This window comes from Periplaneta americana, chromosome 12, assembly GCF_040183065.1.
Source record: "Periplaneta americana isolate PAMFEO1 chromosome 12, P.americana_PAMFEO1_priV1, whole genome shotgun sequence".
Classification (NCBI taxonomy): domain Eukaryota; kingdom Metazoa; phylum Arthropoda; class Insecta; order Blattodea; family Blattidae; genus Periplaneta; species Periplaneta americana.
In genome coordinates this window covers 112,195,272-112,339,450 of record NC_091128.1, presented here as the reverse complement: position 1 = coordinate 112,339,450, position 144,179 = coordinate 112,195,272, and the positions used below count along the sequence as shown (strand labels likewise).

At 34.3% G+C, this 144,179-nt stretch overlaps 1 protein-coding gene and 2 long non-coding RNA genes across 3 annotated transcripts; all 3 read left to right on the top strand.

The window, feature by feature from the left end:
- The first annotated feature begins 27,822 nt into the window (after positions 1-27,822).
- LOC138710077 (uncharacterized) lies at positions 27,823-96,935 on the top strand. Its single transcript, XR_011335050.1, has 4 exons — positions 27,823-27,946; positions 90,002-90,080; positions 93,271-93,337; positions 96,840-96,935. It is a non-coding gene; the product is annotated as an uncharacterized lncRNA (long non-coding RNA).
- Positions 96,936-102,463: 5,528 nt separating this feature from the next.
- On the top strand, positions 102,464-121,656 carry LOC138709975 (uncharacterized). Its single transcript, XM_069840657.1, has 5 exons — positions 102,464-102,522; positions 107,935-108,013; positions 111,668-111,734; positions 118,673-118,767; positions 121,581-121,656. The coding sequence occupies exons 1-5, from the start codon at positions 102,464-102,466 to the stop codon at positions 121,599-121,601; spliced, it is 321 nt and encodes a 106-aa protein (XP_069696758.1). The 3' UTR covers positions 121,602-121,656.
- A 12,660-nt stretch (positions 121,657-134,316) lies between these two features.
- LOC138710076 (uncharacterized) lies at positions 134,317-143,848 on the top strand. Its single transcript, XR_011335049.1, has 4 exons — positions 134,317-134,346; positions 136,091-136,157; positions 141,156-141,250; positions 143,769-143,848. It is a non-coding gene; the product is annotated as an uncharacterized lncRNA (long non-coding RNA).
- The last annotated feature ends 331 nt before the right edge of the window (positions 143,849-144,179 follow it).

The following is a 144,179-nucleotide window of genomic DNA, read 5'->3' as shown; positions in this document are numbered from 1 at the left end:
TATTCAACTTTTTTTGTTTGAAATATCTCTAGGAATAACACCTTGAAATTAATGTCATTAATTAAGGTTCAAAAGCTGCCTAAAATTTAAAGTAAAAAATGTTTAAAAATGGTAATATAGGCTAATTTAATGACTGACGAGTCCGTTTCAACACCACACCGATGCCACAGTGTGTAATTTAGAAAGTCTAGCCGGCCAAAATTCATTTCTCGAAAACTAATAGCTCAATTTTTATAAAATTTGGTATGTACCTTCAATTATTGAAGTGGTTAAATTTTTAATAATAAAAATGAAAATAGCAACTAATTTTACTGGAAACAAAATTAATAATATTGTAAAAAAAATTCCATTCGAGTGAAAAAAATAAATTAAAGTTCATAATGTAGAATGCGCTTAAAATTGAAAGAATAAGACGAAGTAATATTGCTACATATCATACTCGCTCAAACGTCAGATGCATCCCCATCAGAATCTGTATCCTCAACAGCACCGGGTAATGGAGGCTCGGAGAGAACTGCAGCACTACTATTGAAATCGATCGCGATTTTCTCTTCTTAATTTCTTTAAGCTGGTAATATAAGGGTCCAAAGAAATAAGTAGCCGAGTAAAAGATCGGTATTTGTTTTTCTTGCGAAGACTTCTCTGAAAAGAGTAATATAATATTTGTTCCTAGTTTCCTGGGCTTCCTCAGACAGTTTACCAGTCTAAATAATAATGCGATGAAAGAGTAATGGAACGGAGAAAAATTCTCTCCGGCGCCGGGATTTGAACCCAGGTTTTCAGCTCTATGTGCTGATGCTTTATCCACTAAGCCACACCGGATACCCACCCCGGCGTCGGACAGAATCTTCTCAGATTAAGTTCCAACTCTTGGGTTCCCTCTAGTGGCCGCCCTCTGCACTACGTCATAGATATCTATGAACGTGGGACTGAAGTCCACACATGTGCTGAGGTGCACTCGTTATGAGTATGATGACGCAGAATATCTGCATGGAAATATCATATGTACTTCGGTACATTAAAATAATATAAATAATAATGTCCTGTGACCTTCTGTCATGAGCCAAGGGTTTGTGAAGGGTTGTAGGTATATAATACTATTTGTGAAACCATAAATATAATTATCTTGTCTCTCTTGCATACATGTTAAATGGCTGTTTATCAATATTCTAAACCCACAAGAAAAGGTTTCTAATATTATATGTGTAGACGACTTATTAGATTTCCATCTATTCCCGTAATATATGCGGAAATGTAAACCTCCCTGAAAAATCTTCTTGCGGTATTTGCATGGTTTTTATTGTGACTGCTTTGTTTTATCATGGCAACAACTAGTCCCCTTCCCTGCCTGAACCTATCCTATCTTCAATGTTTCAATAATACGGTGGATCTAAATTAACAGTTATAAGATTTTGCAATTTCCTTAATTCTTTATATTGATTAGAGGTCAACTGTAAATCAGTAATTAAAGCGACATCCTTATTAGGTGACATTGTTGGTCGTTCCTGCAAAACTAATTTTCATGTTCGCCCCCATTTTGTCGCACGTTGAAGTGATGCAAGTGAAATCTCTCCTGTAGTCTAATATTTGTAATATTAGCCGCATCTCTTTTTTCTAGAAGTTCTGAAACTCATATGGGCAGCAGACAGATTTTCTTCTGGCGACCTTTCTTCAAAAAGTGGACTATTTTTTCTATGTTTTGATCTTTCGATCAATTCTCCGAAAAGTTTACGTGGATGTCCTCGAATGTTTGTACTGGCAGACTCAAATTTGAATTGTTTTGTAGTAGATGGCAAGGCATTATATATTTTATTCTCAGACTTTGCATCTTGGTTCAAACATAGCACATTCTATTTTAAGAAACGATATTTGAAAACACATTTGAGAATCTTCGTACATATTTCTAATATTGTGCATAGATAATGGAGAGCATTTTAACATGTGTTTTATAAATAAGAGGCATCAATCAACATAGAATTTTGTATTACAAAGGTATGATTATGTTCTAGTTTATTAGAACATTAAATTTTATTTAACAGCACTTCATATATTACTAGTTACATAAAACGATATGATCTATTTTCAGTACTATTTGCTTTGGCGTATACGCTATTAAATTTGTTCGATTTATTTACTTACTAATTAACATATTTACCTATTACTTAATCTATTTACTTATTACTTAATTGCTTAAGCTATTTACTTATTACTTAATTACTTAATCTAGTTACTTATTACTTAATTAATTAATCTATTTACTTATTACTTAATTAACCTATTTCCTTATTACTTAATTAATTAATCTATTTACTTTTTACTTAATTAATTAGTCAATCTATTTACTTATGTATTTACTTTATTTGCCTGCCTGCCTGCTTATTTATTTATTTATTTATTTATTTATTTATTTATTTATTTATTTATTTATTTATTTATTTATTTATTTATTTATTTATTTATTTATTTATTTATTTATTTATTTATTTATTTATTTATTTATTTATTTATTCAATTATATCTTTATTTATTTACTTATTTATCTGTTTACCTATTTATCTACTTACTCCTATTTTAATTTCTTCTTTACTTTTTTCTCATTACTTCTTTACCATCCTATTTTGACCCTTTCATTCGTCGTATTAACATTTAGTTTTAAACTATAACATTTATTAAGAAATTATTCAGTATTTAATTTAATGAGTAACAATTTTCACCCATGAAAATGCCCAATATCGTGCAAAACCTACACATATTATACGACATGCGAAAATGAAGAAGATATTGTAAGTATTATGAGAAATATCTAACCTATCTTTTATTATGAAATCTTGACAACACATGCCTCTCTTAGCCAAGGGGACAAACATGCGTATTTCAAATTATTGCAAAATCCACTAAATTCTCCACATAATTATTGACTACTTTCGATGGATTTATTGTTATACACGCTACCGTTATTCCCCAGAATAGACTAAATAATTTTATGATGAAGCTTGGCTTTGTGGATTAAGGTATGACATCAATTTGAATGTTAACAACATTTACCTTTGTAATTCTATTTGCAAGAGATTACGCATCGTTTAACAATCTGTAATCTAACATATTCGTGCTTGGAATTACACTGCAAACATTGCTGGACACGGTTTAGTGCTTGTCAGTCCTAATATATTTGAGGTACTCAGAAGCCAAGTAATATAAGTGACATTTTTTTAAAAAGTGAGATAAGTATATATTCTAAATCTTTAACGTCACTTCTGTTCAGAGAAAAAGTAATATAAGTGCAGTTCCAGTCAGTGCTGCTCCATGTTGGCCTTACACTTGTATTACAATGCATACAGAGTTTTGACTGAGAGGCAAACTAATACAAGTGCGTTGTTTGCATAGTGTTGTTGCGTTTCTTCTGTGTATGACTAATTCATTTTCCATAATGGAGAGAGGTAATAGATTACATATTCGAAACATCTTCGTGGAAGGCCTGCACACATTGAGCTGGACCAACTATACAGTGATCCAATAAGGATAACTTTTGCTAAGTGGAGCAACTTGCAATAGCTAATGAAATTCATCCCACTCTTTCCTTGTTGACCTGAAGCATTAGGATGGGCATATAATAAGGACTGTGGGACGTGGAAAAGTGCGTGGAAGAGGAAGTTGAACGAATATTCGCGGTAGGAACACTACAGATGCGCTTCATGACAGAAACATAGATGTTTCAGCAGAGAGAGTTGTGACTTCATTAGATGAGGCTAGTAACGTAATGAACAGCAACTAAAGCGGAATTTCATTTAAAATTTGAAATTTTCTTAGCCCTCTTCTTTCGGAGTACCAAAAACCACATCAACTGTTGCCCTAGAAATTGAATATAATATTCAACCAATCAGACACTATGTATTACAAAAGGATCTAAAAATACATTTAAAATTGAAAGCCTCATCCAGATCTCAGATGTTCTTCAAACTATCAGAGAATATTCTATGTAATTTCTACAAAATAAACAAAGAAGAAATACCAGTCTATATCACAGACACACTCATTGCTAAAACTCCAACTGTAAATTAAATTCCTCCATGAAAATGGATAATTCCAGAACATAGTCTACAAATTCCACGAAATCATTTCAAAAATGATTCTCCATTCATTTTTAAGTTGGATGCCATGGAACTACTCTGCAGCACATATAAGGATTACCTTCAAATTTATACGGATGAATCTCTAAACCCTGATGATGGAACATCAGGAGCAGGGTATTATATTCCAAAATATCAAGAAAATTACTTCATACCATGTTCAGCCTCCTCCAGTCATGACACTGAATTGCTAGCTATTGATGCTGCTCTTTAGTGTGTTAGTCAAATTTCTGAAAGATCTATTTGAATACTTACTGACTCCAAGGAGGCTATATTTAATATAATCAAATATGTACCACACCTATACGCATAAAGAATTATTCCAATTCAGAAACAACTAAGTGAACTAAAAAAACTCCAAAAGAAAAGAAAATTTCAATGGATACCTAGTCATTGTGGTGTACCTGGAAACGAGGAAGTCGGTAACGTTGCAAAACAGGCAACATATTTGCAACCAAGACCTCTTCAAGTGATATCTCTATCCAATGCCTTTACTTCAGTAATGTTTCATTTTATAAACTTATGGATCAACAATTGGCTCTCTTCTGACAAAGGAAAAATTTTACAGTCCATTAAAAAGAAACCAAATGACCTGGAAATTTACAAAAACTTGCCCAGACATGTTCAAACATTTTTAACAAGAGCCAGAACAGATCACATTGTCACATAATTGTACCTATTTCACCTTTCTGATAATCCTACTTGTATGTGGTGTAATAATCATGATGAAGATCTGGAACACATTCTTCTATACTGTCCATCTATAAACCACAAAAGAAGTAAATTAAAATCATCAGTACCAGTTGGTTGCAGAAGACACAGCCCTGCAGTATATATTGACTACATCCCAACTCTGGCTACTAGCAACAGGCGTCTATAATGAACACCGATCAAAATACCCCTAATTTATTATGAAAAAGAAGAACTGAAAATACTACAGTGGACTATCTTAGTTGACTTCATGTTGTCTGCAAACAACTGGATACATTAAGAAGATTGATTGATTGATTCTTTCGGTTATACAGACACACGTTTTGTTATAATATGATAATAAGAAAGCTCAAGTGCTGTTAAGACAGAAATGTTTCAATGTTGTAAGCAATGTCCTTGTTCTTGTTTTAAATAATATAAAAATACTGAAAACCCTTGCACTTATATTACTTTTCCACAAAAATTTTTTCGTGGCAAAATAATAAGAGTGACTTTAGGACCCTATTTTACCTCAACTGTTTTAGAATAGATAATTTCTATTTAGAAGTTAAAAAAATATAGGTACCAACATATACAACTGTAAATTTACAGCAACATACTCCTCTAACAGATTTTTTAATTTCCGTTTCAACTTCGAAGTAACTTATCTCAAAACTTACTAAATGTCACTTGTATCACTTTGCTTCTGAGTGCCTCATTTCAAGTTTCATTAAACAGAACCAACAGAATGTCAAGTAATTTAGCATTCGAATGCATTGACAGAGAATTAGTATTTAATTTGAGGCAAATATAATAACATTAAATCAATATTAATAATAATAATAATAATAATAATAATAATAATAATAATATAATGTATGTTATATTATATTTATTTTTCTATTCGTAAGCTACTCCTAACAAAATACTACTCGACGTTTTTATTTTCGTCAGATAAAATGAATCGTAGCTAAATTTAAAGTTAAAATTAAAACGTATAGTAGAATATTACTTTTGATAAAAACTACGAAAATTCTTCATGTATTGAAACAATTTTATATCGATACAAAATTTTGAAACTCGCAGGTTATATGTCATTTAATTTAATTTACAAAACTTTCCACCAGATTGGCCTGCCTAAAATGACAAAGTATTATTTTTTATTTTATTGGGTTACTTTACGACGCTGTATCAACATCTAGGTTATTTAGCGTCTGAATGAAATGGTGATAATGCCGGTGAAGTGAGTCCGGGATCCAGCACCGAAAGTTACCCATCATTTGCTCATATTGGATTGAGGGAAAACCCCGGAAAAACCTCAACCAGGTAACTTGTCCCGACCGGGATTCGAACCCGGGCCACCTGGTTTCGCGGCCAGACGCCCTGACAGTTACTCCACAGGTGTGGACATGACAAAGTATATCTAACAAAATGTAATTAATAATATTAAATAATAAGAGAATATAAACATGAATTTAGAGTAGGCCTACATATAACAAAAGTACAAATCATTGAAAATATGTGCTATTGTGATATAAATGATAATTATTTGAAAATCTGAATAGATGACTTAAGAGTCATAAGAACAATATCTTTATAGATTGTTCTCGGTAAATTAAATCCTTCACAAAAATTTAAAAAAACTTTATGATTATTATTATTATTATTATTATTATTATTATTATTATTATTGAAATAGGTAATATTTATTAATAACCTGGTATATTTCGTTGCATTTTTTGTGACGGACAATTCTCAAGACACTCTTCCCCCCATTTGTTTATAGAAACTAAACATAAAATTATCATTCTTTTCCTTTCCGATGAAGATATACAAAGTAACTTTGACACACCACTATGGTATAGATTTAATAATTCTGTAAAATTCAATAAAATCTTATAATTAAGAAAATATTGTGCAAGGTGTGTGAATAATTGAATTTTATATTCTTTCAAACAGAATTTTTCTGTATTTCTAATACCGACAAAAATACTGTTTGACTCTTACAGCCTCTACATTTGTGTAACAGTCTATATGCGTCCAAGCATTTATGCTATTTGAAGGATTCTGTTCATATTCAGTATCTACAAAACTACAACACGATGGGGCAGATATAGCGAAGTAGAAAGTAGAGTAGGCTTATTTATCGATGGTTTTACGAAATTTGTAAACACATTTTTATGCGTAGGTGCATAACTGAACCTAAGTCTTAAATATTTAGAACAGAAAGGACGAAGTCTCAATATACCAAGAATTTATATTTAATTAACAGTCATTCAAATATTATGTTTTGTAAATATGAAAATAATATAAATCGATGCAATAAGTTAAGTAACAAATGTGGAACACTGCTTGCAGCTTTCCTATTCCCTTACTCTTAAAGTTATAGCGAGATTAAAAAGTAATATTTTGAACATGTTTTTAAAATTTGTACTTTTTATTTATAAAGAATGTGCCAAAGAAATAGTTTTTTCTTAAATGATACGCTACGCAGATGATGCTACATTAACTGCTGACTGGATATAGTTGCAATAGTTACTGTACCAATTTCACCTCAACTATGAAAATGTTAACATGACTATTACACTTTTACTACGTCACACTACTTTTGACCAATAAAACGGTACGAAAGGACGTCTTTCAACCAATCATGGCTGCTTATCGCACAATTTTATCACGTCCCTAGCATTTGTTTAATTTTATCGCGTCCCTAGCATTTGTTCATTTTTATCACTACCCTAGCATTTATTTCTTTGTTTGCCAACATTTCAAACTACACTGGTCTGGATGTCAAAAAACAGAAAATTACAAACCACTCCAGTCGATGCACACCACTTTCAAATATGACTCGCATTGGCATTCAAGAACAAGAATTAATAAAGATCACTGGTGATATATGAAGAGCACCATTCGGAAATCCTGAATAAGTTGAGGGATACACCATGTACATCAACGAGTTCACTTCTTTTACGCACACGTCCAATATAACATCTACTGAACCATCAACTACTAAAACATTCAAATTTTAAAATTGTATTTTCAATAATTGTTTCTTTTAAAATTATTCGTGTTTATTTTTTATTTCATCATCGTTAATTAAAACGTTTCTTGTTTATTTCATCATCTCTAATTAAAACTTTTCTAACACTTGTTTATATTATTTAGGTTATGTTTGTTATAGCTTCTGCTATATGATATTATGAATAGTCACGTATCAGAGATTCTTTAATACTAAGATTTACTGAAAATCATCTGTCAAGTGACGTTGATTACTGGGATCCGGATGATTGAAGTGGAATGCAAATGTTTTAATAAAAATGAAACTGAATCAACAAAGCCTTCTTGACTAGTAACCGTCCACAGAGTTCAATGATGATTCCATAGTTGGCACAACTGATACCAAGAAAACATAATCATAAAACACTACTGCCATCTAGCGTAATGTTGAGATGGTGCAATAATACATTTGAAGACAGTTGTATTTTCGTAAGCCAATTAATATTTTATTGTATTAGAGTACTTTGTTACTTCTAATCTTTATATACTTTCTTCTAATCGTGTAATAGTCAATTAAATCCCACTCGAGTTTTGATTTTCTCTAGATAAATCAAAACCTCTAGTGAGATTACTGTTCAAAATATTACAAAATAAAACAAAACTAATACGACTTCAATTATTAATGTGTGCAATACAAACTGAAATTAACTGGTAAAAGCATACAACAGATATTGCCAAGCGCATACGTGGGACTGGAGTGAAGCATCTTCGTTACCAAAGGAGTTCTCTTGAAGATTATTGGATACAGAATGGAAATGTGGAAATGTGAGAGCGCAAGGTCGGGAGAATATGGGGGATATGGAAACACCTGCTAACCAAGCTCCTGGATAACTGCTTTGGTTACGTTAGCGGAGAGAGGCGTGCATCATCGTATTGCAGTTATGGAGTCTTCCCGGTCGTTATTTTTCAATTGCGGCCGCAGAAAACGATTCTTGGTCTGGCGAAGAAATCCCAGAGGACGTTCACCGAGAAGAGAACGTTTTAGACTTTTCAGTTCTTCTAATGTACGAAAATTAGTTTCGTACTCGTTTCTTTACATATAATTTTGTATGGTTTTATCTTCAATAACTTTGTAGCATTACAAGTCTGGAAAAATTCTCTTAAAATTCTTAGATCGTTTTTCTTTATAGTTAATGGGTACGTCTTATTTATTGTGTAAAACGCTATAAAATGTTTTAAATTAAAACAACACATAATTATTTTGAAAGATAGCAAATACAGAATGAATCCTCATAATTTCGAACAAATGAAAAATTATATCTGTCTAAACAATTATCAAAGAGAACTTCAGCTAAATTATACATATTCATGAAAATATAATGGAAATTATTTAAAGACGAAAAATGTACAGTATCAGCGACTCATTATTTTTAATTTAGTGAGTGACGATTTAAAAGTGACGATTTAATTGCTTACATGTAGTCAATTTTATTGATACATTAACAATATGTATAGTTCCCTCCGTGCATTAGCGCTGAAGTCTCTAGAGAAATTACAGCTAAATTGTACACCGAAGGTTTGTTTACTATTTATATTTAACTATAGATCAATTGTTAATATTAAATTTCAGCAGTGCAGGCAACATGTTTAAAACAAATCAGAACAATCTATCGCAATTTGCAATGAAGTATAATAATTAAAAATAACTGGCGGAAACTGAGCGATTCAAAGAAGAGATGGCCCGACCATCCTTAAATTTAATCTTAAAGTGAAATGTGTTGACATCCATTTTTTATTTTAATAGATTATTTTACGACGCTTTATCAACAGCTTTGGTTATTTAGCGTCTGAATGAGATGAAGGTGATAATGCCGGTGAAATGAGTCCGGGGTCCAACACCGAAAGTTACCCAGCATTTGCTCATATTGGGTTGAGGGAAAACCCCGGAAAAAAACCTCAACCAGGTAACTTGTCCCGACCGGGAATCGAACTCGGGCCACCTGGTTTCGCGGCTAGACTTGCTAACCGTTACTCCACAGGCGTGGACTGTTGACATCCATGAAGCTAATCATGATTCATGATAATAATATCGATGGTGATAATAAGGAGGCGTATGATGAGGAACATGATTATGATGAGCAAGAGGTTGATAAAGATGTGACTGAAGATGAGGATTATGAAGACGATGAACAAGATGAAAAGGATTATAATGATATTGGTGAGCACGGTTAGCATGACGATGGTGAAGTTGAAAATGAGGAGGATTAAATGAAAAATAGGACAGCACAATATTGATGAAGAGGATAAAGGTGAGATTGATAAAATTAATGAGGGTGATTATTATAAGTAGGGAACGGAATTTGGTGTAGTAAAAGCTAGTATTGGCATCTACACAGCCATTTGTTTACAACCCTTTATACCAAGTCCTCCCCTCCATGACATACTTGCAGATCTCTGCACGTCAACAACAGGTGAACGGGACAGTTGTCGCATAAGAACGTCAACATGCAGGTTTGCAGTTCAGAGTAGTGAAGTGCAGGTACAATGCCGAAAGTGAAACCAACTAACAATACAAAATTGAAAGACTATATTTGTAAAAGCTCCAGATCGAGTATCAGAATTCAGGAAACAATTCCCGATGACGCGGCTGCGATTCAAATACGCCAGGAACTGCTAAATGATAGAGCAATCTAAAAAGAAGTCATGGATATTAAGTCAATTCTTTTATATTTACCGGATGCCATTATTTGGTTAGAAAAGTTAGGAGTAGAACTAGTTGAGCAAATAAATATTATGAGGACTATTGTAAATAAACTGAGTGCAGTAGAATGTGAAGTAGGAAAACGTGTTGGTGAAAAAATGAACATAGTTTGATTAAAATGATAGGTATAGTATTCTTAGTCTGATTTCAGATGTACTAACAAAGACGTGTCCCAATGACGTCATTCAACATGTGAATTTAATTGACGTATCTTGTTTCAAGTTCTCTCCAATCGTCTCTGCAGATGTAGAGCGGAGTTTTTCCATGTTAAATAATTTCCTTCCTTGCAAAAGAGCAAAGTTGTATTTTGAAATTTGGAAATTATATTTACAATTTATTATAACAAGGCACAGCAGGAATAATTGTTTCATCAACAAAACACAGCATTAATTGAAAATGCCATTTCGTTTGGTTCTACATTTTGATCAATATTTAATGATACTGTAATAGGCTATGTTGTAAATATTGTATATATTGTAAATACTGTAGTATATGTAGTATACATATTATCATATTTCATAATATTGCAAATAAAAGTTTTAATTTAACACGCTCCTGACAGAAAAACATACATATTCAGAGGCGAGTTCCATACAGAAGACAACTGTCTATCAGCCATCAATATTTCCACTGACACGCGAGGACGCAGAGATTGATATTTAATTATGTATATTCGTAATGCTGTTTATTGATGCCTTGTGCGTTGCCAAGAAAAACACATGTCGTTCAAAATGAAATGCAGATTATGTATGTAGGCCACTATATGTCATTAAACTATAACAATTGTTTATTCTGAAATAAGTTTACAGCACGTTGCGTGTAAGTTTGTATGAAGTGGACTGTACTCGTGCCTGCTCTATGACGCAGCTAGCTTGACAGTCACTGAGCTACGAATATCTATACTACGTTTCACCATTCTTTATAATACTCCAAATCCCTTTCCCTGATTATAAGGATATGGATGGAGGTAAAAATTAAAATGAAAATATTGATGAGGATAAAATTATGGGAGATTGAAAGAATGAGGGTGATGACGATAATGAGGATAATAATCATGAAGATGAAGGTAAAGAGAGTAATAACGAGGACGAAAGGGATACAAATTCAAATGAGAATAATGATAAGGATAAAATGAGGATAACGAAAGGCATACGGCAAATGATAAGGGTGATGACGATAAGGAAGACGATTAATCCAGATAAAACTCAAGCCATTCTCTTAGGGCAACAAAGGCTTCTATCCTCTATTAATATGAACACCTTCAGTCTGCCTATCTCAACAACACAATCATTCCTATCAGTGCTGTAAAAAAACCTCGGCATCTATTTCGATTCTAACATGAACTGGAATACGCAAATCAGATATATCTGTAGAAAAGTTTTCTCTATTATGCACTCTTTGAAACGTCTGAAAAATTTCCTTCCTACTAACCTCAAAGAAGTCCTAGTACAGACCCTTGTGATGCCTCACTTTGACTACTGTGACGTTTTATATAGCGACCTAAGTGCTGAACTTTTTCAAAAACTTCAACGTATACATAATGTGTGCTTCCTCTTTATTTTCAATAACCACCGATATGATCATACGTGTTCCGGAATATTTTCTAAGACTCTCCTGGCTCCGCTTGCAAGATAGACGTTTAGGACATTCTCTTTGCTTACTTTGTCGAATTATACATGATTCCCCACCCAACTATTTTGCCTCTCGGTTTACTCTTCTAGCTTCACATCATAATCATAATACATATTCACAGCACAATCTGTTGCTATCAATACCACGTCATCAGACATCACTCTACTCTAGTTCTTTTCAATAGCCACGGCCCGCTCCTGGATTTCGCTGCCGACGGAAATGAGAGGTAGTCTTACTTCTCAGTCGTTTAAAATTAGGTTATTTAGGAATATTTTAAATATACGGAATTAGTTTTTTGCAGCTATAATTTTTCTTTACTTTTAATTTTTTATTGTTATTATTTTTAATATAGTTGTAATAACTAGGCAATTGTCATTGTTTCAATGTAACCTGTATTGATTATACAAATTGTACTCTTCCTTCAGTTTTATGATTATATTCATATGTATTCATTTCTTCGTTTTTTTTAAGTTGATACTTGTAGGCCTAAACCTGAATGTATTTTCCTCTTTGTGATTATATTCATATTCATTCAATCTTTTTTCTAAGTTAATACTTGTATACCGATATGTATTTTTCCGAATGTGCTTTGATCCTAGTTGAGTGGAAGAGAAGGCCTGATGGCCTTAACTCTGCCAGGAAATATAAAAACTATTATTATTTTGATTATTAGAAACATGAAATTAATGACAATAATAACTGGAACGATAAGAATAAAGATGATGATGATGATGATGATGATTATGATGATGATGATGACGGCAATGAAAGAGATAAAGGATATGGGAGTGATGAAAAAATGGAGGACGATGGTGATTATTATGATGGGATTAATATCGAGGAGGATGAAGAAAAAAATTAGAATGAAAATAATGATGAGTATGAAAAGAGGATATTGAAAGAGAAATAACGAAATTGGTAACAGTAAAGACGAAATCGGTTATTATGAGAATGAAAGGAATGTGATGAATGACGAAGGCGATGAGAACAAAAATTAGGATGAGAATAATTATGACGTAGATGAAAATGATAGTCATTCATTCATAGTTTTCTGCCCAAGAGCAGTTATTTCACTGCAAACACAGCATTCTCCGATTATTCCTCTTTTCTGCCTTTCTCTCAGGCTCCGCATATGATCCATGTATCTTAGTGTCGTCTATCATCTGATATCTTTTACTGTCCCGAACTTTTCCCCCATTCACCTCCCATGCTCCTCCTCATCGTAAACATCCTGATCATTTCTCATTCTTTCGTTGACCTCATTTCATTTTCTCATCATTGTGATCATGATAATTTTAATCCTCATCCCCCTAGTTATTATTCTCAATATCTTCATCCTCGTCATAATCACTGTATTCCTTCTTATATTATAATGAATATCTTTCGCGTACAATGCAGAAATTAATGTTTATTTTTTATTTAGGTAAGTAACAAATAAATTAATGTATACATTAACTTTTGAATAATACTTTATTTCAAGTGAATAAATTATAACAGTAACGACATTTACCATATGATAAATTATTACGAAACGGGTAAAACGGACAATGAAAAATTGAGTATAATAATTATCTTCGAACGATAATGACCAGCACTTACCAGCAACGTCATATTCATAACGTGTGCTTCTTGTTGGACGACAGCAACCAGATAGAGTGTAGAATAAAAGTTTTAAATCGAAGTATTTGCATCCCTGATTAACTAGAAATACTCATCGTCAATTCATAAAATTGTATACCTAACCACTCCAGGTTCATTCGAAAGTCTGCTAGCATTCATAAAGCAAAATTAGCACGAATCGCTAAGACCAACACACATTTTAATATCATATAGTTGCAGTTTTGCTGTTTTCTGAGAATTCACCAGTAGAAGTTGTCTTGCTACTTTCAACATTAATGTTTCATATTGAAATTTTCAAAGATTTCCTGGAATTTCTGTAAAATCGTAGTACAGTTCACATTGTATTCTACGAAATTATGTTTGCCAGAGTTTTATTTGCCATTGAGCCGAGTTTTATTTGCCATTGAGCCGACTTTTATAATTTTCTAAAAAGCATTCGAAATGAATGCAGATTACAGAACCCACGTTATAAACTATTTAGAGTTCCAATTCCTCTCTTGGTTTTCATAATAACACTTCATGGAAACAAATCATACCTTCAGAGATAACACCTGTGTTTTTAGAATACATTTATGAAATGAAAAAAAACTGAATAAAACGGCATGAATATCTTTAATCTCTTATATCGTAAAATAAAAATAGGTATGCTGAAACAAAAGCATAACGACGCAAAAAACTACAATTTTATAGAGAGAATTATTCTGTTATTTATTTACTAGATCTATATAAAACTGGATTTATAAAATTCAAGTTCTTCAATCATATGACTTACCTAGTGTAATATTTATTAACAGATACTAATACTTTTTACATGTTAAAAATATAAAAGTAAAATATAAGTTAATTATTACGGTACAAACTGTTTCGTATTTTAGAGTATCTTCAAATACTTGTCATTGTGGTATCTATTACAATTTAATCATGGTAAATGTAGCAAGACAACAATAGTTATACCTAATATGTGAATGGTAGGTAAGTGGTGAAACAAATATTCATCTTCATGCGTTTTATAAATACAGTACATATGTTTTTTATAAAGTAGTATTACTGTTAATTAATTTACTTTGACATGTGTGTAAATAAGTTATTAATCCATTAACGTTATTGTAGTTAAAATTTGTTAAAGTATCTAAAAAACTAAAAAACATATGTGTATAAAACCCATGAATTACAAACATTAATAAGCAATTACGAGTATATGTGCTTATCTTGTATGTTCTAAACTTATGAAGTAAATCTTATATCATTGTTGTTTTTGTTTAGTCAACTGTCCGAAGACAGGTTTGAACCTCATAACTAACACCAATAAGGCATCACTCATGAGGCAACTAGGCCAGGAGATAATGGAGTAGGGTGACCAGTTCCTCTCCCCCTCCAATGCATACATCGCCGATTAGTTACACATTCCACTAATCAGACTTCAGATGCATACAAACAATTGTTCTTCCGCTGATACATATCGTCAAGTGAGATGTACTGCCTCAGTCAGAATATCATTAGTTTTACATAATATTATTAGGTTTCATACTTTTATGATAGGTTAACTATGTAATAACGTTGTGATAATTTATGTTGTGTTTGAGGTTATAGTTGGGATGGAGCTTTTATCCACATATAGTAGCAGTAGTTTTCTTTATACTCTGTATTGGTTATGTGATTGTTGAGGAGTGTTATGTCCTTGTATTGACTATGCAAGCGTAGGAGTTTGTCGAGAAGATATTCTTGTTATTATAGGTATCCAACAAGGAAAACTCGGTGCGCAGAAACCAGCGGGCGTGACTGTCTCGCGCAGATGACGTATGCTCCCGTTTCCAGCACGCTCGCAAACCTACTGCAGGGGAGTAAGAGGGGTATAGCATGCGCGCCGCGAGGAATCCGAGCTGAATTTTGTTTGTAGGATACCTATAATAGTTTTCTATGTATTTATCTTTGATTGATAAGATTGCAAGCTTTTATGTTCAGACTGATGTATGAAGTTTAACGTGGTGCGATTATTGATGTTGTGAGTGTACGTGGAGCAGATACTGTGTTTAGAGTTCTAGCTTGTCTTGAGGTTTGTGGTGTACTCAAACACAATTTACCTCTGTTATTAACTAATAATAACCATAACAGATAATTCTATAGGATCAATAAATTAAGAATCTTCACTTAGATTTCATTATTGCTATGATTTTAGTCACTCAATTTTTTAATATAGTTCGTATTCGTAAGACAAGTTACAACATATTATTTTGTTCATATCATCTGAGTTTATTTTATTTGTAGTAGTAGTATACTAGTGGTGGTGGTGGTGGTGGTGGTGGTGGTGGTGGTGGTGGTGGTGGTGGTGGTGGTGGTGGTGGTGGGTAATGTTTAAAGATTCGTCAGTATATATTGATATTTTCACCATTTTTCGAAACGTTTTTTATGTAAAAGGAGCTAAAATAACTTAGAAGTGAATATTATTAGTATTTACGAGTAATTCCACTCACAAAGTATTCTTCCGATTTTCCGCCGTTTGATTTTAACCTATGGAATCTCCTACAACCAAAGGTATACCAAAACATAACAGACGAAATAAATGAAAATAAGAGGACAGAAATAATATAATTGATTTTTAAAACCAATAGCTTCAAAGTGACGCTGATACCATCTTAATGCAGTTTAGCCTATATCAATACTTTTTTCATCCCTAGTAATCAGTCACAGCCTTACAAGCTATTAGACATAGCCGTTACTTATCAAAAATGTAATTCAAATTACTTTCAAATTTTAGTTCCTTAATTTCTTATTAAGAGATGGGGAGGGCATGTAGCACCTATGGGCGAATTTATAAATTCATATAGAGTGTTAGTTGGGAGACCAGCGTATAGGTAATTAAGTATGGACAATTCGCGTCGGTACCTTTGATGTAGCCGGACTGATTTCAATGACCTTCACGCTAAAGCGTGAGATTCTGCTTTCTCCCTAGAGTTGGCGCTGACATCACACGAGCTAGCAGTCGACACAGCGGAAATATAACACATATAATTAATAGATCTAGGTACATTATGTACTCAAATAAAATAAATTGGATCCATAAAATAATAAATCCGACATTAACTGTAATGTCTGGACTGTAGAGTTCCTTTATAATGACAGTTGAGACGTTGATCCCAACAACAATTAAAATATGAAATAATTTGATAGCACTCAAAATGGAAAAAACAAAACTCTAACGAGAAGTAAAACCATATACCTATAATATATTATATACGAATATTAAACGAATTCGATACTTAATTTTGTAATGTATTATATTATTTTATAATATAATTTTTTTATATCTGAAATATAAAAAAAAAATATTATTACAACTGAGAAATAAGAAAAAGGTGTTAACTTTAATTTATTTGAAGCAAAGCGTTACTGGATTAAGCAATAAGGTAGGCGATGCTTGGATCCTGTGTCTCAACTCTATACTCAGTTATTAGTTATTATCTTAGCATATGCTCGATTACACTAACCTCTAGCGCTTGAAAGTGGAACTAAACGCCGGCGTACAGAGAAACAAAACACAGGAAAATTCGCTCAGTGTGCATTCTTTATAATCCCTATTCGCTGGGGAGACCAGAGTGAAAAAGATCTTTGGGGAGGCCGAGACGTAGATGAGAGGATAATATTAAAATGGATTTGAGGGAGGTAGGATATGATGATAGAGACTGGATTAATCTTGCACAGGATAGAGACCGATGGCGGGCTTATGTAAGGGCGGCAATGAACCTGCGGGTTCCTTAAAAGCCATTTGTAAGTAAGTAATTTTTTATTAAACGACAATGTGTCAAACGCTAGCTTATACAGATAATATCAATCCACAGGATATTCGAACACACGTCCGTGCAACTATCTATCGTCTGATTCACACTGGTGGCTCCAAATCTTATTCAATAATATCCTTCCAATGTGTCAGACATGAAATTAAATTTATTGAAAACAAAAGTCTAATGAATAATTAATAATATAAATAAATAAATATAGATGCCCTAGTGATTCTGGTTACAATTGAAAGTGGATTATAAATGCATTCAGAAAGAAATATATCCTATTCAGAGAAAAAAATGCTACTGAACTCTTTGATCTAAATATGCAGGGATTTAGGGCATAAGTTGAGAGTCACATAACAGAACAAGCTAATTATTTTAATTACCAGGGAACTTGAAACTACGTTATCGTGACGTTAAAATGAGCAACAAAGCTAGTGGAATAATTAAACGTCATTTTGAAAAGCACAGAACAACAAAAAAACTCAGTTCAGATTACACAGTGTAGCCCAATTAAAAAAGGGAACGCATTAATATATGGAAACAAAGTTACTATCCCAAAGAAATGAATGTCCGAAAAGCTATGAAATCTCTAATAGAGCCACTAGAAATAATAGAATTGCACCTTCAATAAAGTTAAATTTCAGAATATAAAATATATGCTTTCACGTGTTAATTAACTAAGTTATATTGTTGAGTAGTATCATCCTGTGCGCTGTCCTCACTTGTCAGAACTGGGTGGTCTTCACGCCTTCTGATTGTGTTTCCTATGGAGGTGTGTTTGTGTAGCGTAATGTGGAGTCAAAAAGTGTGTGTGTTCTGAAATTGAGTTGTGTGTTGAAGATTTGATGCGGGTGTGTTTTTGTGTGCCTGTATATTTCGTATTGTTCTAGTGTGTTCAGTTTTTGGTTTTTCGGTTGGAGATGTAGAATTTCCGTGTTTGAGTTTATGTTGCTCTTTGTGAGGTTGGCGTTTGTGATGTGTTCGGCGTATGTGGAAGTGTTTTGTGATATGGTTAGGATGTGATGTGTTCTTTGTAACGTGTTTGAAATGATCTGCCTGTCTGTCCTATGTAGAAGTTTTTGCAGGTATTGTATTTGAGTTTGTATACACCGCTGCTCTACCTCTAAGAGAGGAAGATGAATATGGACAAGAGAGAAAGACGAATATAGACAAGAGAGAAAGGCGTATTTAGACAAAATAGAGACGAATATAGACAATGGAGACAAATACAGAGAAGACAGACGAATATAAAGAAGAGAGAGACGAATAGACAAGAGAGAGAAACACAAATATAGACAGGAGAATATAGGTAAGAAAGGGACGAATATAGAAAAGAAACAGAAGAATACAATTCAAAGGGAGAGACTAATATAGACAAAAAAGCGAGACAGACGAATAGAGACAAGAGACAAAGACGAATAGAGACAAGAGCGAATTTAAACAAAGGAGAAAGGCGAATATAAACAAGAGAGAGATGAATATAGACGAGAGGGGAAAGATACGAATATAGACAAGAGGAAAAGAGATATTAATATAGACAAGAGGAAAAGAGAGACGAATATAGATAATACGAAAAGAGATGGGCTAATATAGACAAAAGAGAAAGAGGTAGGCAAATATAGATGAGAGAAGGAGAGAGACAAAATAGAAAAGGAGACGAACGAATATGGAAAAGACAGAGAAACTGACAAATATACATAAGAGAGCAAGGTCAATACAGACAAAGGAAGAGAAACAGAATATAAATAAGAGAGAAGGAGAGGGACGAATACATACAAAAGAGAGAGACAGTGTACACAAATTACAGAGACAAATATAAATGAGAGACAAATATAGGCAATAGTCATAGGAGAATAAAGACATGATAGAGGGAGGAATAAAGAGAAGTCAGGATATAAAGAGATGAGAGACACGAATGATAGTAGATATAGATGAATAACGACAAGAGAGAAGAGTAGAGACAAGAGATAGGGACGAATAATGACAACCGAGAGAGATGATTAAAACAAGAATGGTGACAAGACAAGAGAGAGATGTACATATGGAAGGGAGACGAATAAAGATAATAAAAAGAAGCAGAGATAGCAGCAAGAGAAAGAAAGACAGAAAAGAAACAGGGTGAAAAAGGTCAGACAGAAAAATAGAAAGAATAAGGATGAAAAACAGAGAACGGTAAAAGGGAAGAGAAAGATAAAAGGGAGAGAGAAATAAGAAAGGAGACAAAGATAAAATAGGGAGACAGAGACAAAAAGAGATTAATATATGAAAGAAAGCCAAAAAATGAAGGGAGAGACAAAGATAAAAGAGAAAAACATTGATAAAAGCGAAAGAGAACAATAACACCAGTACAAAAAGGTAAAAGCGAAAAAGAAAGATGAAAGAGAGAAAGAAATATAACAATTGAATTGAGAGGAAAGGAAATGTAATGGGTGAAGGAAGAAAAGTAAGAGATAGAGATGAAAAGAGATAATATAGAGGAATAAGAATAAGAGATGCAGGAATAAGGATAAGAGAGAGATAGAGAAAAAAGAACAAGAGAGCGATGAATAAGGATAAGAGAGAGAGGAATAAAGACAAGAAGGAGAGGAGGAAAGGTAAGAGAGAGATGAGGAAAGATGAGAGAGCAAGAAAGGCAAGAGAGAGGAAGAAAGTTAAGGGACGAAGAAAATTAAGAAAGACAGGATGAAAGGTAAGAGAGAGAAGTGGAAAGGTAAGAGACAGCAAGAAAGGCAAGAGAGAGGAAGAAAGATAAGGAAAGAAGAAAATTAAGAAAGACAGGATGAAAGGTAAGAGAGAGAAGTGGAAAGGTAAGAGACAGCAAGAAAGGCAAGAGAGAGGAAGAAAGATAAGGAACGAAGAAAATTAAGAAAGACAGGATGAAAGGTAAGAGAGAGAAGTGGAAAGGTAAGAGACAGCAAGAAAGGCAAGAGAGAGGAAGAACGATAAGGAACGAAGAAAATTAAGAAAGACAGGATTAAAGGTAAGAGAGAGAAGTGGAAAGGTAAGAGACAGCAAGAAAGGCAAGAGAGAGGAAGAAAGTTAAGGGACGAAGAAAATTAAGAAAGAGAGGATGAAAGGTAAGAGAGAGAAGTGGAAAGGCAAGAGAGAGGAAGAAAGATAGGGAACGAAGAAAATTAAGAAAGACAGGATGAAAGGTAAGAGAGAGTAAGTAAGGCAAGAGAGAGGAAAAAAGATAAGGGACGAAGAAAATTAAGAAAGAGAGAATGAAAGGTAAGAGAGAGAAGTGGAAAGGTAAGACACAGCAAGAAAGGCAAGAGAGAGGAAGAAAGATAAGGAACGAAGAAAATTAAGAAAGACAGGATTAAAGGTAAGAGAGAGAAGTGGAAAGGTAAGAGACAGCAAGAAAGGCAAGAGAGAGGAAGAAAGTTAAGGGACGAAGAAAATTAAGAAAGAGAGGATGAAAGGTAAGAGAGAGAAGTGGAAAGGTAAGAGACAGCAAGAAAGGCAAGAGAGAGGAAGAAAGATAAGGAACGAAGAAAATTAAGAAAGACAGGATTAAAGGTAAGAGAGAGAAGTGGAAAGGTAAGAGACGGCAAGAAAGGCAAGGGAGAGGAAGAAAGTTAAGGGGCGAAGAAAATTAAGAAAGAGAGGATGAAAGGTAAGAGAGAGAAGTGGAAAGGTAAGAGACAGCAAGAAAGGCAAGAGAGAGGAAGAAAGATAAGGAACGAAGAAAATTAAGAAAGACAGGATGAAAGGTAAGACAGAGCAAGTAAGGCAAGAGAGAGGAAAAAAGATAAGGGACGAAGAAAATTAAGAAAGAGAGAATGAAAGGTAAGAGAGAGAAGTGGAAAGGTAAGAGACAGCAAGAAAGGCAAGAGAGAGGAAGAAAGATAAGGGACGAAGAAAATTAAGAAAGACAGGATTAAAGGTAAGAGAGAGATAAGAACAAAGATAAAAAGGAAGAAAGAAAGATACAGAGGATAAAATAATAAGATATGAAAACAGGAGGAAAAAGGACAGTATTAACGAAGAGAGATAAAGGAAAGGAATAAAAGTGAGAAATTGGAAGAAGAGAAAGGAAGGTAAAAGAGAGAAAAAGAAATTTGAGACATTGGTAGAAAGATGTAATAGGAAGAAATAAGTGAGAAATAAATAAAGATAAGGAGAAAGAGAAGATAAATGAAAGAAGATTAGAACTAAATATATACAGGGTGGTTACAAAGTCCCTTTACTCCCTACCAGTATCTATGTTATACTTGTTTTTGTAGTCTTATGATGTTTATTGGTATGTCTAATGTGTGTTTCAAATAAATAATACCCAACATGGCCGATACAAGTGATTATACCATCGAAGAGCGCATTATTACACGCAGTTGAGTTCACGACAGGCCACGAACTGGAAAGACGATAGAAGAGGTGCGTAGAGACTTCCAACAGCAATTCAAACGTCAGGCACATGAAAACAGACCTAAAATTACACTCATGCCGCCCAATGTGTGTGAACGAATTATTTATCGGATACTGACTTCGCGCGAAGGATGTACGCATGTGCAGTTGTTCTGACAACATTTGACACCATCCCAAAGTGGAGTAAGGTGATATTTAGTGACGAGTACGCCATATACCGAAGCTCTCGGTCCCGGAATGTGGTGTTTTGGTGTAAGAACAATCCATACTTTTATGAAAAGGTGGTGCAGAATCCTCCCCATACCATGATATAGGTGAACTCAACTGCTTGCCATAATGCGCTCTTCGATGGTGTAATCACTTGTATCGGCCATGTTGAGTATTAATTACCTGAAACACACATTAGGCCTATACATACCAATAAACATCATAAGACTACAAAAACATATATAACATACATACTGATATGGGGTAATGGGACTTTGTAACCACCCTGTATAGGAAATGATGAGAGAGACAGGGCGGGAAGTATTAGAGTGGAAAAGATAGATAAATATGAATAATTAATAAAAGATGATGTTAGATCAGAGAATTGTAGAGACTGGAAGGGAAGATAAGTTTGATGAAGATAGAGACGAGAAAGTAAAAGAAAAACGGGGAGATACGAAATGAAAATAACTAGACGAAACTTAAGTCATATTTCCACGCTGATCTTTTTGTATTCTAAGAAATAAATAAGAACTTACGTATTCCAGGCATTTCAAACAGATAGCGAACTCTAGAACAACCTATCAGTTGCGCTTCAATAGTGACTGAGAAATGAGGCAGTTACATCTGTACGACTTCATAACAACCCTTTCGTTTCGCTTCTGCAACAAGACTTTCGCCGCGGGAAGAATTACGTATTCAAGTCGGTATTACAATTTGTTTCTGAGCTGTTAGCGACACCGCTGTCTGAACAGTACACAAAGGCGTACCCAAGCGGATCCTAAAACACTTTCCAACATATTTTCTGTACGAAGTTTGTTTCGTTACGGTTGTTCTTACTCTCTACCGCGCAACACTAATGTACCAATATTAATCCATTATTTAAAAATTTAATTTCTCTTATTTAACTCACAAAGTCGTCAGAACTTCCACTCTGGAAACCCTGAAGATATTCATTAATTCATAGTGTTCTGCCCAAGGGCAGGTTTTTCACTGCAAACCCAGCATTCTCTAGTCTTACCTATTTTCTGCCTTCCTCTTTGTCTCCGAATATGATCCATATATCTTAATGTCGTCTATCATCTGATATCTTCTTCTGCCCCGAACTCTTCTCCTGTTCACCATTCTTTCCAGTACACCCTTCAGAAGGCAGTTCCTTCTCAACCAGTGACTCAGCCAATTCTTTTTCCTCTTTCCGATCAGTGTCAGCATCATTCTTTCTTCACCCACTCTCTCCAACACAGCTTCGTGTCTTATTCTATCTGTCCAGTTCACACGTTCTATCTTTCTCCATATCCACATTTCAAATGCTTCTAATCGTTTCTCTTCACTTCGTCGTAATTTCCATGTTTATACAATGCTACACTCCATACAAAGCACTTCACTAGTCTCTCCCTTAGTTCTTTCTCTGGAGGTTCGCAGAAGATGCTCCTTTTCCATTGCTATTCTCCTTTTGAATTCTTGGTAGCAGCTCATATTACTGCTTAATAGTACACACTAAGTATTCGAAGCTGTTCACTTGCTCTATTGCCTCATTTAGAATATGCAAGCTTATCTTCTCTACTTTTCTTCCTATGACCATGGTCTTCGTCTTCTTGGCATTTATCTTCATTCTATACTGCTCACAGCTGTCATTTAGCTCTAGTACCTTATCAAGGAAATTATTTGCAATGTTTGTGCTTAATTAAGAAAACATCCGTAATGAGACAAGACCGTACATCAGCATGTATGAGGATGCTTAAAAAAGTAAAGTAACAATTTTATTTCACAGCCAGATAGGCCCATGCTGAGACACAGTACAGCTCATGCATTATGCTCAGACACTCCTCCACTCTTCCTACAGAGCTGCGCACGAAATCGGATGAGTCTACTTACGAATTATAGGGGAATGGGTTAGCCTTTGCCTTCAACTCGGTAGACAACACGCCCGACCTTCCCTTCTAATCTTACCCCCTCAACAGAAACGTTGTTCTCCTGCTACGCATCGCGAGTGTCTTGACAAAATGCATGAGTTGTACTAGGGCTCTGCTGCGCATTACTTTTCAACACAGTCACTGTGCTTGTCCAAACACTTGTTGCAACGGTGGATCAAGGCACTGATGCCAGCACAGAAGAAATCTGTGTTAAGTCCTTGAAGTCAGGCCATGACTGAAAATTCATTACAATTTCGATTCAATGATTTTTCAACCGAAACAATTATATTATAACAAAGATATATTAAAATTTCAGTTCATTACTTTGTAATGTTTGAAAAGCCTTCCAGTTCGTTAATGAATTAAAGCGAATCATTTCAACTATAACAATATAATTTAGGAGCTTACACAGAACTAAGGTACACTCCAAATGTGGAAAAAGCAATATGTAGACAAAATATTTTACCAGGAGGTCCACTCAAGTTGTCCTTGGCGATCTAGCGATTGGTATTCTAGCCGTTGGAGCCGAGGTTTAAGGTTCATGGAGATGGATTGTAAAGGGAAAAAAAATCTTAGTAAGGCTTCCTTTAAATGGCAAGTATAGCAGTGAATAGCGCGTCGAGGATTTGCGACACTTAAAAGAAAATATGTCATCACCCAGGTCTAATTTCGACGCTAAATAAATGTTGTAGTTAAAGGCGTTGTTAAATACAAATCTTTACTTCTCCTAGACTTCATCCCAATTCTTGCAATCGTACTCTCGCTCGTCAGCCTTTCAGTTCCCTCACTACCACTCTTCAATCTCGCTCCCAGTCCCGGTCATTCACCGCACAATTCCCGCACTACGACTGTCGCACCCTTTCCTCCCAATTTCCCAACTACCGCTCCCACTGCTACACCTTCTAGATTTCCACTGCCACTAATCCCAGTTCCCCACTACTACTCCTATTTTCCCTACTGCTACTCCACCTAGATTCCCTTCTGCTAAGCCTCCTACTTCTCCTACTCCTCCCAATTCCCCTACTCCTATTCTTTGTCCTAGTTCTACCACTTCTCATTCTTCCTCCTAGTTTCCCTACTCTTACTCCTCCCAGTTCCCCCCCCCCATTTTTTCTCCTTCTTAGTTTCCCTACTCCTACTCCTAGTCTCCCCACTTTCCTTCTCCCTCTTATTTTCTCTACTCCTACTCATAGTTAAACTCTTTCCAGTTTTCCTACTCCTACTTTTATTTCTCCTGCTCCTACTACTCATATTCCTCGTGCTCCTACTCTTCCTACTTCTCCTATATCTTCTGCTCCTACTCTTCTTATTTATCTAGCTCTTACTCCTATTTCTTCTGCTCCCACTCCTCCTCTTCGTTTTCCTGCTCCCACTTCTTCTACCATTTCTCCTCCTCCACTCCTCCTACTACTTCTCGGAGCTCCCGAATGCGAGTTCCGTGCGGAACGCATAAGCCACCTCTCTCGGTATGATATGTAGCAATTCACGGATATTGATGATCTCAAAGCAAAGATTTTATCAACTTCTGGAAAAACTGTCCTTGAAATATTTTACACATTGGAGAAATAAACCTCATGCATGATATGAATTATGTTGGGTATGCAATAGTGGCACGTTGACTTTGTCTTGGCTTTTACGCGGGCTGGACCCGGGACGGATGCTCTCCGCATACGAGTAGCCTGGTGAGTCCCAGGCCCTTCCTACATCAGCATCGGAAACCCGTACCTCCCCCAAGACTTCACCCCACCCTACTTTTACTATTGCAGATGATAGATGAAATGAGAGGGAAAGTGGAGTGTGTTGGTGTAATGGTAGAGGAAATGGGAGTACCCGAGGAAAATCCTCTGCAACGTCTCCTTTTTCCACCACAAATTCCATCACGTCCTGAATGGGGATCGAATCCTGGCCGCCTGGATGGAAGGTCAACCAGCGCTCTAGCACTAGCCACAGTCGCGGCCGACACGTTGAGCAAAACTCCCAACGTTCTAGAACGTATTTACATATTACTGAAAAATAAATAGCGACAGTTCTCACATATGAGTGCTTTATTTTATGTTTTCTCAAATGGATCACCCTATATATTTTTGAAACTGTACGGTGTAAACTCGTACACTAGCATACGATATGTATCCGTACACTAATTATTATTATTATTATTATTATTATTATTATTATTATTATTATTATTATTATTATCATTATTATTATTATTACAACAAATGTCTTTTAAGGAACCCGCAGGTTCATTGCCGCCCTCACATAAGCCCGCCATCGGTCCTTATCCTGTGTAAGATTAATCCACTCTCTATCATCATATCCTACCTCCCTCAAATCCATTTTAATATTATCCTCCCATCTACGTCTCGGCCTCCCCAAAGGTTTCATTATTATTATTATTATTATTATTATTATTATTATTATTATTATTATTATTATTATTATTATTATTAATCGTCGTTAGCAGAAAAGGAAATGAAACTGAGGGATATGCTACTGGAGCTAAATGACAGCTGTGAGCAATATGGGATGAAGATAAATGCAAATAAGACGAAGAGCACACTCATAGAAAGAAAAATACAGAAAATAAAACTTGAGAATTCTAAATGAGTCAGTAGAGAAAATGGACAGCTTCAAATACTATACTATAAGCAGTAACATGAGCTGCTGCCAGGAAGTCAAAAGAAGGATAGCAATGGCCAAGGAAGCTTTTAACAGAAAAAGGAGCATCTCCTGCGGACCTCTAGAGAAAGAACTAAGAAAGAGACTAGTGAAGTGCTTTTTATGAAGTGTGACATTGTATGGGGCAGAAACGTGGACATTACGACGAAGTAAAGAAAAGCGAATAGAACCATTTGAAATGTGAATATGGAACAGAATGGAACGTGTGAAGTGAATAAGAAGTGAATAAGAAATGAAGCTGTGCTGGAAAGAGTGGGAGAAGAAAGAATGATGCTGAAACTGATCAGGAAGAAGAAAAGGAATTGGCTGCGTCACTGGTTGAGAAGAAACTGCTTACTGAAGGATGCACTAGATGAAATGGTGAACGGGAGAAGAATTCGGGGCAGAAGAAGATATCAGATGATGGACGACATTAAGATATATGGATCATATGAGGAAACAAAGAGGAAGGCAGAAAATAGGAAAGACTGGAAAATGCTGGGTTTGCAGTGAAATACCTGCCCTTGGGAAAAACACTAAATGAATTAATATTATTACTTTAGTTGGGAATAAGCTCATTTAGAAGTACGGAAAGTGCTTAGAGATGTTTCTTTGCTTATCTTTTTGCCCATAGTTCTCATATATTATTATTATTATTATTATTATTATTATACGATGTGAGACTTTTGTCACATTCTACATATTTTGCGTAGGTCTAGTAATCTAGTTGGCTGTTGTTAAGACTATTGTCTATTTCCAGTTGCATTGTGAACTACTCGAAAATTGCCTATTTTCATATCCCAAGCTAAATCAAGAGTTCAAGAAGGATTTAGGAGCAATTCCAACATGATAATATATGGAAATGAAAATGTTGCTGCTGATGGTGGTGGTGAATTTCTTTAACGATGTATGAATGCTTGGTATTGCAAGTAATGCTGTGTCATATTTAGAGAGAGCTAAATCAATCTCCTAGTCACGTGGAAAAAAAATATTTTTTATAACATGCGACGATGAGGTCAGGTTTGCGAGAGGCGAAAGTTGTCACTACGAGGTTAGCACATGAAAGATGTAGTACTTCCTATCCAGAGGTGTTTACAGTTCGTCACATGGTGATACTTGTGGCAAGTTTCTCAAGAGTATCCAGATATGCCTTATGAATGCGAAGCAAAGCTGTCGATATTAAACACAAAAGTAAGTGCATTTTATATTATCTTTCGGAGTTCTTCGTTCAGTTTTACACGTTATTATCCTTTGCCATTTAAATATTAATGGAGGACGAAAGAAATTCAAGTAAATTGTAGTCTAAGAAAAAGTGATAATGAATTCTTTAAGTCCCTCGTTGTGACTCCAGTGGTAGAAATGCTGACTTCAAATACAGCGAGCCTATTACTTCTTTTCACGCGACTTAGTTCACACGTCTCATATTCTTTGTGGCTACAATAATTTACCGTAACTAACAGTGACTGAGTCTTAAAATTACAATTAGGCAACGTTGCTTAAGCGCGAATGACTCGTGTTGTTCTGGGCAGCTAAAAAGTCTCGACCTCCATGAACTAAGTTGCATGAAAATTGGTATAATTTATGTTATCAGCTGGAAATTCCAAATTTATATTTTTTCCAAAGGGCTTTAACTTATGATCCGTATCTTGTGTTGTTCTATATTGTCTTAAGCAGTAGTCTTGCTTCATGATCAGGGTGTTCCACTAATTTAAAATGTATATTTTCGTTCAAAATCCTTGCAAGAATTAGAACGGAAAAGAAAAACGGTCAATTTTTTTAAGTTAATAATCTGACGATACCTTACACAGTAATAGAATGTGCAATTCATATTTACTCTGTGCAGAATGTAAATGACATACAAGATGTCAAGCTTACTCAAGTGATACACGTCACAGCCCACATAATGCAAAATTAAAATGTTTGTATGCAAAATACCGACATCTCAGTATTTTAAATACAAATACAAAATACTTTTAAAAATATCACCAATTCAAATACTCAAAATAATTATTTCCACTTCAAATAATCGATAAGATTTAATTATGAACATTTAGTTTCAGAGTTCAAATATTCCTATTATTAACATTGCATTTAACTATGTATCGCATCATCAATCACAATTCATAAAGTATATTTCTGCTATTATCAGGAATTTCACAGCATTATTCAGTGGTCATCAAGCAATGATGTTCAATAGGACTGAGATATTTCATATTTGTAATAGTCAAAACTAACATTATGATATATGTTTTATTAGTGTTGTGGAATTTAATCGATTAATCGATCAATTTCTGTTGTTAGATTAATCGATCTAAAATATTCAATCGAATAATCTAGTCGATTAAAATTAATCTGTTGTGCTTGATATTAATTATAATTTTGTTAATGCAATCTCAGACTAAAAATTCCAACAATATTCGTCCCTCAGAAATTGCTTACTTTAAAGCACAGTAGTACAGTTATTTTGTAACTGCAAAGCAGATAGCAGGCAGTATAAGGAAAAAATTTACACAAACACTTCAGAAAGAGATGGAGATATGAGGACAGTGACCTACTGAAAGTTGAAATACAATGCGATATCCTTATTAAGTGTTATGGTTTTCCAAGAAAACTTCCACATTGTTATCAGCTCGTCTTCCTACCATATGAAATATATACTTTTCTGAAATTTGCCCCTCCTCATCCTTATCATATTTGTCATCACCACCACTATCGACGCTACCTCCATTTCATACATTTGGATTTGAAGACATTGTTTGAACCTTTCCATCTTTTTCTATCTCTTCCTCTGCCAATTTCTCTGGTTAGTTCGTATTTATAAATTTGCAGAGACATGTGAAAATTTTCCGTTCCTTTTATATAACTGTCCTTTTTCTCAAAGTACAACTACATACAAACAGAAGATAATGACACAGATCCCATTATGGAAATATTCTGTTACTTTGTGTACAGAATTCTTTGGCAAGATGAACGAGATTAACACCCAACATTTTAATATGTAAATCAGGGAATCAACATAAATACCTTGAGTTAGGGAATGTTTTATCCACTGACGTCCGTTTTTTATTATGTAGAATGGTAAAAAAAACATATTTATTTGATCACATTCCGCAAAACAGGTATATTTACTGTCAACTTTTAGAGTACACTTTACCAGCAACTTTGGAGGATTTCAATTCAGAGTGAGTCAGAAATGTGGTTTCAGGGTACGGGGCTCCAGGTCATTATAATCATCAGATAAAATTTTCTTTAGAAAACTTATCCTGGTCACTGGATTGGTAGCGGTCCTACTACATTATCAGGTATTTTCCTGTGGGAAAACGTCAAAGATGTCACTTATAAGACAAGATACAGAACAGGAGTTAATGATCAGTATTATCACTGAATTTGACGATATTCGTAATACGTTAACTACTGTTTGAAGAAATCTCCAACCACTGCAATGGCGCAGTCATTGTATTGTAATTACTATGAAGTGAATAGTTATAATATTAAGCAACTTTTTTTAACAATTTTTCTCCCAATAACACTAAAAATTATATAGGACTACTAATTAAAATTCAGTTTACTATGCATTTTTAGTGCATTTATTTGCAACATCAAAAGATCACATGTCAGCTGATTCTGTAGGATGGTAATTGCGTCATATATATGCGCGACGAATGTAGCCAAATTACAACTAAAATGGCAGCGGCATAAGTAACTTTTCCTGCCCTACAGCATAAAAACGAGACCTCAGTCAATCTTACATCCTCTATCTCAAAATAATCATATAGGAGAGAGAAATTCATTCATTCATTTATTATATTCCATAGATTTTACATGAGCAATGAAGCTTTAAGATGTGGAACAAGTCAAAATTTTACAATATTACAATTACAATTTTTACATTGAGGTGAGATCCGAGGATTCGCCAAAAGATTACCGGGCATTAGGTGAATTTCTATTTATTTGCATTATATGATAGAGACAGTGACATTTGATACGTGAAAACAGCATATGAATGTCAAAAAATAAATTTTTATCTGTTTCAAAATCTTATTTGTTTTGGAGATTTTCACGTCCAAACGTTGAGATTCTATTTCTAGAAAGTCATCCTCTTACTTTTAAGGTATGTTTTCCATAATCAAATGACATTATCTTGCCTGACTATAGCCTATTGTTAGATTGTATTAACCACTTCCCTTATTATCCTGAGTTAACTCGGGTTGCTAACATGTGTCAAAATTTATTAATCCGAGTTAACTCGTTTGAGTCCCATTGTCTATTTCATAGTGATTTTTTAAGTATGTAAGAAAATTAGTGATGGACAGTGATTCTGCAATATTAAATGACCTCTTTACGAAAATAAAAAATATGACACTTTTTTCACAAAACTGGTAAAATATATAGTAAGGAAAGAGGTTAATGTGGTGTTCTTAACAATATGTTATTTCAGCCACTGCTTCCCCGGAATAATATACTTTCTGCAACGGTACGATTCTCCGGAAAATGTGTAAACATGTTGGAAATTCATTTCGTAGCGAATGAAAGTTCTTAGATTCTGAAATAGAATATATTACAGAAATGTTACAGAAATGGTGGAAGAATTTGTTGATACAATTGCAGTCGATGAAGAGCTTCATGATGATACAAATGAAAATGATGTTATAATGGATCAAGATTCAAGAGATACCAGTAGTGATGAATCATCCACTTTTGCAACAAAATTAGATCAAAATGGAAGAGGTCTCTCTCTACCCAACTACGCGTAGAAGTTGTGCTAACATGGTGAGTGTGAGATGTGGTCCTACTGATCACGTGAGACTAACAGCATAGAAAATATTTTCAAACAACTTTTTGATGATGAAATGGTGGACACATTAGTTCTATACACAAATCAGAGAGGACGAAGTGCTATGCACAAAGTGTTTCTAATCATCCTGAGATTTGACGATATCAATACGCGTGAAGAGAGGAAAGTCACTGATAAAATAGTTGCTTTTAGAGATATTTTCAATATTTTTGTGAGACACTTCAGGAAAATTATAATTTCCATTCCGGTTTATATGATTACTGAAGATAGAATTCTACTTCTAGCATATAAAAGTTGCTTCCTTAAAATGTTCTAAAACATAGTCTATTATATAAATATTTATTAAAGTTTTACTAAAAAACATAGTAATTTCAAAGCTACTTTGAAAAGATATGCTGTAATATCACTTAAATAATCTCCTCAACTAACCCCCTAACCTTATCACATACGTTCTTTATGAGTTGATGAGTTAAATGGGGGGATATCTAAGTGATATTAAGCCGAGATATGTGACAAGGTTAGTGGGTTGGTTGAGCGGATTATTTAAGTGATATGACATATCTTTCCATCGTATCTTTAAAATAACAGTCGCATTGGTGATTTTTGTTTTATTGGCCTGTAAGATACTTTCAGAGGATACCAAAATAAATCGGGTAAGGTTTAAAGTATTGAGTTTTTTTCGTACCTTAAGCACATATAAATGAAATAAAATATGTTTAGATTAAGGAAACAACCAAATTGTGTAAATAACGAAAAGGGTGTCAAAACACATCCACATGGTCTTCAATGTAATTTTCTATATCCAGTCCTCAGAGAGTTAAATTAGCCAGGGAATGCGATCGTTCAATAGCAAACATTAAACTTTAAACATTATTTCCAAACAGAAAGTACACATATATTTTATTGTTTATCTTTCCCTTTATTCACTTCAAATTTATCAATTATCAGTTACATTTGCTGCTATGTTCCTTTTAATCTCGGTTATGAATTCATATCAAATTTCGTGTCCGAAATTGTAATAAGTACTCAAATTTCCTGTGCAACTATCTATAATAATAATAATTGTTTAAGTACACGCCAAATTATTCACGGAATACGCCTCTTTAATAATAAACAATAAACTTTAAACATTCTTATATATTCAATTAGAGAATATTACTTCCCTTACTTATTAATTCATCATTCTGTAAAATTTAGAGTTGTATTTGCTTGTTCACTTATTATAATCTCGTTTTTGCCTCCATATTACAATTTAACGACTCTTTTGAACTAGAGGAGTCATTTGTAATCGTGTTAATGATACATGTAACAACGGTGAGACGAAGACACTTGGGAGAGAGATATTTTGTATTTCTCTTTACCTTTGTTTTAAAAGTAAATTAAATTAAACGTTCCGGGCCATTCGCATTAGCAAAAAGTCCTCATACTCATTAACAGGAGTCTAATGGGCTTCGGACTCATTTTCTGCGACTAGAGAAGGGATTCGTTCCTCTAGGGGTGCCAATTGCTATAGTAATATGCCCCGTAAAAACTGTTTTTTTTTTCTAGAAGTCTCCCACTTGGCAGCAGGAAGTAAGCTATTCCTTTCATGTTAAAAATTCATATGCCAGGAAAATATCATGCTCCCTTGCTATTTCTCTTTGTTTCATTTCCCTCACAATTAAAGCTGATGCTCCTTGTATGCTGGTATTTCATATAGGAATTACTTCACTTCTGTCAACGGTAAGAGAAAGAGAAAGCTTTTGTGACATAATGCTGCATATTCTTCTCTTAATAAATTTTCGACCCAAGTGGTTGGTGAGATATGAAGCTGCTGCTTCTACGCTAAGGAATATGTGACACTACTATCATGGCTGTGCTGTGCATTTCATTATGGCGTGCTGGTAAACAGTTCGTGATAGAAAATTGATACAACTGGGGCAGCAGAACAGGAACGAGCTTCAATACTGACAATGAATGGGGAAAAGTAATATATTTACGGGCGTTCTAGCTTAAGATATACATCGACTTTTAGGATAAAAATCCACATTTTTCCGCAATGTCTTTCAAACTATGGTGACATGATTCTTACGAGTAAACTAAGTAATTTATATAATTCGAAATTGAAAATCGAATTTGGGAGCCCAAAGAAACTTTTTTTAATATTATTTTGGATCGACCTCACTCCATAAGAAATTGACATAGGGTGAAACTTCTTATCTTGCACCATTCAAAAGATGTACCAAAATATATAACACTATAAGAAAAAAATAAATATGTATATATTTGTATATTTTTAGGAAAAATAATTATAATAGATTAAAAATAATAATTTTAGTTTACAACATAATCACATGTTTAATCTTTAATTTGGTACCTCAGTGAAATCTTTTGCCCATTTGGAAGTCTACTTTTTGTCGTCGGAAGGATAATAAATATCGGAAAACAGACACAGAAGATGGCGTAAGGTATAGAAAGAATAATGCGCACAAACAATTACGAAATTATTGAGATGGTGGGTGCAAGTTATATATTTTTTAAAAGTAGAAGAAATGAGTTTCCAGATGAGGTAAAAACATTATTTACCAAAATGTTGAAGAAATCTGACATTTATAGAGTCGATGTATACTTTAAGAGGGGTGGAGTTCTCAGAAGAAGTGACATCACTCATAAGGGAACTAAATCAGGAGATAATGTGGTAGAATGACCAGATCCTTTGATAGTATAAAATAGAAATTTCACCTATTTTTAAGGTAGAAACTTCATAGTTCATATAGTTCAACCCCTTTCTTGCATGTAAGTTTCATTACGATCACATGAATGATATCTGGGTTTTTTCAAATTAAAAAAATTCATGTTCTCAAAACCTATCTCCTATTACAAAATTTAAGTTTCATGCATGACTCTTTTTTTATTATGACATACTGTCTGACATGGTTATAAAAGAATTAAGTACACAGAATTTTAAATTTACATCTATAAATGGAGAGATTTTTTTTTAATATGTTACTTCAAAATTAAATTTCTAATGGGCACTAAATGTGTTTTACTTTTCAAGTTCTAAAGTGTTTAGTATATAAACAATGCTATTGTTTTTAACAACAATAAATACAGTGAACATAAAGTCTTTCCCTGATTATGAACATTTAAGTCTATTATTAAAAAACTAAGCTAGATTCAGGGACGCAGTTTTCAGCAAATGATACCTCAAACTTCAAACTTTTCACGGATGCACATCAACATGTGCTCCGTTGCCAACATCTCGCTTTTTCGATCCCCAATACCGAACATTATATCTGCTCATTTTTCCGGAGGAGTTAGACATTTTGCACAGATGGCTGCAGTTCGATGCGTACAAAGTGTAAATCATGCAAGCTTTGTTGCCAGACGACCTCCCCGGACGAAGTGCTGCATTTGCTGTGGATATTCAGAAAGAAATTGAACAACACAATGACTATCTTAAGCAAGCTTGTTTTTCTGGTGAGGAAATCTTTCATAGCTCCAGTAAAGTCAACAGACATAATGTTCGAATTTGGGGGTCGGAAAACTGAGATGTTGGCGAAGACATGGCATGAAATCGGGTTTCGATCTAACGTTCTCCCGGCAACAAACGGAGCACATGTTGAGATGTATTCATGACAACTTTGATGGTTGAGGTATCCTTTGCTGAAAGTCGCTTCCCTGTATCTAGTGTTCTTTATTTAGTAATAAATGCTTATGATCAGGTGAAGACTCTTTATAGACTCTGCATTAAATATTTCATTTCATGTTCCTATCATCCAAATTGAAAAGAAGATCACGTGCTTTATGTGGAGTGTAATACTCTATAAGGCAGAAACCTTGACATTACTACTAAGTGAAGAGAAATGACTAGAAGCATTTGAAATGCGGATGTGGATAAAAATGGAGCGTGTGAAGTGGATAGAGAGAATAAGAAATGAAGCTGTGCTAGAATGAGTGGGTGAAGAAGGCATAATGATCAAATTGAACAGGAGAAAAATAATTTGACTAAATCACTGGCTAAGAAGAAACTACCTTCTGAAGGATGCAGTGGAAGGAATGGTGAACTGGAGAAAAGTTCGAGGCAGAAGCAGATATCAGATGACAGACAAAATGAAGGTATGTAGATCGTATGCAGAGAGTAAGAGGAAGATGGAAAATAGGAAAGACTGGTGAATGCTGAGTTTGCAGTGAAAGACCTGCCGTTGGGTAGAAAATTATGACTGAAATAAGCATTAAAGTTAATTTAAACATGACAAAATTGGCTTAAAAATAGCATATGAGAAAACAGCGTCTATAGTTTACATGGCTCGCATTACGGAATGCGAGCTGGTTCGAGTCCTCATGGAGGAAGAAATTTTCTCATGAAATTTCGGCCAGTGTATGGGACCGGTGCCCACCCAGCATCGTGATGCACTTGGGGAGCTACGATAGGTAGCGAATCCGGTTGCGAATACCAGCTATAACAGCTGGGGGGATCATCGTGCTACCTCCATTCTGGTTGGATGATCGTCCACCTCTGCTTCGGCATGTGGGCGTGAGGCCAGCAGCCGGCTGGTGGGTCTAGGCCCTTCACGGGCTGTAGCGCCACGGATTACTATAGTTTACATGGACCTCAAATTCAAGAGTATAGCCAATTAAATATGACGTAATTTTTATGGTCCTAGAGCATTGAAACTTACTCAATATATAAATATAAAATTGCATTAACAAAATTTGGAGTAATTTCAATGATCCTTTGACTCTGACTTTTCAGAGCAACATAAAAATTTTAAATACAGGTTTATCGAAATGTTAAATTTTGAGTCGTTTCCCTTTTGAACCGGGCTGTCGATACGTAGCAAAAGGTGGTGGTGGTGGTGGTGGTGGTGGTGGTGGTGGTGGTGGTGGTGGTGGTGGTGGTGGTGGTGGTGGTGGTGGTGGTGGTGGTGGTGGTGGTGGTGGTGTTCAACCAAGACGAAAATTCTCTTATCAGGAACAGAGTTCTTCTGCGTGCTATAAATCTACGACACAGAACTCCCAACTTCACTACTTCGCAACATTTGTATCTTTGTCGATATTTCAATGAGCTATTTTCCAACTAGCTCTCGTACCTCACTTCCATTTTCTTTTCTTATATCCACATTTTTCGATACTAAAGATAAATCCGTTGCGTAAATCCAGAGGTACTTGCGTCATTTCCGTTACGAAAGTATCGATTGTGGAGTTTAAGATCAATCTTTCAATTGTCGCCGCTCTGACTGAAAATATTTAGTATCCAGTTTCACTTTCACTGCCCGTTACAGACTAATACCACAGTCTAGTATATACAGTCACGAAGCTTGAGTTGTGAGGGTGCTAGGAACAATAGACCGTACAGGTACTATTTCGCATTGTCTGTAATGAGGCGATATTAGCGATCCTATGGTTAGCAACTATCTATGGATTCATATTTACTACGTATAGAGCTTCGTGACTGTATATACTAGACTGTGCTAATACTATGTAGAGCTATATGAAGCTTTTATCAGATGAAGTTTTTGGAGGTGTCAACGAATCGCTGGATATTTGATCTGGAAATCGATTAGTTCCTTGTTGCTGTTCTTGAGGTTCGGGAAATTTGGCGAAAGATTTTAAATAAGAAATGTTATCAGTTAAAGTTACACAACACAGAACTGTAAGCATTGTATTCTTCACCTGACATAATTAGGAACATTAAATCCAAACGTTTGAGATGGGCAGGGCATGCAGCACGTATGGGTGAATCCAGAAATGCATATAGAGTGTTAGTTGGGAGGCCGGAGGGAAAAAGACCTTTGGGGAGGCCAAGACGTAGACGGGAAGATAATATTAAAATGGATCTGAGGGAGGTGGGATATGATGATAGAGACTGGATTAATCTTGCTCAGGATAGGGACCAATGGCGGGCTTATGTGAGGGTGGCAATGAACCTCCGGGTTCCTTAAAAGCCAGTAAGTAAGTAATGTTCTCGGTTTCGGGACTCGAACTGTGGGTTGTTTTTTACCAGATCCGTCGCAAGAAGCGAGACATAATGAAGTGCAGTGACCCCGCTACCGGTGCTGGCGTGTTGCGGCTTCCGACGCGAGAGAAAGTCTTCACGGACTACTGAACGTGCCAACGGGGGAAGTGCGCTGGCTACAAAAACTCAGAGCAGCACCTTTTTCCGTCACGACGTCTCGGTACCCTCACCGACACAATTGCCTCTTATTGTTACACCAAGCAATGAACAAAACTTTACGAACATGTATAAAAATCCATAATGTTTTTCACTATTTTGTTACACTATTTTGTTATCCAGTCAATCCGGATTCCAAACAACAATTACAGGAGTGTAACCGCGATGACCGTTTGAAATATTTCTGAATTGGTAGTGGTGATGGTATTGGGAACTAAAACTAAAAAATTAATGTTTCTTAAATTATACTACCACAACCATTTCTACTAAGTGGGAGGGTACTTTTGAAGGATGAATCGGGCAGCAGAATTAAACATAAAACATTGTTTGTGAAAGGATTTCGAGATTATATGAATAAAAGCGAACAGTTGGCAACATTGCAACACGTATTCATGTAACAGCAGCAGTTGGGATGTAAACCATGTGCGTCACGATTGGAGTTTTAATCCTCAAACGTGCATTGGTAAGCATTCCAGTCATGCCACGGGACTAGAAATATTAGGTACTACAGGTACGGTATCTATGTTTGCAACGGCTATTTTTTGGACTTCCGTTTTTACAAATTGAAGACAACGATGACTGCTTCACAGATGACTATCAAACCTGAACATTGGTCAACTCTCTCCAGTATACATTATGGTGTTCCACAAGGCTCAATAATTGGTCCACTGCTATTCTTAGTAGCAATAAATGACCTTCCTAAATTCATTAAAGCTATAACAATAAATTATGTATGCTGATGACACTACATTCTTATGTTCTAGCTCTACTCTGAATGAATTACATGCTCTAACTAATGATATTCTATCACAGATGGCTTTATGGTTTGAATCTAATAGTTTTTTCCTTAATCAAGAAAAGACTATCAACATAACTTTTACCCTAAATCATATAATAAAAAAGGACAACATACAAAACTATACCAAATTTCTAGGACATTTAATAGACTCCAGTTTAACATGGGAAAAACATATCGAATATATATGCACAAAATTATCAAAAGTTATATATTTATTAAAGAAATTAGTGACTTGTGTTTCCCAAAATTATTTAAGATGTGCCTACTTTTCGTTCTTTCTGTCGATAATTAGGTATGCCTTAATTTTCTGGGGATATGGTAGCAAAATTGGGAGTGTCTTGATTTTGCAAAAGAAACCATTAGAATTCTATGTCAATCAAACTATCTTGAACATTGTCGACCTCTTTTTAAACAATCACAGATATTAACTGTCATAAATTTATATATATATACGACCTAGTCCTTTACACTCGACAAAATATAGACAATTACTCATTAATAGCCAATATACATGATCATGAAATTAGAAATAGTGAACAAATTAATATTCCATACTGTAGATTACATAAAACTAGTACAAATTTTTCTGTCATGGGGATGAAATTATACAATAAGCTTCCCAGTCAATATTATAAGTTACCAACCAATAGTTTCAAAGCTAGATTTTATAATTGGCTTTTAATTAATCCTTTCTACTCTGTAGATGAGTTTCTTAACATAAATTGATACGAAATTGTTTTTAATAAATAAAGTTATTTAGATTAGTTACAATTATTACATAAGAGTGAAGTGTTCTAATTAATTTTAGAGTTTCAAAATGTTTTGTGTTTTCATTCTAATTACTGTTTTCAATTATATGCGTATTTTCAAATGTATGTTTTTTGTGACGAAGCCTGTCACTGTATGTTTAATGGCTTAATAAATTGAATTGAATTGAATTGAAGGAGATAGAACAGACTGCTTTTGCAATTACATATTCTATATTTCTCCAGATGTCAAATTTCCCATCTCCAGAAAGTGAGTAAACATACACTGTACAGATATGAAAAATTAAATTATGGTTCATTTAACGACGCTCGCAACTGCAGAGGTTATATCAGCGTCACCGGTGTGCCGTAATTTTGTCCCGCAGGAGTTCTTTTACACGCCAGTAAATCTGACATGAGCCTGTCGTATTTAAACACACTTAAATGCCATCGACCTCGGCCGGGATCGAACCCGTAACCTCGAGCATAGAAGGCCAGCGCTATAGGTTACCAACTACGCTACCGAGGGCGACTACTGATATGAAAAAAAAAACACAAATACAGTAGTATCGTTCCATTCGAAGTTCAGTTTTTCATTTTATTATAACCACCCTAACAAGCATGGGGCTCTACCTCCATGCCCCCCAGGTGCCTTCATGGCATGTTACGGGGATACCTTTACCTTTACCTTTACCCTAACAATAGTATTTCTCTTCAATCCCACCAAGTTCGCTCTGTAGTAGTCCGCCTGCCTCCAGACTAGCCGGTCCTGGTTCGATTCCGGGCGAGGTCAAAGATATTCATGTAAAATTTCTACCTCCGGACTAGGAGATGTTGCGGTGCACAACTTCTAATCACTAGATTGTACACCAGTATGTCTGGATTAAAACTCTTGATGTCCCAATGTCACCTACTGGTGCCGCTTCCTAAAAGCTGTAAAAAAATTACCAGTAAATTGATTTAAACATAAATCAGCGTTGGAATTTCTGTTACCAGAAGTATAATAAGACATTTTCGATGCTGATTTATGTTTAAATTAATTTACTGGTAATTTTGGACAGCTTTTAGGAAGCGGCACCTGTAGGTGACATTGGGACATCAAGAGAAATACCAAATATCACCGCAGTGCATATGAAGAGAAGGCATATGTCACTGTTGATAGTGATTCGTTCTTCGGATGGGGATGTTAAGCTTGGTGGCCCCTTGTTGACATTCCACAGAGTAGGCTACTTGCCGGCACCGGGTTCCCCTCCTCCCTTCCACATCTTCATCATCATCCTCACCCATTTCCTACACTACACTTACACGTACACACACTTATACTCACGTCACTGTTATTTCTGGGGTGACTTCTCCTCTTTGCTCACGCCTTAGGAAGTGAAGGCTCTATAAAGTCTAGGTAAGTAGTATCGTTCGCCATTTTTGTTCTTTCGTTGCCGAGCTACCAGACGAGGAATCTATTTGCTGCACCGTTAAACATTATCATGTCGTAGCTCCTATGATAATAAATCAAACGCACTGTAATTGTGCAAATAAGTGAGAGCAAATAACTTTCTCGTGTGCTTTCTGCGAACGCCAACGAAAGAACGAAAATGGCGGGCGATTATATTAAGTATTTATCGAACCTTAGGAAGTGCATAACGTCATCAGCAGCGAATGACAAGAAGCACACGTTTAAATGTATTCGACCTGCAATGCGATTGGCTGACGGAAATAAGAGAGATGGGACTACAATACGCGACATAACATCATGCATAGCGTGGCCCACCGAAGTTGTGTGCAACTTGAAAATGGGTCACAGTCCTGTCATCTATCTACAATATGCACGCAAGTGAAGTGGGTAAATATCAGACACACACAGACACACACACACACACACATACATATTTCTCTTCACTGACACCCTACTGAAATTCCTAACCCTAGCATACATAAAGATCCGAAGTAGTCGTCTGCATGTACCAGTGAGAATAATTAGTGAATTCTGTGAGAAGTAAAAGCGAATTACGATTCTCAAAGAATAGTAAGCTGAAAACACAACAAGAAGAGACGATTTTCTTAACAAGTATGAAATAGATGGGTCTAAACTTACAGTAACAAGTATCATATCAATATGGACAAGAAGTATTCGCTAAAGCATTTCAACCAGTGTTGGCAAGATGCACTGATCAATAATTTTAACCACACCCACGTAATTTCGTAGTCCGTCCTAAGCTAAGTCGGTGAAGTAGGATATGTGACGTTGGGAATTATGAAACCTTGGCACATTTAACACTACCTCAAACCGGACATAGTGGCGCACCTAACACTATCCCGAGCCGAAAGTCATGGCGCACGTAGCTCTAAATCGGAAGTCAGTTGGTCGATGTCACCCGCAGGAGAGCAGCAAAATTATGTGACAGCTCGAAAAGTTCAGTAACTTAACATGACATTGGTTGCTGTGCAGTTCCTCCTTCCCGCTTTAATTTTACTTCCGCCTTGCTTCTATCGTCAATGATTGCACGGTTACCACGTCTTCCTTTTACACACTTTGTTACCGATTTTCATTTACAGCCTAAACCATCAATGTTACGCAAGAAATCAATAAAGGACACACATGTTGATATCAGCTTTACTAATTCCCCCAACGTCACCTCCCTAGAGTCTCCTGTTTTCTTTCATAACGCACTCCAAAATTCAACTGAAATGCTGCTCTACTCAAAACCCGTTCACAAAAGACCAAAATGATATTACACTTCTATACATATTTATCTCACTGCCCTAATTCACTCTCGAGAGGACCCAATTTAGTTCCCTATAAACTATTTACTATGTACGAGTATTCAATAAATATTTTGTACCAATGAGGGGTCAAAGTTAACCTCGTAGTTTAATAATTAATGTAAAAATAGTCATATTTCTGAAATAAATGCAGCAAATACAGATAGATGGTAAATAATGTTTAATTAATATACACTCAAATAAAGGTTAATATTTACAAAACTGGAAGTATATTCCTTGTTGTGACAGAAAATTAAATTAAGAAACTAATTTATTAATTCTAAAGTTTTAACATATACTGACGATTGTGATAATACAAAGAAATTAAGACAATTTACACATACTCCTGTACCGCCTAATTTGTTCATTTAATTTTATATAGCAGGTTTCATGCATCTTACTTCATTGTAGATCTGAGATGTAGAATAAATAAAGAAAATTATGAAAAACATAAAATTATTACTACATACTATGTACTGGGTAGATTAATTTCATTAGCGTAAACATCTCCACCAGTTAAGTAAACGATGTGAATATGGTGAAATTTCGTTAATTCTGTTCTCAACTCTTTCTCTGGGCTCTTCAAAGCTTTAAGATAATTATACAGTGCAATAATGACTTCTAGGCTATATGAGGGCCTCGGGAGTAAGAAATGGTAACTGACATTTTGGATAAGAATGAGATATGTAGCGTATAATATGGTATCTTACATTCTGCGTCTAACGCAATAGTTAGTATTTCAACAGAGTATACAGATTTTACTTTCTCGGTAACTATACAAACTGGTGCAAGTATAAATGTTTGTCTATCTATAACTTCAAAACAATAAAATGTCACCATTTTTTACTCTCGAACCCCTCATATGTGAACTCCTACTTTATTACAACTGAGACTAACAGAATACAAATTGATATCTGATTTGCGTCTTGCATTAAAATTATTAAAATTTTGTGCTTAGTACTAAATATACAGTATAAGTCAAATTGTAAACCTGATTTCAATAATTTATATCGTAAAATCGAATGAATTTGTCGTATTGTTAGATGTGTTTCGAAAAGTAAACTCTCGAAATTTAAATTCCCCACGTTATTTCCGCTTGCGACCGCCAGGAGCAGCTAAGGAAAATGGAGGCGATTGGAAGCCTTCTCTGTGCTTGATTATCATGCAAAAAACTCTGCCTTCAGCGTTCAAAGGCATTTCCGGAACAAATTTCGAACAGACCCACGTAGTGGAAAGGCAATTCATAGGTGGTAGGCCTACTCCTAATTTAAAGGCATGGGCTGCATTTATAAAAGAAAATCGACTGGAAGTCCGTAGATTGAGGACAGTGGGATGTGTTCGTGCAGCTGTGGGGATGGACAATCCTTCATTGGCCACCTCGATCACCAGATTTCACACCATGTTTTTTTCATGTGTTTAAGAAACACACTTGCAATGACGTTGAATGACCTAAGCGCGTATCAAAGCAGCCGTCGCTGAGATTGACCCCAACATGCTACAAAGGGTTGGGCAGGTAATTGAATATCGGCTTGATGTGTGTCGTGTTACTAATGTTACGTACATTGAACAGTTGAGATGTATCTGAAGGAAAATTGATGAGTTTTACCTTTGCATACATATAATACTTGCACTTACTTGCCTAATATTAAACTTGAATACTAAACTATTGTAATTAGGTTCATCATTTTGACTTGTCCTGTATATTGATTATTAACACGAAACATTCTCAGGGAAAGAATGTACTTACACAATGAGCTTAATTTTTCGAAATTTTAGAAAATCATTTATAGAATATTCTTTTATGCACACCTATCACTATTTTTACACATCTCATTCATAAAACAAACATAATATGTTTGGTTTCGGATGACTTAACCCAGAATTATTATAGAATGGAGATATAGATACATGGTATGACATTTTCATTATTCCTAGTTTTCTGCCTAAGGGTAGGCATTTCACTACAAACCCAGCATTTTCCGATCTTTCCTATTTTCCGCTTTACTGTTAATCTCCGCAAACAATTCATATATTAATGTTGTCTATTTTCTGATATATTCTTCTGCCCGAACTATTATTTCGTTAACCGTCCCTTCCAGTGCATCTTTCAGTAAGCAGTTTCTTCACCAGTAACCCATCCAGTTTATTTTTCTCTTCCTGATCAGTTTCAACATTATTCTTTCCTTACCCACTCTTTCTAGCATAACTTCATTTATATTTCTGTCTGTCCATTTCACATGCTCCATTCTTCTCCATATCCACATTTCAAATGCTTCTAGTCGTTTCTCTTCACTTCGTCGTAATTTCCATGTTTCTGCTCCACATAATCCAAGATTCCAAACGAAGCATTTCATTAGTCTCTCTCTTAGTTATTTTTTCAGAGGTCCGCAGAAGATGTTCCTTTTTATATTAAAAGCTTCCTTTCCCATTACTATTCCCCTTTTGACTTTTTGACAGCAGTATTTGAGGATATGCAGCAAGATACAAAATATCTTGACGCAATTGACTAACCAGACGACTTTCCCTAAAGTTAATAAAAATATACCTGACTTACTAAAAACGAGTTTTCTCATATACCCATCAGAGAGTTTCTTGGGTTCAAATAACAATGTTATGTTCAGGACTAATTTACCAAGGAAAAAGAAGTCTGTCATGGAATCAAGAAAAATAATGTGTAAATCGCATATTTGATAACTACAAAGACTGTCTATGGTTAAGATATATCGAAAATATTCAAACGAACTGTAAATGTACACAGTTGAAAAAAAAAAAAAAAAAAGTAGCTCTTAGTCCATTCGATGACAAAAAGTATTTTGCGGACAATATAACTGGATGCAGTTTTGGACATTATTAGGTTACATACACAAATGGAATGATTATAAACCGTATGATTAAGCCTGATCTCGTGTCAAAAAGCTCAATCGGCTTTCAATTCCTAAACGACTATTGTCATAGTTTTCCATTAGTCGCTTCTTCTCAAATACAATGACGCAGTCTCAATTACATCTCTCAACAACACACGAAAGAGATTTCTTATTTCACTTATTAATTAAATTTCTTACTTCTTAGATATGCTGGAACTGCTGCCAAAATTATAATCACTGACTACAAGAATTGTAAATTGTGTGAAATATATTAAGAATATTCAATTGTACGCATTTTCATATAAAATGGTGCTTTTAGCTCCATATAACACAAAATTTCTTAATATCGCATCCTTAAAATAATACTGTCGTAACTACAAAAGTTAATTTTGAGTAATTGTATGGTAAACAATTCAAAATCAGGATTACCAAGTATCAGTATGAGCCCTGGACACTTTGCACTTGAACTAAAAGATAAAACAGTTCTACTGTTTGACAGAGGATTAAATTTAATAAAGATTACAAAACTGTCTGCAACTCAAAATTCAATTACTCTAGGGGTGCGATATGTACTACTTATTTGTTAGATACAGTTACATATTTGAATGGATCAGAACCATAGTGGGTCAAGCGCCATTTACTAAAAACCGTGGTCGACCTGTTGGCGAATTGGTATAGTGCTGGCCTTCTATGCCCAAGGTTGCGGGTTCGATCCCGGGCCAGGTCGATGACATTTAAGTGTGCTTAAATGCAACAGACTCATGTCAGTAGATTTACTGGCATGTAAAAGAACTCCTGCGGGACAAAATTACAGCACATCCAGCGACGCTGATATAACCTCTGCAGTTGCGACCGTCGTTAAATAAAACATAACATTTTTTAACTAAAACCGTAGAAAACAAAGGTTAAAATGAAGTTATTACCATAATACAATGGAAACATATAGCAAGTAAAATAAAGTATACACATTAAAACTAAATGATATATCAACCTTTATTAAACTATGGTATTCACTTAACTTTAACCCTTGCTTTCTCCGTTTTTAATAAATGGCGCTTTGCCCAATATGGTTCTGAACCTTTCATTTATTAAGAATGTTTTAGTACACAAAACACCTTTAGTTAACAAAAAAAAAATGTACCGGTATTACATATGCTTCGCCAATACCAAAAATAATTGAATTAGCTCACAATAAAAGGAAAAGAATATTATACGCGGATAGCCTCATCAAAATTCCCTATTGTGGATATAGCTTCATCCTTTGTTCACACAAGCAAAATAACGAAATAACTCTCGTTTCAGCATTAACAATAAAGCCCAGGAGAATGGATTTTTCTAACTTTCACAAACACAACACTTTTCCCTGAGCAGTTTATCATATTTTCTAGTTGTATGTTCCAAAGTTTCAACAATTTTTGTCGAAAGCACTTTAATTAATCTATAATAATTCCACATTTCTTATCAAGCAGGAAGATACCTGGTCACTGCAGTAATTCAAGCTTATTTTAACAAGTGGAATAAAAAGACTCTGTTGGAGTGTAGCGTGATTTATTTTGCCGTGTCTGTATCAGTCTTTCACTGCATAGTAAGTCATTCAGTTTCATTTTGACATTCTGCATAGCTGTTTTAAACTCTTCCTCACTTTTCCCAATTGAAGAAAACATTTCATAAATTAACCGGAGAAGTTATTCATCTTTCTCCTGTCAATATATTTTAATGAAGTAGTCTTACAGCCTTAACAATGTCGATTTTGTATTTTTAAAATACTTCCATCTTCACTGCCTCCTTATACATATAAGGAATATCTCTGGCCTAAAAAGAAAGTTGAAAAAATATCAATGTACGATAGCTCTACATCTTAGTTGATGAAGCAGTTTTTCTTCTCAATCTTAACTTTGACAGTAGTAGTTATACTCTTCACTTACACAAGTGTGTTGAGATCTTTCTTAAGGTTTAATCCTTAAATACTTCTTTAAGGCAAGTAACATAGACAGTATTTGTCTTCGAACTGTGTGAAAATGTTTTGTAACAACATAGATTTTAGAGAACCAATTTATCATTTGTCGTTTGATGACAATTTTGTGTTTCCTTTGAGTTACATTTTTGTTTTTCAGTCAATTTAAACTTCTTGAGCAACTCTTTTGCCTCCACAGAAGTAAATCCATAGTATCATTAAACTGTTTTTCACTTAAGGGGTTAGGTACAGCTTACAGCAGTAAACTTTTTGGAAATATTCAACATTTTTTTCCTCCATTACTGTATCTTGTACAATAACGAAAATTGGTATGTATAAAACAATATCCTTCTGCTATACGAAAAAAATATTTTTTACGATTTAAAAAAATTATTCATATATATTCTTTTCTCAAAATTAAAAAAGTTGGCAGTTCACTGTGCAGTGATGAAGCTTTTCCCTCATAACTAAAAAATCTGTTAACTTTTTCATGTTCTCTCTCTTTTATTTTATTGCTGAAACTCATGTTTACAACATCATGCTCTTTCAACTACATTCCTTAATAAATTATATATATATATATATATTCTTTATTTTGTGTAGTAGGAAATACTGAGATTTTACCATTTTTAAAAGAATTTATTTTTTATCAGACAATATACCAAAGGTAGAGAAGTGAGCTTGCATCATATTGTAAATATGGCATGCATAAATATACACAAAAAATTTCATCGCAGAATGTTGGATAGTTTTTTAGTTATGTGGGAAACGCATCACCACTGCACAGTGAACTGAATTTTGAAAAAAGAAAATGTAACTACTTTTTTAAATCATAAAAATATATTTTTTTTAATATAGCAGAAGGATAGTGTTTTACACATACTAATTTTCATTATTGTACAAGACACAGTAAGTTAATGGAGGAAGAATATGTTGAATATTTCCAAAATTTTACCGTTGTAAGCTGTACCTAACCCTTTAAAAAGGGTGTAGAGTAAAAGGGTCCATACAAGTGACAACTGCACCAAATATATAATTACTGTACTTCGAAGTGAACAGAGCAAACCTGTATAAAATTCCATGGTCCGAGACAATTTCTTGTGATCTATTTTACAATTAAAATAAATTGCTTTTGTAATCGGCGAATCATACTCATCGATAAGTAAAAAATCTGGGGCTTGTAAAATATCTAAGTATAAATACTTAGAGGATTTCTAAACCTTCATGTTTCCAACTTAAACCATTATAATCATGAACACATCATTTCTCACGCAAAGACTTTTGTTTTTCTGGCAATAGTCAACTTTTCAGATATTTCTACCTTATAGTGTCCGAAAATCTTGTGTCAACCGCTGTGAAGTAATAATTAGCATGCCTGACCGTGGGACGAGAGGGCCAGGGTTCAAATCCAGGTTGAAACAAGTTACCTAGTTGAGGTTTTTTCCGGGCTTTTCCCTCAACCCATTAAGAGAAAATACTGGGTAACATTCGGCGCTGGACCCTGGACTCATTGCACCGGCATTATCACTTTCATATCACTGAAACGCTAGATAACCACGGCAGTTGATAAAGTGTCGTAAAATAATCCAAACACACCCACCCACCTGAAAACCTTATGTTATCACTTTACTTATTTATTATCAGATTTTACAATGTCCTAGGACATCTTCCAGCACCCATTTTCAGAATTCTATTCTCTTTTTCCATTCTTCTCTGTTCTCCCATGCCCAATTTTACAATCACCTTTCTCTCATTGTTCTATTTATTCCTTGTGTCCATGTCAATTTTGGTCATACCCTCTTTCTTTTTCCCGTTGGAATCCATTCATACACCTTCTTCGGAAATCTATCTGCTGTCATTCTCTTCATATGGCCAACCATCTTAATTGTTTTGTTTTATATAGTCTACAAGCGATCCTTGCACTTCAATTTTTTTCTCTTATAACATTATTCTTATTTTTGTCTTTCCTTGACACTCTTGCAGATTTCTGCCAGAAATCCATCTCTGTAGAATGTAGTTTTGCTACTGTCCTTCACTTCTGCATGCTTCACTTTTTTACCACCTTTATTATTATGTTTGAATAGTGCTACAAGTTTCCCCCCCCCCCAACTTATATTTTTACCCTCTGTAACTTTTTTTCTGATTTGTGCTTGTAGTTTCTTAAATTTAATTTAAAAAATATGGTTTATTTAACGACGCTCGCAACTGCCGAGGTTATATCAGCGTCGCCGGTGTGCCGGAATTTTGTCCCGCAGGAGTTCTTTTACATGCCAGTAAATTTACTGACATGAGCCTGTCGCATTTAAGCACACTTAAATGCCATCGACCTGGGATGGGATCGAACCCGCAATCTCGAGCACAGAAGGTCAGCGCTATACCGACTGCGCTACCCAGGCCGATAATTCTATTTTATCCTTTAAATGTTTCATTTAACCCTTCTTATATTTTTCTTTCTTGGTTTCAACCATCTTCAATTTCTTTATTCCAAAAACGTTTATTTATGTTTCCTTTTTTTTTTCACCCAATGCTTCCATAGCTGCTTCATGAATACTTTTGGTTATGTATTTATATAAATCTTCTGTAGTTTCGAATCTGCATTAGACAGCTTTTCGTCCAATCTTTTATTGTACAAATATACTTTTATTTTGAATAATTTCGAGGAAAAATTGTTCCGGGACCGGGCATCGAACCCGGGACCTTTGGTTAAACGTACCAACGCACTACCAACTGAGCTACCCGGGAACTTTATCCGACACCGATCCAATTTTTCCCTCTATATCCACACACCTCAAAGTGGGCTGACAACCGTCAAGCAACCAACATTGAGTGCACACTAACTCTGTGTGACTTAAATTATGGTTTTCTGTAACGTACAGTGACGTGTATTATGCAAATCAAGCTTTCAGGTATACTCCCTGTAAAGTTGATTTGAATAATTTCGAGGAAAAATTGTTCCGGAGCCGGGCATCGAACCCAGGACCTGAAAGCTCGAAATTATTCAAATCAGCTTTACAGGGAGTTATACCTGAAAGCTTAATTTACATACTTTTACTTTATTCTTGTAGACTAGGTATTTATCGTGTAGGAGCATGGAAGGCACTTAAAATCGTCAAGGAAGAGGGGGCGAGAATATGTATCTTTGCGATAGAAGCAAGACATCACATCATATTTTATCGGAGTGTGAAGCCACAGAAGCTCTGAGGAAACGATTCCTGCCAGAGTCCTTCATTACATCTAGCAGGGGGCACTTGGCAACATACGATGTATTATATAACGCTAAATCCTGTGAGAGTGTGGGAAAATTTATGGCAAAAGTTCGACAGTTGAGGGTGGAACTGGCAGAGGGGGAGGGGGCCGACAAAATAAGGGGAAAAGTTATTTATTAGTGTTGTAATGAGTAGTATTAACACTGAGTGAATGAGGTAATTAGGGGATAATGTTTTTTTGTATTTATTGTGTGTCCTTTTCTAATTGTTTTTTTATTTCGTGTGTATATTTTTTATGTCTTGCATTTATATTTATTATTTGGATTATTTATTGCAATTTTAATGGGGATTTAAATTGAATTGTTTATGTATATATATATATATATATATATACATGTTTAACTGTTTTTATTATTGTTTTACTATTTTATCATTAGTAGTATGCTTTTGTTTTTTTGAAAATGCAAATTGTGTATAGTTATAGCACAGTCTAGTATATACAGTCACGAAGCTTGAGTTGTGAGGGTACTAGGAACAATAGACTGTGCCGGTACTATTTCGCATTATCTGTGATGAAACGATAGTAGCGATCCTAGTGGTTAGAAACTATCTATGGATGCATATTTCCTAAGTATTGAGCTTCGTGACTGTATACACTAGACTGTGGTTATAGCACAAACGGCCGTACAGGCCCATGCGAAGGATTTTGTGTACATGAGTTTGTATAATTGTGTATCAATAAATGCACTTCATTCATTCATTCATTCATTCATTCATTCATGTTATATCTCGGCATACTCATATCACAGTCTAGTATACAAGTCACGAAGCTTGAGTTGTGAGGGTGCTAGGAATAATAGACTGTGCCGGTACTATTTCGCATTGTCTGTAATGAGGCGATATTAGCGATCCTAGTGGTTAGCAACTATCTATGGATGCATATTTACTACGTATTGAGCTTCGTGACTGTATATACTAGACTGTGCTCATACTCTGTGTTTCCAGTTGTTTTTTTTTTCTTTTCCCTAATCGATAGGCAAGAGATCCTGGAGTTTACTCAATGGTGACTACTTCCACAAAGTGTCTCTCTATAAATGCTCTAATATCGTGAACTTTCAAATTTGATCTCTGTTTTGTGATTATATAATCAATGATCGATTTTAATTATGAATTTATGAATATCATCGTTATCACTTCTTTAAAAAAATTAATTACTTCGGAAGCTATTCAAAGATAAAAAGATTATTTTCATTGTAATTATTCACTTTAAAATATACAGGCAACTTAAAAACAACCAGATGATGACTTCAAACTCCAATTCTACATTTAAAATTACAGCACTTATTCCATTAAGAGAAAAGGATAAATTAATTTTAACATTTTACTACTTAATTATAGATTCTGTTCAAAGATAGGGAGATAATAAAATTATATCTGCTGTAATATTTGCTCAACGTCTCTTTCATAACTATAAAGGATATTAAGAAACGAAACGACGATGAATTTTAGCTTTCTATTTCCACTATTTTTGGGCAATAGCCAACAAAATGAAAATAAATTCTCTAAAGAGCAAAGCCATCAGCTTTACAAGGAAAAGAAATAAAATAGTCGCATCGTATACGTTAGGGGGTGAAACCATTCCGGAAGTTAACAAATGTAAATATCTCGGAATAACATTTAGCAGCGATCTCGGCTGGGGGGGAACACGTTACGGACACAGCGGGAAAAGCATGGAGAGCGTTACACTTTGTGATGAGGGTACTAAGAAAAGGCTCTGATAAATCCAAAGAGATTGCATATAAATCACTAGTACGTCCAGTAATGGAATATGGTGCTGCATGTTGGGATCCTTACAGATTAGAACATATTAAGACACTGGAAAAGATTCAAAAAACGGGCTCTCAAGTGTTGTCGGAAAAATTCACCATTAAAATGGGACACACTCAAGGACAGGAGAACGCGAATTCGATTATGCGCACTGTTCAAAACATACAGAGGTGAGCCTGCCTGAAGAGAAATAAAAAATAGGTTGCAACCGCCAAATTATTCTTCAAGGAACGACCACTCATATAAATTGAGGGAAAGAAGACAGAGGACGGACGCTGGAAAGTTTTCTTTTCTCAATCGTACTAATAGGGACTGGAATGCTTTACCTGCAGACTTACTAAAGGCTTTACCAACAACCGAAAACGTATTTAAAAATAGGCTTAAGGACTTTACTAATAGACGATAATTATACACAGTATTTAAAGGATGTAAATGATATTTTGTTATTGAAGTGTTGTATCAGTGAAGAATTATGTTGTGTCAGTGAAGTGTGTTGTGTCAGTGAAACGTGTTCCTGTCAGGGAAGCTTCATAGTTTATAGTGGCAGTGCAAAGTATTTGAACAGTGAAATGTTTTTGAAGTGTTAGTGAAATCAGGATAGAATCAGTGAAATGTGTCGTAGTTCCAGAGCAGTGAGTGAGTTGACAGCGAAATGAGTGTAATGTGGAAAGGTACTTGTGCAGATATGAACATATCATACTCGTGGGTTTTAGTTCGAACTTAGATTTAAGATACAAATTAGATTTATTTTAAATGTTATTTTAAGTGATCGTGCTTCATTTAATTTAGGATATTCCCTATTATTATTGTTATTATTATTATTATTATTATTATTATTATTATTAATTATTGTTAGTATTAATTTTTTGTATTAATTATTGGTATTATTATTAACTGTATTTGTAATTAATAAGTTTATTACTGTCATTATTGAGTGTAATTAGTTACCACTGCCACCGGGTATATACCCATTGCAGTGTGAATAAATACACATATATACTTAATTTGATATTCAGAGACGAAAACATGGTGAATTACTCGTATAACTTTAACTCGAAATCCAATGTTTCGTTTAATTAAAAATGCTCCTTCGAAACAATCAGATGGTAATGTCACAATAGGACATAGGTAAGATCCACATGGAATCTCGATTTTCTTTCGCGAAAAGCCGTCAGCTGACTCATCTAGAAATGTATCGCATTGTTGGGGGGAGGAATTTACGAATATTAAGTATTCATGATCATTGTAACTGTTACCACAACTCTGGACAGACTCCAGTTTTATGTCCACCTTATACCGTCTGCTGAGCTGAATGATTCGTCCACTTATATATGGGTTATTTCAAATATGAATGTCTGAACAGGAATTCAATATTTCACTCTGCGTTGTATTGAATATAGTTTCTGTGCTGAATGAAAGTTCCTACAGTGCATGATTTCCACTGCCCAGCAATGCTACTCTCACCTCACACTGGAGGTTGCTCCAGAGCATCGGATGCTGCGAAATGCGACTGGAGCGGAAATGAGATGCGGAACATCTAGGCTGGCAATAAAATTCTGGAACCATAGTGAGGTTATTAAGTTTGATCATTGTGTCTTTTTCGAGTTCCTTCAGAAAAACGAGAAACTGGGGCGAAATGAAGGGAAAGTAAGAGAACTAAGAAAAACGATAAAAGAAACTGGGAGAGAAAACATGCAGAAGAGACGAAAAATAAGACGACAATTGCAAGAAAAAAAAAGGGTGGGAAATAGTGAGGGATATCACTGTAATTATGTGGTACGTTTCGGTGGTTGGTAGTTAGATTTCAACAATCGCAGGACGCCACTTGCTGAGAATCTCTGACAACCATATAATTAAGAACCTGAACTTGTAATGAATAGCGTAGCAAGTACATTCGCTGCTCAAACCATTAGTAATGTCCTGAATGTAATACATATACGACGATATTCAAATTTAAGTACTTTTTTCCAATAATGATAATGCTTCCTCTAAAAACCAAAGATATGCTGCGGGTTGCATCTGCGCGTAACAAAATATGCGTACAGTTTTACAGAAATTTAATGATAACGAACAATTTTCCTGAATATGTGCTCACTAAAACGTTTCACGTTTCAAGATAAATAAGAAAATAAAGACAAGAATAGAGAAATAAACAATAAACCTGAGAGTTTAAGTTAAAAATTAAATCAAGGCAAAATTAGTCACAGAAAGGAAAATCTCGCTAAAGGAAGAATGAACAATTTAGTGAATGAATGCTAGAAAAAAGAAATAAACGTAGATAATAAAAATGAATGTGCCAATTAAGTAATTTTCCTTGTCTTATTTTATCTATAGACTTACAATTCAATGAGGTTTAATGGAGGCGAATTATTTCTGTTCCAACTCTTTCACATTATGGCCTCCCTACCCGTGTGGTCAGCACGATGCAAGGATAATGCTGAGATGCCACAGGGTAAGTACAAGACAAGACAAGGTACTTAACCTAGTCCCGGGAGTGTAAATAACTCTCCACCTACTCAGAGAATGTAGGCCTAATCACAAAGCACTTGATATGGGTTCTTATGCCCTATCCACAGAACCATGGCAGAGAACAACTAAAAATTTACGAGTGTGTATGTATGAAATATTGAATGAATGAACGACTGGATGAGTGGTTTGGTGAGTGATTTAATTAAGTACATATACATGAAAATAAATTAATTGAAAATAAGTGATATAAGACCTTTGCAGATAACTTTTAAAAATTTAAAGTAAAAATAAACTACTTGCTTTAATTAATTAATGCACGAACAAAGAAATAAGGTAGAGAAGTATGTGAAAAAGCAAGAATAAAAAAATAAAATATATAAACAAACACTGACTACGAAAGAAAGGAAGAAATTAAAGAGGCAGAGAAAAAAATAGAAATCAAAAGTGAATACTATTGTGAAATTTGGCCATTCTCAGTCAATAATAATGGATACTATATTTCTTAACAAAAATTTATCTGTAGTAATTGCACGAGTGATGTTTCATCTTATTGATAATTTCACGAGCCCGAAGATAGAGTGAAATTATGGTAATAAGATGAAACAAAGAGTGCAGTTTTAATAAAATTATTCAACGAATAAAATTAAATAACTTGGAAAACCGAATTACTTGCGTAAATGATAATAATTATTATAAAACACAGCAATAAGACATTATGTTTCCTTGTAATGAAGTTCAAGAACAAACTGCTATCTAATATTATTGTTAACTATTCAGAGCGGAATAACGAAACAACAATACTTAACCTCAAACCTGAAATGTTACATTAACACGAAAGCTTTTAACATACATTACTTGAAATTACAGTTATTGAAAACTCAATTTTCAAAGTTAAATTTTGTTGGCATTTTTTTTTCTGTGATTGACAATGAATTCGGCTGAGCTGAGGTGGAGGTAGAGGGAGTATCAGTGGGATTACATGTCCAGTATTGTATGAGGCGCCTCATCAGATAAGAAGCTTCCTTATAAAGCGTCTTATTAAGAAACACAACTGTGATTGGTTAATTAAGGCGGTTCTGAAACGTTATTGGCCAATATCGTAAATTCATCCTATAAGTTAAATAGTCTCCATAATTCTGAGAAGTATTGTGGTTTTGTAACAAGTATATCATGCAAATCAAGCTTTCAGGTATAAATCCCTGTAAAGTTGATTTGAATAATTTCGAGGAAAAATTGTTTCGGGGGCCAGGTATCGAACCCGGGACCTTTGGTTTAACGTACCAACGCTCTACCAACTGAGCTACCCGGGAACTATACCAGACACCGATCCAATTTTTCCTCTATATCCAAAGACCTCAAAGTGGGTTGACAGCTTTCAAGCAACCAACGTTGAGTGCACACTACTCTGTGTGACTTAAATCGTGGCTTTCTGGTAAAGAACAATGACGTGTATTATGTAAATCAAGCTTTCAGGTATAACTCCCTGTAAATACACGTCTCTGTTCGTTAACAGAAAGCCACAATTTAAGTCACACAGAGTTAGTGTGCACTCAACGTTGGTTGCTTGACAGCTGTCAGCCCACTTTGAGGTCTGTGGATATAGTGAAAAAATTGGATCGGTGTCTGGTACAGTTCCCGGGTAGCTCAGTTGGTAGAGCGTTGGTACGTTCAACCAAAGGTCCCGGGTTCGATACCTGGCCCCGGAACAATTTTTCCTCGAAATTATTCAAGTATATCATGATTATGAAATCCATGTTTAATGCCTGTCACGGCTTGGCATCATTTACGAGGAAAATTCATTCATTCATTCCTACAAAGTTGACTGTTCAAGGGCAGATTTTTCACTGTAAACCCAGCACTCTTCAATCTTTACTATTTTGAGGGACAGGGTAGGACAACTCCCACCACCTGAAATAAAGATTTAAAAATAATCATTTAGCAGTAGGCCTACTACTAAAGAAAAAATGTAGTTAATTACTTTATTCAAATGAAATCAAGACTTCATCCTTTGCTACATTAGTGTTTGTTGTCTAATATAAAATATAAGTACACCTTTCTTTTTAATGGAAATTAAAATTGTGTGTGTTCATTTGTTCTGACCTACGTCATATTAATATCGAATGCAAATAAATTACGTATCGTACTTATATACAGGATGAAAATTAAAACTAGGCCTGTGTGAAGAAACTGGAAATGAATTGTGAACTAACGTAAACTTGATCATAAAATATAAATAAGTAAATAAATAAATAAATAAATAAATAAATAAGCGAGTAAGCAAATAAATAAATAATTAAATAAATAAACCATGATATCAGTTCTACCTGTGATTTAAAATAATGAAAATATTTAATAAATGGATAAAATAATTAACTTTAAAAATATGATCAATGATGAGATATCATGATTTAAATTCTTTCTTTCTTCTTCTTTTTATTTCATTTATGGTAAAGTTTCTTCCAAATAGTTTATTTCAGAAGAATTAGGAAGAGAGTCCGTCAAGCTATCTACCCCATCTCCTTGCCTTCCCCCAAGCAAAAACTGAAATAACGCCCCTGTTGCTAGCCTTAAACACTTTCTATATTTCTATTTCTTTATGGACTGAGCCACTGTACATTGTCTTAGTAGTTCCAAACTACTCCCTAGATGTCACTGAAACATGTTTCGTCAGAGCTCTGTGCTTCGTAACGACGTAACAGTACCATCGTACCAACTGTCTAACAATACTTTATAAATTTACTGTTTCAGATTTAGTGCTTTCTCCATTATCTAGAAAACGTTTAGTCATTATTGTATTGTTTACACCTACAATTGAGAGAAACTTTCATATATCATGTACTATGACGATTAATCTTCAACATATCCCTGAGAAAATTAATTCCTTCCAAATCAAAATTAAGGATAATTTAAGAATACAATTTTACATTTCAATTTAACTATTTAAAGAGGAATAATGGCAATTCCGCCTATAACCGTTCAGATATAATTCTGTCAAATTCGGAAACAATTTATCTTCTCAAGACAAATTCAATTAGGTTTATGCACGACCATCGAAATTCATCGATCAATCGACATCTATTTATGTCATACCCTCAATCAATAGTAGACTAAGAAGAATAAATTAGCCTACTATTACTCTGCGATACTTAGTTCAATTAGCCAAATAACTCGTATTGCAACCTGGATTTATTAAAGATACGATAACAATAATAATAATAATAATAATAATAATAATAATAATAATAATAATAATAATAATGATGATGATAATAACAATAATAATCATCATCATAATCATAATAACCACATGGTAATAACTATGACCACACCTGTGGAGTAACGGTCAGCGCGTCTGGCCGCGAAACCAGGTGGCCCGGGTTAGAATCCCGGTCGGGGCAAGTTACCTGGTTGAGGTTTTTTCGGGGTTTTCCCTCAATCCAATACGAGCAAATGCTGAGTAACTTTCGGTGCAGGGCCCCGGACTCATTTCACAGGCATTATCACCTTCATTTCATTCAGACGCTAAATAACCTAGATGTTCACACAGCGTCGTAAAATAACCCAATAAAATAAAATAAAATAAAATAAAAATAACTATGATAATAAATTCTGATTAGGAAACAATTGAGGGGTTAGCTGGAAGAAGAGCGTAACTCAGAAAACATAGTTTTGAGATAATCAACAAAAACTCTCTGTACCCTGCCTCTCCTGCTGGAATATGACACTATTCATAGGCCTATATATTGTAGGGTAATACATTCTCTTGTGATTACAATGAGTTCCATGGTTAATGTTTAAATATTGTACGGGAACGAAACATTCATTTTTTTTAATTACGCCCTTCTTCCATAGAAGAGGGTCGAAAATACTGCAATACTGTTAATTTTTTTATATTTCTATAGGAAAGTTTATATATATATATATATATATATATATATATATATATATATATATATATAACTTATATATGTACTACAATAATGAAGATAATTACAATGTATGTTCTACAAAAAAAAAATATGTTTGTTTACTAAATTGTTATCACAACATTAAAAATAATTATTCCCAGTTATTTCATGTTATCCTTTTAACTGAAAGTACCTATAATATAGGCTTACAAACACTATACCACTTTAAGTGATCTAATAACCTAACATAAACATCTAGAATCTTGTGAGTATTGGAGTATTTGCCTCTCATATTTGTCATTACAGTATCACCTAGTTTTACTATATTTTGTACAGTTATCATTCGTTTCTTAGATATTTTAAAAATGAGAGAATAAAAATTCTTCTCAGTCATGATACTGTATACCCAAGAACATTCTCGGTGCTGTGGTTTTACAGTTGTTTGACGTTGCTTAATGGTCCTTCTCTCTAAATATCCCATAAGAAATGTATCCTGTTGGTTTTTGATTCCAGTTTCCCAAAATCCTCAATGGAAAAAGGCTTGTTCCTCTGTAGACATCTCATAGTTCTTCTGGCAGCAACTGGGTTAAATGTTTTGCTGCTAACCTGTCAGTAATATGGTCGTTCCTAAATGACTGACTGCTAGCCTGGATCTAACATTTTATAGCACTGCATACGCCTATATTATTAGTACCTTATATTCATTTTCCATTGAAGAAAATAAATAGAAATACTGTATTGCTTTCATCATTTTTCCTGGCCTACTTTTGTAAGCTTTGCCGTCATCTCGTCGTCCCTTGCTAGATTATTCTTTCATAGTTTGTTAAACCGTTTCCGTTTTCTACCTTTTCGTTTGTAATTCATTTTCGCTGATACTTTCAACATCAGAAAGGTTATATTCGCTTCCATTAGGCGAAAGATAGGATAGATCAGAACATTCGTCAGACAACGCGAACACACTTGCAGTACCTCAGCCGGTCCTCGAACCACAGTAGTGAGATGGAATTCAATAATACCTCTCTATTGAAATCTATTGGGAGTAGTGGCCTCTAAAGAACGCATATAGCCATTTTACGGATAAACGCCGTAATTCGAATTACGCCCTTCTTCCAGCCAACCCCTCAATTCCTGGTCCCAACAGGTATTTCGTCCTCAATAAATTGTACTCAATTTATGAAAGTTAGTAAGCGTAGTGGTGGTGGTGGTGATGGTGGTGGTGGTGGTGGTAGCAATGGTAGTAATTAATAGTAATAAATTCAGACTACAAACAATTCCTGGTCCCAATAAGCTTTTCGTTCCCGTTTCCCAACAATTTTTCTTCCGGAATATCTTAAAATGAAGAGAAAATATCGGGTATCACTATCAGCAAAAACTTCCTGTTCAATTGTTAAAATTTTACTTTTCGTTAATAATCTGCAAAAACACTACTACTTGAATTCACCAATATTTTCAATAATACTTTTCATATCTTCCGTAAGAAGAAATCTTGTTCTAGACCAGAAACATTGCTCTATCTATCCCAACCAAAAACGTGCATACATACATTTTGAAGCACAGCGAATTTGCACAAAAAATCGTGTTTGAGTGTATCGGAGACACAGCTGCAAGTTTTATCCGTGAATACGTCTCTGCTGTTCTTCTCACTGATCCTCTCTCATGTTCTGCGATCCTATCCTCTTATCTATTCTTTCTACGGCTATTCTCAAATATTACCTGTATGCATCAGTGCATGGAAACTACAATAAGGCACTAACAGCCTCTGAGTGTTTGTTGACAATACGCGGCGTACAGAATCTAAAACAACAAATATTTTTAACAAAATAATCTGCCCTCAATGAGGGTGACCATAATGATCCAGAATAAAAGCACTACAGAATAATTTAGAACGACAAAAAGGTTAAATACAGGAATTGATTAGTAAAAAATCCAGAGAAATGCAAACCCAATAGAATCATCAATGGCCAAAATATAAATGGTAGTGTAATATTTGAATTGAATCCTTAAGAATACTCAATAAATTGTTTTCAATTTCCAAAAATTGGAGACCGAGTGCTTTTAAAATATTACATGTGAATTTAGGAAGTGTGCCACGTGCACCAAACAAAAGACCAGAAATACTCCACTGACTAGTGGGAATGTTATATTTCTCACTTAGGTATGGGATGCAGGACTCATAAATGGATTTCTTCCCCTCATCAACGTGTTGTGCCTGCAGAGCATCCCTCTCAAACCGGATTGTAGGATCAAGAACTATCCCCTTAGATAGAGTCCTGTGGATGGCTACAATATCTGTTCTTCTGTTCAAATCTAAGAATGAAATGCAGTGGATTTCCTCGTGTACCTCCCATCCAGGACGCTCGAGAACATCAGTAATACCGGTTCTAGCCTTATGGTGTCGATTGTTGCGCAGCAGCTCCGTTTTTTGACAGAATCCCAACACGTGACCAAGATTTTCCGTCTCGTTGCAGCCAGGATGGCGACAACGGGTTGTGTTGAAACTTCTGCCAGGCACAGATCTAACCGCAGATAGATTGCTGGACATTTTAATTACATTAATGTATTCTGAAATTGATAAATTTGCTTTCGATGACATCCAGGAATTTGCCTTGGGGCACTCAGAATACAGGATAACACCTTTGCCCTTAATGAAGTAATTGACTCGGCGAATACCAGCCCGCCCACAACTATGTATGCTGAGAGCCCACCGCATGGAATGCCCGCCTTTGAAGAATCTGCTTTAAAACCAACTTACAAACATTCCGGACATAAGTAGGTGATGTTGATACGAGTATTACTTGAAATATGACGCAAATTCCAAAAGTACATGCATTCTATTGTAACGTTTACACTTTAAACCGAAAATGCATATCTCTACAACAGTAGTTGTTAATGCTTTTTAATTACTCTAAGCAGATGGATTTTTCATTAATAAATCATTTTCAAGAAGATATGTTTTTTTCCTGACGATACCAACTTACTGTAACACTTGAATGAATGAATGAATGAATGAATGAATGAATGAATGAATGAATGAATGAATGAAATTAATTAATTAACTAATGAACCATTCAGTGAATCACTGAATCAGACAATGAATAAATCAATGAATCCATAGGTGAATGAATCAATGAGTCGAATGGGTGGATCGATGGATGTTTGATTGATTGATTGTAGTGAGAAGGATTATTATCAATTAAATAGTAGGCCTACACGATGACAATCGCGTCCTTGCAAGGGCTCTTGGAATTTCTGCATGCCTCCATGTGGTCTGTCTTTGCTGTCCACCCCCAAAGAGCGAGAAACAACTCGAATAGACACTCCGCGAGACGGAAGAGTTTTGCGTACTGTCTACAGCGCCAGGCGTTCAATAGCAAAATATAATTTCTATTTTTCTTAACCGGTTGTGCACGACTCTAGTCGTGGACTCAGATAAGAATGGACGGACGATTTAGATTACTGGCAACTGAATCATCATTAATTCTTTTTTTCTCCGGCAAGTGCTGTGTTGTTCGATCAACTATAAGCTGCATCTTTGTCTGCAATGAAAACCGCAACAGGAAAAGCGAATATAAGTGGTTATCTGTTTTCACTACAAGGTTAATAAAGCACAACTATCGTATATCTTGAATTACATTTTTTCTGTCGAACTATTTATTATTTCCATCATGACTGTTCAAATGGGTTTCGTATATTTTGTCACGGGAAAAAGCATTGGCTTCTATTTCTCATTAAACAAAACTTGTGCTATTTCTTTACGTTCACGGAAAATTTCAAGTTTTAAGAGTTATGAATATACAAAAAAAAATATATGTTTTATTTTCATAGGAAAGTCAAAGAAAAAAAGCATTGTAGAGAAATAATAACAAAAACTTACCATATGATGTAAATTCAATCTATCCTGTTGTAGCCTCTGGTGAATTCTAGTTGTTGAATGTTTCGAAACAAATCCTGGAAAAAGAAATAATAAATCAGGACTTATTAGTGGGCTGCCAACAGCCACACAAGTCATAGTACCACAGTCTAATATATACAGTCACGAAGGTCAATACGTAGTAAATATGCATCCATAGATAGTTGCTAACTACTAGGATCGCTAATATCGCCTCATTACAGATAATACGAAATAGTACCTGCACAGTCTATTGTTCCTAGCACTCTCACAACTCAAGCTTCGTGACTGTATATACTAGACTGTGATAGTACTATGCATACCCTGCTCCAAGTCAGTGACTACAGATATGGTTTAAAACAGGCCTGGGCGTTATTATGAACTGGAATGGAATGGAATTTACAGGAGGGGGACATTATAGCCCAGCATCGATATGTTGCGCTAATCCTCAAGCTAGCGGTTCCCAAATCCACACCGGCTGACTACACTAAGGTTCGTTGTGTATCCAGGTCTCGAGTAGGCCACTCCCCTCGTCCCATGGCCAGTCCCCTCCGTGTAAGACTCTGTGTCTAAAGAGCCCCATACACGCGCAAACTTAAATCCATAGGCAAGTCTCCTCGTGTATGGGCGAAAATTATCAAGAATTTTGACAAAGTTTCCAAATTTCTTCCGACAACTTGAAATTTTTCGACTGTAGAGTTCTTCAAATTAAGCGGCAGAGAAAGGTTTAACACAGAAACAAACGACAGTGCGAGCATGTGGTAGAGATTTCGTTACTGTTTCGTTTTAAGCCAGACTGCGATGGGGACTAATAATTGCGAGCGAGAGCTATTTTATGCCCGCTGCGCGCGCGCGGAGTTCTTTTACTTGTAAACATTGCTAAATTATGTACATATCTTAGAACACAGCGCATCATGACGGAACGGAAGCGCTTAAAGCTTTCAAGGAAGAGTGGAAGATACAATATTTATGCTTCGAACATGGTGATGAAGTCCAGTGTTCGTTGTGTAAAAAAAATATCATTTGCAAAAAAAGCAACATAGAACGACATTATGAGACGCAACATGAAAAGAATATAGGCATTATTCAGGAGAAGAGAGAAATAAATTCATTTCGGAATTGACATCGTAGGTAAATTAATTTACGTTTGAGTCAGTAGATAGTATCTAGATTCCTTTTATTTCTTTATTTTAAATGTATTGTTGATACTTTATTTTTTGCTTGTTTCTGAATGTTTACTTTTATTAGGCTACGTGTTTCTTTAATTTAGAAATACTATTTTATCTTTGATTGCACTTTAACTTATACTATTAATAAACTCAAAATGCAAATTCACTTTTATTCCAATAACTATTTTCAGGACTTTTAGCAAATATGAACTAAAATTTTGAAAACTTTGATGCAAGGAGCTTTTTTAGTAACGTCAATATAAAATATACTTAAAAATATAATTTCAAAACTATTAGACCTAATTGCACCCCAAATTTTGTACAGATGATATTATTATAGATCTGTTTATATAGTTTAAATTTCACAAATTTTGGCCGAAATTGCGGAAGTTTTAAAAGTCATACATATCCCCTTAAATGATTGACCCCCAAAAATTACGATGGCTCTAAATATCTTAATTTAATCAATTTGTTTGTTTTTTTTTCGTGTTACGTGCATCTCACAAATCACTCTAAGAAAACTCATTACATAATCACGACTGGAGAGTAAGGACTACATTTTTACAATCACACAATCAATATACTCTACTTCAATCACTATTGTCATTATTATTTTATCAACAAATACTCAAAAGTACTTAGAGATCACACACGTCGAGCAGGTAGACCCTATTAGTTTCTCCTAACCAATGAAGTACAGTATTTACATAATAAATAATTACTTTTAACAATAAAATGGTTTACATACAATTAACTTTTCCTATTTCTCTTTTTGTTCCTAAAAAACCTTTCCCTTTGCGATTTGTTTATATATGTACATGTATATAAAATAACTGAGTAATTAGCCCTATTACATAGCCAGAAATTTAGAAGCGCAAGTTATTGTAATAATTGCTGCCTTTATTCGCTGCATGTGCATGTACATCCCTGTTGTCTACGTTATAGTGGATGCGCTATGCGCTCGTGATCAGGGTCGAGCTCTTCTACCATGATTGGGAGCTAATATCGTCTCACCCCTGTTTTAAGCAGTTCTCTATAGCGAAATGGCGGCAAGCTATGAAAGTACAGAGTTGAGAAACTATTCTCTTAGAATTTATAGAAATATTCGTTAAACGTTCTACATTTACTATAGGACCTACATAACAGTAAAATTAGAGAGATACTATTTTAAGAATAACGTTAGGGAATGGCGAACAAATGAACGCGGAACCACGGAGGAATAATATTTATCGAGTGATCTCATTTGTCCACAGGAAATTATTAATTTCAATTAATTTCAATTAGTGAAATCAGGTTTAGAAAACTAACTATAATGGCTAGGCTGGGCAGGGGTGAGATGTTCTTGTTGGAAACACCTCCGTACTGGTTGGATGATCGTTGACCTCTGCTGAATGATGTGGACGTGAGTCCAGGAGCCGCCTGGGAGGCCGTAACCCTCCAAATATTCTAACGCCACGGACTGTTATTAATACCATCACGAAATCCATTAACAGAAGAAACTCTGTTCAAAACCGAATTTAATATTTAGAATTAAACCTGCCGTACCATATTGAAATGAACTGATAATAAAATATCAACACATACACAAGAAAACGCGCAGTTTTAAAATCATGTGTATTTTTTGCTTATCTATAGGTAGACAATTTGTGATGCATACATACTGTTTATCGCAGAACAATGCGCAATAAACCTGCCGTCCTCGCTTTAGTCTATCAGCGACTTCCTCAGAAACGAGGTAATGTATCGTGTGAGCTGATAACAAACCTCACGATATTGCACACTATTAGTCATCACTCATCACTTTGCAGATTATAAGTTACAGAGTGGAAGTTATATAACTGCATATTGAAGGGGGTAAAAATATATTAAAATAAATCAAATACCTACTTTTTATAATTAAGTAAATGGTTAAATAGAAAAGTTAGACTGATATTCTGAGTAGTATGGCAACAGCGTAACGTTGGCTCACGTACGTTAGAAAGCACACACGCACAGAATCTGAACAGCAGAGTTCCGTCGCTTAGTCACTCCAGTAGGGTTGTCAGACTCCCTAATGGCAGTAAATAACTGTCTATGCGTGTTATTTTTATTTAGTTTGCAAGAAAACCGTCAATTGTATTGAAAAACTGCAAAAGGGTAAATAATTTCTTATCAGTATCCCTAATGTTAAGAGTAAAAATTAGATACATATCGAGTAGGCTAAAACAGTGTTGAATTTTAGGCGAAAATTATTTTTTTCTGAGAAAAGTATTAATTTAAAACTAATATATTCGATATTAAAATTTTTGGTTGTATTCTATCCAAGGAATAAGCTGTTAACATTTGCAGTTATAGGCCTGCTACTTACTGTACACTCTGTATAAGAGTTTTAATGCTATATAAAAACTGTTAATTTTAATTGATAAATGAATCACAAAACACAAAGGACCATATTCATAGACATTCTTAGCATGGGCTTCCGGTGGTTGATCAGCGAACTAACGTTTTTCGTATTCATAAACCAGTTTTAGCAATATGATATGATATGAATCCTGTACAAGTAATCACTCGATAACCAGGGCTAGCTTAGCACGCTCGTAGCGCGGGCTAGCGAAATGTATATGCATAGCACCCTAAGGGTCATATTCATAGACATTCTTAGCTCGGGCTTCCGGTGGATGATCCGCGAACTAACGTTTTTAGTATCCATAAACCAGTGTTAGCGATATGATATGATATGATATGATATGATATGATATGATATGATATGATATGATACATGATATGATATATGATACATGATATGATATGATATGATATATGATATGATATGATATGATATGATATGATATGATATGATATGATATGATATGATATGATATGATATGATATGATATATGATATGATATGATATGATATGATATGATATGATATGATATGATATGATGTATGGTATAAATCCTGTACAAGTAATCAGTCGATAGCCGGGGCTAGTTTAGCACGCTCATAGCGCGGGCTAGCAAAATGTCTATGCAAAGCACCCTTTGGAACAAAATGATTGTACTTCCAGGGCAAAATTAGCCGATTCCTGTGTAAATATATGCGCCAGTTCCATAATTTATTATAAAATGTGTTAATTCTGCTTTTATTGAAGATCATTAGCACATTTTCATTCTCACAGCAATGACTCATTAGTAAAGTCGGAGAGTTTATGAATATAGAAAAACGTTTGTCAACGAGGGCGGTTATGGGCGAAATTCCTGAAAAATTGGTTTTATTTATTTAATTAATTAATGGTTTGCAGAATACAGAGTATGCTTACAGTTTAAAGACGGATACAGGATTTACAGAATATGTCTACAGATTAGAATATTTGTAAACTAATATAATATTTATCGGCCATGTTCTAGTCGATGTACGTGATCTATGTGATGTCGCGGACCGGCTGTAACAACGGCGTTCACGGACTCTTCAATCTCCATGGATACAGCTCATGCATTATGTCCAGACACTCCCTCACTCTTCCTACAGAGCTGCGCACGAGATCGGATGAGTCTACTTACGAATTATAGGGGAATGGGTTAGTCTTTGCCTTGAACTCGATAGACACATGCCCGACCTTCCCTTCTACTCCTACCTCCTCCACAGAAACGTTGTTCCCCTACTGCGCATCGCGTCTTGACAAAATGCATGAGCTGTACAACTCGGTGATCATCTGGTCAGTGTTACACAGTACCCGGATTCACTACCTGAATTGATGTAGGCTGCTGCGATGATACGTCTCGCCGTTCTACAGCCACAAATTCCACGGAGCTCGCGAGCGACGCCGCTCTATTGCACTCGCTTTGCCGTCTCTTGTCCCCCAGCGTACCTTTATGTTTTCATCTCCAACATTTCCTTTTTGTGACCCACTTCTCTCTCCCTCTTACGAAATCAACGCATTGTAACACACGGGATCCACGAGACTTCATTAAATATTTATCACTTAGACTACGCCTTGATGAAAATTCTTGCTTTGTTTTCTACTTGCTAGATAGAAGTTTTTAGCTTAAATTACTAGCATAAATAAGAAATGACTTTTAAGAGACTTACGAAAACGCATGTTCGTAAAGTACAGTAATAAAGTTGTCACGAGAGATTAATACACATTTCATCTTACCTATATTGCGCCACTGTATTTAAAGACAAGCTATTACACTGAAATACGTTATCATACATATTAAAACATTTCATTCCTTAGAAGTTTTCTTATCTGCGGTCCCACAACTATTCGTTCCTTTAACTTAAATTAGTAAATTCATTTTTCAGTAAGTAATACTATTTTCCTCTTTAATCAAGTCTCTAACAAAGTTATTTATTAGGCCTAATCCTAATTTATTGATGAATGGGGAAAGAAACAAAATGAACTAGTGGAATATTCTTTATATTTCATTTATATTAGATGATTTTCTTTCGCTCTCCTTAATGACTCATATTCTTAAGTTTTATTCATGACAACTACCAAACAAAAGAAGAAAGTGATTGGAATTTCCCTTGCACTTCTCGTAGTTACTGAATATTAACAAATTCTATCGAATAGTTTATAAATACTGTATAAGATGAGAAAGCTTATCGTCGTTGTTCCTGCAATAACTCCTATGTACAAAATATACAATTTTTCAGTAGGAAGAAAAAACACATTAATTCATCCTATGGCAGCCGTACACAGGGGATTGTGAATTCTTACATTTTCCAAAGAAAGAAATATAATTACATATAGGAGATTTTATTATTTGCTGTATCACTATTTAAGTTATTTAATAGAGCAAAAATCTGAAAATCCATAAATAGCCTATGTCACATAGGAATTATTTCAGGAACAACACGATATACCGAAATAGACATATCAAATTCGTATTGAATGCTGTCAAAATATGTACTTCTGTAACAAAATTATACTTAATTTTTGCAATACCACAAAACTTCTTTAAAAATTCATGTAACGAAAGAAATTAAAATGCATCGAGCAACTAAAATTTGTTTGTTATCCGTAATCAGTGACATAACTAGGCTACGCTGTTTTTCTAACAATTCTCATTTATAGTTAATTACAGTTTCAGTTATAATTTTCAGAATTAGCTATTTTCCTGAAATATCTTTGCACTAACGTTAAGTACTGTAACAGGAGTGCTTGTTTTTAGAGACTCACGAAGACCATAACCAAATAAACGCATTACAGTGTAAGACTAACTCAGAAAGAGACTGCATACTAATTTATAATATTACACGACGGAAAAAAAAGTCAGAAGTCAATTTGTTGGCGTGAATACGTGTAAATGTGACAAATCTCTAAAAACAATTATTTCAAAGATATAAAAGTTGTTATACTACACACAATACAGTAACAATATTTAATTATTACATGTTCAAACAATGTTTACGTGCCTTTTTGCTAGAAAGTGCATGTTCAATCGCCAGCCTCTCTTCAACGGTAGATGGATCGAGACTTATTGGATTTATTTATTTATTTATTTATTTATTTATTTATTTATTTATTTATTTATTTATTTATTTATTTATTTATTTATTTATTTATTTATTTATTTATTTATTTATTTATTTATTTATTTATTTATTTATTTATTTATTCGTTCATTCAATCTTCATTCATTTATTTACTTATTTATTATTCATTGATTCATTTATATATTTATATATGTATTTATTTATGTGAATTTATTTACTTATTCATTCATTCATGCACTTATTTACTTATTTATTCATTCATTTATTTACGTATTTATTTATATTTTTGTTTGTTTATTTATTTAATTATTTATATATTTATTTGTATATACATTTATTTATTTATTTACTTAATTATTTATTAATTTATTTATTCATTCAATCACTTATTTATTCATTTATTTATTAGCATACTTATTTATATATTTGTTTATTTATTTATTTGTTAATTTAATTATTTTTAATTTCCTTTATTTATTTATTTATTTATTTATCATTCAATCACTTATTTATTCATTTATTTATTAGCATACTTATTTATATATTTGTTTATTTATTTATTTGTTAATTTAATTATTTTTAATTTCCTTTATTTATTTATTTATTTATTTATTTATTTATTTATTTATTTATTTATTTATTTATTTATTTAATCATTCTGTATCCCTGTCATGGCGGATTAGATGTATTCCACTTCTTAATCCGCCATCTCCCACTATATAAGGATTACAAATTAACATTACGTATTAGAGATAGTAGGAGGAAGAAGAATAAAGTGCATAAGATTTGCTGATTATATGGCGTTGTTAGCAGAAGAGGAAATTATACTAAAGGATATGCTACTGGAAATAAATGACAGCTGTGAGATGAAGATAAATGCAAATAAGACGAAGAGCTTGGTCATAGGAAGAAAAGTACAGAAGATAAACTTGCGAATTCTAACAGCGTATTCCGAATCTCACCGGTCCGGTGGCATCAATGACGTCACGTTGCAGCGAAAATAAGGAACAAAACTGCTGGAAGGATTGATGGCTGTCATGGCGACTGTATAAGTTGTTGTCTGTACGCTAGCAAAATTTTGCGAAATTTCCGTACTGTCATTTGGTTCAAAGGAAAGAGAGCATAAACAATTTATTTCTTGAACCAGTAGTAATAACTGGTCCGTTGACATGTTCGCTCATAAGCCATTAACATATTGTTTTTACGTTGTGCTCATTACAAACAATATAGCAAAACCAAAGCAGAACACACCGCCATGACACAACAGTGCACGATGGCATTCGTCTGCTAATTCCCGCCCTATACAAGAACCAATCAGATTCACTGATGGCGGATTATGGAGATTGCCACCACCTCTGCAAGCGGATGGCACCGGTGCGACATCGGTGGAGCATCAATGACGTTATCGGTGGAATTCGGAACACCGTGATGCCATCGGATTGCTCACCGGTGAGATTCGGAATACGCTCTAAATGAGGCAGTAGAGCTTCAATTACTTGGGATGTACTATAAGCAGTAATTGAGCTGTTGCTAGGAAGTCAAAAGGAGGATAGCAATGGCTAAGGAAGCGTTTAATAGAAAAAGGAGCATCTTCTGCGGACCTCCGGAAAAAGAACTAAGAAAGAGACTAGTAGTGAAGTGCTTTGTATGGAGTGTGGCATTGTACAGGGTAGAAACATGGACATTAATACGAAGTGAAGAAAAACGAATAGAAGCATTTGAAATGTGGATATGGAGAACAATGGAACTTGTTAAGTCCACACACAGAATAAGAAATGAAACTGTGTTGGAAAGAGTGGGTGAAGAAAGAATGATGCTGAAACTGATCAGGAAGAGGAAAAAGAAGAAACTGTCTACTGAAGGATGCACTGGAAGGAATGGTGAACGGAAGAAGAGTTCGGAGTAGAAGAAGATATCAAATGATAAACGACATTAAGATATATGGATCTCAATATCCCTAAGGCCAAACTATATCCTCTCCCAATTCCTGACAAACCACGGATGCTTCAAATCATACTTGCACAGAATTAACAAATCACCATCTCCATTATGCAGTTCCCTCGAGAAAACGCCTCAGACAGCAATACATTTACTGACGGAATGCACACACTTTTCAACAGACCGGCCTTCAATACTGTCGAAGCAAAATCTGCACCAGATGATGAGGACACACATAAACACAGAGTGACAAGTTTCATCAACAACATCTACTGTTCTCTTCAAGAACAGCATCTGAAATATAAGTGTATAATAGTGTAAATATCCTGCGTATGACATTGTAAATATCCTGTGATATGCCTATGGCAAAACACAGGTTGTATACTCTAAGCAAACAAATAAAATAAAGATATATGGATAATATGAGGAAACGAAGAGGAAGGCAGAAAATAGGAAAGATTGGAGAAAGCTGGGTTTGCAGTGAAAGGCCTGCCCTTGGGCAGAATACTAAATGAATGAATTAATGAAGTAGGCCTATATACTAAATATATGTTTAACATTTTTTTATTATTATAAAAAATTCAGTATAGTGCTAATACTTCTACATTTCCTAATCTAATTTATTTTTTTAACTAATTTATATTCTGTATTTCACCATTAATTCTGTTAATTCTAGTTATAGTTACATAGTACTTAAGCCTATCTACTTTATTTATTTATTTATTTTATTATTATTTTTTTTTTTTTGCTTTGCTTTCTTATTTAATATTAACTTACTAGCTGTTAGTTTATATTGACAGGAAAAGTGTTGTGAAAGTAGTGATAGTCTTGATTGAAACTTTTAACAAAAAGGTAGAAGTAGTGTAGTTTAGACTAGTAGTGTAATATTCTTAGAGTTGGTAGAAGTGGACCCTAGTCAAACGGAAATTCTGACAGTCTCTGACAATGACACTGACCTTCATAATTCCCCTCCCCTTACCAGTAACAACCTGCCCCAGCAGACGGCAGATATCTTACAGACCGCTTTCTCTTTCCACCCCAATGCCCTTCGAGTCGCACACATAAACGCTCAAAGTATTTTAGCACACATTGACGACTTTTACGCTATATTTTCCCCACTAAACTTGCACGCCATCTTAATTTCTGAGACCTGGCTTCAACCATCTTTATCCTCTTCCCTAATTCACCTCGACGGATACAATCTACTTCGCAACGATCGCTTAAATAAGCGGGGAGGTGGTGTTGCAGCCTTCATTAGATCGGATCTCGAGCCCAAAGTTATTCACCAATCCCCCGGCGAATATTCCTCTCGCCCTGAATTTCTCTTCGTAGAAATACGAGTTAGTTTTCAGAAATGTTTGCAGTGTATTGTTTATAAGCCTCCGAAGGTTAATTTTTTAGCTGACCTGGAGACATCCCTACAGAACCTATTGCCATATTATGAACACGTAATCGTTATGGGTGATTTTAATACAAATCTACTTGCCGCTGACTCAATACAGACGACACAACTAAAGACAATGTTCCATGCTTGTGATATGACTATCCTTCCACTTGAACCCACTCATCATACCACCTACTCAGAAACGCTCCTTGACTTAATCATCACCAATAATCCTGCCAAAGTTCTCTCACATGGACAGCTACCTGCGTCTGGAATATCTTCCCACGATATAATATATGTAATATACGCATTGCAGTGTCCCAAATTGACAACCAAAATAGCTACTTATAGAGACCTAAAACGTATTGACAATTCTGCTTTAATAGAAGACGCATTACGTATACCCTGGGACGCAATATGGAAGTTGCGAACTGTGGACGAGAAGATAGAACAGCTAAATAACTTTATTATAGACTTGTATGACCGACATGCTCCTCTAAAAACTAGACGTGTGAGAAGACTGCCTGCGCCGTGGATGACTGCTGACATACGCAACATGATGGCTGAACGAGATTCGGCATATCGAAAATATAGACGAGACAAAAACGAAACTAATTTTAACAGGTACAAGCAACTGAGAAACAGAACCAGCCAGACTGTTAGGAATGCTAAAATCCGACATGCATACAGCCTTATTGAACCAGGAACTAGCCCCTCCACGCTTTGGAAACATGTGCAGACAATGGGATTAAGACAGACAAAGATCCAGGTAGACGGCAACTCAATCTCACTGGAACAGCTCAATGACCACTTTACGAAAACTCACACTACAACCCTTAGCCCCATTGACAAACAACAGACAATCGATGAACTCTTAAACCTACGGACCAACCCCTCAAGGGAAAAATTTCACTTTTGGTATATTACGCAATCTGACGTAAAGAAAGCCCTGAAACGAATCACAACTAAAGCAGAAGGACCAGACCACGTCAATATTTCGTTATTAAACAAAATCATAGACGTAATACTACCGACTGTGACCCACATTTTCAATGCCTCAATTATGACTTCGACTTACCCACAGCAATGGAAACTCGCTTTTGTCCACCCAATTCCCAAGACCAAAACACCGACATCTTATAACGACTACAGACCTATCAGCATCCTACCTGCCCTATCTAAAGCATTGGAGCGCATTGTACACAAGCAACTGACAGAATACTTAAACAAATACAAACTTCTCGACTCTTATCAATCAGGTTTCAGAGCCGGACATAACACAAGTACAGCATTACTTAAAATCACGGAAGACCTACGCGAGGCCCGGGACGAACGTAAATTGACAATAATGACTTTACTTGACTTCAGCAAAGCCTTCGATTCTGTAGACATTGACTTATTAATATGTAAACTCAGAAGACTACACCTAGAAGAGCACGTTGTCCTGTGGTTTGACTCTTACCTTAATGGCCGCCAACAAAGTGTGATAGCTGGAAATCGTTCTTCCCCTTGGCAGGCCGTAAGGTCAGGGATCCCACAGGGATCAGTTCTTGGCCCTTTACTATTTACAATTTATATCAACGACATATCAGAATCTCTAAAGTACTGCCGACACCATCTCTATGCAGACGACCTTCAAATATACATAAAATTCCACACTGACGAAATAAACGATGCAATAACTAAAATTAATGACGACCTGAACTCAATCTGCACATGGATACGGAAATTCCGACTTAAACTAAATCCAGAAAAATCACAGTCAATCATTGTGGGCCATTCACGTTTGTTAAGCACTATTACCATACCAAATTTGTCCCCGATTAAAATACACGGCACCGAAATTCCGTTCAGTGGATCAGTAAAGAATCTAGGTATTTATATGGATAAAAGTTTAAATTGGAACATTCAAGTTGCAGAAACTTGCAAAAAGGTATTTTCATTAATCCACTCGTTTAGACGATTGAAGAATTTTCTACCCCTTTCCATGAAAAAAATGTTAGTGCAAACACTCGTGATGCCCCACTTCGATTACTGTGATATTCTGCTTACTGACCTAAGCGTTACTTCGGCGCAGAGACTACAACGTGTTCATAATATGTGCGTCCGTTTCGTCTGCAATATTCGCCGGGCTGATCACGTAACACCATCCCTCGAAATGTTGTCCTGGCTCCGTCTAGAAGATCGTAGGAAAATCCACTGTCTTTCCCTTCTCTTTCACATATTACATTTCTCCACTCCTGTCTATCTTGCGTCTCGTTTTCAAAATTTATCCACCCATCATAACCTAGACACACGATCACAACACTCCTCAATATTATCCATTCCCTCCCACCGAACATCCTCATATTCATCTTCTTTCACTGTGGCTGTTCCTCGACTTTGGAATTCCCTACCGAGTAATGTCAGGGACTGTCAGACATCAAATCAATTTAAGAATAGGTTAACGAGATATTTTTCTAACAATTATTGTCAACAATAATAGCTGTTTCAGGTTTCTCAGTGTTTAATGGTTATATATATCACAGATAAATATATAAATTATCTCATTATTATTATTATTATTATTATTATTATTACTATTATAATTACCATTATTGTTATTATTATTATTGTTATTATTATTATCATCATTATTATTATAACTATTTCTTACTAGTGTTTATTATTGTCACACTAACATTAGTTATCCAATTTTCATCATTTACTTTCATGTTGTTTTATGATCTAGATATTAATGTAATAACTATGTAAGCAAATGTATTTAATTAGAATTAGAGTCTGGCTGGGCGGAAGAGAAGGCCTACTGGCCTTAGCTCTGCCAGATTAAATAAATAAATTATTATTATTAACATATAATAATAATAATAACAATAATAATAATAATAACAGTAATAATAATAATAATAATCATCATCATCATAATCATAAATATAGTGAAATATAGTGAACCCTTATATTTGAAACCACTAACTTTAACTTTTTTTCTATATGAAATGTACTTAAAGATTATTTTGTTATATTAAATATATACTTTTCGTAGCTTCATATCGGGTCCGAATACTCAACATCTATAATCCTGTTTCAGAGATTTGACCTTCTCTTCCCATCTAATTTTAACTTTAAACGGAAATTTTCTTAATTCATGCAGACCATTAGGAGACCATTCATTTTTTATATGCCACTGTAGCGTTTATGTTCAATAGTTTTTTATTCATCCAACAATTTCGCAAGTAATTCGTTGCCACACAATTTAAACCTATATGCATTGCGTCTTCCGCTAGTCCGCATAACGGACATTTATCTCTCTCTGCGTTCCCTCTCTTATTCTTGAGCCTCCAGGTACCTAATCTCCAAATTGCCATTCCTGTTCTCTCTTCCCTTCAATTGAATCTAATATATTCTTCCTGCTCCCAAAAAACGTTTTAACCTCCCTACAGTATTTTAGTAATCCTAGGTCCTTAATATTACGGAAAATATCTTGTCTCGAAATTTCGTTTGTCCTATCTTTCACCTTTCTTCGCATAGTCTTCGTGTTTATAGTCCCTATTGTATTCTTCACCTGACGTAATTACGAACATTAAATCCAGACGTTTGAGATGAGCAGACCATGTGGCACGTATGGGCGAATACAGAAATGCTTATAGAGTGTTAGTTGGAAGTTCGGAGGTAAAAAGCCTTTGGAGAGGCCGAGACGTAGATGGGAGAATAATATTAAAATGGATTTGAGGGAGGTGGGATATGATGATAGAGAATGGATTAATCTTGCACAGGATAGGGACCGATGGCGGCCTTATGTGAGGGCGGCAATGAACCTCCGGTTCCTTAGAAGCCATTTGTAAGTAAGGTAATATTTTGTTAACCCTTTGAAGCGTAGTGGTTACAGTGCGTAGCCACCTTCTAAATTTGAGTTTCCCGCTTACTTACAGAGTGGTTTTTATTTCAAAACTACTGCGCTACGTTCACTGATCCCTAGTAACTGTAGAAGAATTTTATTTTCAATATATATTTGTGTTGCTCATCCTGTTCACTAAGATGGCCGATGTATGCTAAAATATCACAGTTACATAAGTTTCTATGTAGTATTATTTGTCTTTCGGTCTTTTAGTACATATTTCATAACAATATTGTAATTTCTTCGACACATGTGGCGTCAATATAGAAATAATGTGGTGGTTTCAAAACGTAATCACCATGCAAACAGGGTAGTTATGCTTACCATATCCAACAAAATGTTCCATTTTTGTGTCAGCTTATTCATCATGGCTACAAAGAAGAGATGGTTGGTGACAATCACGAAGTGATTTTGACAACTTTTTCACAAGTTTGAATCTGATGATCTGTCTAAGGCAGCAAAATATCTATTCATATGGTACAGTTAGATATGGGCGTATTGGTTTACCATATGACGAAAGAAGAGACCGCGACATGAAACGTGGTGAGAGTGATAGCCGTACGTCATATGCTGGAGAGTCCTGGCTCACGTGGAAGGATAGAAGGTCCATTCTTTTTCTTTCTAATTACCACGAGCCATCTATTGTCGCCACTGTTTCAAGAGAAGAGAACAATGGAACAACCACTGAAATTGCTTGCCCATAACTCGTGAAGGACTACAACAAACATATGGGTTATGTTGACAAAATTGATATGTTGAAGTCCTCCTACAAGATTGATAGAAAATGCAGAAAATAGTGGCACCGCATTTTGTTTGGCATTTTATTGATGTCACTGTGACTAATGCCTTCTTGGTATATTCATTGAGAGGTGAAGGTAGAGAACTGACTGAAGAATTTCAGGTTGACTGTTATTGTTGGTTTGGTCGCAGATAATATTCCAAAACCTAGAGGGAGAAAGACAGTAATACAATCTGTGCACAACTTCAAGCCAACGGTCCCATATGAAAAAAGATGTGCGTGGATCTTCAATACTCTGTGTTTATTGTAGCACTGAAGTTTAACCACACAGGCGTAAATGGGTCTGCAACACGTGCGAAGTGGCCCTTTACCTTAATGAGACCAGAAACTGTTTCCTTTTGCATCATTCACAATAAGTCTGAAGGAATTGTGTTCTGCAGTATTGGATAGTGGTTTTACCATGAAACCACCCATTTTCTGTGTCTAAAATGGAAATTTTTCAAATTTTTAAAATTTGAGGCACTTGTCTTAAACAAATAAAAGTTTAATTTCATTGCAAACACAATTTTTTATTTCCTTCCAAAAATGTATGCATCAAAGGGTTAAAGAAAGATTCAGCGATTATGAAAAAAATTCATAGACTCGTATCGATCCCCATCTCTAATAACCCTGCCAGGTTAGAAACATTATCACGTATTCCTAAAAATATTTGCACAGTTTGGCTCTTACTTTATCGATACTTATTGGATATATGAAGCACAGAATTTTACGAAATTTGAGAATCTGTCTTCAGATTTACTGTAGTCCAAATTGTTGTTTAGTTAATAAACATGTTAATAAACTTAATAAGAATCGGTACTGCATATATTTGATTGTTAACTAATAGATGTGACTTCATATGCTGTGACGCAACACTATCAATGTCTGATTCAAATGCTACATTAACAAAACAAGCAGATTATATGCGAGAATATGCTACAGGAAGAATAAAAGAGAAGAAGAGTTAAATAATTAAAATGCTAAGTTGTGAACCAGATTATGCGCGCGTTAAAGAACACACATTCTTCCAAATATATTACCTAATTAGCGGCCACAGTGATCTAGTGGCTACAGCGCTGGTCATAATCCTGAGGTTCGATCCCCGGTGTACCTTCGATTTTCAACCTGTGTTGGGCCAGCCCGTGGTAACACAGGGAATTTCTCCGGGAGCTCCGGCTGTTCTGTGACATCCCAACAAATCTCTATTATCATCTCATCTCATCATAGAGCGTAAATCAGCCTCGCGCACCCTGGGCAACGACTGCGTCGGTAAAATGGTCCACAGAACTGCCTTCATAGGGTGAATAACGAGAAGTCAAGTACCCGCCATTACTATAAACAAATATTACCTAATTATATTCCATTACATTCCTGAAACCCATTTTATGTTTTACAGAAAACATTTCCTCATATTTATTTTATTTATTTATTTTATTGCTAGTATGAATTAATACAAGTTAATACAGTGTAAGATAAACTAGTCCACTCCTGAATGAGTAAGACTCGTGCTCAGGAGGGGATTCCAATACAGACAAAAATAAAATTGAAATTGAGAGTGAATACAGATTAAAAAGTGTTTAATATGTTTAAACCCAAACTATAAAGCCAATATAATTTTCTTTTATTCTTTTTCATTAATTTGGAAAGGATTCGTGGTTAAAATAATATTAGAATAAAATTTGTTTAATAATCTGGGACCTTGACTCATGTTGTGATAAAAAGCTGCATTGGTCTTACATTTAGGTTCAGACAAACGCAGAGAATTCGTATTTTTAGTTCTATATTTATGTGTATACCTTTAAAGTTATTAACATTTCTGTGAAAATAGTTTAATAAAATAAGATAATAAATTTGATTAATGTTGAAAACTTTGAAATTTTTAAACAACAATTCAGTTGAGTAATCTTTCTGTTTTTTTAAACAAATTTTTAATACTTTTCTCTGTAGTAAAATTAACGGATATAGGTTAGATTTATAAGTTCCACCCTAACCTACAATACCATACATAAATATAGATTGAAATATTGCTAAATAAATTATACGTAAACAGTTAATTGACAAAATATTTCTTAGAACAACAAAGTAATATAATGCAAATCTAATCTTTCAGGTAAAGCTTCCTGTAAAGCAGATTTGAATATTTTCAAGGGAAAAAAGGGAAGAGTTGAGACGGTGTCGAGTAGAGTTCCCGGGTAGCTCAGTTGGCAGAGCGCTGGTACGTTCAACCAGAGGTCCCGGGATCGATACCCGGCCCCGGAACAATTTTTGCCTTGAAAATATTCAAAGTAATATAATGTTGCTCAAATCTAGTCTTTCAGATAAAGCTTCCTGTAAAGCAGAATTGAATAATTTCAAGGGAAAAATTGTTCCGGGGCCGGGTATCGTTCCCGGGACCTCTGGTTGAACGTACCAGCGCTCTACCAACTGAGCTACCCTGGAACTCCACCCGACAACGTCTCAACTTTTCCCTTTATATCCACACAACTCGCGTGGGCTGAAGAAACGCCAGAGACCCACATCGAGTGCACACAATCTCTGTGTGACTTGGAATTGTGGTTTTCTGTTAACGTACACAGTGGCGTATATATTATGCAAATCTAGTCTTTCAGGTGAAGCTCCCTTTAAAGCAGATTTGACTAATTTCAAGGGAAAAATTGTTCCGGGACCTCTGGTTTAACGTACCAGCGCTCTACCAACTGATATAATGTTTTACGTAATTTATTACAAATATAATGAATATGATCATTCCATTTTGAATGATTATCAATAATTATACCCAAGTATTTAACCTCCTTAACTTCATTAATAACTGAACAATTGAAATTTATATGGGAACAATCAAAATTATGCATGTTTTATGTTAATTAAAATAAAACAAATTATGGTGATATAATTTTAGTTATATTTCGTAATTGTTTGTGTTACGTCTTCCAGAGTTACTGTATTTATCCCATTAATTTCATTCATTAACTCCTAAATAATTATTTTTAAAAAATTCACAATTTAAAAATAAATGCATTACCATTGGCTATTGAGTCATTACTAACTTACAAAATTGGGCACAAGTTACACCTGACATGAATACGTGGGAGATCAATACTATGTTGTAAGAGAAATGTTTTTCGCAGTCTGATTTTGAATGAGCCGGCCCGGATGGCTCAAGCGGTAGGGGCACGGCATGTCTCTATCGCTTGGTCCGAAGGGTTGTGGGTTCGAGTCCCGCCTCGGGCATGGATGTTGTAATTGTATTAGTATAAGTAAAAAAAAAACGAAGGAAACAAAGGTAAACAAACAGAAAACAAAAATAGATAACTTTGGAAAACGGCCTCTGGCCGGTTAAAAAAAAAATGAAATTTATCCAGTGCTACAAAATGTGATGTATAATTTAGCGTCAACATTCATTCCACATGAAAGATCACGCACAAACATAAATGCAAACTTAATGACACACATCGCGGCACATAAACACATACAGAGAGAGAGAGAAAGAGAGCGGCTGTAAAATTTTTCTCTGTGTACTTGTTTTTCCATGTTATTTTCAAGCCTTCTTTGTTCTATAATGTCACAATGACGATCTCGTTAACCCTGAATGTCTATAATTTAATGAAAAAAATTTAATCTGTTATTTAAAGAAGCTGTAACATCATGGTTATGTAACGGCTGTGGATTTTCTTAAAGTGGATGCTACGAGGATCATACTGAAAGTCATGAGCAACCCATTGTTATAAATCTTAATTTTTATTTTTTAGGCAAACCAGGTACATCATCTTAATCTACAGACTTTCCTGTCACTTTTCAACATAGTCTCCATTTCTTTGCACACATTTTTCCTGCCATTCTGTAAGTTTGAAAATTCTCTTGCTGTAGAAGCCCGTTTCATCTTTCCGAAGACACTGACACACTGCTTTCCGGATATCCTCCAGCGTCTCGTAGCGTTGGCCTTGCGGCTACTCTTTTACAGAACCGAAAATATGGTAGTCGGAGGATGCCAAGTCAGGACTGTAGGGAGATGCAGAAGAGTTTCACACCAAGATATTCTCATTTTCTTTACGATGATACGATCAATGTGAGGCCACGCGTTACCGTGTTGCAGGATGATCTTTTCAGGGCGTTTCAAAACGCTCTGAATATAGCGGACAGCATTTATGGTCTGTCCAGGTTCAAGAAATCCAACCAAAATGCATCCCAGAACTCATCAACTCTTTACTTGTTGCGTTCCATGGAGACAGTTCGAGGGCGACCGCTACGAGGCTCATCTTGGATGCTCGTGTCCCCATCTTCGAAATGTTTCACCAATCTCCTAACACTACTGATGCCCATGCACACATCTCCGTATGCACGCTGAAGTCTGAGGTGACTTTCAGTAGCAGATTTTTCTTCTTTAACAAGGAATTTAATGACAACACGCTGTCGAAACGAACCATCGTTGTCGACCATTTTACAAACATTGTCTGTCGTCATATGATAGAAGTTAATGACGTCACAATACATCACTGCATAGTGTAAAGTCTGTAGGTTATGATCAGATAATCGTTTTTGTTACATCGTTGAAATTGAAATTATGTGTTGCTCATGACTTTCAGTACTACCCTCTGTAGGCTATTTGGCGAGATGAGTCTATAGGTAGATTCACAGTTTCATTATCCGGAATTTGCGATATACTTCTACACGTACTGTGTAGATGGGAAAAATCTCTGAGAAAACTGAATTAAGTTGTTGGCCTAAAAGTAGGTGCTTACTTACCGGAACATATTCATTCAGTGCGTTCGGATTTTTATTCTTTGCAATATTTTAAATGGAGCATCGTCCACTTGGCCGCATCACCTCTGCTCGCATTATCGGATTCCGTCCAGAATCTGCCTGGAAAATTCTATACAAATTTTCTTACGGATGAAGATTGAAATAAGGAAGGTCATGACAATTATATCGATTACAACGCCTCCAATCGCGGTAATATTGAAGTCATAAATGAAATGGTTGACGCGAAGTTTATTTTGTTAGTTCAACAGTATGAAGAGCTATTCTATCAAATAGGGAAATACGGAGAATTGAGCGATATTATAATAAAAATCCGAATGCGCCGAACGAATTCCTTTTCCGGGAAGTGAGGGCCTACCTTAAGCAGGATTTAAACATAGACCCAAAGGACCACATTCACAGACATTCTTAGCGCGGGCTTCTGGTGGATGATCAGCGAACTAACGTTTTTCGAATTCATAAACCAGTGTTAGCGATATGACATATGATATGATATGATATGATATGATATGATATGATATGATATGATATGATATGATATGATATATGATATGATATATGATATATGATATATGATATGATATATATGATATATGATATATGATATGATATGATATGATATGATACATGATATGATATATGATATGATATGATATGATATGATATGATATGATATGATATGATATGATATGATATGATATATGATATGAGATATGATATGATATGAGATATGATATGATATGAGATATGATATGATATGAGATATGATATGATATGAGATATGATATGATATGATATGATATGATATGATATGATATGATATGATATGATATGATATGAGATATGATATGTGATATGATATGATATGATATGATATGATATGATATGATATGATATGATATGATATGATATGATATGATATGATATGAGATATGATATGATATGATATGATATGATATGATATGATATGATATGATATGATATGAATCCTGTACAAGTAATCAGTCGATAGCCGGGGCTAGTTTAGCACGCACGTAGCGCGGGCTAGCGAAATGTCTATGCATAGCACCCCTAGTCCACCTCGCTACTACTGAGCTATACCGGTGACTAGGACTATCAATACAGTATATACCAGGCCTGTCCAAGAGAGCTGTCGCGAACCGGCTCTCTACAAGTTGACTCCGAAAAAAATACAAATCACTGTAAAATCGCAAACAACTATATAATTATACTCAAAATCAGTGGGATAGCCCACTACTTGAAATAAGAATTTGAACAACTTTTTGAGTATTTTCCGGAAGAAACTCCAAACAATTACGAGAGCAACAGATGCATACTGAATCCATTGAATCCACTGGCTGAAATTATATGGGCAAATGAAAAACTCACCCAAATATGTATCTACTGATGGAATATTGAAACAAGACCATGTTTTCGCAGAGCATTGCTCAGTTTTGCCCCGCAAAAGAATGCCTTGTTTTCGCAAAAGAAGCTCTTAAATTGTTTATAAGATAACATTTGCAACCTCGAATTCATGCAAAATAAATTTCTCATCTATGATTGCTATCAAAAGAAAAGCAAGGAGTTCCTAATTTTAAAATTATATCACTGTGTGTATATCGAATACTAGTACAGATTTGAGACGCTGTGGCCCGGTTTCTTCAACCTTTGTTAAAATGCACCTAACATAGCGTTAATTAACTGTAAGTTAAAAGTGTGAATTGCTGTTAAAAATATTGCGTTTCTTCAACTTTACATTTCATATTTTAACATTCTGTTTGTTAACTCTCTGTTAGGACCATAGATTCTAGAGTTTAACCATAACTTATAACCAAGTATAGGCTCACTTCTGTTTTCTGAACTCTGACAATTGCGATTCTCGTTTGTTTCCGTTGTTTCATTCAGAGAGGATAGAAGTCTTTCTATTCTCTCAGGTTTAATTTCTGTTTCTTTCCTCGTCTGTATCACAATAGCATGGAGCGGCGTATTGGTATTGCTGTTATGAAATGGAAACCACTGGAACAAAAAGAAATCGTGGGACTAATTTCTCTTCGTTAGAAAGAAACCTTCTGCTGGAAATTATTTCGCAATATAAACCAATTAATGAAAATAAACAAACAAACGTATCTAAGTTGAAAGCGAAAAGTGAGGCTTGGCAGAACATAACCTATACCTTTAACTTCTGGTCTGTCAAATCACAGAAATTATCCGCTCTGTTTATGTATTCATGTATATTATTTTCTAAATAATACAGATATATAAGTTCAGCATCTAACGCACCAGCCATATTGAATACTTCTATGCAAACAGAGAGTTAAATGATTTAACTGCATGAAATTGGGCAGTTAAATTAACGTAGGTTTTAACAGCCTGTTTGTACTAACAGTATTTAGTTGAAGAAATGCTTCAACTGTTAAGTTTACAGTTAAAATGGAATAACACACTGTTATAATTTAACAAAGGTTGCAGAAACCGGGCCTATGTTCTCCAAAAACAGGCACACATATCGCATTAAATATTTTTTACTTTATAAAATTGTTAAACTACTTTTTTTATTTTTATGCTCAACGTATGTATTGTTTCAAAATACGAAATAAATGTACTGTTAGTAAGGTATTTTTATTTTATTTTGTAAACCAACATCAGCTCTTTACAAGACCCCGCCCCCACTTTGGCAACCACTGCATTCTTAGTATACATATCCCCTCTTAGTAACACAATTTAAATAAGTTTTTTTTACATATTTCCTAAAGTATATAAAATAACGAAAGTAAATTTATTCCATTTATTCAGTAATTAAAAATAATACAAAGCTAATATACAGGTTATCCTATTTATAAGCAATACTGTATAAAGGGTGTATATTCGGTTACATATTTATATTTACTTGTGCTACTTTATTTGGGTTAGAAAATATATAAATAGCTTATTTCAGTTATATTCCAAAGGCGGGAATGTCCGCTAAGAAGACGCCTATATACCTAATAGTATTTTCTGATCTTCGAACGATAATACACGCTGCAGATTGTAAATCCGCAACTCACGGCTCTCGACTCAAATAGCAGCAATCAGCAAACAATATGACCTTCTGTGCACTGCAAGCCTTTTATTACATTTTTACTTCGATGGAGTACCGTTAAGCAGGGAAAAATAGTGTTTGTCCAATTTTTGCAGCTATATATTGCGGTAATGGCCCTAAAGAAATAGCTCATTTCTATAAAAGCAGATAGGTAAAAAAAAATATAATCTGAACAGTTAATATCTTGAATCCTTTTCTGAAAATTAAACCGTTCAGTTATGAATTTAAATTGAATAATTGCGAAAATCATTTAAATAAATCTTGCAACGTAGCGAACGTCCCGTGTTACAGACTGAGTACAGCAGAGGGATAGGGGAAGGTAAGGAGTGCAGGTCGCGCTTGCTTAGAGTTATTGCAGCAGCCGTGATGTAGTCAAATGCTTCATAGAAATATAACGATTTCCTCTAAAACAGTAAATGTTAGACTAAAAACTTATTTAGATTTGTTTTTAATTTCTCCTTATGACCTATTACCAGTTTCATTTTGGTGTAGAGATTACCATCCACTCTGTATAGCGTCTGAATGAGATGAAGGTGATGCCAGCGGAATTATTTAGAAGTCCAACACCGAAAATGACCCAGCATTTACTCCTATTGGGTTGAGGGAATAACCCTGAAAAATCCTCAAGCAAGTAGCTTCACCCAACCAGGATTTGAATTCGGGCCCGCTTGTTTCACGGTCAGACATCCTAGCCGTTACTCCACAGCGGTAGATCAATTAATTTTCATCATACATGGACAATATATTTATGAACATCCTCTTTGTCCACATATTTTTCTTAGACAAATCGCACAACAGAGCACAATGATACACTCGTGAAGAGGTGACGCAATTTCACAAGTACTGCTTCTTTGTTTCGCTTGTGAACAGATTGATCACCTTGACACGAGTATAATATTGACGTCTTGAGATGACAGCTTCAAGATCCTCATTAAAGAACAAAAGTCGCTACTTACTGAACTCGCCTGTCTACAATAAATAAAAGCGTAGCCTATATGAAAGATTATCACAGCAACCGAGGATAGAGAGTAACCTTACAAAGTGCATTCACATGATATTCTCATTTTAAATGGTAATTATTAACAAAGATAATAAGACAATAACTATATCAACAAGAAAATAACTTTACATTTCTGACTCTACTATCACAATCGTGAACTGGGACTTATGGCCTGAAACAATACATCATTTGATTACGTCACGTTTTGGTCTTGAGATTCGTCCGTATAGAAAAATTATATAGGTATGAAAGGTTATCATAGAAACTGAGGACAGAGCGGAATTTTTTGTTCTTAACCTTACACAGTACATTCACATGATAGACTAATGTCAAATAGAACTTTTTTACAAAGATAATATTAAAATATACCAGCACATAAGATAACTTTATTACTTTTGTGATTTTACTATCATAATCACGTTGACCTGTAACAATACATGCGTTTGATTGCGTCAGTCTTTGGTCTTGAGGTTCATGCCTAAGTAGAAAATGTTCTAATTTTTTTATGTAACATATTATTTTTCATTGCAGAAATCCATATAATATATATATAGCCTATGTATGTATGTATGTATGTATGTATTTGGCCTTGTGTAAGATATAATTTGCAGAAGCAAGTGGTTGTTGTAAAAATATTTAAAATATTTATATTATATTAAAAAAGGTTTTTGAAGCATATTTCTTATAAGGTTATCATAGCAACTGAGGATACAGTGGAATTTTTTGCTCTTAACCTTCCAAAGTACATTCACATGATAGTCTAATGTTTTAATAGTAATTTTATACAAAGATAATATTAAAATATACCAACACATAAGATAACTTTATTACTTTTTTGATTTTACTATCACAGTCACGTTGGCCTGTAACAAAGTGGTTCATGCTTAAGTAGAAAAGCCGTATATATTCTAATTTTGTATTTAATATATTTTTCATTGCAGAAATCCATATAGTATATATATATATATATATATATATATATATACATATATATGTATGTATTTGGTCTTCTGTAAGATATAAGTTACAGAACTAGTGGGTGTTGTACAAATATTTAAAATATTTATGTAATACTAAAAAAAGTATTTGAAGTATATTTCTTATATACCTCACAAATATTAGTATAAATATATTTTTATGCACTCCAAGCTTAACAGTAATCTATTAAAAGTGATATTTCTGAGCTCTATTTCACTCCAAAAAAGGTATTAGATACATCAGGGACCGGATTCAGATGTGCATATAATATTAGGCCTAATTACACTTATAACAGTGCTTGAAAATCTCTGAAGTGATTTTCAACTTCATGTACGGATTAGCGGTTTGTGCGTTACAAATATGATGTATTAGCAACAGACTGCCGTCGCACTGAAATCATACTTCCTTGACCATAACGCCTTTGTAATGCGTACTCTCTATAGACCTAATATAAAACAGAATATATCACGTCATGTATGTATGTATGTATGTATGTATGTATGTATGTATGTATGTATGTATGTATGTATGTATGTATGTATGTATGAATGTATGTACGCAACTGTGCTTGTACAGACTCTTTATATGGACAATAATGTATGCATAAAGAATGAAAATACTAATGATAAGGAATGACGAAAAAGCGTAATATTGGCTTCCCTAGATAGCATTTTGCAATACAAAAATTAAGCGTTTTACTGAGAGGAATTTAAATTTCACCTCTGTCATTAAATTCAGAGGAATAAGGAACACCAACATTAAGAGGAGAGTGAAAGAAGGTAGCCGAAACGTGATGTTACCTTATTCAATGCGCTCATTCACTGGTCTGCGTCATTTTTGAGGTCAACATTTTCATAGCTGTTCTTTTATATTTAGTGCATACTGAATTCAGAAATATAACTCATTTTGCTCGATCAGGTCAGATTTTCTTGCTATCGCATTTTTTTTAAAGATGATATTTCAGAAATAAATTGTATCTTATAATTATATTAGACTATACTAGTTATGGTTTCAAGTCGGACTTAGATTTGCATAAATAGTAAAATACGTATAAAGAATGAAACACGAACACCATTATTGTGGAAGGAAGGACCTTTTCAAGGACTTTCGTGTGTGTTTTGCATCTGGAACATCCCTCTTGAGGTAACCTGCTAGGAATAGTCTGCAAGCATGTTCACATCCCAACGATTCTGGTATCTCTCTTTCTTCACTCGAATGTATCTATGAAAGCGCTTGCCTTGCTCCTCTCTGTATTCCCCACAGTTTTAAGCAAAGTAATCTAAATGCGGGCTGAGGAAGTGCATCTTTATGGACATACATGGACAAGATTCTGGTAACTCCGCAGGAGTTCCTCAACAGCATGTTTGTAGGCCTACTCTGAGCTCCTACGGTTGCCCAGAAAGTTCTTAATAATAGCCTAGACTTCCATGCGAGCCAGGCATTACTATCTTTATCCTTTTTATGATCATCGAATTTAGCATCATTCATAGACTCCCTGATTTGAGGGCCATCAAACATACCTGCTATTAGTTTGGCTTCACTGGCACGTGTAAATTTCTGAACTAGGAAAGCAAGAGCTCTTTTTTCTTTGTTGAGTGTCTTGACAAAAATTTGTATTAGACCACACTTGATGTGCAGTAACGAAAGTAGAATTTTTGAGGATTCACGAGACCTTCTGACAGAGTGTTGTGTGAACCTGGTTTCAGGCTAGTCTTGCTTCCCAGATGCGTTGAAGAAAGCGCAGCACACACGAGATACGAAAGGTTTGTCCTGATTATCAATTTTGACACCAAAGTAGGCATGATATTCGTGCATTTTCCTTGCAAATGGAGTGATTTTAAAACGTTGGATTGACATAGTGACTACCACAAATGTAGTAAAATCGGCCAGGGTGGGTCTTGTACTTTCTATTATTTTGTAAGAACGTTCTTTAAATCAGTCTCATCACTGAGAAAGCTCAAGCCAGACTACATGGGGCTGCAAGAAAGAAGTTGATTTTACCCCCGTCTCTCTCTCTCCTACTAAGATACCACTATACAGAGTTACAAGCTATGGTCCGTGTCTCAAGTGTGATTTTCAAGGTCTGAAACAGTAATGAAATTTCTTGAAATGGCCCTTTTTTCCAAATTAACTGTATATATGTACTATATAATATATTTAATGTATATTTGATGTGAATTTAAGTCTGTTTTGTGATAGTGAAGATCATTTTTCCTAACCTGTTGTACGTTTTATTTCTGTAAATACATACTAACTAAAATCTTGACTAGTAAAGAAACCTGACCTGATTGAGCAAAATGAGTTATATTTTTTAATTCAACATGCAAGGAACATAAAATATCAGTTATAAAATCCTTGACCTTAGAAAAAAAGTTTTGAAACGCAGACAAGTGTTTTATTTATTACAATTTTTTTCTTAGAGATATTTTTCTATGAAAATCCATTATGTCGTTTTCATTGTCGAGTTCTTCAGATTAAAGTCACAGGCTGTCTGACTTAGTTTAAACAGTGCCCGTTGTAGATTATCTTCTGAATTAGAAAATCCAGTCTCATCATCTGAAGATGAGATCATATTTAGATGTGTGTTATTTATTACAAAATGTGAATTCAATTTTGATTACGAAATTCTGACAATTTTGTCAATATATACGGGAAGATGCTTGTTAAGGTGTGTCAAAAATAAGAAAAAAAAATTGCATGAAAGAAGCCCGGTATAGAATCGGTTCTAATGAACATAGACTTTTATAATATTTGTGCTGAATGATTGAGCTTTTGGCTTTTGAATACACCTAGAATAGTTTCCAACTTGTTTTTCGTAAGACAGAAATACATATTTTTTTATATTAAAGGCTGTCTTAGAGCATTTATCTTGTTATTACTCTTTTTCTATATTCATTTCACTATTAGTATTTATTCTTATTCTCAGTTTTGCAGCTTCAATCATGCTCTCATAATTTTCAATCCTCATGCGTCGCTACCACAAAATTACAGTTAAAACTGTACTTCACAGTCATAAAGGATCCAATTATTACATTAATCTTTTAAGACTTTGAAAATTATACTGCATACTTGATAGAATTTTAAACCACTTTTATTTTACAGTAAATAAAATAAAAATGGTTTACATTCAAGACAGTTAAAATTTGTATCAATTATACTAGTGTGAGTATCAAGAGGAAATATGGATATGTCAAGAAATTAAATATAAAAACAAATAATTCATATCTGTTTCCAGTACCAAGACAGAGTAGGTATCTACGTTCAGTCATGTATATATAGTAAATTTTATAATTCTAACAGAATTATGGTTTTTAACCTCTGTACAATATTTTGTTTAAGTGGAGTGTTAATCAAAAGCAACGCAACCCATTTCTCCAGTTGTCGGCATAACATGTTTCATTCTTGTCCTCAGGAGTTTTCTACAGATTCCTGTATATAAGTGGCCGCAGGACAGTGTAGCCATACCAGTATCAGACTTCCAACAAGTACAGGTGAGAACTCTTCTTGTCAATTACACGGTTATATTATATCCAATTTTGTATTCAAATCCAACTTCATATTTCAAGTTCAAGAATGTTCTCCTCAACTTTAAATATACTTACAAACTCATTTTTCCAGTAATAACTACCTTATTTTCATGTGGCTTCAGAATAAAGTCAACTCACGTGGCCTTCACCGACACGTTTCTTAACCGACTCTCAAACCGTATAAGGCTTGGTAGTACACCACACTACTTTAACTCGGTTAATCTGTTATGTGAACGACACAAACTGTAATAAACAAACAAAAATAAACCGTTATTAAAAAATGTAACGTCAAATTGGTTGTCAAAAATTTGCACTTCTACATTTGTTAGTTGAAAATTTTACAATCCCAATAATTTAATTTAATATAATTCGACTAAGTACAACATTCTATAATTTCTACTTCATTTTCTATTGCTGGAAGCAAAACAAAAATTGCAAGGAAGTTTATTATAAGTTAAACTGTAATTGTAATCCAATCTACACGAAATAAGTATTCTATGTCGCAGTACCTATATTTCGTTCCATAATGTCTGACAGGAGGAGTATACATTGCCGACAGAGGAGGAGAGGAGTATAATCGTTAAACCAATGGCAGAAGTCTTATTTCAAGCTTGACTTGAAGTTGGGCTGTCTGAAGCTTTCTACCCCCGTCCAAATTCAATACAAGCGTGGAAAAAGACTTTGCCATTGGATGAATAGCAATTATACCTCTCTCCTCCTCTGCCAACAATTTTTACTTCTTCTTTCAGACATTATGGACCGAAGTATAGAGATATGATTTCTAATAAAATAACGATAAAATAGACACATCACTGTTGCGCTATATAAATATGTTGACCTTTGATTGAAGTATTAACATAAATGTGTATGGATTATAGATAAAGCGTAGCAAAAGATTTTATACATTAACGACAATCACACGAACACCCTATTATGTACAAATTTTAGAGTAGGAAAAAATTTATCTTCAGATATCACGTTTCATCGCGAGGCGCACATTTATTCTACACCAAATGATTTATCTACATACTCATACCAATTTTCTCAGCAAAAAATAATGAAACTTTTATTATGTAAATTTCTTTAAATATAATTCAGCGAAATTTCAAAGTCACTCAATGACAGATAAAATTATCTCTAATCGTAACTGAAAGGTCTAACATAGTAATGTAATACTTTCTAATATAAAATAATATAAAAGGTTATATGATTTCAGTCAGCAACTTATCGAAGTGTAAGTTCAGAATGAGTTCTGTCACATCACATTAAATTATATATTTCACACATCACATAATGTTATATTTCACGAATATTTTCGACTTGTACAAAAGTCATTTTCAGGTGACACGATAAAAGCAAACAAACAAAATTGAGCACAGGTGATGGCTACGCAATGAGTGAACACATATATGCATTACAAAAACGTGCATGCTCATTCTGGAAAAGATAAGTGTGGCTCCAAGTTGCAACAGCATACAATATAATGAGTTAAAATAATCTTGTAAAAGAGGCTACACTTGTATTAATACCAAAAATGTTGTGTGACTGATAAGCTGTGCACCAATATTTAAAATTAAATTTAAATTATCTAAAAGTTTAAAACAACTGAATGAATCCATTTGTAATGCAATGTTCAAACAGGCAAAGTCTTTGAGATGTGGATATTGTACGTGTGTTTTCAGTCGCTCGTAGCGATGAGTTGCAAAAATATAACACGTAAGAGGCTGTTGCATCCAGATGTTGATGCCTCCTCATCGCTGGGTTACAAATGTGACTGAGCATGTGCACCTTATTTAGATGTGTTGGGGAAATTATAAAGAGAAACGGAAGTTCTCCGAGCAAAACCCTCTTCAAATTCTACTCTGTCCATCACAAATCCCATTACGGCCTTAACGGGGATCGAACCCGGGTAGCGTTAGAACTTCAACTACAGGAACTCGTTCTTGAGTGTTGTATTGAAAAAGTCTGTTTGTTTTTCAATTTCAGCTTTTTGCCGAAATAAATGATTTCATTTAAGGTATATTATAAATAAAGCGTTATAGTTCACAATTATAAATTCGTTTACTTAACACAAATTTTATGATAACCAGACGTCATTCATTATATCCTAGATCATATATGTAACAGATATGTCGGGCTTATAGGCTTTGAGGTTAACAACTTTTGTCAGGTTTACTACGCCGCCATCTAGTTATTACATATGGAGTCACGTCATAATTCTCATTTGAATTGCATTAGCAACTGTGCTGCCATCTCGTGTTCGTTTACGGCGGACGGGTGGCGATCCTGGCGGTTGTTCTCTTCAAAGTGCTGCCGATTTTAACGTAGCGAGGAGTTATCTGTTACATATATGATCTAAGATTATATTAGTACAGAGCGTCATGGATGGTGTCATGACTGCTGAGGCAGACGGAAAAGCAAAGTCTATGCCACGTGAATTTGTCATATTTCAATGTTCTTTGAGCTCACACGCCAAAATCCTTAACCCTTAAAACTGTAGCCTACTAAATAGAATAAAATTCTCGATTTCACATCTATTATATTCTACTAGTACGTTTAAACAGGTGGCCGGGTAGCTCAGTTAGTAGAGCAGATGGCTACGGACTGGAAGGTCCGGGGTTCGATCCCAGGTGGTGACAGGATTTTTTTCTCGTTGCCAAACTTCAGAACGGCCCCGAGGTTCACTCAGCCTCCTATAAAATTGAGTGCCGGGTCTTTCCCGGGGGTAAAAGGCGGTCAGAGCGTGGTGCCGACCACACCACCTCATTCTAGTGCCGAGGTCATGGAAAGCATGGGGCTCTACCTCCATGCCCCCATTTGCCTTCATGGCACGTACCTTTTTATACCTTTTACGTTTAAACAACCGCCTATTTATTATTTTATTATTTTATTATGAAGTATACGCTTAAAAATGCTTATTTCCGCGAAACTTTTTCACTTCTTAAATATGTTCCATCAGATGAGTTACGAGGACATATTTTTATTTCCAATATGTAGAATTATTAATATATTTTCTTTAATTCTACCATCATAATATGCACTGTTTCCTTCTGCAAATTTTTAAAATATTTTTTTTTACTTTTATAATACTATACATTTTATTACTATGTATGAAGTAAAAATAATGACACTGAACATGAATTTTGTATTGCAGGTTCTGCTGCAAAATGATTCGAACTCTCGTTGTGTTCACAATTGCTGCGGCTGTTCTCGCCATTCAGGTAAGACAAAATGGTTTCCTGTACACATGAATTTCACCCTTTGGACTAAGGATTTCTGAAATTTGTGAAAGTGACGTTAATGATAATAGCTGTTGTTAGTATTTTCGGTTCACTGTCACACACTATATTATGAAACTGTGACACAAATTCAAGCATTAATATATAACAGTAGCCTATCTCTTTCACTTCTTATATTGCATCTATAAAATTACCTTATTTTCACCTAACACACAACTTATATCAAAATTGAGAACCGCAATAAAGTATACATTTTATAAGTAGAAGAATAGTTTAAATAATGGCCTAAAAATTATAGCGGAATACATCATCATATTTCAAGAAAATTCTACTTCACATCAATATTTGAGCGGTATCTATTCAATTACTGTTAAGCCTCGAATATGAAATGCACACTAAAAGAATCTTAATTTCAAACATAGAAGAAAATAAGAAAAGTCATTCAAATATCCACATAGACATTTTAAGTTCTAGTGGTGGGATATTCGATTTCCAGGTATCTTGAAAAGTACTCGAGACTCGAAAACTCGAATGTTTCCAATAATAATCTAAAAAAAAAAATTAACGCTTTGCAGATAATAGTTTTAACTCCATTGGCGTCCAATAGAAGACTCCACGAAAAAAAAAAAAAAAAAAGGCTATTGTAGCCATTTCTGATTACCAATATCAACTTATGTCGGCGCTGAGTATGAAAATGTTGTCTGTATGACATCTAGCGGAATCTTCCAGAACTGTCTGTAGATCAGAAAATCTAAAATTCTCGAAACAAATTCTCCGTAATTCTGGAGGCTTCTAGCAACGGTATCAGCACATGCAGCGTCTCTTTGTGAGATTCGAGAAATTTTAGAATTCGTCCAAACACTAATTTTAACAGTTCAGAGACGTGGCTCGAAACATGTTGTTCCCTTGTAAAAATTGTAAAAATTATAACGCCATTCTACTAAACAGTAATTTTAGAACAGCCTACCTGTAATGGTGTCAACTGTTGATTTAGGCAAAAACAAAGTTTCCCATCGCATGCAGGAAGGCAGACATAATGTAGCCTAATTCCAATTAAACAGTAACTCATATTCAACAAAAAGGTTGGCTGCAACATTGTTCGGGTGAATGATTGAAATGTGTGGATCGCATAAGGAGATGTATGCATGTATGTATGTATGTATGTATGTATGTATGTATGTATGTATTTATTTATTAACACTACAATTGGGTACACACCCGGTGGCAGTGATATATAATTACAATTACATGAAATAAAATAAAACAAACGTAAATCTATAAATAGTAGATGCAATAAACCTAGGACTATAATTAAAAACTATTCTATAATAACGCCTACGATAAGCAAAAGTAAATCTAACTTATAAGTACTTCTATTTCACCCAACTATTACCAATTTAAATAATTAAATATCACCTTAAATAATTACATACCAACTTAATTACATATCTTCTTAATTAATTACATATCAACTTAATAATTACATATCAACTTAATTATATATCAATTCAATTAAGTACATGACACAACTTAAATAATTACACTGCACCTCCAATTACATTTTTTCAGTCTAATCTTCTCAACCTTTCCTTAAATGTATTGATTTTAAGAGGACCACCCTGAAAGATTGCCGCAGGTAAGCTGTTCCAGTCTACTATTGTGGGGTTAACAAAAGGAAAATTTTGCCACGTCCGTTCTTTGTTTTCTACATTAGAACTTCCTAATATGATCAGCCCTTCCTAAGTATGATGGTGTTGCTAATCTAGCATTGATATCGGTCCATGATTTGTGTCCCATTTGTGCCTTAAACAATGCGGTGAGTCTGGTTTTTCATCGCCTTGATTTGAGAAGTTCCCACCCTAAGTCTTTTACTACCTCCTCACCATGTCCCTTCCCCATTTTGACATATTTTGCTGCCTTGCGTTTGACCTTTTCTATTGAATCGATTTGGTTTTGTCTGTACGGATCTGTACGGATCTGCTCCATATTCCATAATTGGGCGAACAAGGGTTTTGTACGCTAATTCTTTTGATTTTCGGTTAGATTTCTTCAGAATGAAATGAAATGAAATGAAATGAAATGAAATGAAATGAAATAGCCTATGAATTTCCCATGAAGGGCTATGGCCTCCTAAAAAGGGGAGCTCTTTAGAGATCATGCGGTGAGCTAATCAGCATGACGGTAGATTCTGTTCTATATAGGTTTTGTTCATCGTTCGTGTGTGTACACTTGCACTCTCACTCGATACTTGCAAACTGTAGCGATCTCCATTCTTCTCGGTTCTTGGCTGTTCTGGACCACAGGGGTCCAGCTAGGCTCATGAAGAAGTCCGCCCATCTGGTCCCAGGTCTTCCTCGGTTTCGCCTCCCGATGCGTGGGTCCCACGTGGTGGAAATATGCGCCCATCTGCAGCCTTGAAGTCTCAACACGTGGCCTCCCCATTTCCATTTCAGGCGCTCCCCTTGGTGTGCCCTGTCTCTGGTGTTTGTCATCTGCTTGAGTCTGGTGTTGGAAATCTTGTCTCTGAGGGAGATTCCTAGGATCTTCCTCTCCATTTTGCGCTGGCAGATCTGAATCTGTGTCTTCTGGTTCACGGTCAGTTTCCAGGTCTGACAGCCGTAAAGTAAGGTTGGGAGGATACAGGATTGCAGCACCTCCAGCTTTAGTTTGCGGTTCAGTTTCTTGTCAAGGAGTATGAATTGCAGTGACCAGAAAGCTCTCCATGCTGATGCAATTCTTCTTTTTAGTTCTCTCGTCATGCAGCTTTTGAATCTGACCAATTGGCCCAGATAGATGTATTCCTCCACGTACTGTAATCTGGTTGCGTTGACTTGGATTGGTTGTGGTTGGCTGTTCGTCATGACTTGGGTTTTTTCCATGTTCATGCTTAGGCCTGCGTGTGCGCTGCAATTGCTTAGTTCCTGTATCATCTCTTGTAGGTCGGTGGCGTTTTTAGCGAAAAGTACGATGTCATCCGCGAATCTTAGGTTCGTGAGCCGATATCCGTTTATATTGATTATAGAGAAATGTAGTGCTTTCCAGGCTTTCCTTGTGGTATTAGTGACTTGTTCCTCCCAACCCAGTTTGTCACTTAAATATATACCTAGGTATTTACAAGTGTCCACTTGTGGCACCGATGTACCATTCAGCTGATATCCGAGACAAATTTCGCAAGAGTATCCTGGTCTGAAGCCGTGTTGATTTTTGTTCAGCCATTCGTTATTTTCTAAAATGTTGCGAATATATTGTGTTATTAGATGTTCCATTATTTTGCAGATAACTGATGTGAGACTGACAGGTCTATAATTGTTCGCATCGCATGTCTCCTGCTTTATATATGGGGATTATGATAGCCGATTTCCAGTCGTCTGGGATACTACAATTATTTATTGATATATTATATGTGTTTGGTCTTCACGAGATTGTTCCTTTATATTTCATGTCGGCCGGTAAATATTTATCAAGTATCTTTATGTATTTTCAGAGCGTTATGGTGACAGCACGCGCAGAAGATAACAAACATAACCGATTTCTAGCGAAATGAGTTCTGGTTTTGTAGAGCTGCTTCCTGATTTACAGGTATGATTCATTCATCGTTGACAGCGTGTGTATGAAAAGTATGCTCTTGGAGACACAAAATAGAAATCTAGAATATTTTTAGTAATATCATGATATTAATTGCAGCTATAGGTCTAATATTCCAATTCGAGCAATCTTAGATAAACCAGTTGTTACTCTACTTATTTTTATATAATTGGATCTTGGTTTCAAACTCTAATACTCTACAGCTTTCTTTACGAGTCTCTTTGCCTTATTACTTCCTGCCGTAGATGGGAGGATAATATTAAAATGCATTTGAGAAAAGTGAGATATGATTGTAGACAATAGATTAATCTTACTCAGGATAGGGACCGATGGCGGGCTTATATGAAGACGCCAATGAACCTCGGGGTTCCTTAAAAACCATAAGTAAGTGAAATCCATCACACTAGTCCTGATTGTAAATTTAAAATCTGGAGTCCAATACCATTACAGGAAACCGAGGGCATCAAATTAATGTACTGTATGGGCAATTCATTTTCAATAAAATTCTGTTTAAAGTTGAAGAAAGTCACCTGGTTTAACTCCTTTCTAATCAACTGCATTGTTGCAATGTAGTAATGGAATATGTGCAATATAGTTTTCCACTGCAGGAATTAATTTCGTGTTCCAAACTAACAATTCCAGGATATTTGCTAAAAGAAACATTTCAGCGTAAGTGATGCAGAAAGATAATTTTCGAAATGCCGTATCTCTATTTCTGTGTGCAGTGTTTTCTCCTGAAAAACTGATCATGCGCGTACAATGTTCAAGTATATCTGCTATTCGCGTTATCTGCAAATGTTACACATTAAAATATGTATTTTTTATAAAGCTAATTGTATCTTGGTTTGAAACATGACACAGAATGGCGCTCAATTTCAATAATAACAACAGGGTTTTCGTCTGAATTTTTATATTATCACCATATCAATTAAGAAATAGAACGGATTATTTAGTAGCCTATCTAAGGAAAAGCTTTTTACTAACAAAGCGCTTTTGAGAGGAACTCAAAGTTCTAATGTCGTAGATTTCAGTTAAACAGAGTTCATGTTAAGCGGAGTATATAGACTTAAGCGACCTCACCATGCTTTTAAACACATTACTACGCATAACGAACAACTAATAATCTAAAATCGAAATAAAGCCGTCTCAGTACAACATTTACAACACTTATAAACGCCGATCTACATATTAAATACAACATTAGGGTCGATATAATCATCTTAAGATAGCTTGGGCAATTGTATTACATAACGTATATAAGTATTTATATCTCCCCAAAAGTATATTTATAATATAATTTACATTTAAATATTGAAATCTTTCTTGGTAATCCGCAATACAACATTTCTACTTATTTAAGCGTATATTCACTTATCTCATGTATCTATGCTTTCTGAATAATAGTTCAGAGATAGAAAATATAAACAGTACTTAATATCACTCCGATCATGATAAATGCGTAAATCACTAAGTATATGTCATTGTTATAACACTCATATTTACCTTAACGATACTTACGTAAATTCTTAATGTATGTGGATTTAATCACAGGCCTTGTAATATGCAAATTTTTGTATTTTACTAATTAAGAACTTTTTTATATTGTTGTTCTTGTCTTAATTTTACTTCTCTTTTGTTGCAGGCACTACATCATTTCCATTAGAATGTATCTTGATGTAAGAATAATAAATCGATTCAGTTAAATAAAGAATTCATAACTTGTTTTATTTGCCACTCGTCTACAAATTCCAATATGCCACATTTATGTGTAATGCGTTTTGCCAAATTGCAAGAATATTAGCGGTAAAATACAATACAGTGTCCAAGGGTAGGATTACCAACTTTCCTTGAAGGAAATAAGTGTAACTAAGGAATCGACCAAATTTCACATAGAAAAGTCAAAAAATTATTTAGTTCTCTTAGATACTAAAAACATATTTATTCCACACTTTGGCAGTCAGGCTTAAATAGAGAGTATTCGGAGACAGAGTTTGCTTGCGTAATACTTTGAATCATTTTTAACAAGTTATAAAAAATTTCTACACCAGTATTGCAAATTGATTGAAATTATTCGCTGATAGGAGTGACATGCATTACTTGCAAGCATTACTTTCTACATAGATTGCACATTTTTAATGCATCTCTGAACAACAAAATTCATCATATACTCGTAAATGATCTTCATTCATGGCAAAATTAAATTTAAGAAATAAATATTTTTACAATATGTAAAAGTAAGACAGAAAAATGCTTGAAGAGAAGAAAAAATACGGGAGCCAAGAGACTTAAAATTAGGGCAAAATATTGGACATCTCCCAAAATACGAGATGGTAGGAAATCTAACCAATATGATAACATACAGTTATAGTCTATTAGTTCCCCTCGAGGTGAGGGTCTCGGGATAGGAACGGCCATCGCACGTAGGCCGTTTGAGTGGGCCCACTGTACTACCTAGAATGAAATTTTGTGCTTGTCCTAACTCCTCACACACTATAGGTTTCCCCGCAGGTCGTCACTGAACTCCCCTGCAACTTACAGAATCTTTTACCTTTCCACGTATGCATCTCCTCGGTCCCTTAACACTAATCGCAAGAGCTATCACGAGGCCAGAGGACAGCACACGATACATAGCACTGCCACCAGCAACTAATGACCACATAACCATGGGGTCCAAGCTCGCAGCCGACTCTTCATCGGAGCAAGTCTGATAAAGTGGCAATGTAATTATGATCCGAGATCCAACGCTGAAAGTAACCCGGAAATTTCGCTTCAATTGGATGATGGAAAACATCGGAAAAAACCTCAACCAGATAACTTGTCCCAACCAAGGTTTGTACAGGGAGGTTCTCGTTTCACGATCAGACATGCTAACAGTTACTCCATAGCGGTGGACTACAATACATCTGCAGTGATTATTATTGTCAATTGAGGTCCCTCTACACCGATCAGGGGTTGCTGAGAATCTCTAACTCATTGCATGAACTACAGCCCTGTACATGAAGACAGTCACAAGGAAATGATAAATAAGGATAAGAGACAGACATATTCTGCGCCTGCGTATTAATGAAACATAACTATCCATACGTCATAGAGATATTGCCTCTCATACAGAGTGGAATCGGCATTAATTATAAGAATTCAAATTAAGGGTGCAATATATTTGGAATAGTCAGCATCTCAGCTGTATCTTGCTACAAAAAACTCTAGAAGTGAAGTACATTTCCGTGCACTGATAAAGTGCGCCCCTATAGGCCTATTCATTAAACCAACTATCAAGGACGTCCAATGTCTGCTGTGTAAAATACCAAGGAAAGCTAGAGTAGACCTATCTGTAAAGAAATACCCCATATCTACATCCTACAATTCAGTATAATATTGTGCTCCTTACCTGGCTGGGATTTTTTTCATGAGTACAGAGTGTAGTAGTCTCACAACATTTCAAGTAACTTGGTACACGGATATCTGACATACTCAAAATTGTGAGACACGAATTTGGAATACGTTTGTTTGGCATACAATGTTTTCATTCACAAAAATTTGGTATACCTTAACAAACAGAAATAGAATAAATTAAATAAATTTGGTATACCTTAACAAACAGAAATAGAATAAATTAATTAAATTTGGTATACCTTAACAAACAGAAATAGAATAAATTAAGTAAATTTGGTATACCTTAACAAACAGGCACAGAATGATTCAATATGGTGCGAAATACAAGGCACAGTAGTAAGCCTAGTATAGTACTCGTAGATTAAAGTTATGATCACAAGCACTTAAATAATCATGAATTCTGTTATTTTGCTTGTATTGTTGGTAATTCAGGGAAATATTCTTTAGCCGCCTATATATTCTCATGCATTACTTTCTCTGTGGATCCTTTATCCTCCTCCCTGCATCCAATGTACGTCCGTTATTATTGTTCGTTCTTTGTTTATAATACAAATTCCCTGCATATGACACTGGAAACCGGATCTAGAAGTACGCATCAATTCACACACCATTTTAGTGAAGATTAATAGAAAACAATTAATATACTGGAAAATTTACCATATTAAGGTAAGTATGGCTTAATTGCTACACTGAAAGTGAAGAATGTTATTATTAATATCCTATGGAAAATTTTACCGCAATACCAAGAGATATGAGTACCAATCAGGAGACCTGGGTTGGAGTCCCGGTAGGAATATATGTAACTTTATCTTAAAATTAATAATATTATCAATTAATTGTACACTACTGTAAGTGTTTTCTTATAAAAACTGCAGTAGGCTGAATTGAGTATGCTAAATGCCGTACAATAAATTTAGGTAGGCTAAACATTAGTAGGTGGAAGAATAGTATGTGAAAATAAAGTATGCTAAGATTGAATATGTCAAATGTCAATAAGCGAATTTTTTTTATAGCAAGTAACATGGAATCAACTCACACTGATGATCACATATAACAGATTAATCACCCTAATAGACTATCACAGCAACCACTTTTATCATTTTCACTATGCTGTCATCTAGCGACTGCAAAAGAAGTCACTTTATAACCCATTATGGAAATGCATGGAGCAACTGTACTTCCATCTAGCGGCCGTTACCAAAAATGCCTTTTCGACGGTGAAGGCTGCGATGGTTGTTCTCATTTATGTTGCCATTTCATAACATATGAATGGCCAATCTGATATATATATATATATATGTGTGTGTGTGTGTGTGTGTGTGTGTGTGTGTGTGTGTGTGTGTGTGTGTGTGTGTGTGTGTGTGTGTGTGTGTGTGTGTGTGTGTGTGTGTCTGATCAGAGTTTACATTTACAAAACATTTCTTAACTTATGCTTAGCTTATCATTGTGTAGCTTTACCATCTTTCTAATAAACAGTGCATAAATGTTACATACGACTTATAGGCCGTGAGAACACAAAATGTTACCAATGAAGGCTGTATAATAAGCTCTCTCGTGTATACACTTCTTGTGACTATCCATGTTAAACGTAATACTCATTGAACCCCAGGTTAGCGAGTGTAGAGACGGCTAGATGGCACCTTCGCTGAACAGCTTATCGCCTCTGAACTTCGCTTACTTAGGCTCAGCACATTAAGGACGTGTAAATACATTCTCTTCCCACTAAATTGGCATTATTCTGGTGTTATATGAAACGGATGATGTTAAATAATCATTTGCACGACACAGAAATTGATTGGACGCAGAACGTTCCTTGTATGATGTTCATTTTAATAATTGGATGGAGGTACGCAACAATAAACAAACCAACATTTTGAAAAAAAAAATTGAGATATTTGCATAAATATGTTGCTGGCTGCAGTATTTAACTCAGATAAAAATCAACAATGCAATATCTGCATTCTGCTGCCATTTATAAGCAAAATTCGTTTAATCAATAAAATTAAAGTATTATGTAATTTTGCTTTGCAATATTAACTCGAGATTACCCTTTTCCAATCCTGATCACCATTTCCCACTGCAAAGACTAAAAGCTTTTATATATGCTCCTCCTCATGAACTTTCCTACGAATGGCACGTCGAGATCTCAAATTGACGGCCATTAAACGATTTTTCACAGTCTGGTCAAGGCAAGGAAAATTAATAACTGCCTCCAAAGTTATAGCGGTATGAAAGGGATTCCTTTCAATCTCTGCCACTAATCTGGCGTCCTATTGTAGTGTTGATATTTTCCTTCTACCACTCCCAGCTTTTGGGCCAAAAATTACCGAACGTTGATGATTTTGCACCTATCTCTGAGCTGTTCTTTCTGAAGCTTGGAAAGTCCTGTCTGCCTTGGATGCCGAAAAACCAACGTGAATCTCAGCCCGTATTACAATTTCTTTAGTTCTTTCACGTCTTTGTGGAGCCATATCAGTCAAAGTCGCAGGTATAAATTACTCGTCGTTTTCTCGAAGAGTCTCGGCCTCTTCCTAGGTTTTAAAGTAATGGCAAAGCATTCACTATGATAAAAATATACATTTTTCAGTTGTAAAATAATAATATAAATACCTATAATAATAATAATAATAATAATAATAATAATAATAATAATAATAATAATAATAATAATAATAATAATAATAATCTGAACAGTTAATATCTTGACTCCTTTTCTGATAATTAAACCGTTTAGTTATCAATTTAAATTGAATAATTGCGAAAATCGTTGAAATAAATCCTGCAACGCAGCGAACGTCCCGTGTTACCGACTGAGTACAGCAGAGGGATAGGGGAAGTTAAGGAGTGCAGGCCGCGCTTGCTTAGAGTTATTGCAGCAGCCGTGATGTAGTCAAATACTTCATAGAAACATAACGATTTCCTCTAAAATAGTAAATGTTAGACTAAAAACTTATTTAGATTTTTTAAATCTCTCCTCATTATCTATTATCAGTTTCATTTTGGTGCAGAGATTACCATCCACTCTGTATAGCGTCTGAATGAGATGAAGGTGATGCCAGCGAAATGATTCAGAAGCCCGACACCGAAAGTTACCCAGCATTTACTCTTATTGGGTTGAGGGAAAAACCCTGAAAAATCCTCAAGCAAATAGCTTCGCCCAACCAGGATTTGAACCCGGGCCCGCTTGTTTCACGGTCAGGCATGCTAGCCGTTACTCCACAGCGGTGGATCAATCAATTTTCACCATACATGGACAATATATTTATGAACATCCTTTTTCTCCACATATTTTTCTTAGACAAATCGCACAACAGAGCACAATGATACACACGTGAAGATGTGACGCAATTTTACAAGCAATGCTTCTTTGTTTCGCTTGTGAACAGATTGATCACCTTGACACGAGTATAATATTGACGTCTTGAGATGACAGCTTCAAGATCCTCATTAAAGAACAAAAGTCGCTACTTACTGAACTCGCCTGTCTATAATAAATAAAAGCGTAGCCTATATGAAAGATTACCACAGCAACCGAGGATAGAGAGTAACCTTACGAAGTGCATTCACACGATATTCTCATTTTAAATGGTAATTTTTAACAAAGATAATAGGCAATAACTATATCAGCAAGAAAATAACTTTACATTTGTGATTCTACTATCACAATCATGAACTGGGACTTACGGCCTGAAACAATACATCATTTGATTAAGTCACCTTTTGGTCTTGAGATTCGTGCGTGTAGAAAAACCGTATATGAAGGGTTATCATAGAGGATAGAGTGGAATTTTTTGTTCTTAACCTTACAAAGTACATTCACATGATAGTCTAATGCTAAATAGTAATTTTTTTCACAAAGATAATATTAAAATATACCAGCACATACGATAACTTTATTATTCTGTGATTTTACTATCATAATCACTCAATACGATTTTTGACCTATAACAATATATGCATTTGGTTGCGTCAGCCTTTGGTCTTGAGGTTCATGCCTAAGTAGAAAAGCCGTATATGTGCTAAATTTTTTATTTAATATATTTTTGATTTCAGAAATCCATATAATATATATGTATTTGGTCTTCTGTAAGATATAATTTACACAACTAGTGGCTGTTGTAAAAATATTTAAAATATTTATGTAATATCAAAAAAAATTATTAGAAGTATATTTCTTATATATCTCACAAATATTAGTATAATTATATTTTTATGCACTCCAAGCGTACCGGTAACCTATTGAAAGTGATATTCCTGAGCTCTATTTCACGCAACCGGTAACCTATTAAAACTGATATTCCTGAGCTCTATTTCACGCAAAGATGGTATTAGATACATCAGGGACCGGATGCAGATGTGCATATAATAAAACTTACAGTTATAACAGTGCTTGAAAATCTATCAAGTGGTTTTCAACTTCATATATGGATTAGCGGTTTGTGCTTTACAAATATGATATATTAGCAGCATATTGCCGTCGCAATGAAAACATGCTCCCTTGACCATAACGCCTTTGTAATGAGTACCCTCTATAGGCCTAATATAACACAGAATATATCACAATGTCATGTATGTATGTATGTATGTATGTATGTATGTAAGTATGTATGTTTGTATGTATGTATGTATTGTTGTATGTATGTATTGTTGTATGTATGTATGTAATGTTGTATGTATGTTTTTTTGTATGTATGTGTGTATTGTTGTATGTATGTATGTTTGTATGCATGTATATATGTATGTATTGTTGTATGTATGTTTGTATGTATGTATGTATTGTTGTATGTATATATGTATGTATGTTTGTATGTATGTATTCTTGTATGTATGGATGTATGTATGTAAAAAATGTATGACTTAAGGACGCTCGCAACTGCCGAGGTTATATCAGCGCCGCCAGTGTGCCGGAAATTTGTTCCGCAAGAGTTCTTTTTCATGCCAGTAAATCTGGGCCGGGATCGAACCCGCAACCTCGAGCACAGAAGGCCAGCGCTGTATGTATGTATGTATGTATGTATGTATGTATGTATGTATGTATGTATGTATGTATGTACGTACGTACGTACTCAATGTCATTGTACAGATTTTTTATATGGACAATAATGAATGTACAAAGAATGGAAATAATGATGATAAGAAATGACGAAAAAGAGTCATATTGGCATTCCCTATATAGCATTTTGAAACATAATAATTAAGCGTTTAATTGAGAGGAATTTAAATTTCACCTCTATCGTTAAACTCAGAGGAATAACGAACACCAACATTAACAATGTGTTGTATCCGGGAATCGAAGCTCTTCCTGGCTTAACATAACATCAGGGATACCACAGGGATCGGTACTCGGACTATTGTTGTTCACAATATTTGTCAATGATATTACATCTCTTGTAAGGCATTGTAACTATCACTTGTATGCTGCCGACCTTCAATGCTACATCTCTTCCCACTTAGACCGAATAAATGACGCTATAGATAAATTGAACGAAGACATTGACTCGATTGTGACATGGACAAAGAAATTCCATCTTAATATCAATCCTGGAAAGACACAAGCAATTATATTAGGACATAAACGGCAAACCGACACTGTAAAGCACCTCGACATTTCCCCCGTTAAAGTAAGTACAGTGCATATCTCTTTCAGTTCTTCGGTAAAAAATCTTGGCATTCACATGGATAATAATCTCAACTGGAACCTGCAAATCACAGAAAAGTATATTCTATTATCCATGTGCTAAAAAGGATAAAATATGTTCATCTTCCCTCTTGTTTAAAAAAAGTCCCTTGTGCAGACGCTTGTATTTCCCTATTTTGACTATGCTGATATATTATTGACTGACCTTTCCAGCGACAACAAAATGAAACTTCAACGTGCTCATAATTTGTAAGCAATGTACGTAAATATGATCATATTACCCCATCCCTGGAAACAATAGGTTGGCTTAAACTAGATAAGAAAAAAATTTACATTCACTTCTCCTTCTCTTCGAAATCTTGAACTCTTCTATTCCTTCGTACCTGTCGTCTCGCTTCACTTACCTTTCTTCCCACCACAATCTGAACACACGCTCTCGCCATGAAACAATACTAACAATACCATCCCAACGTACCTCCTCATACTCATCCTCTTTCACAATAGCCCTGCCAAGAATCTGGAATTCTTTACCTGCTAGCATCAGGGACTGTCGAAATAAAATTGAATTCAAACGCAAACTTACTAGGCACTTGGTCAGTAACTGAGACTCATTCAGACATGGTTTCTTGTAAAAAGTTCTCTTAATCTATCACAAAATATCTCAATATATGGTAATTTCATCACTATAGAATTTTTTTATTGAAGGTTTAATTTGTAATTCAGTAAATACAAAAATATTCGTTGTTCTAAAAATGTCTAGCTTTCATTAATCAGGTAATCTTGTCATACTTTAATTTTTATTGTAATTGTAATTGTAAATTTAATATTAATTGTAATTGTATTGTTCATATTATAGTTGTAATCCCTTGGTAGAGGGACAGAGAAGGCCTGACGGCCTTATCTCTACCAGGTTAAATAAATAAATACTACTAATACTAAGAGGAGAGTGAAAAAACGTATTCAATGCGCTCATTATTTATTACAATTTCTTTTCTTAGAGATATTTTTCTATGAAATTCCATTGTCCGTTTTCACTGTCGAGATCTTCAGTTTAGAGTCACAGACTATCTAATTCAGTTTAAACAGTGCTCGTTTGTAGATTATCTTCTGAATTAGAAAATACAGTCTCACCATCTGAAAATAAGATCATATTTAGATGTGTGTTATTTATTATAAAATGTGGATTCAATTTTGATTTCGAAATTCTGCCAATTTTGTCAATATATAAGGGGAGATACTTGTTAAGATGTGTCAAAAATGCGAAAAAAAATTTACCTGAAAGAAGCCCGGCATAGAATCGGTTCTAATGAACATAGAGTTTTATAATATTTGTGCTAAATGATGGAGCTTCTGGCTATTGAATACACCTAGAATAGTATCCATTAGTTCTTCGTAACACAGAATTTTTTTTTAAGGTTTTCTTAGATTATATCTCTTGTTATTAATCTTTTTTCAATATTCATTTCACTATTAGTATTTATTCTTAATCTCAGTTTTGCAGCTTCAATCATGCACTCATAATTTTTAATGCTCGTGCATCGCTATCACAAAATTACAGTTAAAACTGTCGCTTCACAGTCATAAAGGATCCAATTATTACATTAATCTTTTAAGTCTTTAAACATTGTGCTGCATATTTGTTAGAATTTTAAACCACTTCTATTTCACAGTAAATAAAATAAAAAATGGTTTACATTCAAGACAGTTAAAATTTATATCAATTATACTAGTCTCAGTGTCAACAGAGATTAAATATAAAATCAAATAATTCATATCTGTTTCCAGTACCAAGACAGGGTAGGTATCCACGTTCAGTCACGTATAAATAGTAAATTTTATAATTCTAACAGAATTATGCTTTTTTAACCTCTGTACAATATTTCGTTTAGGTGAAGTGTCAATCAAAAGCAACGTAATTCATTTCTCCAGTTGTCGGCATAACATGTTTCATTCTTGTCCTTAGGAGTTTTCTACCGATTCATGTATATAAGTCGCCGTTAGACAGTGTAGCCATACCAGTACCAGACTTCCAACAAGTACAGGTGAGAACTCTTCTTGTCAATTACACGGTTATATTATACCTAATTTTGTTTAATTCTAACTTCATATTTTAAAATCTAAAATGTTCTCCTCAGCTTTAAATATTCATACAAATTCATTTATCCAGTAATAACTACCTCATTTCTATGTAGTTTAAGAATTTTAACATTTCGAGGAATAATTTTGTTATTAACTTGAACTTCTTAATCTATTTCCTAAGTGATTAATGTACGTCATTGTTTTTGCTATTAATTATGCAATTGCTGTTACAATTAGAATGTAGAAATGTTATGACAACTTTCTTAACGTAAATTTCCAATGAAAAGATATGTTTTATAAAGCTCAAATGATACTGTATTATTATGATGTCAAAATAATTCGAATAACTTAAATTTTCCACACTGAATTTTTATTAATAGAGGATAATAAACACCGAAAACATATAGCAGTCCGCTTTCTTTAAATGACAATAAATCTGAAACAAACAGTTTTGGCTTGTAAACAACGTTACTAATAATTCCCTCCTCTAAGAGCCTTTCCGATTCTTCTAACGACCTACCTTCGATTTGAGCAGGTGCTGAGTTTTTCCTTTGTCAACTGCGGAATGAATACATGTGATTTTTTTATTTTTTCGTTTTTTCTCTTTTTTTCCGTTTTTCGCTTTCTTGAACTAGTACATACACAACACCCATGCCCGAGGCGGGACTCGAACCCACAATCCTTCGGGGTAAGCGATAGACACATGCCGTGCCCCTACCATTTGTGATGGAATTTGATTTTTGTATACATCAATGGTAGCAGTCCGTCCGGTTTTAGCAGGAGTCAGCACCTGTTCGTAGTTAGGTTCTTATAAGAATTCGAAAGGGTCTTTGAGGAAAGAATTATCAGTAACGAAATATGGCCAGCCAGGTCACCCGATATCATCCCGCTATTATTTTCTTTCGGAATACTACATTAAATTTGAAGTGAATACAAATACAGTAATCCATGAACGTTACTTATCTGCAAAGACACGTTAGAATAAAGTATAGAGATATTACAACTGATCTTCGACGTGTGCATGGAAATTTGTTACGGAGATTGTAATTGTACTTCAAACATGATGGAGGACCTTTCCAGTACATGATGAATATCATTAAATAAATTTTCGGTTATGCGATCTATTTAAGAGGAGGTGGAAGAGAGTCCTCTTCGACCATGGCAATGGGCAACTTTGTCTCAAATGAACAACTGAACTTTTCTCAAATAACAACTTCAAACCAATCTATAGTGAGTCTCTAAAGTGTTTTTATTTATTTATTGGGTTATTTCACGACGCTGTATCAACATCTAAGGTTATTTAGCGTTTGAATTATATTGAAGCGATAATGCCGGTGAAATGAGCCAGGGGAACGTTACCCATTATTTGCTCGTATTGGGTTGAGGTAAACCCCCGGAAAAAAACCTCAAACAGGTAACTTGTCCCGAGTAGGATACGAACCTGAGCCATCTGATTTCGCGATCAGACGCGCTAACCGTTACTCCACAGGTGTGGACGCGAGTCTCTAAAAGCGAGGCTCCTTCACAAGTAATGGTGCATACGCCGTTTCCTACCCGTGATCCAATTCCAATCAGTTTTTGGATGTGATCAAAGATACCTCGCAGTGAGTAACATCTTCCGTGCGATCTGTTTGTTGCTAAAGATATAATAACCCAACCCGACGTTACTGCCTCAATTGTCGCGCAATAAATGGTGGCTCGCTCTGCTTCGTGTTCTTGCCTAGATACCAATATAACAAACCCGCGAGGCAAACAACAAGCGAGGCTACCGCGACTCGCGTGGCGTTCACAGACACGCTCCGTAACCGACTCTGAAACCGTATAAAGCTTATTAGTACACCAAACTACTTTAACTAAGTTAATTAAACTGTTATGTGAGTGACACAAACTGTAATAAACAAACAAAAATAAACCGTTATTAAAAACTGTAATATCAAATTGGTTGTCAAATATCTGCACTTCCACATATGTTACTTGAACATCTTACAATCCCAATAATTTAATTTAATATAATTCGACTAAATACGACATTCTATAATTTCTACTTCATTTTCTATTGCTGGAAGCAAACACAAAAAATTGCAAGGAAGTTTGTTATAAGTTAAACTGTAATTGTAATCCAATCTACACCAAATAAGTATTCTATGTTGTAGTATCTATATTTCGTTCCATAATGTCTGACAGGAGAGGTAAATATTGCCAACAGAGGAGAGGAGTATAATCGTTAAACCAATGGCAGAAGTCTCATTCCACGCTTGAGTTGAATTTGGGCGCTCTGAAGAGTTCTACCCCCGCCCAAATTGAATAAAAGCGTGAAAAGAGACTTCTGCTATTGGATGAATAGCAATTATGCTTCTCTCCTCCTCTGCCAACAATTTTTACTTCTCCTTTCAGACATTATGGGACGAAGTATAAACGATAAAGTAGGCACAACACGTTGCGCTATATGAGCATGTTGACTTCTGATTGAAATATTAACATAAACGTGTATTATTAATCCAGAATTGATTATACATAAAGCGTAGCAAAAGATTTCACATATTAACGACATTCACACGAATGCCCTTTTATGTAGGCCTACAAATTTTGAAGTAGGAGATAATTAATCTTCAGACATCGCGATCCATCGAGAGGCGCATATTCATTCCACACCAATTGATTTTACTAGGTACTTACAACAATTTTTCCAGTAAAAAAACATTAATGAAACTTATATAATGTATATTTATTCAAATATAATTCAGCAAAATTTCAAACTCACTCAATGACAAAGTTATCTCTATTCATAACCAAAACGTCTAACATAGTAATGGAATACTTTCTGCCTACCCAGTGTTTGTGCAATGATAAAGAGAAACAGAGGTGCCCCGAGTAAAACCCTCTGCAACTTCTACTTTGTCCATAACAACTTTGCCCAGGATCGAATCCAGGTAACCTAGATGGAAAACTAGCACGGTAGAATTTTAGTTACAGACACACATTCTTGAGTGTTGCAATGAAAATTCTCTTTGTTTCCTATTTCATTTTTTCTCGAAATAAATAGTTTCATTTAAGTTGTATTATAAAAAACCTTATAGTTCACAATTATAAATTCGTTTACTTAAGACAAATTTTATGATATCAGACGTCATTGACTATATTAGTACAGAGCGCCATGGTACAATGATGTCATGTCTGCTAAGGTAGTCCGTAAAGCGAAGCCTATGCCACGTGAATTTTTCATATTTCAAAGTTTTCTGAACTCACATACCAAAATATTTAATGCTTAAATCTGCACTACGTAGAATAACATTCTCGAATATTACTTTGTACTCGTAGGTTTAAATAACCACCCATTTATTATCCCCCCTCCAATCAAGTATATCCTTAAAAGTACTTATTTTTGTGAACTTTTTCACTTCCTAGGTTTGTTCCATACGATAACAAGTTATGAGAAAATATTTTTATTTCGAATATGTAGCATTAAGTGTATTTTGTTCAGTTCTACCATAAGTATGCAATATGCATTGTTTCTTCCTGCACAATTTCAGATATTTCCTTACATTTATAATTCTATACTCCTCATTACCACGTATAAAGTAAAAATAACGACACTAAACAAGAATTTTGTATTGCAGGTTCTATTGCAAAATGATTCGAACTCTCGTTGTGTTCACAATTGCTGCGGCTGTTCTCGCCATTCAGGTAAGATACAATGGTTTCCTGTACACATGAAATTCACCCCCTGTACATGACGACTTCTGAAATTTATGAAAATGTTGTCAGTGATAATAGTTGTTTTTACTATTTTCGGTTAACTGTCATACAACACATGAAACTGTGACACAAATTCAAGTATTAATATAAAATAAAATTTCTTTCACTTCTTAGATTACATCAATAAAATCAATTCATCTTCACCTAACACTTCTATCAAATTTGAATTCAAAATCGGAATAAAACATACATTATCTAAATAGACGAATAGCTTAAAATGGCCTAAGATTTATATCAGAATACATAATCATATTTCGAGAAAATTCTACATCATATAAATATTTGGACGGTTTCTACAATATTTCAATTATTGTGAAGCTTCGAATATGAAATGCACACTAAAAGAATCTTAATTTCCAACATAGAAGACAATAAGAAAAGTCATTCAAATATACACATAGACATTTTAATTTCTAGCGGTGCAACATTCGATCCTCACGAATATTGAAAAGGATTCGAGATTCGAAATCTCCACTAAAAAAAAAAACGGCGATTGTAGCAATTTCTGATCACCAGTAGCAATTTATGTCGGCCCTCAGTGTGAAAATGTTGTCTGTATGACATCTAGCGGAATGTTCCGGAACTTTCTATAGGCTAGATCAGAAAATCGAAAATTCTCGGAACGAACTCTATGTAATTCTGGAGTTTTCTAGCAACAGAATCAACTCATGTCGAGGTATACAAACGCAGCGTCTCGCACATTACTTAGGTTATCTACCAATTGATCTACACTAGTACTACTCATGTCAGCGCAGCGTGTCACTTGAACACGCTATCAGTCTGTGCTCGGCGTCATCCAGACTATATTTGTCTCATCTCAAGCTTTATCCCTCCGTAGTCTTCTTCATCTTTCTATTCATTATCTTCTTCACATTCTTCATTATCATCATTATCATTATCATCACCTTCTTCTCCTTTCTTTCTCTTTCTGCTCAATATTAATAATAATTATTATTATTCTTATTCTTATTATTATTATTGTTTTATTATTATTATTATTATTATTATTATTATTATTGTTTTATTATTATTATTATTATTATTGTTATTGTTATATGAAGAATGCGACAGATTTGTGGAATCTGAAAAATGTTATGTATGTATGTATGTATGTATGTATGTATGTATGTAGGCCTATGTATGTATGTAAGTACCTTTTCTGAGCAGCATGTTCCATTACAAATGAGAAGTAATACTACATGCCTAGGTTTACCTTTAAGTACATTATTGATTTACATTATATATTATTATGCTGCTATTTTAGGTTAAGTATGGATTAGTGTAGTTCATCTACGATGTGTAACTGTCAAGATAATATTGTTACCTCTTAGTCTAACTTATTTTCCTATTCCTAACCTAGGAAGTATTAGAATCTATTTACACATTCTAGAGTTCAAATATTTGCAGTATTTACATATTTACTACCTTTAATGAGCCTATTCTCAAATAAATTATATCCTCTAATATTCTAGCTTATTTACAGAATATAAGTAACCTATTTTCGGCCCTTCACTTAATTCTGACTTTTAAACTCTTTATCTTCCCAAATAACTTATTCTTATAAACTAACCAGCCTATTGTAGTTGTTCAAAGTCTATACTATTAGCAAACTTTATAAAATATTTTATATAATTTTTCACTAACTTTGTCTTGTCGACAGGCCACTTCCCACCACTTTTATGTATAGACTGGATTAATATTTCTCTTTCCTTTCCTAATTTCGTACAGTCATATATAATATGATCCACTGTCTGATTCCCATCACCACAGACACATGTCGCACTATTCTTGATTTTAAAGCGATAAAAATATGCGTTGAATCTTCCATGCCGGTCAACAGTGTCGTCAAGTTTGGAGTTATTTCTATCATTAATTTCAGTCTATCTTGGACACTCGGGAAGAAAGCTTTCGTTAGAGTACCTTTGGAAGTAGTTGACCATTTACTTTCCCATTTTCCTTTGGATATGACCGCCAGCTGGTTCCTTACTTCACTCATCGGGATCTTGTCGTAGCAGATCTGTAGATCGACGTCACTCGCTGCCTGTTTCGCTAGACGATCTGCCAGTTAGTTACCGTAGTTCCCCACGTGAGCCTTGACCCATCTGAAGTCCACTAGCCATTTGTAGTTCTCCACCAGCCGTAGATTCGTTCGGATGCATTCAATTAGATTGTTGTGGTTGCTTCCATTTCTTAGAGAGTTCAGAGTAATTTTACTGTCAGTGTAGATCGCTATTCGTCTTTCGTCTAATGGTCTTTCACCTATTGTTCTTAGTCGTTTTATATTGTCTAACGATTTCATGTTAGCAAGTTGTTCAGCTTGGTTTTTTGAACATTTATGATCTAATCTAAATCTTAATTGTTGGATTAGTTCATTACTCTGAAATATTGCTACTCCTGCTCCAACTCCACGTTCACTTTTACGTACGTACGTATGTATGTAGTATGTATGTATGTATGTATGTATGTATGTATGTATGTATGTATGTATGTATGTATGTATGTATGTATGTATGTATGTATGCATGTATGTATGTATGTATTAACATTACAATTGGATATAAACTCGTAGCACTGATATATAATATAGAATAATAACATTATAAATTGCATGATTCGTCCCACCACTAATTTTAACAAGTATGAAACATGGCTCAAAACATGCTTTTCCCTTGCTAGAGATGAATATACAAGTAAAAGTGAAACAATCCTGCAGATTGAAATGGACAGTAGGGTACTCTTAATTAAAAAGGAAACCAACATTACGTTTTCTAGTTGAATTCAAGGTATTATTATTAGAAGATTGAGATGAAATTTAAACGGTCTGGTAACATCATCGCTAACACAATGCTTTTTCTTCCTGTAAGAGCTCAACGAAATCAGATCTGTCTGTCTTAGTGAAATACCTTCCATCTCTCTCTCTGACTACATTCTTGAAAACTGGTCGCATCGATCAGTAATTTCAAATTAGTAGTCCTTAAATTCACGCGAAAACCGTCCACGATTTTGAAATACACCATAGGGATTTTCTATCAATATAGACAAATTTCAAAATCCTACTCACAATAGTTATATGTTAATCATTTGGGGGGGAAACACTTCTTTTCTGAGACTACTATGGACCTTCCAACTGTATGGTACTACAATTTTTTTTACATACAACATGAGCTATTCGCTCTGAAAATTTCTGTTGAAAGCATTTCGCCAAATAACTTCTTTAACTGAATCTTAAAAAGAAAATTAATCATTAGATGACTGAAAGCAAGTAATGTTCTCTTAAACCAAATTATAGTTCTCAAATTTTAGGATATGTAACATTTTCCAAGACGTAATACAACTAACGAATCATGTTAACTATTCGTGGCTTCAAATCTAGCTTTGGACAGTTCTGTTCTTGTAATTGCGATATTTGATTTCTCATTCATTCATAGTTTTCTGCTCAAGGGCAAGTCTTTAGCTGCAAACCCAAAATTCTCAAATCTTTACTACTTTCTGTCTTGCTCTTAGTCTCCGCATATGATCCAAATATCTTACTTGTATCTATCATCTTCTATATCTCCTTCTAAAACGAACTCTTCTCCCGTTCACCGTTACTTCTTGCATCCATCAGTAGGCAGTTTTTTCCTCAGCCAGTGACCCAAGCAATTCCTTTATCTCTTCCTGATCCATTCGAATGAATAATTGTACAATAAGTTAAATAATGAATAGCTTCAGTCTATGAACTTACCTAATTTTATTAATGGTCTAAAAACAATTATTTTTCTTTAATCAAGCTTCTCAAATGTTTTAGACCATTGTGTGGTCGTCATCAGGTCTATGCAAAATTATATGTTTATGCTCGACCATGCCGAAATGTAGTAATTATACACTTGGTAGCAGCCCTTTAATGGACCTCATTAAAGTACACCTATTCATTAAAGTTCAGGTGTTCCACCAATCAGAAAATACCATTGTAGTAATATGAAAGCACAAGTATCGATTTCACCAATTGCGCAATAAATAACCTACATTTGAAATAAAGTTAATTCTTTTCTATAATAATTAGCGTTAATTGTAAATAATATCCAAATAAATTCAATTTGTCATCTCGTTTTTCAATATCTAATTCAATTTCAAGGTTATATCAAGATTAATGTTTATTTTATTCTCTAGATTATATCAAGATCGTCGACATTTGTTTCTCGGAAAAAAATCAATGCTTTCGCTTCTGCGCACATCTCACAATTTACGAGGTAGGCTATTGCACAAGGTCAGTTCCGCTCCTCACTCAGATAACAATAACATGAATACTTATGAATAATTTCAAGTTAGGAATATCGTCGAGCATAAAAAGTCGTATGAAACTTGCCTATAGTAGTAATTAAGACGCTCGTATGAAAATTATGAAACTCGCTTGCGCTCGTTTCATAAACATACTCGCGTCTTAATTACTACCATTATAGGCTCGTTGCATAATGTACTATTATGTGGTGAACACAAAATTATATACATTGCTGCAACCTCAAAATAATGTATATCAGTCTTAACCAAATCTTACAAAAATGCAATAGACGTAACACATATAAAACAAATATTTTAACTGGAAACGTCATCTCATATGGTATCGGTATGGACAAGGTTAAAACCCGTTATAAAATTGTATCTTGTTTAACAATATGTACTGTTATATAAATATTAATATTAATTTTGATTTAATTTCAATTCTCAAACCTAAAAAAAAATTGTTTCATAGCAAATGCATTCTCAAAAACCACATATCTCCGAACATTAAATATTGTTGTATTCTTACTTATAAACAAGCAACCACAGTACACAAATATCTCTGCAAAACGCTAATTTTTGCAATTTGAAGCCATTACCATATATGAGTTTCAGATACGCCATCTGGCAGAATCTTCCACAACTTACTCCCATATCAACAATTCGAGAGATCCGAGGAATTTGAAAAAATTTTATATTAGTCCTACAAGTATTTTTTTGTTTTCCTGTGTTACATACATACATACATACATACATACATACATACATACATACATACATACATACATACATACATACATGGCACATACATACAGACATTAAATTACAATGCATTGAACTGCTTTACATTAAGTTGTAAATGAAGTCAACTTGCATTCTGTGTCATTATTTGCCTATCTCATTTTGATGCAAATAAATTCATTTTTATGTGACTTGAATCATACTTAAACAACATAAAACTTAAACAGTGACACAATCATCCCTGTATTTAGGTAGTGCTAAGCATATCTGCTTCTGCAAATCTTAGACATTTTGTCAGTCAAACTGTGAAAAGAAAAGCAGTGTGTAATAACAACTTTACATTATACCGCTATCTAAAGCAGGCATCTACGAAGTAGGAAAATATAGAAAATTTATTTTATTTGTTTGGGGTGAAAGTGCAAAAATTAATCTTAGTCCGTTAAATTTACTACAAAAACGAATAATTAAAATTTGTTTGAAGAAACGTTTCGATTATCCAACTAAATTAATTTATTCTGAATTTAATGTATTTAATATTGAACAAATTTATAAGTATACGCTGTTAAAATTTTATCATAAAAATCGTAATAAGTTTCTATTACAGACACATAATTATGACACAAGACGAAATATTAATTCAACATTAGTAGAACCTAAATGTCTCACATCTGCTGGTCTAAAGCATAGCATTAATTTTGACCCTCGGTTGTACAATGCTTTAACTAAATTACACCCAGAACTTCTAACATGTAACCGACTAACATATAACAAGAAAATTAGAAATGTGTTATTATCTTCAATTTGATTAAATAAATTTATGGCCTATGTGTATGAATTAATCAACCTATATTATATTTGTATTCTATAATTTATATATATATATATATATATATATATATATATATATATATATATATATATATATATATATATATATAGTCCTACTTTTCACGTGCGATATTATTCTTCTCTAGTGTTAATATTATATTATATAATTCCATTGCCCGCTGTAATTTAAATTTTAGTTCCTATTTTATTTTACTTCTTTATTTTTATTATTATTATTATTATTATTATTATTATTATTATTATTATTTTATTTTCTATATTTCTCTTATATTAATGTTGTATTATATAATTTCTGTAAATGTATTTTTAATTCTATTTACTATTTTATTTCATTTTATTTTATTTTATATTCTCTTATAGGCCTAATAATATCATATCTGAACTGCGACCGAACACGAGCGCTGCTCATTCGGTCTCAAATTTTGTTAATACTACTGTATCTCCTTTTTTATATTGTTTGTATTATTTTAATTCTATGCATTTCTCTTGTTTGTTTGTAATTATATTCTATATTTTGTATATTTAAATTTAAATAAATACATTTAAATAAAAAAATTTATAAATAAATTTTTACTAGATATTTTTTCTTTCCTGACAATTTCGCCGCCCCTAGGAATTTGCAGCACTGGATCTGGGTCCATATGGCCCATGTGTAAATATGGGCTTGGAAGCATTTTTTTTCGAAATGAATCATTCATCCCAACAACGTTGTAGCCAACAAATTTAAATTCTACAGGAGAGTAAATAAATTATAAAAATTGTAAAAATTATAACGTCGTTCTACTAAGCAGTATTAATTTTCGAATATCTGTAAAGGTTGATTTAGATTTTCCATTGCCTGCAGGACGGCTGACTTAATGTAATTCCAATTTTAACTCATATTCAACAAAAATATTGGTTACGTCATTATCCGAGTGAATGATTCAAACGTGTGGATTGTATAAAGAGATATGTTTGGTCTTCACGAGACATTTCATGTCCATTGGTAAATATTAACAAGTATCTTTATGTTTTTACAGAGCGTTATGGTGACAGCACGGGACATAGATCGCGACACTGCCCGCATCTTAGGGAAATGAGTTCTGGTTTTGTAGAGCTGCTTCCTGATTTACAGGTATGATTCAAGCATCATTGATAGCGTATGAACGAAAAGTGTGATTTTTGAGACACAAAATAGAAATGTAGAATATTTTTAGTATTGTGAAGAAATTAATTCAAGTTATAGGCCTAATATTCCATTTCGAGTAATCTTAGATAGACAAGTTGTTACCCTGCTTATGTTTATATAGTTGGATCTTTGTTTCGAACTCCAATGTTCTACAGCTTCCTTTACGAGTCTCTTTGACTTATTACATCCTGCCTTCAGACTACATCATGTCCCTTCTCGGTTCTCGCCTTAGAGAGTAAACTATTTTTTTCCATCATTGATCATAGCCGCCATTATTTCCTTTTACCCCTCATTCAACGTACAATTAAGGAATTCTGATCATTTCGATCGGTATTTTTGATCTACTTCAAATTTTGTGCTACTTCGCAAATTCAGCCAATGCAAATCGGGTAGAGGCTGGCGAAAATGTTTCTCTTATTAACAATCATATTCATGCTTATAGGGTCACCGAAAATAATTCACATAAACACGGCACTTTATGTGCACATATTCCTCTCGTTATTTTGACTTTTATTTCGTTATTTCCCACGTAGACACTTCGTATTGAGAGTAACGTCGAATTACGTACTAATAATTGATACTTTCAATTTATAATATAATACTACATAGAATAAATCATTGCAAAGTCTTTAATCTCAGGAGGTTATTCTTCGAGACATTTCAAACAAAATATTTTAACACATTTTTGTTTGTTTCTGCTTCCTTTTAGGGAAAAAAATTATTTTATATGAAACATTTCACAACATGTTTTGGAAAAGTAATTGATTTAATTCCCACTCTGCTCAATCAATTTAAGAAAGCAGTGTATTATGATAATAATTTTTTGAAAGAATATCATTTTTGGCCTTTATATGCATGTGTGAAATTTTATCTCAACAAATGTAACTTTTCGTTCTGAAAAGGAATTTTACAATGTTAAATTTCTTATTAGAGGAGAAAAATTCGCTCCGGTGCCGTGGATCCAACCTGCGTACTTGGATCTACGTAACAAGCGCTCTAACTACTGAGCTACGCAGAAGTTCAATCCATAGGACTGGAATGAATCCCTCTCCACTAGCGTCTTTCCCTTTGTGGTCTTACTCCATGTTCGACATATATGTTGACATATATTGAGCCAACTGCCATTAATTTCATTATATTTCTCTTCTAATAACAATTGTTAAGATAACAAATAAATTCTGTAGGACCAAAATTTAAGTTTTCCGTAGAATTTTGCATTTGTTCGGATCAAATTACTGCATATTTAAAGGACAAAACTAAAATTCTTTCATTGATTTCTTTTCATAATAAAATTCTCATAAATTGGCACAACATATTTGGAATTAACTCAATGGATTTCACGGAAAACGCTATGAGATATTTCATATAAAACAATTTTTTTCTCGGAACGAAAGAAAAAAAGAGCAAAATTGTATTATACTATTTTATCTTAAATATCTCTGGGAATAAACCCCTGAAATTAGTGACATTAATTACAGTTCCGTCCATATTGATCAGCATATTATATTAGTCTGTGTACCTTATTGGTAACGTCATATAGATTCATTTTCTAGGCATGAAAAGTCCTGCTTACTTAGAATGATACAATTTCATTGTTAGTCACTTACTATGCGTTCAATGTTACATGGCCGCTGAGAGCTCATGTCGCCATTGTCGTTATATGCAATACGTCGATGGCTATTACGGAGCGCGGAGCATTGTGGGAATCAAATCATTTGCGGATGGGGATGAAGCACTCTTCTAGAAGTAGAATCGACTACGGTCAACTTTTCAGCATAAATGATGCAGAAAGATAATATAATTTTCGAAATGCCGTGTCTCTATTCTGTGTACAGCGAATTCTCATGAATGTTCAAGTATATCTGCTATTCTCGTTATCTACAAATGTTACACACTGAAATATTTATTTTTTAAAAAAGCTAAGCGTTTCTTGGTTTGAAATAAATGACACATACTGGCGCTCAATTTCAAAAATGACAACAGCATTTCCTTCTGGATTTTTGTATTACTACCAAAATTGATTAAGAAATAGGACGGATTACTCAGTATCTAACGAAAAGCTTTTTACTAACAGGTACTGATACACAGCCCTTTTGAGGGGAATTCAAAGTTCTAATGTCGCAGATTTCAGTTTACACTTTTCGTGTAGAGCGGAGTACGAAGCTAAGCGAGATCACCTTGCTTTTTAAACACATTTACTACGCATAACGAACAACTAATAATCTAAAACCGAAATAAAGTCGTCTCAGTACAACATTTATATATTTCAACATTAATAACACGTACAAACGCCGATCTACATTGTAATACAACACTAGGAACAATATATTTGCCTTAAGACAGGTCGGGCAATTGTACATTACATACCGTATATACCTAAGATTTTACATCTCCCCAAAAGTATATTTATAATATAATTTACATTTAAATATTGAAATCTTCCTTGGTAATCCGCAACACAACATTTCTACTGATTTAAGTGTATATTCACTTATCTCATGTATCTATGCTTTCTGAAAAATAGTTCAGAAATAGAAAATATAAACAGTACTTAATATCAGTCCCATCATGATAAATGCGTAAATCACTAAGTATACGTCACTGTTATGACACTCATATTTACCTTAACGATACTTATTTAAATACTTATTGTATGTTGCTTTAATCACAGACCTTGTAATATGCAATTTTTTGTATTATACTAATTTATTTTTTTATATTGCTGTACTTGTCTTAATTTTACTTCTCTTTTGTTGCAGGCACTACATCATTTCCATTAGAATGTGTCTTGATGTAAGAATAATAAATCAATTCAGTTAAATAAAGAATTCATAACTTGGTTTATTTGTCACTGGTCTACAAATCCCAATATTCCACATTTATGTGTAATGCGTTTTCCCAAATTGCAAGAGTGTTAGCAGTACATAACAATACAGTGTCCTAAAGGTACGATTACCAACATTCCTTGAAGGAAATATGTGCATCTAAGGAATCGACCAAATTTCACATAGAAAAGTCAAAATATTATTTACTTCACTTAGGTGCTAAAAACATGTTTATTCCACACTTTGGCAGTCAGGCTTAAATAGACAGTATCTGGAGATATATCCTGCTTGCGTAATACTTTGAGTCATTCTTAACAAGTTATAACAAATTTCTACATGTATATTGTAAATTGATTGAAATTACTCGCTGATTGGACTCACATTAGTTTCTTGCAAGCATTATTTTCTACACAGATTGCGCATATTAATGCATCTCTGAACAACAAATTTCATCATATACTCGTAAATGATCTTCATTCATGGCAAAATTATATATAAGAAATATATTTTTTTACAATATGTAAAATTAAGAGAGAAAAATGCTTGAAGAGAAGAAAAAACGTTGGGAGCCGAGAGACTTAAAATCAGGGCAAAATAGGGACATCTCGCAAAATACGAGATGGTAGGCAATCTAACCAATATGATAACATTTAGTTATAGTCTATTAATTCCCCTCGTGGGGAGGGGCTCGGGATAGGAACGGCCATCGCACGTAGGCCGTTCGAGTGAGCCCACTGTACTACCTAAAATAAAATTTGGTGCTTGTATCCTTTACCTTTCCACGTAAACATTTCCGCGGTCCCTCAACCCTAATCGCAACAGCTATCACGAGCATAGAGGAGAGCACACGATTCATAGCACTATCACCAGCAACTAATGACCACATAACCATGGGGACCAAGCTCGCAGCCGACTCTACATCGGAGCAAGTCTGATACTGTGGCAATGTAATTATGATACGAGGCCCAACGCTGAAAGGAACACGGAAATTTCGCTTCAAATAGCTGAGGGAAAACATCTGAAAAAACCTCAACCAAGTAACTTGTCCGAACCAAGGATTGTACCCGGGTCTTCTCGTTTCACGGTCAGACATGCTAACCGTTAATCCATAGCGGTGGATTACAATACATCTGCAGTGATTATTATTGTCAATTGAGGTCCCTCAACCCCGATCAGGAGTTCTGAGAATTTCTAGCTCATTGCATGCACTACAGCCCTGCACATGAAGACAGTCACAAGGAAATGATAAATGAAGATAAGAGACAGACATATTCTGCGACTGCGTATTAATGAAACATAACTATTCACACGTTATAGAGATATCACCTCTCATAGAGAGTGGAATCGGCATTAAATATAAGAAATCAAATTAAGGGTGCAATATATTTGGAATAGTCAGCATGTCAGCTTTATCTTCCTACAAAAAACTCTAGAAGTGAAGTACATTTTCGTGCACTGATAAAATGCGCCCCCTATTGGCCTATTCATTAAAACCAACTATCAAAGACGTCCAGTGTCTGCTGTGGAAAATAACAAGGAAAGCTACATTAGACATATCTGTAACGTAATAACTCATATTTACATCCTACATTTCAGTATAATATTGTGCTCGTTACCTGGCTGGGATTTTTTATCATGAGTACAAAGTGAAGAAGTCTCAAACTGCTTATCACATACCTATAACAGATTGATCAGCCTAACAGACTATCACAACAAACCACTTTTATTATTTTCACTATGCAGCCATCTAGCGACTGTAAAAGAAATCACTTTATAACCCATTATAGAACTGCATGGAGCAACTGTACTTCCATCTAGCGGCCGTTACCAAAAATTCTTTTTCGACGGTGAAGGCTGTGGTGGTTCTCATTTATATTGCCTTTTCATATGAATGATCAATCTGAGATATATGTGATCAAGGTTTACATTTTCAAAACCTTTCTTAACTTATGCTTAGCTTATCATTGTGTAGCTTTACGGTCTTTCGAATAAACAGTGCATAAATGTTACATAGGACTTATAGGCCGTGAGAACACAAAATGTTACCCATGAACGCTGTATAATAAGCTCTCTAATGTATACACTTCTTGTAACTAGCCATGTTAAACGTTATACACTTTGAACCCCAGTTTAGCGAGTTTATAAACGGGTAGATGGCACCTTCGCTGAACAGCTTATCACTTCTGAACTTCGTTTACTAAGGCATAGTACATTAAGGACGTGTAAATACATTCCCTTCCCACTAAATTCACATTATTCTGATGTTATATGAAACGGGTGATGTTAAATAATCATTTGCACAACACAGAAGTTGATTAGACGCAGAAAGTTCTTTTTATGATGTTTATTTTAATTGGTTTGAGGTACGCAACAATAAACCAACCAACATTTTGGAAAAAAAAAATTGAGGTATTTGCTTAAATATGTTGTTGGCTGCAGTATTTAACTCAGAAAAAAAATCAATAATCCGATATCTGCATTCTGCTGCCATTTATAAACAAAATTCGTTTATTGAATAAAATTAATGTATTTATTTTGCTCTGTAATATTAACTCAAGATTATCCCTTTCCAATCCCGATCACCATTTTCCACTGCAAAGACTAAACTCTCTTATGTCTAATCTTCCTTTTGAACTTTCCTAGGAAGGCACGTCGAGGTTTAAAAATTGGCGGCCATGAAATGATTTCTCAAAATTTTCTCGCGGACAGGGAAATTAATAACTGCCTTCAAAATAACAGCGGCATGAAAGGGATTTCTTTCAATCTCTGCCACTAATCTGGCCTCCTATTGTAGAGTTGATATTTTCCTTCTACCACTCCCATTTTTTGGGCCAAAAATTACCGAACGTTGATAATTTTGCTCCCATCTCTGAGCTGTCCTTTCTGAAACGTAGAAACGCCTATCTGCCTTGGATAGCGAAAACCCAAGTTGAATCACAGCGAGTATTACAATACCTTTCATTTTTGCACGTCTTTGTGGAGCCATATCAGTCAAAGTCGCAGGTAGAAATAATGTCATGGTTTTCTCGAACAGTCTTAGCCTCTACCTAGGTCTTACAATAAAGACAAAAATTCATTATGATAAAAGTATACGTTTTTCAAATACAAATTATATATATATGTTCGAGTCTTATTAATAACTATATCATTTGCAGACGTCAATTCCAGAGAGTTAAAAAATATATAGTTCATAATCTCGGCTTCAGAGCCGTAATTTGTTGTCGAAAGACCTGCATTGAACTGTAGCCACAAAATTCGTTCTTACTCATTGCTTTGGTTATAGTTACAAAATACCATTACTGATGCAGCTGATACAACTATAAATACTATACGTTATTGTCATAAACGTAAACTTTATATATCATTACTAAATATTCAGAATATAAACTAAATACACTGTTAAATTCTAGTTCTTCTAAAAAATAGGTTGCATTACATCAGTACCAAGTAAATTCCGCATCTCAGTCGAAAGAATGTCTGAATCTAGATGTCAACGTCTAGTATTATGCAGCTGTACTGATCCGAACCTAACATCAAATTTATGTTATTTATATCGCTAAAGAACCATAACAGAATAGAATTGATAACTTGAATATTAGTTATATCGCTAAGGAACGATAACAAAATACAAATGATAACTTTAATATTATTTATATCGCTAACGAACGATAACAAAATTAAATGATAGCATCAACAAGGCTCGAACTCATAACCTTCGAATCAAGCAAGCACTCTACCACCGCTCTATGAGAAGCATATATCCTCCTTAAACACCATATCTCCGAAACGGTTTCAAGTACCCAACTACAAGGGCATGCATCGTGTAACATCACCGTGACCCGAAGTGTACCCAGAATATATACGCTGTTCACGAGTGTGGTCACTTTTTTGGCAGATGTTACATGCAAAATATAGATTAAGAAGTGTCCCTGTAGTATGTACAAAATTAAGAAGTTTCAATTTTAGAAGATCACTCTCGCCTAATACTACACAGAGATTCATATCAAAGGCACATGCTGAAATCACCCATTTTCCTGATCCAAATACGACGACGTACGATAAGGAAGTCAATACGAGAATAGGTGATCCAAATGGAGTCACTACCATCAACTAACACCAAGCTGATACTATTGAGTGAGAAAATTTATGCTGATATAGCTTTCCTTTCTAAATTATACGAAAAATAGGATAACAAAGAATTGAACCTGCAAAGACACCAGGAGTCACAAAAATAATTATCCCGTCCCTAAAAGAGAATTAAGTATTCTGTGAGCAAAATAAAAATAAAATGTTAAAAAAAAAAAACATTTCGAAGAAATATCTCAACACTTAATAAGAAAATTTCCCTAATGGAATGTTTTAAAAAAGAATACTTTATTTTATTTATGGAATTATACGTTGCAATTTGTATAATGTTCACTCATTATTGTTTCTAGGCAAATTTCAGCTTCATTTGAAGACAGTAACAAAGCCGATTTCACATGAATCTCATATTCATTGCTTCATATATTTCCGTTGTGTATTTATAGTTTTGTACTGGAGAAAATGAATGTTCTATCAATTTCTGAGACAGAACATATGTAAGTAAATAACGTCAGCTACAACATTTCTCTATAACACCATAGCAACAGCATATTACACATAATGTCGACCTCGGTACCGTAGTCGGTAAAGCGCTGGCCTTCTGTGCTCGAGGTTGAGGATTCGATCCCGGCCCAGGTCGATGGTATTTAAGTTTCCTTGTATCAGTAGATTCACTGGCATGTAAAAGAACTCCTGCGGTACACTGGCGACGCTGATATACCTCGGCAATTGCGAGCGTATTTAAAAAACATATATTTTATTACACATATTATCCACATATTAAAGTGTTTATTAAAAAATTACAAGAATATTACGTTTAAAGTTATAATTCAAAATCGTCACGAAAATGTCAAATGCCCATTCATAGTCTCCTCACGAAACTCTTCACTAATTTTGTGTGCAAGAAAGAGTCAGTATGTAAGACAGAAATTTAAGTACGACTAGATACTTACATTTTGTAGATGAGACGTCTCAATATAACATCCTCAAGATAATAGTATAATTGATGCGAGCACAATCGAAACAATGAAGCGGCAGTTGCAATATGGCGGCACATCTGCGTGAGAATGCCAATGGCGATTTTTCTCGGACTGGTAAAGATCTAACCTATGCTCATCACCTGTGACTATCCGGACTAGCGTATTATTTCATAAATATTGTCTGCTTGGATAAATTCGCCAACCTATTTCACATTTGCCTCCGTAACAATCTCCAATCCAACCTACTTGATGTCGAAACTTGTCCAACCCTCAGAAAATGTCTGCACTCAATTCTAGATAATTCATGTGACAGGCAATATTTTAATTGGTTACCTTACGACGTTCTTTCAACTACTACGGTTATACACGGTGGATGTTAGACTGACCATGTCAATCTTCATGTTAAATGTAACAAACCTTTTTATTACATTTTTACTTTGATGAAGTACCGTTAAGCAGAAAAAATAGTCTTTGCCCAATGTTTGCAGCTCTATATTACGGTACTGGCCCGGAAGAAATAGCTGATTGCTATACAAGCAGATAGGTAAAAAAAAATAATAATCTGAACAGTTGATATCTTGAATCCTTTTTTGAAAATTAAACCGTTTAGTCATGAATTTAAATTGAATAATTACGAAAATCGTTTAAATATATCCTGCAACTCAACGAAAGTCCCGTGATAACGACTGAATACAGCAGAGGGGGAGGGGAAGGTAAGGAGTGCAGGCCGCGCTTGCTAATAGTTATAGCCGTGATGTAGTCAAATTTTTCATAGAAACATAACGATTTCCTCTAAAAAAGTAAATGTCAGAATAAAAACTTGTTCAGATTTTTCAAATCTCTCCTCATGATTTATTATCAGCTTCATTTTGGTGTAGAGGTTACCGTCCACTCTGCATAATGTCTGAATGAGATGAAGATAATGCCAGCGAAATGATTCCGGAGTCCAACGCCAAAAGCTACCCATCATTTACTCTTATTGGGTTGAGGAAATATTTCCGAAAAATCCTCAAGCTGGTAACTTCGCCCAACCAGGATTTAAACCCGGGCCCGCTCGTTTCACGGTCAGGTATGTTAACCGTTACCCCACAGCGTTGAATCAGGCAATTTTCATCATACATTGCAATATATTTATTAACATCCTTTTTCTCCACATATTTTTTCACAGAAATCACACAACAGAGTGCTGATCGACAATGGTATATTCGTGAAGGATAACGCCATTTTGCTAATACTGCTTCTTTGTTTCAATTTTGAACAGATTGATCACATTGACAAGTGTGTAATACTGTATTCTAGAAATGATAGCTTCAAGAGCCTCATTGAAGAATACAAGTCGCTACTTCTATTTGTAACTAACTTACTGATTCGCCTGTCTATAATAAATAAAAACGCTGACTATATGAAAGATTATCACAGCAACTGAGGATAGAATGTAACTTTTCATTCTTAACCTTAAAAAGTTCATTCACATAAGATTCTCATGTTAAATGGTAATTTTTAACCGAGATAACATGATAGTAGATTTATCAACACAGAACATAACTATAATTTTGTGATTTTACTACCACAATCACGAACTGGAATTTATGCCCTGAAACAATACATACATTTGATCACGTCACCCTTTGGCCTTCTGCTTAATGAGTAGGTAGAGAAGCCGTACATGAAACTTTATCATAGTAATTGAGGACAGAGTGAAATTCTTTTGTTCTTTAAGCTTAAAAGGATTATTCACATGATATTATCATGATAAATAGTAATTTTTAACAAGATATTATTGAAATATATGGACACAGAAGATAACATTTTTTTTTTTTTTGATTATACTATCATAATTATGTTGACCTGTAACAATTCATGCATTTCATTGCGTCAGCCTTTGTTCTCGCTCTTTATGCCTAAGTGGAAAAGCCGTATATATGCTAAATATGTTATTTAATATGTTTTTCATTATGGAAATAAACATACATATTTCATACACAGGCTATATATAGTCTATGTAAGATACATTTTATAAAACTAGTGGGTTTTGTAAAAATATTTATGTAATATTAACAAAAGTATTTGAAGTATATTTGTTAGGTACCTCACAAATATTTAGTATAAATATATTTTTATGCACTCCAAGCGTAACTTATTCAAAATGATAATTCTGATCTCCAATTCAGTCAAAGATTACATTAGATACATCAGAGACCTGATGCCGATGTGCACATAATATAAATTATAGCTCTAACAGTGTTATAGTGCTCCAATGCTTGAAATCCCTCCAACTACATGTAAGGATTAGCGGTTTGTACTTTACGAATACGATGTATTAGGAGCAGATTGCCGTCGTGCTGAAGTTAAGTTTCCTGGCTCATAACGCCTTTGCAGTGCGTAGTCTGTGTAATATAAGACAGATAAAATATATCACAATGTCATGTATGTATGTATGTATGTATGTATGTATGTATGTATGTATGTATGTATGTATGTATGTATGTATGTATGTATGTATGTATGTATGTATGTATGTATGTACTGTATGTATGTATGGAACCATTTACTGCAGAACATTGAACGAGAGCTTATTTTGAAGCTGACATTTGGTAGGTTACGGCAATAAGTTTCGAGGGTACTATATAGATTATTTTCTCACGCCTAGACTTGAACGGCGCAGTACCGCACGCACTGGCCGAGACCTGAAGATAAGCGAGCGTTGGGCGTCATTTTACCCCTGTATTTATGAAAACCTGTGATAAAGCTATTACAGCCATGCCTGCTAGACGACACATCACGTGTTTGTCTCCTGGCCTTGCTTGTCTCGGCTAAGCTTCCGTCTCACAGTCAGGTGGTTAGTTCACGCGCGTACTATTTATTTTCTTTATTTGATATGTTCAATACTTTCTTATCAACATACCATCAGTAAAAAATATGTGTTTATTTGCACTTTCAATGCGGAATCTAATTATATATTTTCAAAATATATTTTTGTTAGCCAAAGGCGTCTTAATAAGGAAAACTCTAAATTTTTCCATTTCCATAAAAAGTAAGAAAATCTGTTTATATGTCAATATAAACTTTAATTTCTCAGCATCAAAATAAACCATGATTTTCATCATTGGGTGAACGGGTTATGGAGCTACAACAGTTTAAAGTTGCTAATTTTATGAAAATATGATAAATTTAAATATTTTTAATTTAAACACTATGAAGTTCTGATGCCTCAAACTTTGCACAAAGCATTGCATTACAGTTCTCTACGTACAAAAAAAGTTTCAATGTATTTAGAAATTGTAAGGTTAATTTTCTCTATATTTCGGTTGATATGAGATGGAATAGCTCGTATGTATGCATGTATGTATGTATGATTGTATGTATGTATGTATGTATGTATGTATGTATGCATGAATGTGTGGTTGTACAGATTATTTATATTAAGGAAAATAATGAATGCATAAAGAATAAAGTGATAAGTACTTATGAAAAAACGTAATATTCTTATCCCTAAACAGCATTCGTGCAACACAATATCTAACCGTTTAATTGAAAGGAATTCAAATCTTACTCTGTCATTAACCGCTAAATTGAAAGTAATTCAAATTTTACCTCTGTCGTTAAACACAGAGGAATAACGAACACCTAAATTAAGAGGAGAGCGAAGAAAGGCAGCCGAACCGTGATGTTCATCAGTCGCATTCCAATTCACAACATTGTCACAATAATACAATAATCACGTGATGATTAATCCCCATACAAAGGTAATTTTAAACGTTTGTACTAACAAAGTGCCAAATACCGAAGTTAATTCAGAACTATAGACATTTGGGTGAACCCTGAGAAAAACCCAGCTGTAACCTTATCCACCACAAATGTTAACAGACATAACCGGAAAGCTAATCCGAACCATCTGCATGACAGATTGAAGATCTGACCACTGAATGTGAGCACACACAAGCCAATCATTCACATGAATGTAAAGAACATCACTACCATTATACTTCCTTGCAGCTTGCGTATACATATGTGAAAGGAAGAAGGCATATGCACTTGCAAAATGTTATAATATCTTAAGCGTAAAATGGGGAATTTGTCTAATACTTCGACATTTTAAGAATATGGGATATTCTTTCCTACTTAACATAAAATATAAACCTGCCTGAGTTTGACAGAATTTTAAGGCAGTGCTCAGTATATACTGGTATTAAATTGCTTTCCGAAATTCATTTTATACTACGTAAAACATTCAATAAATTTGATATTCGTGTCTACTATTTTAGTATTAAATGTATAGTTATGACAAAACGAAACCAGTACAATATACAGAAACTGTATCGAACAAATAACAATCATTACTACTCAGGAAAGCGAACAAAAACTATTCGACAATTATCTGGTCTTAATTTCCTAGCAATTTATTTCCCTTTTCTTATTCATTTCCGATATGAAATATACCAAGTCTGTCTGTGTTCCGAGAACAATGTCCAATATTAAAGTATTTATTCTGTGTAAGAAAGTGAAGGATTATTATTTAATCCTAAAGTTTCAAGATTAATATTGAAACAGTAATAATTAGCTTGTATGTAATGAAACACATCATCATCATCATCATCATCATCATCATCATCATCATCATCATCATCATCATCATCATCATCAATCAGAATACGGCTTATGCGTTACGGCTTGTTCCTTCTCCATTTATAATTTAAGGATTATTAATATACAAACTTCCCTTCTTCTAATTGAGGTTCTAACTGATATACAGATACGCAACTAAAATATGTAGTTCCCATACTTTGCAAGTTTCGCTTACAACACACTATGCATATGCAGTAAACAAGAGCCCCTGTATATATGCGACTTGTGGACAATCGTAAGAATTCCTGCCTACATACAGGTGGACTCCCATCAAGACTCGCTCCAAATTTTAATTCCTTACCTATCTGTACATCTATTATCAGGCAGTACATCTCATTTGACGATATGTGTCATCGGAATAACAACGTAAGGGGTGAATTTATTTCTTACAAATATCAGGAATCTACTAGTAAAATATTATAACATTTACTCAATAAGTGACATAAGTATACACTGAAAAAATTATGACACCGCTCCTAATAGCATTGGATACTTCCTTCTGAAAAATATTGTCTCTGTGGCTTAGGACTATACCATTATCACACCTTCAATTGTGTGTATACATCTGACGTTTGATTAGTGTAACATGTTACTGGTCAGCGATGTATGCAATGAAGGGAAAAGGAACTGGCCACCTCAACACAATATCACCTGGCTTAGTCTCACGAGTGATGCCTCATTGGTGTCGCTTATGATGTTCAGATATGTTTTCGGACAGTTGACTAAACAACAAAATACTTCACTCCATCTCTTTTTAGGTTGACCGATGTCCCTCACACCACTATCCTTCGTCCCATAATGTCTGACAGGAGAAGTAAACATTGTCGGCAGAGGAGGAGAGACGTATAATTGCTATTCAACCGCCTCATTCCAGACTAGACTTGAAGTTTGGTGGAGTAGAACACCGCACACCTTTAAGTCAAGAATAAGACTTATGCCATTATCATTTTGTGAATTTATTAAAGCCCAATTTCAATAATGAAAGCAAGACAATCTATGAGAGGCATCAAGAAAGAAAAGAGTATGTGTTATTGGTAAGAAAGACATTATCAATAGTTTATTTCTTTTCACTCAAATGATTTTCACTATTTTAATACGTAAAATAATGAAAACTCAATTCAATTCTGAATGAATAGGCAGTGTATGGACAGCTGTTTTCTGGTTTTGCGTTAAGTCAGAAATTCGATGCCAAGAAGTAAACAAATATGTAAAATGTAAGATATATACCAGCACTGTCCAATCACAAGTCATGTTTATTTGACATCTCAAGGAGTAACTGAATTAAGAGAATGAAACATTTTGCATTCATTTTTTATTAATTTTAATTAAAGAATATTCCAGAAAATATTGTCACCATATTTTCAAATACTCTGTATTATTTGCGGATTGCTCTTTTGTTCCATTCTGAGTATGAGATCATGTCACCTATTTATGACCTTGTATTAGTGTTATTATTCAAGTTGTATTAATTTATTCGTGGATTTCTGTATTTATTTTAAGGTGGAGTAAATTAGAACCTGCCAATGGTCTGAGAAGCCTTACTTCTGCAGTTTCTGTTCTTTTCTCCTTATTTAATTCAAGTCCAAAGTTCACATCCCTAGATTAAAAGGGGTATGACAAGTAGACTCCTTTATTAAATATTAAAATCGTGTCCTTTCTAATTTCATTGCAAAGTAGGGTAAAGTTAGCTAATGTCGTGATACACCTAATTCCGTGATACCTTTTTCAACTGAATGTCAGTCAATGCTTTGCCATTCGATCATAGCGCCAGACATCTTTCTCATAAGAGTGGATATTTCACCTACTTTTGAGACATCGGTGAACTTCCTAGCAAGATACCCAATCCCGTGATATTCAGTGGAAAAATATATCACGGAATTAGGTGTATCACCACATTAGGCAACTTTAAACGATTATTTTAATAGTTCTCAAGAGTAATTGAAATTTATGAAGTTTTGTTTCCATAGCAGATGTTCCGTTATATGGTATAATACAACAAAATAATAAAAAATGTTAACTTATCCAGTGCTCTCACTATTTATTACATTTCCTTTTCTTCAATATATGTTTGTAAGAACATCTTCGTTTTCGTTGCCGAGATCTTCAGATTATTGTCACAGGCTATCCGATATAATTTAAGCAGTGCACGATGTGTACATTTTCTGAACCATATAATAGTGTCATCATCTGAAAATATCATCATATTTAGATAAGTGTTATTTATTATAAAATGTGAATTCAATTTTAATTACTAACTTCTGCCAATTTCGTCAATATATGAATTATAGAGAATAAGTGATGAGCACCATCGTCGCATATCTCTTGTTATTTCTTTTTTTCAATATTAATTCTCCTATTAGTATTTATTCTTAGTCTCAGTTTTGCAGCTTGATTTATGCTTTTATAACTTTTAATGCTCATACCTTGCAATCATAAAACTGTATCCCACAGTTTTATAAAATATCCCAATTATTACATTAATCTTTTAAAATGTTGAATATTGTGCTGCTTTTTTTCTTATAATTGTAAATCACTTTTATTTCATATTAATAACAAAATGAAGAAATGCTTTACATCCAAGGCAGTGAAAAAGTGTATCAATTATACTCGTATATGTAATTGATATTATTTCATATTATAGAGTTCTCCATTAGATCATTAAGAAACTATTAAAGTACAGCCACAACCGAGCAATGATGTCAGTCTCAGTGTCAAGAGGATATATGGATAAGTCAATTCGTATCTGTTTCCAGTACCAAGACAGAGTAGATATCCGCATTCAGTCACATGTATATAGTAAATTTTATCATTCTAAAAGAATGATGGTTTTTTGAAACTCTGTACAATATTTCCTGTAAGTGGAGTGTCAATCAAAAGCAACGCAACGCATTTCTTCAGCTGTCGGCACAACATGTTTCATTCTTGTCCTCAGGACTTTCCTACCGATTCCTGTATATAAGTCGCCGTCCGACAGTGTAGCCATACCAGTACCAGGCTTCCAACAAGTTCAGGTAAGAGCTCTTCTTGTAAATTATATGGTTATATTATACCTAATTTTGATTAATTCTAACATTATATTTTAAGTTCTAGAATATTCTCAACTCTAAATATGCCTACAAATCTCATTTTCCCAGTAATACCTACCCTGTTTACATGTAGTTCCAGGACTTTTAGATTTGAGGACTTATTTCTTTTACTAACTTCAACTTCTTATCCTATTTCCTTAGTGGCTAATATAATACTTTGTTTCTGCTATTAATTATGTGTTATTATATTCAGAATGTAAAAATTTTGCGACTTTTGTCTGAACGTAAACTTCCAATGAACAGCTATGTCTCATAAAGCTAAAGTGACATTCTTATGATGTGAAAATAATTCCAATGGCTTAAATTTTCCACACTGAATTTTGATTAACAGGGGATAATAAAAACCGATAACAGATAGCAGTCAACTTTCTTTAAATGACAATAAATCTGAAACAATTAGTTTTGGCTTGCACGCAATGTTACTAATAATTCACTCATCTAAGACACTTTTCCAATTCTTCTAAGAACCTATCTTCCATGCGAGTAGGTGCTGAGTTCTTTTATTCTCAGTTACGAAATTTGATTTATGTATACATCACTGGTAACAGTCCGCCCGGTTTTAGCAGGACTCAGTACCTGTTCATACCGTAGATAGGCTTTTAAGAATTGAAAAGGATCTTCGGCGAGAGAATTATCAGTAACGATATATGGCCAGCCAGGTCACCTGATTTCACTCCTGCTATTTTCTTTGGGAATACTACATTAAATTTTAAGTGAATAGGCCTACAAATAATCCCATATTCATTCAACACCAATTGATTTATCTACGTACTTATAACAATTTTTCAGTAAAAAACATAAAAGAAATGTACATCATTTCAAATATAATTCAGCGAAATTTCAAAGTCACTCAATGACAAAGTTATCTCTATCCATAACCGAAATGCCTAACATAGTAATGTAATAATTTCTGCCCACTCGTGTTAGTGCAATGATAAAGAGAAGCAGAGATGCTCCGAATAAACCCGTCTGCAACTTCTACTTTGTCCATAACAACTTTGCCCGGGATCCAATCCGGGTAACCTAGACGGAAGACTACCGTGGTAGAATTTTATTTACTGACACAAGTTCTTGAATATTTCAATGAAAAATCCCTTTCTTTCTTATTTCATTTTTTCTCGAAATAAATAATTTCATATAAGATGTGTTATAATCAAAACGTTATAGTTCACAATTATAAATTCGTTCACTTAAGACAAATATTATGACAACCAGACGTCATTGATTATATCAGTACAGAACGTCATAGTACAATGGTGTCCGATACGAAAGTCTATGCGACGTGAATTTGTCATTTTTCACAGTTGTCTGAGCCCACATACCAAAATAATTAACGCTTAAACCTGTACTACGTAGAAAAACATTCTCGAATTCACATCTATTCTTTCTACTCGTACGTTTAAATAACCGCTCATTTATTATTTTCGCCCCCCATGTAAATGTTTTCACTTCCTGGGTTTGTTCTATATAGTAACAATTTATGAGAAAATATGTTTATTTCGAACATGTAGCATTATAAGTGTATTTCGTTCAGTTCTACCATAGGTATGTAATATGCATTGTTTCTTCCTGCTCAATTTTACATATTTCCTTACATTTATAATTCTGTACCGTGTATTACTAAGTACAAAGTAAAAATAATACACTGAACATGAATTTTGTATTGCAGGTTCTACAGCAAAATGATTCGAACTCTCGTTGTGTTCACAATTGCTGCGGCTGTTCTCGCCATTCAGGTAAGATACAATGATTTTCTTTACACATGAATTTCACCCTCTGTACGTGACGACTTCTGAAATGTATGAAAATGTTGCCAATGGTAATAGCTATTTTTAGTATTTTCGGTTCACTGTGTACACCATATGAAACTGTGACACAAATTCAAGCATTAGTATACAGTAGAATCTCTTACACATCCTAGATTACATCAATAAAATCAATTCACCTTCACCTAACACATATATCAAATTTGTAATCAAAACCGAAATAAAATATACATTTTCTAAATAGACGAATAGTTTAAAAAATGGCCTAAGATTTATAACAGAATAGATAATTATATTTCAAGAAAATTCTACATCATATAAATATTTGGGCGGTATCTACTATATTTCAATTATTGTGAAACCTAGAATATGAAATTCACACTAAAAGAATCTTAATTTCCAACATAGAAGAAAATAAGAAAAGCCATTGAAAAGGATTCGAGATTCGAAAACTCGAATCTTTCTAATCGTAATATAAAAAACAATAATTAACGCTTTGGAGATATTAGTCTTAACTCCATTGGCGTCCAATAGAAGATTCCACTAAAAAAACGGCGATTGTAGCAATTTCTGATCACCAGTATCAACTTACGTCGGCCGTGAGTGTGAAAATGTTGTCTGTATGACATCTAGCGGAATCTTCAGGTACTTTCTATAGGCTAGATCAGAAAATCGAAAATTCTCGAAACAAACTGTCTGTAATTCTCGAAGTTTCTAGCAACAGAATCAACTCATGCCGAGGTATACAAACCGAGCGTCCCGCTCATTACTTAAGTTATCTTTATCTAATAATTGAACTGCAATAGTTCTACTCATGTCAGCGCAGCTTGTCACTTGTACACGCTATCAATATGTGCTCGGCGTTATCCAGACTATTTTTGTCTCCACTTCTCATTGTCATGCTTTATCCCTACGTAGTCTTCATCTTCCTATTCATCATCTTCAAATTCTTCATTATCATGATCATACTTTCACCTCTTTCTCTTTCTCCCTCTGCGCAAATAGTAATCATAATAATATAATAAAGTAAAATTATTATTATTATGATTATGATTATGATTATTATTATTATTATTATTATTATTATTATTATTATTATTATTATTATTCTGTCAAGAATGCGACAGATTTGTGGAATGCGAAAATTGCTATGTATGTATGTATGTATGTATGCATGCATGCATGCATGCATGCATGTATGTATGCATGCACGTATTTATTTATTTATTTATTTATTTATTTATTTATTTATTTATTTATTTATTTATTTATTTATTTATTTATTTATTTATTTATTAAGATTACAATTGGACTTACACACGGTGGCAGTGATATATAATATAAAATAATATTATAAATTGTATGATTCGTCCCACCACAAATTTTAACATGTCCGAAACGTTGCTTTTCCCTTGCTAGAGATGAATATACAAGTGAAAGTGAAACAATCCAGCAGATTGAAACGGACAGTAGGGCACTCTTAATTAAAAAGAAAACCTACAAAGCGTTTTCTGATTGAATTCAAGGTATTATTATTATTATTATTATTATTATTATTATTATTATTATTATTTTTATTGGAATATTGAGATGAAATTTCAATGGTCTGGCAACATCACCGCTAACACAATGCTTTTTACTCCTGTAAGAGGTCAACGAATTCAGGTCTGTCTGTCTTAGCGAAATACCTTCAATCTCCCTTTCTGACTACAGTGTTGCGAACTGGTCGCATCGATCAGTAACTTCAAATTAGTAGTCCTTAAATTAATTCACGTGAAAAACGTCCACGCTATCGAAATACACCAGAGGGATAAATTATTATAAGATAAATTCATTATAAGATTTTCTATTAATATAGACAAAATTCATAATCCTACTAGGAATAGTTATGATGTTAATCATTTCGGCGGGGGGGGGGGACTTCCTTTCTGAGACAACTGCGGACCTTCCATCTTTATGGTGTTACACTTTTTTGTTACATACATCATTCGCTCTGAAAACATTTTTGAGAGCATTTTGACAAATAACTTCATTAACTGAATCTTAAAAATAAATGAATCATTAGATGACAAGAAATGGTCTCTTAAACCAAATTATAGTAATTTAGTAATTATTTCTGATTGTAAAATTTAGTTGTTACATACAACATAATCTATTCGCTCTGAAAATCTAAAGGGATATTTCACTCCCACACTATAGAAACAGAAGTTAACATAATACTAATATTAACCATTACTTTTTCCTTCGTTCATAGAGATCTTCAAACACGGGAGTGGTTCTAATTTCAATAGTCTTTCATTCATACAACTGACTATTATGTCATATCTCTTCACTAAGAGCTACAATCTTCTCGATACTCATGATCTTCTTTTCAATCTATAATTAGCACCTCTGGTAAATGATTACTGCATATTGGAGTATCTCAAATTTCAGAGTTTTTACATGTATTCTGATAATTCACTTCGTCCCACTTTTATATTTTTCCCACATCTTTCCTTGATATCTCCATACCTGTGAAGCTTGACTTGTGCTTATTCCTTTCAGCGTTTATTTTCGTCCGAAACAGCAGTTATAATTTTGGATAATTTAATAAAATAACCTAATTTTTTAGGTGAAAGACTTTCCTAATACATCCAAAAAATTACAAATCCAAACATAAAATCAATATTAAGTTCAGACCAAATTATCTGAAAGATTCTTGCTCAATGCAGATGATACATCACAAACAGTGAGATCAAATAAATTCTCTGAGTGACAAAAATGTGTTATTGACAATTTATTGTCACAAAACTTCACATAAGGTAACAAGTTTTACTATTACTAATGACATAAGCATTGCTAAGAGCTTGGAAGAATATTAATTTCCACAGAGTAAGATGTTTAGATGAAGATATGTAAGTGACAAGATACATATTACACATAATATTTTGGTATTATATATCACACAGCTTAATAATAACAAGTTTAAGTTCACAAATTTTAGCTTATGTAACATTTGCCAAGATCTGAAACAACTAACAAATTATGTTAACTATTCGTGGCTTCAAATCTAGCTCTGGACAGTTCTGTTCTTGTAATTGCAATATTTGATTTCTTATTCATTCATAGTTTTCTGCCCAAGGACAAGTCTCTAACTACAAACCCAACATTCTCCAATCTTTCCTACTTTCTGTCCTCCTCTTAGTCTCCGCATATGATCGAAATATCTTACCGTATCTATCATCTTCTTTTACACCGAACTCTTCTCCCGCTTACAATTACTTCTGCATCCTTCAGTAGGCAGTTTCTTCTCAGCCAGTGACCCAACCAATTCCTTTATCTTTTCCTGATCCATTTTAATGAATAATTGTACAATAAGTGAAATAATGAATAACTTCAGTCTATGAACTTATCTAATTTTATTAATGGTCTAAAAACCATTATTTTTGTTTAATCAAGCTTCCTCAAACGTTTTCGACCATTGTGTGGTCGTCATCAGGTCTATGTAGCATTATATGTTTATGTGGTGAACACAAAATTATATATTGCTGCAACCTCAAAATAATCTATATCAGTCTTAACCAAATCTTGCAAAAATGCAATAGACGTTATACGTATAAGACACAAATATTTTAACTGGAAACGTCATCTCATATGGTATGGATAAGTTTAAAACCCATTACAAAATCGTATCGTGTTTAATGATATGTAATTTACATAAATATTAATATTGATTTTAATTTAATTTCAATTTCCAAACTTAAAAAAGCTGTTTCATAGCAAATGTATTGCCAAAACCACATATCTCCAAAAATTAAAAAATGTTGTATTCTTACATATAAAAAGAGAATCCACTGTACACAAATATCTCTGCAAAACGCTAATTTTAGCAATCTGAAGCCATTGCCATATATGAGATTCAGATACGCCATCTGGCAGAATCTTCCACAAATTACTCTCATACCAAGAATTCGAGAGATCCGAGGAATTTGAAAAAATTAGTATTCGTCCTACTAGTATTTTATTGATTTCCTTTGTTACATACATACATACATACATACATACATACATACATACATACATACATACATACATACATACATACATACATACATACATACATACATACATACATACATACATACATACATACATACATACATACATGCATGCACACATACACATCACATACATACACATATTAAATTACAATACACTGAACTGCTTTGCATTGAGTTGAAAAAGAAGTCAACACGAATTCTGTGTATTTATTTGCCTAACTCATTTCCAGGCAAATAAAATTATTTTCATGTAACTTGAATCATAATTAAACAACATAAAATGTGAACAGTGACACACTCATCCCCGTATTTAAGTAGTGCTAAGCACATTTGCTTATGCAAATCTTAGACATTTGCCAGTCAAACTGGAAAAAGAAAAGTAGTGTGTAATAGCTACTTTACATAATACCAATATCTAAACAGGTATCTGCGAAGTAGGAAAATATCGAAAATTTATTTTCAGCTAGATATTTTTCTTTCCTAACAATTTCGCCGCCCCTACAAATTTGCAGCCCTGTATCTGAGCCCATATGACCCATGTGTAAATATGGGCTTGGAAGCATTTTTTTTCGAAATGAAGCATTCATCCCAACAACGTTATAAGCAACAAATGTAAATTATACAGGAGAGTAAATAAATTATAAAAATTGTAAAAATCATAACGTCGTTCTAATAAACAGTATTAATTTTAGAATATCTGTAACGTTGTCAACTGTTCATTTAGGCAAAAACAAGATTTCCCATTGCATGCAGTAGGGCTGACATAATGTAATTCCAATTTAATTCATATTCAACAAAACTGTTGGTTACATCGTTATTCGAGTGAATAATTCAATCGTGTGGATCGTATGAGGAGATGTGTTTGGTCTTCATAAAATATTTCATGTCCACTGGTAAATATTTAACAAGTATCTTTATGTTTTTACAGAGCGTTATGGTGACAGCACAGGACGAGGATCCCGACATTGCCCGAGCGATAGCGAAATGAGTTCTGGTTTTGTAGAGCTGTTTCAAGATTTTCAGGTATGATTCATTCATCTTTGATAGCGTGTGAACGAAAAGTGTGATTTTCGAGACATAAAAGACAAATGCAGAATATTTTTAGTATTATCATGAAATTGATTGAAGTTATAGACCTAATACTCCAATTCGAGTAATCTTAGATAGACAAGTTGTTATCCTACTTATTTTTATATAGTTGGATCTTGGTTTCGAACTCTAACGTTCTACAGCTTCCTTTACAAGTCTCTTTCACTTATTACTTCCTGCCTTCATAGTACATTATGTGCCTTCTAGTTTCTCTTCTTAGAGAGTAAAATATTTTTTCCATCACTGATCATACTTTTCATTATTTCGTTTTTACCCCTCATTCAACGTACAATTAAAGACTTCTGATCATTTCGATCGGTATTTTTTATCTACTTCAAATTTTGTCCTACTTCGCAAATTCAGCCAATGCAAATAGGGTAGAGGCTGGGGAAAATGTTTCTCTTAACCCAATAGCAATCCGTTTCATGCTTATACGGTCTCCGAAAATAATTCAATCATTTCAACCTCTTTAATCTCAGGGGGTTATTCTTCGAGACATTCCAAATAAAACACTTTAACATATTTTTGCTCGTTTTTGCTACTTTATAGAGAGAAAAATTATTTTATATGAAACATTTCATAACATGTTTTGCAAAAGCCTTTGATTTACTCGTATATCACACTATCCTCAATCAATTTAAGAAAGCACAGTATTATGATAATAAGTTTTTGAAAGAATATTATTTTTGACCTTTATATGTGCAGGAATTTAATCTCAACAAATGTAAATTTTCGTTCTGAAAAGGAATTTTACAATGTTAAGTTTCTTATTAGAGGAGAAAAATTCGCTCTGGCGCCGTGGATCCAACCTGGGTCCTTGGTTCTACGTAACATGCGCTCTAACTACTGAGCAAAGCAGAAGTTTAATCCATAGGACTGGATCGAATCCCTCTCTAATGTTTTTCCCTTTGTGGCCTTACTCCGTGTTCGACATATATGTTGACATATATTGAGCCAACTGCCATTATTTTCATTATATTTCTCTTCTAATAACAATTGTTATCATAACAAATTCTGTAGGACCAAAAATTAATCTTCACGTAGAATTTTAGATTTGTTCGGATCAAATTACTGCATATTTAAAGGACAAAACTAAAATTCTTTCATTCATTTCTTTTCGTAATAAAATTATCATAAATTGGCTCAACATATTGCGAAATAACTCAATGGCTTTTTCGAAACACGCTATGAAATATTTCATATAAAACAATTTTTTTCTCGGAACGAAAGCAAAAACGAGCAAAATTGTAATAAACTATTTTATCTTAAATATCTCTGGGAATAACCCCCTAAAATTAGTGACGTTACTTACGGTTCACCTGTATTGATTATTACATTAGTCTGTGTAACTTATTGGTAACGTCATTTAGAGTCATTTTTAGGCATGAAAATTCATTTGCGGATGGGGATGACGCACTTTTCCAGAAGTAGAATAAACCCCGGTCAACTTTTCAGCATAAGTGATGCAGAAAGAGAACTTAATTTTCGAAATAACGTATCTCTATCTCTATGTGCAGCGAATTCTCCTGAAAAACTGATCATACGGGTACAATGTTCAAGTATATCTGCTATTTATGTTATCTACAATTGTTACACATTAAAATATATATTTAAAAAAAAACCTAAGTGTATCTTGGTTTGAAATAAATGACTCATACTGGCGCTCAATTTCAAAAATAACAACAGCATTTTCTTCTGCATTTTTGTATTAATACCATAATTAATTTAGAAATAGGACGGATTACTCAGTATCTAAGGTAAAAGCTTTTACTAACAGGTATTGATACACAGCATTATTGAGGGGAATTCAAAGTTCTAATGTCGCACATTTCAGTTATACACAGTTCATTAGAGCGGAGTACGAAGCTAAGCGAGTTCACCTTGCCTTTTAAACACATTTACTACGCATAACGAACAACTAATAGTCTAAAATCGAAATAAAGTCGTCTCAGTACAATATTTATATATGTCAACATTTATAACACTTATCAACGCCGATCTACATATGTAATACAACACTAGGGAGGATATAATTGCCTTAAGACATGTAGGGCAATTGTATTATATACCGTATAATTATAAGTATTTATATCTCCTCAAAAGTATATTTATAATATAATTTTCATTTAAATATTGAAATCTTTCTTGGTAATCGGCAAAACATCATTTCTACTGATTTAAGTGTATATTAACTTATCTCATGTATCTATGCTTTCTGAATAATAGTTCAGAGATAGAAAATATAAACAGTAATATCAGTTCCATTTTGATAAATGCGTAAAACACTATGTCATTGTTACGATACTCATATGTACCTTAACGATACTTACTTAAATTCTTAGTGTAATTAGATTTAATCACAGCCCTTGTAATATGCAAATCTATGTATTTTACTAATTTAATTTTTTTGTATTGCTGTTCTTGTCTTAATTTTACTTCTCTTTTGTTGCAGGAACTACATCATTTCCATTAGAATGTGTCTTGATGTAAGAATAATAAATCGATTCAGTTAAATAAAGAATTCATAACTTGTTTTATTTGTCACTCGGTCTACAAATCCCAATATGCCACATTTATGTGTCATTCGTTTTGCCAAATTGAAAGAATATTAGCAGTACAATGCAATACAGTGTCCTAAAGGTACGATTACCAACTTTACTTGAAGAAAATATGTGCATCTAAGGAATCGACCAAATTTCACATAGAAAAGTCAAAAAATTATTTAGTTCTCTTAGGTACTAAAACATGATTATTCTACACTTTGGCAGTCACTATCTGGAGATAGATTCTGCTTGCGTAATATTTTGAATCATTTTAACAAGTTATAAAAAATTTCTACACGAGTATTGGAAATTAATTGAAT

Excerpts from the sequence above, each read along its gene's own strand:
- LOC138709975 (XM_069840657.1), top strand. The coding sequence starts at position 102,464 with ATGGCACGTCGAGATCTCAAATTGACGGCCATTAAACGATTTTTCACA. Across the intron at positions 102,523-107,934 it reads TTTTTCACAGTCTGGTCAAG|GAGTTTTCTACCGATTCATG; the intron begins GCAAGGAAAATT and ends TCTTGTCCTTAG. Across the intron at positions 118,768-121,580 it reads AGCTGCTTCCTGATTTACAG|GCACTACATCATTTCCATTA; the intron begins GTATGATTCAAG and ends CTTTTGTTGCAG.